The 142,500-nt window shown below is 41.1% G+C and overlaps 5 protein-coding genes across 5 annotated transcripts in view; 3 read left to right on the top strand and 2 right to left on the bottom strand.

Annotated features, from left to right (window-relative positions):
* LOC123512045 (basement membrane-specific heparan sulfate proteoglycan core protein-like) overlaps nt 1–21,256 on the top strand; it is a 48,582-nt gene extending 27,326 nt beyond the window's left edge. Inside the window, exons 6-8 of the mRNA XM_045268201.1 lie at nt 123–295; nt 20,634–20,763; nt 21,029–21,256. Coding sequence (XP_045124136.1) covers nt 123–295; nt 20,634–20,763; nt 21,029–21,150 — 425 coding nt within the window. The 3' untranslated portion in view covers nt 21,151–21,256. The remainder of the gene's footprint in view (nt 1–122; nt 296–20,633; nt 20,764–21,028) is intronic.
* Nucleotides 21,257–48,173: 26,917 nt separating this feature from the next.
* LOC123511842 (inhibitor of nuclear factor kappa-B kinase subunit epsilon-like) lies at nt 48,174–95,603 on the top strand. The gene is made up of 18 exons (XM_045267894.1): nt 48,174–48,288; nt 52,231–52,281; nt 53,041–53,151; nt 54,157–54,297; nt 59,068–59,221; nt 76,550–76,731; nt 77,364–77,445; nt 77,728–77,914; nt 78,083–78,262; nt 78,500–78,705; nt 78,849–79,002; nt 83,334–83,553; nt 85,479–85,547; nt 85,932–86,133; nt 87,471–87,609; nt 88,412–88,598; nt 89,803–89,906; nt 94,910–95,603. Exons 2-18 carry the CDS (start codon nt 52,243–52,245, stop codon nt 95,028–95,030), a joined length of 2,478 nt encoding a protein of 825 aa, XP_045123829.1. The 5' UTR covers nt 48,174–48,288; nt 52,231–52,242; the 3' UTR covers nt 95,031–95,603.
* A 25,581-nt stretch (nt 95,604–121,184) lies between these two features.
* Nucleotides 121,185–122,798, bottom strand: LOC123511841 (putative uncharacterized protein DDB_G0294196). Its single transcript, XM_045267893.1, has one exon. The coding sequence runs from the start codon at nt 122,796–122,798 to the stop codon at nt 121,185–121,187; it is 1,614 nt and encodes a 537-aa protein (XP_045123828.1).
* An 8,170-nt stretch (nt 122,799–130,968) lies between these two features.
* Nucleotides 130,969–135,013, top strand: LOC123511840. Its single transcript, XM_045267892.1, has 4 exons — nt 130,969–131,653; nt 132,202–132,856; nt 132,995–133,736; nt 133,841–135,013. Exons 1-4 carry the CDS (start codon nt 130,969–130,971, stop codon nt 135,011–135,013), a joined length of 3,255 nt encoding a protein of 1,084 aa, XP_045123827.1.
* A 3,164-nt stretch (nt 135,014–138,177) lies between these two features.
* Nucleotides 138,178–142,500, bottom strand: part of LOC123511901 (probable magnesium transporter NIPA1) — a 43,537-nt gene continuing 39,214 nt past the window's right edge. Inside the window, exon 3 of the mRNA XM_045267973.1 lies at nt 138,178–141,173. Within this exon, the coding sequence (XP_045123908.1) occupies nt 139,647–141,173 (1,527 nt within the window). The 3' untranslated portion in view covers nt 138,178–139,646. The remainder of the gene's footprint in view (nt 141,174–142,500) is intronic.

The following is a 142,500-nucleotide window of genomic DNA, read 5'->3' as shown; positions in this document are numbered from 1 at the left end:
ATAATAAGGTTTTAGCTAAAGGATAATATTTTCCTCGCAAAGTACGATACACTTTAGCAGATACGATATTAATTTGTCAAGGTACAACATCATATATATATTCCCAAACATTGTCGTGGCAGACACGATGGTACGCATTGAGGGGACAGACGAGCGCTACATCCAGAAGGGAAGCATCCTAGCCATCACCTGCACAGTGGACCACAAGGAACGGGCGGGACCGAGTCAGGTGGCGTGGTACCAGGGCGCTGCGAGACTACACTACGACTCTCCCAGGGGTGGCATTGCACTGCAGGTGCGTGACGTGCACTTGTGTATTTTGCCGATCTTGAATAAGTAGGTACGGTTAATTTCTTTATTCTTATGTTTGATTTTTTAATTTTTATTAGTGTTATTCCTCCTCCTCCTCCTCCTCCTCCTCTTGTCCTTCTAGATCCCACTAAAAGCACATGGACTGATAAAATATTAATTAGATTAATGTGAGATACTATACCTTTTAATTCTTCTGTTACCTTTGAAATTGCTCTTCAATAGATTGTTACAGGAAGGAATTGTATCGAGTCATTGCAAATGCTGAAATGTCACACGGATATCCAAGAAAGGTAACAAAAGCTAAGCTGGAAATTACAGATCCTTCAGTCTCACCTCGGTAGTTATAAAGATTTTTGAAAAAATACTCAAAGACAGAATCACTTCCTTCCTTGAAAACCACAAATTGAAATTAGACATCCAACATGGTTTTCGGAACAATAGATCTTGCCTCACAAATCTCTTGGAATTCGTCGATTACATATTCTCGAATTATGATGGAATGGGGTCGGTAAGAATATAACGTACTCAGTATGAATGGAAGAAACTCAGTAATCACATTGTTAGTGCTAAGTCAACAGGGAGCTTAAAATGAAGATTACACAAATTTATGGATGGTGATGATAGGTAGAATTACTTGGTAGTTTTGTTCACACATAGACTGACACGTGTACGCCTGATGGCTTCTTGCATCTTCCCTCATTTTCTTATGTTCTTATGTACTTATGATATGAGCGAGCCCCATCTGACATATCTCGACTTCAGGAAAGCGTTCGATACCGTATCACATAAACGTCTTTTAATTTAGCTAAAAGCACAATTAATGGAAGACCAGTTGTGTGCTTGGGTTTAAAGCTGGCTAACCAATCGGAAACAATGAGTAGTTAAAAATGGAGGAGCTTCCGACTGGCTTCAAGTTACGTTTGGTGTCACCCAAGGGTTTCAAGTTTGGGTCCGTTACTTTTTTACTGTACATCAATGATTGAGTCTACGGCATTGTATCAAAAATTTCCAAATTCGCCGACAACATTAAATTTGGTGGTAAAGCACTCACAAGAAACGACTGTGATCGCATCCAGCGGGATTTAGATAACCTAAGTACTTGGAGTGACAAATACATTTTGAACTTTAATAGAGAAAAGTATAAAGTAATCCAAATCAGCCATAACAATTAAAATATAATTGTAAATTACATGGACAAAATTTGATCAAAGTTAATGAAGAGAAGGACCTGTGCGTTAACATTAAACTACGTAAGAGGTAATGTATTCACAGGAGGCGAGTGACGCCATCCAGTGGAATTTAGATAACATAACTTAAAGTGATATGGCTTTTGAATTTTAATGGAGTTAAGTATACTGTGCATCAGCCATAACAATGAAAACCTAATTAAAAATTACATGAAGAAAATCTGATCAGTTACTGAAGATAAGAACCTGTGTGTAATAGTAACAAACGATTTGAAATGTGCTATGCAGTGTTCGGCTGCCAGTTGTAAAGCAAATTATCGTCATGGGATTTATTGTGCGTACTTTTATTATAAGACACCAGGTCATAACTCGTTTAGTGAGACCGTACATGTATATGTGCGGTTCAGTTCTGGTCTCCATGTTATCAAAAAGACATTAAGATATTGGAGAGCGTACAAAGACGAGCAACTAAACTAATCCTAGGAATGCGTTGTCTGTCTTATGAAATTTTTTTTCTTTTAAGATTTAATATGTTTTCCCTAAGACCCCATTTCCCAACCTTAAGGTCGCTACCCCAAGTGGAGTCACCAAGCGTTTTTCCTGGGGTCACCAAGACTGCAAAACATCAAACATGGTCACTTGTCAATTGTAGTGTGCCCTAAACCTTACTCGTTTTCTTCCACATTACATTCTCTCTCTCATTTCAAAGCACACATGTATCTATTTCTTTCCTTCTGTAAATTACATAAACTTTCCAAACATTTACATGTATTTTCTTTACAAATACAAATGACACATATTCTTTTCTTCATTTCTTCTCACACTTGCATCTATCATACAAATATATACTCACACAAATGTATTTATTTCATATTGTTATGGGGGTGTGTCGTTGTCCTGTGCACTGTTCAGTCATTGTCTTAAGGCGGCGTCACACTAGCACTTTTCCGTCTTCTTTTTCTGTCAATTTTCTGACGACTGTCAACATTTGCAGACGGTGGCCGTCACACACAAGCTTGCTTCCGCCTTTGCCGCGCTTGTCGATTGTAAACAAACATGGCTCCTCATTCACCCCAGCAAGCCGCGGCTTTTTTTGCACTTTATAATGTAATCAGCTGTTCTGTGATCCCAAAGGCAACGGTGACCTCTCATAGTCTCTATGTGAAATTCGTCAAAGTGTTTTGTCCACTGCTCATCTTGGCCAGCTACTTGGAAGTTGCCTTGGAAATATTCAAAAGCGTCGCACATTCGCACTCCCCGAAATGTACACAAACAACTGAGGAACTTTTCATTGCTAGGCTAGAAGAAAAAAAAATATGTATACAAATATATATTCATCAACTCATTTAAATTTCTTCTGTCATGATAATAGCATTCTTCCATTTAACAATAAAAAAAAATTTTAATAAAAGTGTTGATTAGAAACCATAGTTCTTATTTTGACTAAAAATTGGCGCTAGACGAAAACGATGCGTTCCGTCTGACTCAAGACGACGGAAAGAGTTGACAGAAGAGTAAAAAGACGACGGAAATCGGCTGAGACGACGGAAAAAGTGCTAGTGTGACGCCACTTTTACCTGTGTTTCAGCAGGTTGGCACAAACGACTTACCCTGGGCATTTCTCGTAGGTTCGGCAGCTGGCAGTGTGGCGAGGACCGGAGGGCCAACAGCGCAGATTCTCGCACAGACACGCTACAGGCACATACAGTTCAGGCACACACTCATACAGGCACAGGGAAACACAAGTAAAGTTTCTTCCTTTCACTATTGAGTAACAATTACACACAGCTGTAATGTCACGGGCGAAGGGGTTCACAAACAGAGGCGAGGGGTTATACAGTGAAAAGGCGGTACTTCCTTGGTGCGTAGCGACACAAGCTTCGTGGCAGTCGGAAGGACAAAAGCTTCCGCAACCTTGTCACACCTCTTTTTATATGGCCAGGGGCAACAGCGCATCGGCTGTGGCCAATCAGAGGCCGGCGCAGCAAAGGCGGACGGTCCAACCAATTACGTGGCGAGCAGGACGGCGTTACGTCACCTCTCATGTTTCCTTCACCCCCCCCTACCACACCCGGGGTACCTACCCCGGGTGCGACAGGCGTTTAAGGAGGAATGCTCTGGGGCCGTAACACTATCCCCCCCCTTAAAAGTAGACGTCCCGTCTATCACTAAGTGTCACTGTCACTGTCGCTGTGTATGTAATCGCGCCACCAGGCGGGAGGACGGCGGGTTCACCCCGAGCGCCGCGGAGGCAGTGCCCCGCGGAGCACATCACTAAGAGTGTCACTGTCACTAACCGCGGGCTCCGGAGCCACTTCCTTCACAATTTCCTCTTCCTCTTCACCTGGCGGCCACACCGCGGAAAGGTTCATGTCCTCCCCAGGAAGCGAGTCACACTCGAGGTCCCTGTCCTCACCGGGAAGCGGGTCGCACACAAGATCTCTGTCTTCTCCCACCCTATCGTTCACTTCCCAGGTGAAGTGGCCACCGCTGTGGTATGGACACATCCTGTCGACATGTACCACGACTGCTCTGTGCGGCCAGCACGGTATATGGACCTTCCCACGGACTCTGGAGCTTGGGGGCCAGCCCGCGTTTCCGCCGCTGATTGTGCAGCCAGACTCGACTGCCCACCTCGTATTGGGCCCCCCTGCTCCGCCGCAGGTACTGACGAGACATGGCCTGTCCCGCCAACCGCAGGTTCTGCGTCACACGCTGCCGGGTCGCTGTCATTCTCTTGTGCAGGGCCACCACAAACTTGGGCGTCGAAGCAGGCGACTCCTCCCCAGGCGGCCGCCCGGTCGTGAGATCTAGGGGCAGGCGCATCTCACGGCCGAACATCAGACGACTAGGCGTGTAACCTGTAACCTCCTGCTGTGCCGTTCGGTAAGCCATCAGTGAGAGCGGCAGCCACAGGTCCCAGTCCTGCTGATCCTCGCCGCAGGACTTGGCCAGTTCGTCCGCCAGGGTACGGTTGAACCTCTCAACCATGCCATCGCCCTGTGGATGGAGAGGAGTCGTGCGGGTCTTTTTCACCCCAAGCAGTTCACAGCTCTGCTTGAACACCCGCGACTCAAACTCTCGGCCTTGATCGGAGTGGAGTTCCCCCGGCAGCCCAAACCGGGTGAAGAATTCACCGACCAACACTTCTGCCACCGTCTCCGCTGCATGATCTGGCACCGCGTATGCCTCGGGCCACTTGGTAAAATAGTCCATCGCGACACAGATGAAGCGGTTGCCACAGGGTGTGCAGGGAAGTGGGCAGGCAATGTTGACAGCAACTCTCTCCATGGGGGCACCGACCTGGTACAGCTGCAATGGTGTCCGGGTCCTCCGCGCTGGCCCTTTCCTTGCCCCGCAGGTCGAGCACACCTTGCACCACTCCTCGACATCTTGCCGCATGCCCACCCAGTAGGCATGCTCCCTTAGGCGACATAGCGTCTTCTTACGGCTCAGGTGTCCGCTGTTGACGCCTGCGTGAGCCTCTTGCAGTAGCTCGGAGCGCAGGGCATTGGGGACAACAATCAGCCACGCGCTGCCTGCCGTGGCCACGTCGTCCCACCGCCGCTGCAGCACGCCGTCATGAAGCCGCAGCATGGCCCACTGACTCTCGAGACACTTGGTGGACGGGCTCTTTGGTGACAGTTCCTCCCGCCCAGGCCGCTCACCTCTCTCAAGCCAGGACATCACGGGCGCGAGGTGGGCATCCCGTCGCTGGGCCTGTCGCCACCGCTGCTGGTCACCTACGTCAGTGAGAGTAACCCGGCGGCATTGCTGCGACGGCGTGCCACACTCACGGCGGGTACAGCGCATGCACCCTGCCTGCCCGGTGCACGACGCGGTAGTTATACTGCTCGAGTCGGCCCAGCCACTTCGCTAGCTGTCCCTCGGGGTCCCGGAGCGTCTTCAGCCACCTCAGCGCTGCATGGTCCGTCCTGATGGTAAAGGCTGTACCATAAATGTAAGGGTGGAAGTGTTTTAAGCTTTTTACCATTGCCAACAGCTCCTTCCGGGTGACGCAATAGTTTCTCTCCGCCCGGCTGAACTTGGAGCTGTAATAAGCTACAACACGTTCCTTTCCTTCGCTTACCTGGGACAGGACAGCCCCGACGCCCTCAGCACTTGCGTCAGTGTCCAGCAGGAACGGAGTGTCGCGGAGCGGGAACGCCAGCACTGGGTCGCAGGCCAGGGCCGACTTCAGTCGTTCGAACGCGTCCTGGCACTCCGCGTCCCACTCGAACCTGGCTGGTCAGCTGGTACAACGGGGCGGCGATGGTGGCGAAGCCCTCCACAAACCTGCGGTAATAAGTACACAGCCCCATGAAGTTCCTAACATCTCCCACTGAAGCAGGAGTGGGCCAGTTCACTACCGCAGCTACCTTGTCTGGGTCCGTCCGCACACCTTGCCTCCCAACCAGGTGACCCAGATACGGAACCTCATGCTGGAAGAGTACATTTCTTAGGGCTCAATTTTAGGTTGGCCCCTCGCAGCAGCCGTCTCAGTACCTCTTCCAGGCGTTGCAGCTCCTCCTGGAAGTTATTTCCATACACCAGGATGTCGTCTAAGTACACTAGCGCTGACTTCCATTGCAGCCCTTCCAGCACCTTGTCCATCAATCTCATGAAGCAACTGGGAGCATTGCACGCCCCAAAAGGCATTACTTTGAATTGCCACAGTCCCTGCCCGAAAGAAAACGCCGTCTTGGCCTTATCTTCCTCTGCCATCTCTACCTGGTGGTAGCCGGACTTCAGGTCAAGCGTGGACAGCCAGCGGACACCTCCCAAGGCGTCCAGAGTGTCGTCTATGCGGGGCAAAGGGTATGAGTCTTTAACAGTTATCTCATTCAGGGCACGATAGTCCACACAAAATCTCTGACTACCATCTTTCTTACCCACCAAGACGACAGGTGACGACCACGGGCTGTCAGAGCGTTCAATTACTCCCTGGACGGCCATCTCTTCTACCAGGCGCTGCATCTCCTCCCTCTTGGCCGGGGCAACGCGACGTGGGGGCTGTTTGATGAGTGCATGGCCAGCTGTATTAATGGTATGCTTTACTAGTGCCGTGCGACCCAAGTCATGGTCGCCACGGCTAAATACATCAGCATACTTACTTAACACCTGTTCGAGGGCCTGTTTCTGCATTGGATTCAGCTGGGTGGTGCTCCTGGAGGCCAGGTTCCGCACGTGTATCGGCAACTGTCTCTCATCCGTCCCGTCCATCCGCTCGCCTCGGGCCACATAACAGCCCACTCGTGGTGACTGCTCCAGGCTTTCCCGTGCTGCTTCTCTGGACCTTCCACTGCTCCTGGCGGCGTCTGTAAGGAGGAGAGGTGCTTCCACGTTACGCAACCTCAACTTGCCTCTCCCTACATCCACGCTCGCCCCACAACGAGCCAGGAAGTCCACCCCAAGCAGACACGGTTCTTCCATGTCAGCCACGTACACCGGCAGCTGTTCCACGATCTCTCCGATGGCGATCTCCACGGTGACGGGTCCACGGGGCGTCACACAATGCCCCGTGACGCCACACAGCTGCTGCTCTGCCCGCGGGATGTGGCGCGCCTTCACCACGTCTGCCCTCATAAACGTCCTCTCCGCTCCCGTGTCGACTACCAGTTGACACAGGTTTCCATCCCCTGTGCCCTGGACCTGGACTACGGGAGGAGAGGACAGGCGGCATTCTAATCGCTGGAGGCCCCGACAGGGAACTGGGGCTGAGCGACGGGCCCCGCGCTCAACCCGGACCCGTTTCCCAGCTGCCTGAGATCCTGCGACAACTGGCAGCGGCCTCGGGTGTGGCCCCATTGGCCGCAGTTGGCACAGCAGGGTGACGGGGGAGGAGTGGCGGTGCGGACGGGCAGCTCTTCCAATGAGCGTGTTCGTCGGGTGCTCTTACAGTGCACCCGCATATGTCCTTTCTGCCCACACCCCCAACACACTCCACTGAACTGTCGTGCCGGGCGGCAGGTGATGGCGTCGACTGGCGCGTCCGGGTTCGGCGGGCACGGAGGTGACGGGTGGAGCCTCGGGGTGCAGAGGGAGCATGCACGGCCAGCTTTGCAGTGCATCGTAGGAAGACCTCAAATTCCAAGGCCTTTGAGAGCGCGCCCTAACCAGTCGTCTCGTGCGCCTGTTTCACATATATCTGGAGCTGCTGATCTCCAAGCGCATCGATGAGGTGGTCGCGTGCGAGCACCGCGACCATGCTTTCTGGCGCCCCGGGATAAGCGCGCCGCACCAGCGCCTCCAAGTCCTGTGGCAGCCGCGGGAGTGGCTCCCCCCTGGCCCGCTCCTTAAGCTGAGTCCGATACACCTCAGCCTGAAGCGTCACACCGAATCGCTGCTGTAACGCCTCAGCCAGTCTCTGGTATGACGAATACTGGGCGTTCGTCAGCTGGGCCAGCACTTGATTCGCTGGTCCACGGAGGCTGGCGATGAGCTGATACGCCTTCTCGGTGTCGTCCCAGCCTTGTCCTCGCGCCACGCACTCAAACTGGCGCTGGTAAGCCTCTCAGGCCACGTCCCCACTGAACTCTGCTGGTTTCCTCCATCTGCTCGGTCCAGCGCCGTGGGGGGTGCTTGGCTGTCGGGCACCGCGGGGGGACAGGAGTATAGGAGGCGTGCATGGCGGAGTGGGTGGCGGCGACGTGCGGGGCGATGTGAACAGCCCGGCAGGGGCAGCACACAGCAACCGGGGCTCTGGCATACCTTCCAATGCTGCGTCGCAGTGCTTGAAGCCTCCAGGCTCCGACAGGGTGTCTCTGTGGCCACAGATGTCCCCGAGGTCATGCTCGGCGCCGTTGGTGAGTTGCTCGGGTTGCCGCTCCACGGTGGCACGCAGTTCAGCCACTTCCTCCCGCAGATTAGCGACTTGCTTTGCTGCCGCCTCCACACGATTCTCACTGCCTATTTCCACGGCATTAAGCTGTCTGGTGACTGTCTCTGACAGCAGTTCGCACTATTCCCGCACATACTGTTTTGTTTCCTTCTTCACTGCCACTATTTCACCCCACCACTCGTTCAGTTTTTGTGCCCACTTGTCCATGTACTGGGACAAAGCCTGCGTCTGTTCCTCAGCTCGTCGTGCTTGTGCCCGAGCCTGTTCAGCCCCACTGTCCCGCAGTTCTCGCTGTGCCTCTGCCTGTTTTTCTACACTTTGCTGCAGGGCAAGCAACAGGTTCAACATGCGGTCTTCGTGACCGCCATCGGCACCTTGTTCCTCCATGGTCACGGCAACACTTGACCGGCCACTAAATATTCCACTTATCCTGACACCAGTGTTACGAAAGCTATGGGGGTGTGTCGTTGTCCTGTGCACTGTTCAATCACTGTCTTACCTGTGTTTCAGCAGGTTGGCACAAACGACTTACCCTGAGCATTTCTCGTAGGTTCGGCAGCTGGCAGTGTGGCGAGGACCGGAGGGCCGACAGCGCAGATTCTCGCACAGACACGCTACAAGCACATACAGCTCAGGCACACACTCATACAGGCACAGGGAAACACAAGTAAAGTTTCTTCCTTTCACTATTGAGTAACAATTACACACAGCTGTAATGTCACGGGCGAAGGGGTTCACAAACAGAGGCGAGGGGTTATACAGTGAGAAGGCGGTACTTCCTTGGTGCGTAAGTGATACAAGGCTCGTGGCAGTCGGAAGGACAAAAGCTTCCGCATTTTTTTTTTTTTTTTTTTTTTTTAAGTATGGTGAAAATCAGAAAGCCTAGCTAAAGAGAAAGTGGGTGGGAAGACAAGGGGTGAAATAAAGTAGAAGAGAGAATAGGTACTGGGCTTGTCCACTTTGCTATTATTATTATTTTTTTTTTTTCATAACCGTCAGACACACGCCTCCATTCACACACACACACACACACACACACACACACACACACACACACACACACACACACACACACACACACACACACACACACACACACACACACACACACACACACACACACACACACACACACACACACACACACACACACACACACACACACACACTCAATGGTCACAAATGCTCAGGCAGAACCCAGCTTTCCCTATAACAACAGACTCTCGGGGAAGGAACGCCTGTCACACTGCTGGGGTGAGAGAGAGAGTATTTTCTTTAGTGCAGTAACCCATGTGCGTAACTTTGTGTGACAGCCCTCCCCGAGAGAGACACAACAAAGACCCTAGTAGTAATTGACTGTCCTGTGCTGTGACCGTGAGTTATTTACAATGGTCCGACTCCACTTACACGCAGATACACACATACACATGCACATGCACAAATGCATATGCACATGTACATGCACAGCAATGAGCAGAGTCAGGGTTGTCTCCATTCAAATTCTGACTTTCTTTTCAGGCAAACATTTATTGTATTATTCAAAGTGAGTTGGCTTTCAATTCTGTCTATTTATCTATTTATTTATTTTTTTTTTTCATTATAATAAAGTTATTTGTTGTGAGTAATAAAATAAAAGATTTATGTGGTTTAATGTAAGAATAGGTAAGGTGGGTAGTTAGTTAGTAATTAGTTGTAGAAAAGGTTAAATTTGTTAGTGGGAATAGGATAGTAGGATATGGTGGATAGGATGTAAGGTTAGGGTGTGATACATTGTGTATTTATGGAAGGAAAAAGGACATTAAGTAAGGTAGCTCCATCTTGTATCGGTGCACCCGTTAATTATGGTGTGGTCCTTGCGGCAGGAATCAATCTGTGAAAACTAGAAGAAAAATTAAATTTGTCACGTAAAAATTGCCTCGGGTTCCTCCATATTAATTATCGCACTACATTTGGGGAACCATGTATGTGACCTGTTCCTATCTGCCACGAGTTCTTCATATAGCGCATTTTCATTTAATTTTATGGTCTCCCATGTTTTCTGAGCTTTTTGATGATTGAAAATATTCAATGGAATGATATTGTATCTTAGATGTAATTCTTTCGTATTCAATTGTTCTTCGTTGCAGTGTATAAATCGGACAGCTTTGTTAAGGATACGTTGTATCTTTTTCTTTTGAGTTAATGAGGACATACATATCGGTATTGAAGGGTATGTTAAAATTGGTACTAGTAAAGTCTTTATTAGAGTGGTTTTTAAAACAGGTGTTAAACTACTGAATCTTCGGAGTTGAGATAAGATTCCTCTACCTTTATGAATTGTTTTTGTGATGTGGCCAATAAATCCAGTAGAGCCAATATTAAGACCAAGCAGTTTCCCATTGTTACACGTCTTACTTTCTTTTCCATTTGCTGTATTTTTTTTAGTTTTACGTTGTGCAATTGGTATAATTTTTAATTTCTCTTCATTTGTTTTTATTTTCCATTGTCTTTTAAATTTGTTTATTCTCTCGATTTCCCGTTCAACCTTTACTTTCATCATTAATTTTGACTTACTTTGTGTTGTAATAATTTGTGTAATGTCATCTGCGTACATGGTGTCCATACATCCAAATTCAGCTCGAGGAAGATCGTTTGTATACTCGTACAACGTATACAACGAAGGTGATAAAATACTTCCCTGCGGGACACCGCTTAGTAGATTTATTACATTGCTATAGTCATTACCAATGTTGATTTTGGCTTTTCTGTTATCTAAAAAATTGCACAATATTTTCTCTAGGATATCAGGAAGCCCCAATCTTAAGATTTTATATTTTAACCCGTTATGCTAGACTTTATTGAAGGCTTTTGCGAGATCCCTTAAGACCATGTAAACTTGTTTTTTGTCAGCTAAAGAGTTGGCGATTGTTTCATAGGTTGATGTAATTGCAGTATGAGTGCCTTTATATGTCCTGAAGCCGTGTTGTCGTTCTTTTATGATATTATTTTCCGATAAAAAGGTGTTTAGTCTGGCCTGTATAAGTCTTTCAAAGATCTTACCCGGCACTTCTAGCAATGAAATAGGGCGGTAATTTATAGGATTTACGGGACTTTTATCTTTTTAGGGATAAATTTTATTATTGCTTCTTTGAATATATTAGGGAAGTATCCTATTGACAAGCACGCATTAAATATGTTTTGTAGTTGTTCTAACGTCTTTTGAGTGCAATTCTGTAATATATGAATATTTATCTTAGTTGACCCGGGTGCTTTCTTTTTTGATCTGCAAATATATGATTTTATTTCGTCCAAGATTATTTCTCTAGTGTGATAGTCTTCGGAATTTAGTCTACTAGGTCAACAGTTGGAAATGAGTTAACTCTATTGTGATTTACATTGCTGGTCAAAATTTTTTTCTTCCTCATCTGTGATCCTAAAGATATCTCTCCAAATTTTCTCCATTAATCTACATTTTTCTTTATCTGAGAAATGTTTTTTTCCGTCAGAGTCTTTCATGTAATTAGTATGAACTACCTTCTTACCTTTTAATATCTTAATCTTATTCCAAAATTGTTTGCTGTTTTTACTATTTTCTGAAATGTGATTTATTTTATCTTCCAAAGATTTGTTGTAAGCTTCTTTGCATCTTTCTTTTAATTATGTTTTAATTCTTTGGTATTCTCTGTATATTTGTAAAGTCCAGCCGTTTGCTGAAGCGAATTGTTTTAAATTATTGAATTGAATTTCTAAGTTTTAAATTTCTAGAGTAGTTTTTAATTGATAGATATATTGATGAGAAGACTTAAGGATGGCGATGTCCATGGCACTTTTAACCGCTTTTATCTAGTCTAATGTTGCAATCTCGAGTTGATCAACGTTATTATCCTGTAAGTTTGTAACATTTATTTGAGAGTCTAATTTTTGGTGAAACAAATCCCAATCAGCTTTGCTTATCTTATAGACTTTTTGTTTCTCAGTTATAAAAGACGTAGTGGAGAGCTTGAATATTATTGGAAGGTGATCAGAAGTTGTTAAGTCTCCTGGCTCACTGATACAGTTCAAGTAGTTTATTTGAAAAAAATTATCCGGATTTGTAGATGATTTGTGACTGAATAAGGTAGGAAAGTGAGGACCAAGATGTATGAGTTTACCTTGATTTATTAAATTAGATAAACTTTTCCCTACTGTTTTAGTGTCTCTGTTACCAAAAACTGTGTGCCGACCATTGAAGTCTCCTAAAATGTATGTAGGTATACTATTACTTAATTTTTTTTTTTTTTTTTTTTTACATTACAAGGGCACTGGCCAAGGGAAAACAAAGTGTTGGAAAAAAAAAATCCCGCTGGTTGCCAGGCCCTGTTAAGAGGAAAGTAGGAGAAAGAGAAAAAACAAAAAAATCTAAAAGGAGGGTCCAGTTAACGTAAGAGGTGTCTTGACACTCCTCTTTTGAAAGAGTTTAAGTCATAGGCAGGTGGAAATACAGACACAGGTAGAGAGTTCCAGAGTTTACCAGTGTAGGGAATGAAGGAGTGAAGATACTGGTTAACTCTTGCATTAGGAAGATGGACAGAATAGGGATGAGAAGAAGTAGAGAGTCTTGTGCAGCGAGGCCGCAGGAGGGGAAGGCATGCAGTTAGCAAGTTCAGAAGAGCAGACAGCATGAAAACAGCGGTAGAAGACAGATAAAGATGCAACATTGCGGCGGTGACTTAAAGAATCAAGACAGTCAGTTAGAGGAGAAGAGTTGATAAGACGAAAAGCTTTAGATTCCACCTTGTTTAGTAAAGCTGTGTGTGGATCCCCCAGACATGAGAGCCATACTCCATACACGGGCGGATAAGGCCCTGTACAGAGCAAGCAGCTGGGAGGGAGAGAAAATGGACGAAGACGCCACAGGACACCTAACTTCTTGGAAGCTGATTTAGCAAGAGTAGAGATGTGAAATTTCCAGTTTAGATTTTTAGTGAAGGATAGACCGAGTGTGTTTAATGTAGAGGAGAGGGAAGTTGAGTGTTATTGAAGAAGAGAGGATAGTTGTCTGGAAGGTTATGTCGAGTAGATAGTTGTAGAAATTGAGTTTTGAGGCATTGAACAAAACCAGGTTTTCTCTGCCCCAATCAGAAACAAGTGAAAGATCAGAAGTTAGGCGTCCTATAGCATCTCGCCTTGAGTCATTTAATTGTTGTTGGGTTGGGCGTCTGTTGAACGCTGTTGAATAATGCAAGGTGGTATCATCAGCATAGGAGTGGATAGGGCATTGAGTCAGATTTAGGAGATCATTGATGAATAATAGAAAGAGAGTGGGTGATAGGACAGAACCCTGTGGAACACCACTGTTGATAGTTTTAGGGAAGAACAGTGACCGTCTACTACAGCAGCAATAGAACGATCGGAAAGGAAACTGGAGATGAAGGTACAGAGAGAAGGATAGAATCCGTAGGAGGGTAGTTTAGAAATTAAAGATTTGTGCCAGACTCTATCGAAGGCTTTCGATATGTCAAGGCCGACAGCAAAGGTTTCACCGAAGTCCCTAAAAGAGGATGACCAAGATTCAGTTAGGAAAGTAAGAAGATCACCAGTAGATCTGCCTTTACGGAAACCATACTGGCAATCAGAGAGAAGGTTGTGAGCTGATAGATGCCTCATTATCTTCCTATTAAGGATAGACTCAAAGGCTTTAGAAAGGCAGGAAATCAAAGCTATAGGGCGGTAGTTAGAAGGATTGGAGTGGTCACCTTTTTTAGGGACAGGTTGAATGTGAGCAAACTTCCAGCAAGAAGGATAAATAGAAGTAGAGAGACACAGATGAAAGAGTTTGACCAGGCAGTGAGCGAGTTCGGAAGCACAGTTTTTGAGAACAACAGGAGGGACTCCATCCGGACCGTAAGCCTTCCGAGAATCAAGGCCAGAGAGGGCCAGGAAAACGTCTTTATAAAGAATTTTAATTTTAGGGATGAAGTAGTCAGAGGGTGGAGGAGTAGGAGGAATATGCCCAGAATCATCCAAAGTTGAGTTGGTAGCAAAGGTTTGAGCGAAGAGTTCAGCTTTAGAAAAGAAGAGACAGCTGTAGAGCCATCTGGATGAAGTAAAGGAGGGAAAGACGAAGAAGTAAAGTTGTTAGAGATATTATTGGCTAGATGCCAGAAATCTCGAGAGGAGTTAGAATTGGAAAGACTTTGACATTTTCTATTGATGAAAGAGTTTTTAGTAAGTTGGAGAATAGATTTGGCATGATTACGGGCAGAAATATATAGGGCATGAGTTTCAGCAGTTGGATGGCTACGGAACCGTTTGTGAGCCGCCTCTCTATCATTGACAGCACGAGAACAAGCAGAGTTAAACCAAGGCTTTTTAGCTTTAGGGTTAGAGAAAGTATGAGGAATGTATAGCTCCATGCCAGAGATAATCACCTCTGTTATGCGCTCGGCACAAAGAGAAGGATCTCTGACATGAAAACAATAATCATCCCAAGGAAATCAGAATAGTACTGCCTTAGTTCCTCCCACTTAGCAGAGTTAAAATGCCAGAAGCACCTCCGCTTAGGCGGGTCCTGAGGCTGCACTGGAGTGATAGAACAGGTAACGGAAATTAGATTGTGGTCGGAGGAGCCCAACGGAGAGGAAAGTTTAACAGAGTAAGCAGAAGGGTTGGAGGTTAGGAAAAGATCAAGAATGTTGGGCGTGTCTCCAAGGCGGTCAGGAATACGGGTAGGGAACTGCACTAGCTGCTCTAGGTCATGAAGGATAGCAAAGTTGAAGGTTTGTTCACCAGGTTGGTCAGTGAAAGAAGATGAAAGCCAAAGCTGGTGGTGAACATTGAAATCCCTAAAATGGAGATCTCAGCAAAGGAAAGTGAGATAAGATGTGCTCCACCTTGGAAGTCAAATAGTCAAAGAATTTTACATAGTCAGAGGAATTAGGTGAGAGGTATACAGCACAGATGAATTTAGTTAGAGAGTGACATTGAAGTCTTAGCCAGATGGTAGAAAATTCTGAAGATTCAAGATTGTGGGCACGAGAGCAAGTGGTGTCGTTACGCACGTATGCGCAACATCCAGCTTTGGATTGAAAATGAGGATAGAGCAAGTAGGAGGGAACAGAAAAGGGGCTGCTGTCAGTAGTCACAGACAACTGTGTTTCGGTTAGGAAGAGAAGATGAGGTTTAGTAGAGGAGAGGTGGTGTTCCACAGATTGAAAATTAGAACGAAGGCCACGAATGTTGCAGAAATTGATAGTGAAAGTATTAGATGAAGTGTCAAGACACCCAAGGTCGACAGCAGAGGGCAGTCCGACCTGGGGACATTTATGGTCCCTCCCAGAGGGGACTCCGAGGCAGGGCGTGGTGAAGCCATTATTAAATTTTGATTTGAAGAGAGTGTAAAAGTGTAAGGTGTTGTAGTGTAGTGTAGGAAGTAGTAGAAGTTGTCTTTAGAGGGCAGGCTGCAGCTGCTCAATTGTATAAATGAGACCACAAAGGGAACCGGGAAGAGAGGACACGGGGAATCACTCAGTCTGCAGCACTGGCCCTACATCCCCGTAAGTACCTCTCCTGGAGTATATGTATATCGGTATATGGTAGATAGGGGCGTCTCGGGAGTAAGTATGTAGTAGCAATTTGAATTGGTCCAAGGCTAGTATCTATTTCAACAGATAAAAAATCAGTATCAAAATTATCAAATAACTTATGTTTGATGTTATATTTTAGTCCTATTGCTGAGCCATCATAAATATTCTCACTGTAATTAATTTTGTATACTCTGTAACCAGGTATTTTCAGTTTTCACATGATTTTAATCCGTGGGTATTTAATAATAGTATGTCAGGGTCATTTTACAAATAATAAGGTAGAAGAGATGTTTTATTTGTTTTTCAATTCAGGATGTTATGTTGCATAATTTTTATGGCCTTTTATATAAGAGATCTTTTTTAATCTTGGATCGCGTATTTCTATTGGGGAACGCTCCTGAATCAGACCTGGTCTGATTTTCCTGTATTCGTCATTTGGTACCACAAAGAAGCATTTTGAAATGTCAATGTCACCTGTCTCAGTTAACTGCAGCATTTGTTCCTCGCTGTACTTTTTGTTTGTGTATGTCCATTTTATTTTTTTGCTTCTGATTCCTTTTACTAAATCCTCAGTTGAAAAGTTTGAGGGCCATCCACTTGTTTTAGTTGTGTAGAATTTAAGTCCAAGAACATTTACATTTAGTTTTTTGAAGTTGCACCTTCGCTACTAACACTCAAATTACTTAAGCTGTTTTGTCTGTTCAAACCCTGTTCTGGTGTTGATGTTGCTTTTTGAGCTGGAGGAAGACTCACAGCACCTTCTACCGATTGTACAGAAGTCTCATTAGGTATTATTATGGAAGGTAAATTGTTTGTTTTGAGAATTTTATTTAGTTCCACTTCATAAGATCCTGGCCTTTCCTGATTTTTTACTTGTGCATGTGCAACACAAATGTGGATTTTTAATACTTCCTCTTTTGTAACTTGTGGAATATTGAATGTTGGTATTTTAGGTGACTGAAACGACTGGGTGATGTTGGATTAAGTCATATTTTGTTTTACATTTTGTTGGGCTTTTTTATTTCTTATAATTTCCTTCCTTTTAGGGCACTTCATGGCCAGTGTACTGTGGTTACCTCCACAGTTCACACATATTTTGTCTTGTTGAGAGCACTGGTGCCACACATGCCCCTCGTCGCTACACTCGGAGCAGATCTTATATTCTCTACCTTCGGGGCATTCATTGGTGTAGTGTTGTTCTAGGGTATAGCAACGCATGCAGCACTGAATGGACACGTATGTCTCCAGTTTAATTTCGTTACCAGGTATACTTATTATAAAGGCTTTTAGTCCCTTCTCTGTACATTTTTTTGCTAATGTAGTCAGGCTGAATGTTATCTTTAAGGTAGAGGAAGTGGGGAACTTATAAATATTTTCTATGTCCTCCTCTGATATCCATTCATTTTCATTTATTATTTCTTGACCAATGTCTGCTATTTTTCTCTCATAGATTAGTTCGTCAACTCTAGGAATTATGACACTTTTCCTAGCTCTTAAGTCAGGTGGCATTACTGGGGTAAAATCATTTTGAGCAAGTTCATTTTTTGTCTTAGAGGCAAAGATATTATCTGCATGTTGTTCATTTAGAGTCAACGCTGCAAAGCCATCAAGTGTGAAAAATCCTACTGATTTCAATGTCATTTCTACACAGAATTTCGATGAGCTTAAGTCTATTTCCTCTGTCGTTGGGGTTCCTATATTTTGTTTTTATTCTAGGCATATTGGTGCATAGTACCTATAACAGTCTATCACCAGACTGTTGCCCCTTACGGGTCTTCGTCCTGGCTATCAGATTCCCTAACGCCCAGACTCAGGTCTTCCTATAACCGACCCTGCGTAAGGGTCCCCCTCAGGTAGCCGCCCTACGCTGACAGTCCTTACGGGGTCAAAGGCTTCGTACCAACTCAGTCTGATTAGAATGGGCGAAAAAAAACAAGAAGTACATGATGCTGAAAAGTAAAAAGTCAAGTCGTGTGCGTCTAAAACGACTGAGTCTGATAAATGGACACAAAAACAGAGTCCACAGAGTGAACTAAAGCAAGAAGAGAATGCGGAGAAAAAGTACCGTGCAGCAGGAGCGTGGAGACTAAGTCCACAAACAGTCGCCAAAAACTAAGTCCATCAAGTGGACACTGACTGGCTCCCGCAATCTTGTCACACCTCTTTTTCAGTGTTTCCATGAGTTGATGAAATCTTACCCTAGATTTTTGTCGAATTTACCCTAGATTCGAGTGTTTTACCCTAGATTGTCGAAGTTGCCCATTAATTGTTGATTAATGCACTCTTATCGTACATAAGTTGAAATATTGCCTCCCCCCACAAACACACACGTTTTGGACATTCGGACGGTTAGACTAACCGTCCGAAGGTCCAAAACGTGTACACGTAGTAGACGGGTGAGTGGAGACTGGGGAGAAAGGAGAAGGGGTGGGGGAGGGTGAAGGGATGATACAAGTCACGGGGATGGTTGTGTACATGAATCGAGCATGAAAGAGAACCAGCCTGCCACCAGATTGGCACCATTCCAAGCACACCTATCCATAGGGCGGCAGATTACCCTAAAATTACCCTAGTTAATGCATTACCCTAAACACTATCCTAAAAAGGGTCCAATTACCCTAGTTTAGGGTATTTTACCCTAAAATGGAAGCATTGCTCTTTTTAAATGGCCAGGGGCAACAGCGCATCGGCTGTGGCCAATCAGAGGCCGGCGCAGCAAAGGCGGATGGTCCAACCAATTACGTGGCGAGCAGGACGGCGTTACGTTACCTCTCATGCTTCCTTCACCGCCCCTACCACAAAACACCAACTTTTACCCCCGCCCTTCGGGGGTACCTACCTCGGGTACGACAGGCGTTTAAGGAGGAATGCTCTGGGGCCGTAACAATATGTTAATCACAAATTATAACAGTTCAGTCAGATTCATTAGTTTGTGATATTTTTTATCAACAAACAAGTAAGGAAAGGTGTTCAATTACAGTCCCTAAAGATAATCCAAAATTACTTATCATTTAATACTAGGTTTGAGCTATGTAAGGCAACGGGGTGAACACTTGTCAAAGGCTTTTAACGGACTTAAAACGGAGGGATAATAAAAATCCAGTATGAACAATATGACAGCCAGTTAGTTCACTTCTTGGGACACCATCTTCGCTTACAATTAAAATTCTAAGTTGTTTTCTAGTTATACGTAGTCACATATTGGTCGAGAGATAGTTGCTATAGTCTTGCTTGGGAAATATATAATAATTTAAATGTAGTACTCCTAACCGCCAAGTCTGTGTCTCCATTACCACATAAAATAACACATGTACAATTAAACTAGTGGGGTCGCGGTCATTTCTTGAAGTGCATGATTGAAGTTGCATAGAAAAAAAAATCGCTGAATCAGAGGTGACCTCATAGAAATGTTCAAAGTACTTTAAATGTAAAATAGATTACGAAAGTTTTTTTTAGATCTTACAATCAGTAACTAGAAATAACGTCCTGAAAATTAAAGGACAGCGATTTAATACTGATTTCCGAAGAAGTCTTTTTAACATACGGGTAGTTGAATTTTGGAACAAGCTACTAGTGTCTATCATCCAGGTTAACACGGTACCTACTTTCAAAAGTAAATTAGGTAAGTTTTATAAAGAAAATGCTATCTGAATATTCATTTAGTGATAGTCTAGTAGTTACAATAGTTCTTTATTTTCCCGTCTTACCTTTATAAAGTTCCCTAATTGTTCCTCTCAATGATATGGGAGTCACTTTTCGTTTTATTTCCTGACGTGTAACGCCGGAGGGAGTGTTCGGTAAGGAGGAGGTTCATCTGTTCTATCCTTGCACCTTACTACACAGTTTATTATAGTTGTAGTATAGTGAACGAGTGACTTTATCATAGGTGTCCTGTGACTCATCCTTTCCTATGTATTCTTCCTCTTCTTTTTTTTTTCTCTCTTTTTTTTTATGTTCTGGCCTATAGCGCCTGTAGGTAACTTCAAGAGTCCACCCATTAGTGGCGCTGGCAATTTTATTTATAGTGGTACCCATATAAGGGCCCATATCACCATCCAAGAGCATTTTTGGTGTAACCACCTAGAACAAGAGTATCATGGTGACATGTAGATAACTTTAAACCACTCGACAAATGACAAAGTATCAAGGCGATACGTGGTGGGTTTCGAACCTACTACGCGTGGACGTCTGGTCGATCCCATGCTCACCACCTTGCCCACTATGCCACTGCCTCCCTAGTACTACTATAACTACTACTTCTCGTACTTAGTACTACTACTAATAATAATAATAATACTATGCTGTTATACTGAAATTACTCTATACCCTCCCCTCTTCCTCTTACTTCTATTATACTACTACTAGTACTACTACTACTACTACTACTACTACTACTACTACTACTACTACTACTACTACTACTACTACTACTACTACTACTACTACTACTACTACTACTACTACTACTACTATTGCTCTGTTTTACTGTACTTACTCTCTCTATCCTGTAGTTAAAAGTAGTTACCAAAGAGCTTTGCAAGGACTTAAGTGTCTACTACTCCTTGGCTATTCTATGTAATCCTTTATAATCCTCTTTTGTTGTTGTTCTTATTTTACTCATTTTCTTTCTTTTCTTTCTTTTTTTTTACTTCTTTTTTCTTCTTCTTGTTGTTGTTGTTCTTCTTCTTCTTCACGTTGTCATTGTCTCTGCTATCCTCTTCTTATCCTGTAATTAAATTTCCTCGACAGACGGAGAAGTCGCCGAGCAGAACAGTGAGCAGACTCAAGCTCTCGGCGGTAACCCCGACAGATTCTGGCCGCTACAGTTGTCGGCCTGATACTGGAGGCTTTGCTTCGATTATTTTACATATCCAGGCAGGTGTGTATTAGTGTTGTATTTATATAGTCGTAGCAATATAGATAGTCTGCATTACACTATACCTACAGTAATGGTCAGGCTTCAAGAGTGTTTTAAGCTTCAGTTGAAAGCCAGGAATGAAAGGACTCTAGACCATTATCTACTCAATTACTATTTCTACATACGACTTTAATTGTCCATGTATTCTGTTATGACGCGGAACACAGAAAATATCAGTCAATAGATAGATATATAAAAACCTTTATTTCAATGGTGGTGCCGACAGACCAACCCCGCGCCGCCGTACAGCAGAGTGGCCATAACGCCTCCCTCTCGCCATCCTCGTCTCTCCGTCTTGCCCTCCTGCTGCGCGTCCTGGCCTACCTCCTCGTGCACACACATCGATGACTGCGGAGGACACTTTTACAACTTCCACCAACTAATGTGATGCTCTCGTACTTTTTTTTTCAACCACAGATACTATTTTTGTCGAGAGAGAGAGAGAGAGAGAGAGAGAGAGAGAGAGAGATAAATAGATAGATGTATAGATAGATAGATAGATAGAGAGAGAGAGAGAGAGAGAGAGAGAGAGAGAGAGAGAGAGAGAGAGAGAGAGAGAGAGAACATATTTTAAAGATTTGTGTTTTTTTCTTATGCTATGCTACAAAATTTACTCATCTTATGTCCTGTCAAACGGCAGTAAGAGTACGGTGTTCCGTAGCAATGTCCGAGAACGGCAGACACTTCCAGGAATGTTCAGGTATAAGTAATGAATTGTAATTTTATTATCAGTTATGTCTCATACTTCCTGTTTTCATTTTTTTAATACCTTGTGGACTTCATGGGAACTTATGGGCTAAAGAGGGTTACGTTTTTGGGGTAAATCCTATTTGAAAGCCCATCCGCTAGGGAACCATTATCCCGAGTAAAGGCGGGTTCACACATGCCAATTTGCGACTGAAATTTTACGTCGGCAGAGTTTCCGACTCATCCCTTCTAGTCGGAAAGTGTCACACATAGCCACTGGAAAGTATCGACTAGTTGGCGCCTTGGCGGGAAGTGAATGTAATCAAACAACTAACCGCCAAGAATTCTTCTTCCAGTGACGATGCTGAAGCTGTGGTTGCTCTTTTTCTGGTGTACCGGAAAAGTCAACAGAAAAGAAAATGCCTGTGGATACGTCCCTGTTTAAGTAGAAGGAAAGAAAGGAGTGTCTACCACACTCTAAATTAGCCTACACTTCTCATAAGAAAATTGTTAATATTTCTCACGACAATTCTTGACAAGTCTTCAATTCTCACCTCCAACAACACCCTGCTTTGAGGGAAACAGTTCTTAGAGAGTGGCAGCTATTTCGTCGAACGACAATTTGCGCAAGCATTTATTTTCTGTGTAATTAATTTCTTGGGTCCTAGATGTGTCCTTTTTCCCTCACCAACTCTAACATCTTCTCTATACCAAGAGACCACATTTCCAAAGCTTACTCCGTGACGTCACGACGTAAATAAAGTCGCATATCGACTAACAGGACCAACATGTTGGTCTTGTTTTGTGACTTGGCACCGATTTGGAGTCGAAAATTCTACCGACGTAAAATTTCAGTCGTAAATTGGCATTTGTGAACTTGCCTTAAGGAGGCCCTACCTACACTCGGACTATGGCCACATTGATCGTTTCGAACTCGTCCGCTTGGAGACCTCTTTGACTCAAAAGCGCGAGTAGTGGTTCCATGCACTGTACCACGGCGGCCAAGACCGCTAGATATTAATCATGGTGAGTTCTGAATTGTAATGTGCCCTAAAACTTGCTCGTTTTTTTTTTCCCACATTACATTTCTCTTTTCAAAACGCACACGTTTCTATTTCTTTTCCTTATGTAGATTACATTAATTTTCTAAACATTTACATGTATATTCTTTACAAATACATATAACACATTATTTTTTCATTTCTTCTCACACTTACAAATATCGTACAAATATATACTCGCACACAAAGGTATCTATTCCATATGTATTATTCACAAAATAAGAAGCATGTGATGGTTTCGTTTTCAGTGTCGTCAAATTACTCAAATTATGTACAGTCATGATGAGCAAATGAAAAATAAAACACACTCACTTCAACTGTATTCAATCATACGCACTGCGATCTACAAATAATGTATAAACGACTCCCTATTTCACGAATCAGTTTTCCAATCCTCTCTATATTTCTAACAAATGTGATATACGTTATCTTTTTTTTTTCATAGCATCAGTCATTAGCTTGAGCTACCTCTGACGTATTTTTTTTTTTTCTATGTTATGGCCTATAGCGCCTGTAGGCATACTTGAAGAGTATATGTGGGAAGCGCTGTTCAGCTTCCGCCCATTAGTGGTGCAGGCAATTTCATTTATAGTCATATCAGGGCCCATATCACCAACCAAGCGCATCTTTGGTGTAACCACCTGGAACCTGGGTATCATGGTGACACTCAAAATATAGCAAATTGCATAGCTTCCAAGTCGTATGTGGAGAAGTAAGTAATGGGATATCTGACTGATCCCACGCTCACCACCTTATATCCACTACGCCATGGCCATCCCACTTCCTGTTCATCTACTCCCTCACTTCTATGCCTTTCCCCCCTCCTTCCCTTCCCTTCCTCCGCCTCTCTCTCTCTCTCTCTCTCTCTCTCTCTCTCTCTCTCTCTCTCTCTCTCTCTCTCTCTCTCTCTCTGTGTGTGTGTGTGTGTGTGTGTGTGTGTATATATATATATATATATATATATATATATATATATATATATATATATATATATATATATATATATATATATATATATATATATATATATATATATAGGTGAGACTTGTAGAAACCTAACACACAGAATAGCCGAGCACAAAGGTTTTTCTGTTAAAACTAATAAAACTCTATCTAACCATTCTTTCTCTGCAATTAGAGCACATTCATATGATAATGACCATCCCTTTGGTATTAATGACTTCAAAATTATCCATAGATGCCAATCTAATACTGATATCAAACTTCTTGAGGCACTGTATATTAAACACTTCCAACCTGAACTCAATAATCAGCTGTCTTCATCTAGGCTTCGCACTCTTCAATAGAAACCTCGAACTTTTGCTTCACCTCTCCTCACTACCTTTCCTGTCATCTTGATACCACCCCGTTAGCCAGTTTCTTCCTGTACTGCGTACAGCACACTGCAAGGTTTGTCTCCCGTGTATGGGTTTTTTTCTCTGTGCATTTTTTTTTTTTTTTTTTTTGAGACGTTGTGTTGTGATATCCTTTCCTTTTTGTTTTTTACTCTATATTTTAAATCATTGTAATTTTATTATTTTTTTTGCTTGTATTTTAACCTAATGTCTTTATAGACTTTATCCAATGTTTTTTAGACTTTATATACTTAATATGTTAACATTTTTAGGCCCTGAGGATGCCTTTTGTTTGAGGCGAAACGTTGGAAAATGGAAAATAAAGTAGGAGATAATATTATGAAGACTTCCATGTGATTTCCCTGAACTTTTAGTATATATATATATATATATATATATATATATATATATATATATATATATATATATATATATATATATATATATATATATATACATGCTCACACACACACACACACACACACACACACACACACACACATATCATGTGTAGCGCAGATGGAGAGTGATGAGAGGTCGCTATTCCCTTGGGTATATGAATTAATCTCTGGAGAGAGAGAGAGAGAGAGAGAGAGAGAGAGAGAGAGAGAGAGAGAGAGAGACTCAAAAGCACAGAACAAGCACGTGCATAGCGAATGAGGACACAAGAGTGGCCTTCAGGGAAATGCGTTTATTTTGAGGTTGTTTATGACGTAAATAACGGTCGAATTTCCGTTAAGATTTTCATTCCTAGTATTATCTGTTTTCAGCTTGTAATGGTGTGCTTATGATTTATAAAGATCTTGTATGATTGTTAATGTCCTTTTCATTCCTGATAAGTTTAGTATGTAAGGTTTAAAATTATTTGTTTTAAGTATGTCAAAATTTCCAACACTTTTTTTATTTTTATTTTTATTCAATCTCGATATATCTTAATATTTGAAAAAAAAAATTATTCATGACAAGCCAAAATTTATAAAGCATTCGTGAGTAGATGTCTCTTTCGCGAAATGGCATTCCCAAATTGAAAAATGTACGTTAATGTGGATAAGCTAGCTGGATGCAGGCCGAGACTTTGATCTGTGTGTGTTCAGCTCCTCCTGAAACCTAGAGAACTTACGAAGCCTTAAAATAACAGAGCAGAGGTGCATCATCGTAAAGCGAAGTTTGAACTCTGACAAATTTGGAACTGTTTTTGATATCATCCACCAACAACAACGAATCTTAAAATAAATAGATGCTACTGAAAGACAATGGAGTCTTAATGAAAGAGGCCTCTCTGAAGATGGAGACGATCTCAGTGTAACTGACGACGAAAAAATAGGAAACTTGGTGAATACAGCAAACTCTAGTGATTCAGTGTCTACACTCTACAGAAATGTTTTAAAAAATGGACACTATAGAGAAGTGATAATACTTGTCAAAGATGTATCACGTGGTGCGTCGGAGTGTACAATAACGGTGTAGATGCAAACGGGACCATTTTGGAAGGGTACCCTGTGATTATATGGACGCCACTACTCTTTTCACCAGACGTCGCCAAACTGCTGGACACTCTTGGGACGAGGCAAATCCACGCTGGAAATAAATCTTGAATACAAAATTATGCTGGTGAACTGATTTGAATTCAAATCAATGAACTGGAAGGAAAGTGTTGAATGTAGTAATGTAGAAAATCCAGATGATGAACAATTCAAAGGATATTATGAAAACTATTAAACCCATCTGATGTAGAAAACCAAGAATTTACCATATATACTGATCCTAGGCGATCCGTTAACACCAATTGAGTTCAACCACACCTTATGTAACATGAACAATTTTAAGAGTTACAGTGGACTGTGCCCAGGTTTAATCTAAAACCTACCAATGTTAAGGGTTTAATTTATACAAGGCGTTTTCAATGCGGTGTTTAATAGTTGGTGTTAGTCATTTGCTTGGTGTTGTAGTAAATTGGTTATGTTGTTTAAGTCCAGCAATAGATTGTTATTTAACAATTATATAGAGGAATCAGTATTGTGGACACTTGCAAAAATTTATCACACAATGATATGAAATAGACTAAGACTCTGGTGTGCTGTTAATAAACGCCAAGCAGGTGCTCAAGAAAACACAGGTTGTATAGGACAAATCACGAGTCTAAGATTAGAATGACTGCAAGATATAAGAAACTTAAACTATTTATTTTATTTATAAATTTTAGTGCAATGTATGATGATGACTCGGTGGAAGAAATTAGAGCATCTTGCTGCCTTGGGATGTGGGAGTGATGCTGCGGGAGATCAGGCTGAAGTACAGGTATACTAAGAAAGTCCTCAAGTCAGTAATTATAGACGCTTCACAATGAGAGTCCATTGAATTGTTTGTTTGTCATATATGTAGACCATATGGCAAGGATGATAAAGTGATTAGTACGAACTGATGGATTATTAGGAAATTTACATTCACTATTGTTGATGGACTATACGGCAATACTTGCAATGAATCGTGTAATAAAGGAAAAATAAATCTGTTGTGTTAATTTTGTGAACAAAGTGGTAAGAAAATCAATGAGAAGAATTTTTTCTTTTATTTATTTAGATGATAGCAATTTATTGAGTGAGGAGTTATGGGTGTACTATGCATCAGAGTAATTGTATCTCGATAAGTGGTTCACTGACTCAGGCAGCAGCGAAGCGGTTGTGATTCACCATGAAACCACTAATGAAGCATTTTTTTTTTTTTTTTTTTACGTAAGAAGGAATACCGGCCAGGAGCAAAAATAAAGGATAAAAAAAAAAACCCACTGAGGTGGCGGTCACCAAACAAGTTGATGTATTTAGAAGGGGACCCCATGGATGGTATAGGCGTCACATTTTTTTTTTTTTTTTTATTCTTAATTTTGAGTGAAGAATTGTATGTGTAGTTAGATTCATGTAATTTTGCTTTAGTGTGAAGGAAGAGTCTTTAGAGTGCAGGCTATGGCTGCCTTCTTTTGTTGTGAGACACAACAATAAACGTTCAGTGAGGTCACAGCTGGCTTTAATAATGAGTCCACAGCACCCCTTGAATCAGTGCTATTAGACCTCATTGGGAGTAAATATCGTTTCAGCAGATGTCTACTATTCAGTGTGAGCTAGATTCAGGTGCCGTTTTTCTACAAGAAAATTGTTTTATACTGCAGTCATGGCATTATAGTGCAGTAAACAAGTAAAACTAAAAGTATTGAAAAAACATTACAATTGTAGAAATATTACTTAGATAGTAAGGTAGGGAAACACTTAACACTATACTAATACACATATTCTACAGTCTCATACATCTGGCAGCTACACCAACCCACAATCCTCAAAAGATTTGCACCCAGACCAAGGAGAGGACACACTCACCGAGTAAGCCAAGATTCTTTTGTCCCCCTATAGCCGGATAAAGAACAATACACGTGTTGATTGTCTCCTGGACTTTATTTCAAGCCCTGTGATACTAACATCTCCACTAACATAAGCGGATATTTATATAGAGCACTTCTACATGGCCCAGTACATGGCGCAGTGAGTGAGTAACTGGAGTGTAGACAGACGCTTTCTCAGTATTTTGCCTCTCTTTTCGTCTCCAGACTGCTGTTCTGCGGTGTGTTACGTGCCCGTGGAATAGTACAGTGATACTAGCGCCTAGTGCAGTGGTGTTTTTTTCCGGTGCCGGGAAGGGTTTCTGACGCTATCAGGAGTACCTTCGTCCCCCTTCAAACGGAGAAAACTGAGCTTCTGTCATACACCCCACGCCCCACCCGCTAAGAGTGTCAAGGACATGTTACCGAGGGGATGCGGAATGCTGCTTCTTGGTCCTTCTGCTCAAGGCAGCAGTATTGCACCACGTGATCCCACCACGAATTTTGCACAACTATGCACTTCCCACGGCGCACTACCTCACCTGTGGTCGTATGTGTGTCACTATTCCAACAGTGAGGGTTTGAGGAGTTGATCTGTCCAAATATCTGTGATGCACACATGCATGCCAAAAGCGCGAAAACCACGAACAATTCAGCAACAGGCAACTATGGTAGAATCTCCTCACCCTGATGTACTTCAACTCCTTCAAATTATGGAGGACAATCGTTGCCAAGAGGCAGCTGAGCGACTTCAGGCGGGAGAACAACGCCGACGTGAGGAACAAGAACGTAGGAGGCAGGAAGATGAACGGTGAGAATCACAACGGAGAGAGGAAGTTCAGCAGCTGTTGGCAACTGTCGCACAGCAGTCGCGCCTCACCCCCCACCCTGCTGGAGCATCACCGACCCCCACCTCGCCCACTCCATCTCTGCAGCAGCTCACATTTGGGATGCTAAATCCTACAAAAGCAGTCATCCATCCCCCAGCCCCACTTCAATCTGTTACCTTCCCAGGCTACAGGCGTGGAGAAGACAATGGAAGGACTATGCCACCTTCACTGACCTCGGGAATCTTGACCTCCCCAAACAACACATTCAGTTACGAATGTGCCTCACACTTGAGGTGCTGCATATTCTGCAATACCGCTTACGTGTGTCCTGACGACACACAGCCAATTAAACAGAGCACTTGAACAACACGTCAAGGCCCAAACAAACGAAGCATTACGACATAGAGGCGTATTCAGCTGCAAAGAACAGGTGAGAGAGTATTTTAACGATTTCTTCGTCAGAGTGAAAATTCTTTCTGAGGCAGTAGATATCTGCAAGGGCGCTAACACACAATGCGAGGATACACAACTGAAGCAGGTGTTAATGAGGCGTATGTGATCAAGACCTCGTCAAGGAATTGATTAGCACCATCGCCACCAAGACTCGATGAAACCGTACATCAATAATACGCTTTCGAGGCAGCCAGGCGCACCATTTTTGCTATAGTCTCCCCTTCAAAGTTTTTCTGCGCCGCTTCACACTACAGACGAGAAAAGAAAATGAGCAACCTACCAAGGTCACCCGTGGCACCCAAAGACAATTTCATGTTACAGCTGTATGTGCTCCCATACCAAAAACCAATGTCCCGCCACAAGCACTATATATCGCAACTGTGGTAAAAAGGGACAGTGGAGCAAGATACCACGATGCCCAGCGTTGAAATTTGCGTCATCTATGTGGTAACAAGGGACATTACGATAGTGCTGCCTTAAATCCAGGGACACGGGCAGTAGTACTTCAGCTCAGACAAGAAAGACAAAATAATAAGACAGCCACCCTCACCCCTCAAAGCCACAAGGGTACCAGCGTGAGGCATTTTCATTCTGCCTCTTGCGCCCCCCCGTCCACAACGTTTTCCCCCCGTCATCGTAACATTCATCTACTACAAAGGGACGAGTAACCTCGCAATGCTGCCTGATACTTGTGCGGATGAGAACATTATTGGCCCACGGCACTTGCGAGATATAGCTCTGTCTACAAGTCACCTAAAACCACCACCTGACTCTCCGAGATTTACCGCAGACGGCTCAGTGATGAATCTTGCACTTGGGTCGTTCCTGGCTGAACTCAAAGTGAAGGCAAAAACAACTAGAGCTTGGATTGACGTCCATGAAGGCATGCCTGTCCCATTGTTGTCATATAAGGCTTGTAGGGACCTAGCACTGATCCCCGCCGAGTTCCCTCAGCCGATATCACAGGTGATACACTCGCGTATGCGCGCACGTGAGGAGACCCGTGACGGCGAGGTATTAGTCCCCCAGCCACCCACCTCCTTACCAAGCGCGGCTCTCAGCTATACATCACCTCCGCCTTCACTCTCAACTCCAGCCATGGACAGAGCACTTCCATTTGACAACACAACAACCCCTGCACAAGCCAAGGAGTTTTTTTTTCTTTCGTGAGTACAGTGATGTCTTAATGACAAAGGAGGACACAACGCCCTATGAAAGCACCACCAATGCGGATACACCTGCGGGAGGATTTGCAACCATTCACCATCTACACACTTTCGCTTTCCGGGATGCCATGCAGCAGGAACTGCAGTCAGTGGAGGTGTAATGATGGAATCATTGCACCTGCAAGTGATGATCCGTCACCTTGGTGCCACCCATTTGTTGCAGTCCAGAATCCCACTTACGTGGCCCTATGGGATTTGCAGCGACGGGAGACGCCTTCTGTCTGAAAGAACAGTCTGGCTCTGCAAGGTGTCCCGAACTGCATAAAGGTGGTGGATGATATTCTTGTTCGCGATCATGATTTTTATCACATCTCCATCGTGTTAACATTATTCTTACCCAGTGTCGGGAGAACGGCATTACACTTAATGCTGACAAGTTCGTTCTCACCGAGCCCAAGGTGAAGTTTTGTGGATTCGTGCTATCATCTGAAGGTATCAACGCTGATCCAGATAAAGTTCGTGCCATAACCGACTTTGGAACTCCGGCTAACATTACTGATCTTCGATCCTTCATGGGCCTTGTTAATCAGCTGGTTGAATTTTCGCCTGAAATCTCTGCAGCAGCGCAGCCACTTCGACCACTGCTGAGCCCAAGATGCACGTTTATGTGGACCACTGATCATGATGTTGCCTTTTGTCGTGTTACTTGTTATACTTGTTACTTGGGGTGTTTGTTCAAGGCTCCACTCCACTGCGAGGCAGTGCTCAGCAGAGCCTCCCTCAAAAGCAACTAGCATCTATAATTGTCTTTGATTTCCATGCCGTTAAAATCGTAAACTTCCTTGAAGAAATATGTCTTCAATTTCTTTTTGAAGATATCGATCCTGGCACAACCTTTGATATTACTCGGCAGTTTATTGTAAATCCTTGGTGCGCATCTTGCAAATGCTCGGCATCCCATGTCAAGGTTATATCTTGGCTCATGTAGTCTGTATGGGTCTGCATTGTGTCTCAGCTCCATCGTAGTGTCATGGTGGAATGTTTCCAGTAAGTTCCTCAAGTACTCAGGTTTTCCAGGCTGTAATGCCTGATGAGTCATAACACTAATCTTGTACTCAATTCGTGCTTTAATTGGCAGCCAATGCAGATCTATCAATACAGGTGTTATCCTCTCACGAGGAGAGACGCCTGTAATCAGTCTGGCAGTTCTGTTCATGACAAGCTGTAAGTCTTTTAAGAGATACTTAGGCAGTCCATAATACAGAGAATTGCACTAATCCAATTTGCTTATCACATGATTATGAACCAGCATCTTCGTAGTTTTCTCATCCAAGTATTTTCTGACAAAACCTATATTTTTCAGATGGTATCTTGTCGTCTTAACCACCTGCCGTATTTGATCTTTCGTAGATAAATGACAGTCCAATAATACTCCCAGATCCTTCACTATCACGAACACCCATACTGTTGCCATCAATACATAATTTAGACATATCAATCCTCTTTGAGTCCTTATTCTTACCCACTATCAATAATTCAGTCTTGTTTTGATTAAGTTTCAACTGCTTGGATTCCATCCATCTACCAACATCATCCATAATAAGTTTTATCTTTCCTTCAACATTATCTACATTGTTCAAGGTCATGTAAAACTGTGTGTCATCAGCAAACAGTTTGAAGTCAATGTCATGTTTTCTTAGTATGTGTGATAGTTCAATAGTATAAATACAGAACAGAATAGGACCTAAAACACTGCCTTGGGGTACTCCTCTTTCTAAAATCTTCTTGTCTGAGAAAGATTTACCAACTTGAACACAGTATTGCCTGTTTGCAAGATAACTTTCTAAATATGCATCTCCATCAATACCGACAGACCTGCAATCTAAAAGAAGCAATCTGTGAACAATTGTGTCAAATGCTGCACTTAAGTCCAGTAAAATTAGCAAACCACATTTTCCTTCATCCATCAGGATTATCAGATCATTGATAACTGAGCATAAAGCTGTCTCAGTCGAATAAAGTTTTCTATAAGCAGACGATTATCCAGTAAAGCCTGCACTACTTTCAAATGGTCGAATAATTGGTTTAATACAGCACTTTCAATAATCTTCGATAAAAAGGTCATATTAGATAAAGGTCTAAAGGAAATCAAGCACTGCGTATCCATTTTACCTTTTACAATGGGCTTTATCAATGCCATTTTTTCAGAGACAGGAAAGGTATTGTTCACGAAGCTACTGTTTATAATCAGTTTAAAAATTTCCAGAATATCACAGAACTTCTCACTCTGAATAATATCACTAATAGGTAATGGGTCATTATCACAGTAGGTTATATTAACTTTATGTACAATCTCCTTTACTTCATCCATCCACACTTACTTGTTTAAAGGAGAGTAGCTTAGCCCGAGGCGTTGGCATACTCACGGGTATTTCAAGCTCCTCATTTCTAAAACTTTCCACAATCGACTTTATCTTTTGATCAGAGAAGTCAAGGAACATATTTGCAAGCAGTGTCATTAAACCCCTCAGGCAACTTATTTATTTTCCTGTTACCTGTCAAATTATCCAGTATTTATATAATCTACTAATGTTAGACCGTGACTCTAATGACTTCTGTCTATAGTACTGACACTTTCTCCTCTGTACAAGTTTGTTTAGCCTGTTTCTCATGTCCATATATTTCCTTCTTGCCTCTTCTGTTCGTAGTCTACGCCACCTTTTTTCTTTCTTCCTTTTTTCTGTTCTGTATATATACTATTGAACTATCACACATATTAAGAAAACATGACATTGACTTCAAACTGTTTGCTGATGACACACAGTTTTACATGACCTTGAACAATGTAGATAATGTTGAAGGAAAGATAAAACTTATTATGGATGATGTTGGTAGATGGATGGAATCCAAGCAGTTGAAACTTAATCAAAACAAGACTGAATGCTTGATAGTGGGTAAGAATGCTCAAATTGATGCACATCAGAGAGTATTACTCCTGATCAGATTACAAACCATAATATTACTAACACTACAAGTACGCATGGGTATAATTCACGCTCACGCAGCTAAATTTTTACTTAGAATTTTTACTTGCTGATAAAATGCATGGACAGAAACAAGCTTTCTCTCAATCCATATTCAAAACGTTAACAGCAAAGACATCATCATAGCACCCTACTTCACATAAATGTGATAAATCATGTGGTGGTATGAGATCGAATGTTTCATGTTTATGAAGCTTCTTCAAACTCAGCTCTTTCCATAATCCAAGCAATAATTTGCAAAATGTTAGATGCTGCAAATGGAAGGGGAACTACTTCCTTATTCCCTGTAAAGGATTTGTGACACAGACTACAAGTTGGTCAGTCAACATACAAATTGACACCATTGTGTTCAAAGGACATGATCCAGTATTATTATCCATTATTGCAACTGCTCTGAAATCAGAGACTATCATTGTAAGTATCCCTTTTACGAATCAGGATAATTTTTGCAGGCTATGAGCGTACTTCATTTCCATTCTCCGTTAATAATTCGGTGATGACGTTGGACATGAATCCTTCTCTAGTGCTAATAGCCAAAGATTTTTCCCAGTATACAGTTGGGGACCTACATGAATTGAAGCATTGTAAATCTTAGCATTTAGCTACATTTGTATCATTGTTTAAGCACCCAGTTTACTTTCTTACCTATAGGTGATGGGATTTGTGAAGTAACTTTGACACGTTCAGAGGCGTCCGTCCACAGACCTGTCACTTTGCCTAAATAAACATGTGGTTTCAAATCTATTTTTCATTGTACTTTCATGGATATCTTTACTTTTATTTCACAGAGGCATTTTATGTCTCAGTGAATTGCCTAGAAGGAGCAACCTATAAGGAGGTTATAGGACATCATGCAGTACAGGATGCTTGCCATGTACGTTCTAGTCAACTAACCACTTACCCTTCTAGATTTCATTTATCTTTCATGACACCTATCTCAGAGTACTTCCTGTAACTTCCTTTCATAACAAACTCTATGTCCAGTCTATCCTAGCATTCTGACACCTTTATTATTTTCGTATTTTCATGATACTTTTATATATGTGTCTGAGGAAGACTTTGAGTTTATACATTTATATCTTGTTAGTAGGAGCAAGTACCTACCTCTTTCACCAGTTAGTGGCAGAGTTTAATATGCTTAACATGGTTAGGTACATTGTATCCGCGAGGACGCGTCAAGTAGGTGGCCGAGCGATGTAACGGTGTTATATAGGAATCTATGTTGTACCTGTAATCAATTCTCCAATTATTATTATATGTGTATGTATACATGTATATATAAGTGTTGGCACCCCAGGATTCTACATAGGGTGGGGCAGATATGATCACACCATCCTACCTACGTCACAGTGTTGGAACTTTCCAAAACCTATTTCGAGTGCCACTGATACATTCGGTTGCATCTACATTATGTCATGTAAATGGTTTGCATGTTTATCCTTTACGTAATACATCTTAACATGTATTATTCTGAGTCATAAGTAACTTTCCCTTGCCTAACTCATGTAATTAGAAGCCTATATATTCACCGATATATTCATATTCAGTGATTTTAGCAAGATAAAGATGCGCTTGGGTGGTGATATGGGCCTTAATATAAGCACCACTATAAATAAAATTGCCTGCGCCACTAATGGGCGGAAGCTTAACAGCGCTTCCCACATAATATTATACTCTTCAAGTATGCCTACGGGCGCTATAGGCCATAACATAAAAAAAGAAAAAAAAAAAAACTCTCTCTCTCTCTGTATATGTGCACGATAAAAGACAAGGCAATACACACACACACACACACACACACACACACACACACACACACACACACAGCCAGAGGACCGGGGTTCGATTCCCCGGCCGGGTGGAGATATTTGGGTGTCTCTCCTTTCACGTGTAGCCCCTTCACCTAGCAGTGAGTAGGTAAGGGATGTAAATCGAGGAGTTGTGACCTTGTTGTCCCGGTGTGTGGTGTGTGCCTGGTCTCAGGCCTATCCGAAGATCAGAAATAATGAGCTCTGAGCTCGTTCCGTAGGGTAACGTCTGGCTGTCTCGTCAGAGACTGCAGCAGATCAAACAGTGAATCACACACACACACACACACACACACACACACACACACACACACACACACACACACACACACACGCATAGTAGCAAATTTCGTTATACATAAAATTCAACTTCCAAGAAGACTTAAAATAAAAGGAAAACATTTCCAGTCATATACGGTTCAAATTCAGTCATGAAAGAGAACTAAACAGGTCCATTTGACGTTTTAGAAATCATATCAACTATTAAGTCATCAGATCCTCATGAACATAACTAGATAACTAAAACAAATTTACATCTTCCTGAAGTAGGAAGTTAATAATGTTACTAAATTTTAGCATCTCGACATGATTGAGGTAAGTGACATTGTATCATTACGTGGTGTTTAGTCTGTGCACTTGTGTTACACTGACATACTCATTTCTGGTATGGTGTGCGGCCTCAGTCTCGTAACCTCGACTCGAAGACAATGGGACATTACACTTAGCTTAATGAATGACTTTCTCATATTATCAGGAATATATATCTTATTGTTAAAGTTTATGTGCACAGTCATTAGCGAGGCTAGTTCTGTCACGTGTTGATTTTTTTTCCTGTGAATTTTTCCTGAACTTGCTAAACTGTCGAATGGTAGCAGCAGCAGTTGTGTCCCTGCCACATGAGAAGCCAACTAGCCATCCTGAGAACATCCTGACAGCAGGTTCAAACTAGTGAAAATCTTGTTTCAACGACCTAATGACATGAGTAGATCGCTAAGAACATCCACAGTGACATCATTGACGCTCCAGAAACCTATTACCAGTCTGAATGTTTTATCCTTCTAGGGAACCAAAAAAGATTGGTGAGTTCCAAGGTGAGCGAGATTTTTGTATCACTTCCTTATCAATCATATCATGAACCATTTCATCTACCATGGCCCTCTGACTATGAGGAAGACAGTAAGCTGGTATGTATACCGGCTTACTGTTTAGTTTTGACTTAATATGGTGTTCAGCTTGATCAGTCACCTCTAAAGTTTCTCCAGGGATTGCAAGAATGTTGCGATACTTTTCCAATAAATCCAAGAGCGTAGGCCTCATTTCAGGGTAGTCCACAACAATGACAAGTGCACAAAGGGTTGGTGCCTGCCCCAGTTCAGTGTAAACAGAAGACAGACTTACCGAAGAGACGCAGGCTCCAGGTATGATACTGGGTTCCGCTACTACTTTCTTGTCATATATCAAGCACCTTCCGAGGAAGAGTCCTTATTTGATCCTGATAGGACTTTCGGTAGTGTTCACTACCAGGGCATCGCTGACATGACCCTCTCTAATCGTGGAGAGAGTTAATTCTACTGCCAACCATCTGACATTACCTGTACCTTCTAGACCAGTGGTTCCCAAACTTTTTCAGCTTGTTACCCAATTTAACATGCCACATAAAGCATGTTACCCCTTTCACTTATAATATTACTTATAATAGGTTTACTTTACAACTTTACATACTATGACAAAGTTAACAATAATCCTAATACCGGGTACCGCATTGTTTTCTTGATTTTCAGAATTCATTTTTTTTTTTTTGTCACCCCTCCATTACCCCCCGAAAATGGTTAAATTACCCCCAGGGGATAATTTACCCCAAGTTTGGGAACCACTGTTCTAGACAAATGGCACTACCTAGAGGAGCTTCTGGAACTCGAATTTCAATTCATTTGGCAACTCGAACAGGTGTTACGGCCCGCCCGTAACATACTCCACTACCATCACCTCCTCCGCTTGTTACCTCGTTCGCCACCTCTCTGCCTCCCCTTCCACGTCACCGTTTCATGAACCCTCCACGTCACCGTTTCATGAAGCCCCGCTACTGTCCCGAAGTTGGATTCACGCGGCCCCATTCTACTCAACCGGAAGTGTTAAACCAGCTCTTGGCTTCTGGAAGTTAGTTGAGGTCCAGGCCTCAACCAGTGAACACAACGCCTCTTGGATCTACCGTGGGATCAACCATCACCCAGCACTTCACCACTGCGACACCGCATAAGTATCACTTCCCCTCGTCCCGTGTTTTCCACATTGCCTCCATATAGGATTAGGATTATTGTTAGGTATTAAGTTGGGTTCTTTATTGTTGTATTTATTTCTGTGTTATATGTATATGTGTATGTCATTTTCCTGTGTTTCATGTTATATATCTGTGTTTCATGTTTCATGTTATATCTATGTGTGTCAATTTCATTATGGGTTATTAAAATAGCTTTTTAAAGTGCCCCTTTGCATTTCCTCACCAGTTGAACCTGCAGTGTTTTTTTTTATTGTTATTGTTCACCGGCTCCCCGATGCCAATCTTACCAGTTTAACCGGTGAACGTAACAATTGGCGACCGTGACAGGACCATTATAACCCATGTTCAGTGTTCCATTTTTCCAGTGACTTTTTTTTTTTGTAATTACTTGTGTTTCTGTGGTGTTGTGACTTTGATGTGTTTTTTTTGTGACTTACTCTGCGTGTGGTTTAAATTTACCTTTGTGCGATCAAGTGGCTCCTTTTGGGTTAAACGTGCTTCGTGACTTTCATTGGTATCGCATAGCAGTGGTAGAGCAGGAAACCAGGTAGAAAGGCGTGTTCACCGATAGCACTTATCTCTATTTTTGCACATAGGCAGGTGTGTAATAAGTGTTATCCAAGTGTTGGGATCATCATATGTTCATGCGAACCCTCAATCCCTCACTTCGCGGATCATTTTTCTCGCTAGTTAGAATCGGCCATTTTAACTAGTCTCTCAGACTAATCCGCCTCCTTATCAATAACAAGTCTCAGTACAATTCGCTCCTCACTCTCAAGTCTCGTAACTAGAGTAATCCGGATCCCTCTTAATGCCGTAACTCTCTAGTTTACCCCTCATTAGTGATTGTACTCATAAGTGTTTACTTAAGTATAATCTAGGTAATTTCAAGGTTGCCTTTATTATCACTCTGCCAAGTTCCTCACTTAAGTAATTCGCTTATCATTTTTTTTTTTTTTTGTGGTTTAACATCTATTTAATATGGCTTCCGCTCAGTTTAACGTTGAAGATTTTTGTGCCGACCCTTCTCTGGAACAACTTAAAGATGCTAATATAAAGAAGGACCAATGGAAGACCATCGCTAAACATTTTGATGTTCCCATCACGTCTCAGATGACTAAAGAGGTCATTAAGAATGTAGTTGTTGAACATCTAGTGCAAGAAGGTCAGTTGCTAGGAAATGCCATAGAAGAGTTAACTCCCATGTCAGCCTCTACGAGGACTATAATACACAGTCCCCAGGAAGAACAGGATAAGAGTAGGATAAGTCAGTGGGAAATTGAGAAGCTTAGACTAGAATACCGGATGCATGAAAAACAAATGCAACTACAGGCAGAAAAGGAAGTGAAAGAAATGCAACTACAGGCAGAAAAAGAAGCTAGAGAGAGAGAACAAAAAAGACAAATGCAACTACAGGAAAACAATGCAACTACAGGCAGAAAGGAAGAGAGAGAATTTCAGTTACAACTTAAAAGGCAGGAGAAAGAGTTAGAAATTTAGGAGTTAACTCTACGAAATGACGCTAAGTTTAGAGGGGAAGAAATAGATATAAAGAAAAAGTTAGCAAGCTTTAATCCTGCTACAGCTGCTCCGCTAGTTCCCCTTTTGATGAATCTGATGTTGACGGGTCATTTCGCGCTTTTGAGAGCATTGCTAATAGGAATAAATGGCCCAAGGATCAGTGGGTGTCTCTCCTTGTCCCTAAGCTAGTAGGAAAAGCTTATAGGGTATACAACGGCCTTAGTGATGAGGTAGAATATGAAGAGATCAAAGGTAACATTCTAGACGCCTACTCTATCACTTCTGATGGATACAGACAACAGTTTCGAAAGTATGTGAAACCAGAGTCTCACACCTATGTTGAATTTGCTAGTGAGAAACTAAGACAATTTAAGAAATGGTTAGCCGCCCTTAACATTACCACCTTTTCGGAGTTGCTCAATCTAATGGTCCTGGAAGAATGGAAGAACAAGTTACCCTTTAATATTCTGAGGCATGTGGAAGAACGGGGAGAGAGTGATCTTATGTCTGCCGCTAAAGTGGCTGATGCGTTTGCTTTGTTGATGGGATCCCTGGGTAGTAGAGGTCGTGGTTCACTATCTAATGTTAGGTCCTCCTTTGGGGAAGGTTTTGGGGGAGCGGGTGGTAAGCCGACCGGATTCTCGCCAAATGCATATAATTCCCCCTGGTGTACATACTGTAAGAAGCCAGGACACACGATCCAAAAATGTAGACACCCAAATTGCAAGGCCTCTCAACGTCAACTTTCTTTTGTGGCCCCTAAACCTAACACATTTGAGAACAAGAAACCAGTGGCCCTAGCTAACCCTGTCAACTCTCCTCTAGAACTTTATGACTCGTACATGTATCAAGGTAAAGTGTCCCTGACTGATGGTAAAGACAAGGCAATAAATATCAAGGTTCTGCGTGATACAGGTGCTGCCCAATCCATCTTAAGGGAAGATGTCATCCCTAACATCAAACAGGCTTTCACTGGGAGAAGGTGATCCTTACAGGTCTCGAATCACAGCTCTCCTATCCCTTGGCTAATATTAGCTTACAGTGCCCGTTCATTTCAGGAGAGGTTGAGGTAGCCATTAAACCTGGTGAACTGCCAGTACCGGGGTACATCTTGTACTGGGTAATGATCTTGCGGGTAACTTGGCTGTTCCAAACTTAATTGTTCTTGATTCTCCCTTAACAGAAAGTCCCACTAAGACCCTGGACGAAACATCCCTCACTTCTTCCCAGTGTGTGCAGTCACCAGGTCTCAGTCCAAGTCCCCTGCCCTTTCATCACCTCCTCCACCAATGATTGCCTCTACTGACAACTTGTACAATAACATCATTTCAAAGGAGAATTTGATTAATGCTCAGGAACAGGATCTCACTTTGGCTAAGATCAGACATGTTGCCAGTGAGACAAAGGATATGTCTAAATTGCCTTGTTTTTATTATCAGGAAGGAGTCCTGATGCGTGCCTACAGACCTCCTGAACTGAAACAACTAGACACCTGGTCAGAAACACATCAAGTTGTCATCCCTTGTCTGTAAGACCAGCCATTATAGAACTAGCTCATGATGGATTGTCAGGTCATCTAGGCATCCAAAAACCTACAAGAAGGCTCTTCAACATTTTTTTGGCCAGGAATGAAAAAGGATGTGTCACACTATGTAAAAACATGTCACATATGTCAAATTGTGGGTAAGCCTAACGAACGCCTTGTGCCAGCTCCTCTGACGCCTATTCCAGTTCAGACGGAGCCCTTCGAAAAGATCATTCTAGACTGCGTAGGGCCCTTACCCAAAACCAAACGAGGGAATCAGTATTTGTTAACCCTCATGGATCCCACTACCAGGTACCCTGAAGCATTCCCTCTTAAGAACATCACATCAAAGACCATTGTAAAACATCTAATACATTTTTTCACCTCGGTAGGAATTCCAAAACAAATTCAGTCTGACAAGGGTAGCAATTTCACTAGCCATTTTTTCCAACAGATAGTGAATGAGCTAAACATCGACCATGTTACCTCCTCGGCTTACCACCCCAATCCCAAGGCTGTCTGGAGCGGTTTCACCAAACATTAAAATCCATGATGAAGAAGTATTGCTTGGAGCATCAAGGAGACTGGGATGAAAGTATCTCTTTCCTTCTCTTCGCTTTAAGAGAATCTCCTCAAGATTCTTTAGGTTACTCCCTTTGAATTACTCTATGGTAGACAGATCAGGGGCCTCTCAAAATATTAAAGGATCAATGGTTTACTCAAAATACTCCTTCAAGCCCCAGTGTGTCTGACTACATCAGTAACCTTAAGAATAAAATCAGTGAAGTCAGATCTTTGCTAAATCAAACTTCCTCAAATCTCAAACTAAAATGCAACAGAATTCTCTTCCCAAATCTGTCATGAGAAGTTTCAAACCAGGAGACAAGGTTTTACTTTTTCTCCCACTCCAGGCAATGCTCTTCACAGTAAGTTCATGGGACCTTATGTTGTGGCTCAAAAACTAAGTCCATTAAATTATGTGGTCCACACTCCTGACCGTCGTAAGGATTCCCAACTAGTTCATATTAATCTAATGAAACCTTACCACTCCAGAGAACCAGAGGACGACTTGTCTCGCACTGTACCTGTATGTCTGGTAGGGAAGGAGTCTGGTCCTGTGCCCCCCGAGGAAGAGTCCGACATCGAATTCCTCTTCTCGTCACCTAAAGGACGCCCTCAAACAGCCAAATCATGTCCAACCTTGATGAGGTGTTTCTTTCCTTAACACCTTCACAACAGTCTGATCTTAAAAAGTTATTGCTAGACTTTTCTGAAATCACAGGTGACCTTCCAGGACTTTGTAATACTATCCAACATGACATAACATTAATATCTAATGACATCAAGCCTATAAGACAACCAGCCTATCGCATTTCACCCATTAAAAGAGACTTGATGAAAAAAGAGGTAGACTATCTGCTCTGTCATCACCTTGCAGAACCTAGTATATCCCCTGGGCTTCTCCTGCCTGTTAACATCTAAGCCAGATGGTAGTAGTCGATTTTGCACCGACTACAGGAAATTAAATAAAGTGACGGTGCCAGACTCCTACCCATTGCCCTTGATAGAGGACCTTATAGATAGTATAGGAGTAGCCAAATTTGTAACCACTATAGACTTACTTAAAGGTTACTACCAGATTCCCTCTCGGACGAGGCCCAAATAATATCCGCCTTCATCACCCCCTTCGGACTATACCAATACACAGTGATGCCCTTTGGCTTGTCTAATGCTCCCGCCACCTTCCAGAGGGCTATAAATTACATCACCCAGGACTTGGAGGGAACATCTGCATATCTGGACGACCTGGTGGTGACTTCGGACGACTGGGTGACACATCTGACCCGTCTTCGGAGGCTGATGGGTCGGTTGCAGGAAGCCGGGCTTACAATCAACCTGGCCAAGTCCACCTTCGGGAAGTCTACGGTGGTCTACCTGGGACATGTGGTGGGGAACGGCAAGGTTCGCCCAAGAGAGCTAACGTGGAGGCCATCCTTGGCTTCCTGTCCCTACCACCAGGAAAGCTCTCATGAGGTTCTTGGGGATGGCTGGTTTCTACAGACGCTTCTGTAGGAACTTCTCCACCCTGGCCGCCCCCCTGACGGACCTTATCAGCACTTCCGTCCCCTTCCACTGGACCCCGACCTGTGACCAAGCCTTCCAACACCTCAAGGCGTTCTCTCCTCGGAACCAGTGGTCTGGACGCCGGATCACTCCCGCCCCTTCCATCTACAAGTGGACGCGAGTGGAGTTGGAGTGGGTGCTGTCCTACTACAAACGGACCCCACAAGCGGCATCCTCCATCCCATCGCCTATCACTCCGCCAAGCTGAAGAAACATCAACTCAACTACTCCACCATCGAGAAGGAGGCTCTGGCACTCGTCCTGGCGCTCCAACGTTTTGAGTGCTACCTTCATCCTGGTCCTCAAACTACGAAGGTCTTCACCGATCACAATCCTCTGGCCTTCCTTCACGCCATGAAGAACCGAAACCAACGCATTCTTAGGTGGGCCTTGTTAACTCAACCTTCAACTTGGAAGTCCACCATATCAAGGGGGTGGACAACATCATCGCCGACGCCTTATCAAGATCTCCCGTCTCACCTCCTTCATGAGCCCATTACGGAGGTCTTAGGGGGGAGGAAATGTTACGGCCCGCCCGTAACATACTCCACTACCATCACCTCCTCCGCTTGTTACCTCGTTCGCCACCTCTCCGCCTCCCCTTCCACGTCACCGTCTCATGAACCCTCCACGTCACCGTTTCATGAAGCCCCGCTACTGTCCCGAAGTTGGATTCACGCGGCCCCATTCGACTCAACCGGAAGTGTTGAGCCAGCTCTTGGCTTTCTGGAAGTTAGTTGAGATCCAGGCCTCAACCAGTGAACACAACGCCTCTTGGGTCTACCGTGGGATCAACCATCACCCAGCACTTCACCACTGCGACACCGCATAAGTATCACTTCCCCTCGTCCGTGTTTTCCACATTGCCTCCATATAGGATTAGGATTATTGTTAGGTATTAAGTTGGGTTCTTTATTGTTGTATTTATTTCTGTGTTATATGTTTATGTGTATGTCATTTTCCTGTTTCATGTTATATATCTGTGTTTCATGTTTCATGTTATATCTATGTGTGTCAATTTCATTATGGGTTATTAAAATAGCTTTTTAAAGTGCCCCATTTGCATTTCCTCACCAGTTGAACCTGCAGTGTTTTTTTTTATTGTTATTGTTCACCGGCTCCCTGATGCCAATCTTACCAGTTTAACCGGTGAACGTAACACAGGTATGTCATAATTGGCGTTGACAATTACTTTGGTTTCCTTCCAGGCATTTATTACATCATCTTCTCTCTTGGAAGGCTGGATAGATGGAATCATTTGAGGCATACCACTGGATTTCTAATCTTTTCGTGGTAAGGGATCCTCATTGGTTGCTGGAAAATCAAAGGTGTGGGATGCTTCATCTCTTGAAGGTGTTTTCCACAGTACCTGACTGTGTTGTGTTTGGGGTAGAATACCATATGGTGAGGCTTCATGGCTTTTAGTCATAACAATCCATATGATGGAAGTTTGAAATTACTTACTATATAGAAATCAGTTTGAATAGGCTGAGTACTTGTACTAAGCCTAATAGGTAAGGAAACAATTCCTAGGATTCTCAAGGCTGATCCTGTGACACCAGATGGACTTAAGTCACTTGGACGAAGGTCCATTTGCCACCACGTGAATTTCGCCTTAGAGTTTTGTAACATTCTTCAGATATCACGTTTACCGTAGCTCCAGTGTCCACAGCCAGAGATAAGTGGTGTTTACTTATTCATACTGGCAATGCCATTATATCTATTTCATTATTTGCAGCATTTATATTAGAATACACTGACATGTCAGATGTATGTGCTGCATCAGCATCTTGCGCATTTGTGTGGCTTAGCCGGGTTTGCTTGTCGCTGTGCTCTGTTCTTTCTCTGACTGTCTTGATGTGTACTGTGTTGATCTGGCCTGCCTTTCCTTTTTCATTATCTTTATGTCCCTACATTGATTCGATGAGTGTGCACACAGACCGTGTACTAAACAAAATTATTGTTTTGTTCTCCGTAAGACATGGTCTTTCCTACGTTCACTTGGAATGATGTAGTAGTTTTTGGCCTTCCAGAAATATTATTTCCTTTTTTATTGTTGTCTGAATCAGACTTATGGGGTGCCAGATTGTGGTCCCTTTGCTTTTTATAACATTGTTTTCAGTGTGGCCTATTTTGTTGCAATATTTGCAAGGAATTCCTGATCTTGTTATGGTTGTAGCACATGGTTGTAACTCGTCGCTATCAATGAGTGGAGTGACCTGTGAGGGTTGAGTTTCTCTAGTGCGAGAGGCCTGTTCTTGTCTTTCTTTTGCTGATACCACATGATCAGCAAGTGTGTCTCTTGGTTGGAAACTCAAATTACTTATGAGTCTCTTCACTTCAGCGTTTGCAAAAATCATGAAGTATTTGAATTCCATCAATCTCTTAATATCGGTTCTCGTTATTAAGTCATTTTGAATCCAACCATTATGGTTTAAAACTGACATATAGGCGGTCACAACCTGATGAGCTGCAACCATAGCCCTTATCTCATACATAGACTTTGTCTCTGCATTCACTCTGTCAAATGCCTTGAAAGAAAGAGATATAATATCTGTTTGGGACTTTCCTCCAAAGAGGCTCAAGAAATTTTTCCTGAATTTAGCATAGTCATTGCCAATTTCGCATGCACTAAATGCGGTGCTATTCATTAAGTACAAGGCTCCACCTGCAAGCTTGGATCTAACAAAGGAAATTTTGTCCTCGTCCTTGGCGGTGTTAAACCCCTGCATAACATCCTCGCATTAACAGATAAAGTCATGCGCCATGTGGACTTTCTCCACGAAATGGTATAACTGAATAAAAAATAAGGAGTACATTAACTGTAGAAGTTGCTTGTTATATTAGAACCACAACCATTAGAAGTAGAACCATTAGCGTTAGTGTTAGTCATGGTTGTTGCTGTAAATGAGGGATATTTATTTCCCGATCTGGTAGTTCTGGTAGTTCTCGTCCTTAAGAAACTGAGGGTTTACACCTGTGTTGAGCTTACTCTCCGTTGATCTTTTTTTTTTTTTTTGATGAGCTATTATCACTATATTCCTCCTGGGATTGACATTCAAGTTCGTAAAGCTCGGCTAATTCTTCCGTTTATTTAATCAAGTAGTGCTAACAATTCCCCTTAATTAGATAGTATTACGCACTTCGGTATATTTCCAACGTTCAAAGGCGTTATTTACCTGAAAGAAATGTTTATTAATATTGTTAGTTATATGAATAATTATCAACGTTTAAGTTTAGAAGGCAAGAACAGACTTGTCTGGGTTATCCCTACAACACTTAAAAGAAAATGGGAAGACGTGCTTCTTCTAGTCTGAAAAGAAAATGGCACCTGAGAGGTAAAACTAAATTAGTTTTATTTATGCACAGGTGGCGTTGTCTCGCTGCAGAAATGGCTAGGTGATACCTAATTCTAACAGTGTTTGCGTTTTAAGCATTAAGATTAATATGTCTGTGGTTTACCACTAAATGTTGTACTCACGACTTCATTTAGGTGAATTAACACGTTATATTATTGTCTGTCACTTGGAAAGACTTCTTTCTTCTTGAGAAACTTAATTGTCTTCAGACGATGGGATCCTTTATATGGTCCTGCTGGTTTCCTTCATGAGGCGGGGGGGAGGGTGATTGTCTGCGCTGCGAAATATCTGCGTCGCTTATGTCTTCGCCGAGAATCTACGACGGAATATGAGACAGGGAAACCATATAAACATGTGAGGTTTCACCCTGTATCTTTCAAGTCTCCTCTTTTGTGACAAGAGAAGTGATCTTCGGAGTAATCTGGGGTAACATAACATAAATAACAGGATAACAAAGGGCCACCAGGGCCCATCTAGGTTATCCTGTATCAGTCGCACAGCGATCGACCTCGTCATCAGTACTTAAAGATACACTTACAAGTACACAATACATTATATACTAATTCTAAATATTTGGCCTATTAACAGGGCTAAGTCCTGCAGCGAAATCCTCTACAATCTGTGATCCCCATACATGGGGATCATGTCTTGTTTAACTTGGGGATCATATCTTGTTTAACTGGGTCAGGCAAGGCGGGGCGGGGCGTTTTTGGGAAGAGAGTGTCCCCCTGTCTCGTGGGACAAAGGTTTTATAAACCACGTCGTTGCCTGGCTGCACACTCCGCGCTCTACTGTTGGTCTCCGTTATGTGTCCGTTCACCGTTTCACTATTAACCACTGTTATTTAAACTGCACTTGGCACTAGAGTTGAGTATTCGTATCTCACTAAGCTGCTACCAATGTTCTGGACGGGGTTGTGAATTATCAATCACCCGGGATACTATTATCTAGTTTTTACCTTGTTGTAGGTAAAGTCACTTTGGAGTGTTTCTGAGACTTTCAGGTGAATATCAAAGGTGAAAGTAACTTATAAACATGTATTAACAATTAATTACAGAGTTTTTGGTGCTGAAGAATGTGAGAGCCGCGGAGCATGCAAGCCTGTGCCACCGGCGTGATCATGCCGCCAGCTTGTCACAAGCGTCTCTGTTCTCGACCGGCCTCGGAGGCCTGGCTGCAGGGCTTCCATGAGTTGATGAAATCTTACCCTAGATTTTTGTCGATTTTACCGTAGATTCGAGTGTTTTACCCTAGATTGTCGAAGTTGCCCATTAATTGTTGATTAATGCACCATTATCATACATAAGTTTAAATATTGCTCCCCTCACCCCCAAACACACACACAGGACTACACACTACAGCCACTACTGCAGCTGTTCTGTGTGGACTCGTCCTCGTAAGTGACTGACTCAGTGTGTGAACTGTGATCTAACCGTCCGAAGGTCCAAAACGTGTACGCGTAGTAGACGGGTGAGTGTAGTGGGGAGAAAGGGAATGGGGTGGGGGGGTGAAGGGATGATACAAGTCACGGGGATGATTGTGTACATGAATCGAACATGAAAGAGTACCAGTCTGCCACCAGATTGGCGCCATTCCAAGCACGCATATCCATAGGACGGCAGATTACCCTAAAATTACCCTAGTTTATGCATTACCCTAAACACTACCCTAAGAAGGGTCCAATTACCCTAGTTTAGGGTATTTTACCCTAAAATGGAAGCACTGCCTGGCTGGTGCCTCGGAAAAAGTGCTGACCCAGGAATTTATGACTAAGTTTGCTAAAATCACTAAATATGAATATATCGGTGAATATATAGGCTTCTAATTACATGAATTAGGCAAGGGAAAGTTACTTATGACTCAGAATAAAACATGTTAAGATGTATTACGTAAAGGATAAACATGCAAACCATTTATATGACAGTATGTAGATGCAGCCGAATATATCGGTGGCACTCGAAATAGGTTGTGGAAAGTTCCAGCACTCTGTGACGTAGGTAGGATGGTGTGATCATGTCTGCCCCACCCTATGTAGAATCCTGGGGTGCCAACACTTATATGTACTGTACATGTATAGCTACATATACACATATAATAATAATTGGAGAACTAATTACAGGTACAACATAGATTACTTTATGTGACACCGTTACATCAGGTACCACATTTTCAAACCTTTCTTCGTTACGTCACAACGTAAGTAAAGTCGCAAATCGCTTGAACAAGTTATAGGAGTTTTTTTCCAGTCGCTAGGCGCCGATATTCAGTGGAAAATTCTACCGACTTGCAATTTCAGTTCGCAAATTGACACGTGTGAACCAACCTTAATCTTTTTTTTCTTATGCTGTAGAATTAACTTTTATAGAGTCCCAGATATGCTCTTTTTCTTCCCTCACCAACTCCAAAATCTTCTCTACATCGACACCTCACTTTTAACCTTTCTCCGTGACATCACAGCATAAACAAAGTCGCAAATCGACTGAACAAGACCAACATGTTGGTCTTTTATGCGACTGTTTTTCTTTTTTTTTTTTAGTCGCTAGGCACCGATATCCAGGCGAAAAACTGTACCGACTTGCAATTTCAGCCGCATATTGACACGTGTGAACCCGTTTTTTCTTCAATAAAAGCCGAGATCTACCAATACGAAAAGCATTAAAATACACAAATAAATCTAAAAGGCTTCTTTAGTAATCATTTAACCATATACCAAGCAAATAAAATCATTCACATGGCAGTTAAGCATGACAAAGGATCCGAAACAGATGTACCGAAGACGGTAAGAGTGACGGATGGAGTTTTGTTTACCGAGTGACGGTCAGACTCACTGGAAGGTGGTGATGGTGGTGGAGCGGCAGCACATTTCAACACTCTACACTCTACACTGCTCCACAAACAGACAGCCCATGTGAGTAAGGTGTTTTCGATGCTTTGGTAGTATTCAGATGTTAGAGGCAACCGGGAGAAGATACTGGGACGTGTAATGCTTGTGTTATCATAGGTTTGCTCAGATGACCTTGATTATCGTGACGGAACGGTAGACATTTCTCAAGGTGTTCATGACACCTTGAAATTTCGCAAAGTTTCGCCACCTGGTGCGTCCTGTGACTTGAGGGTATTATTTTTTCAGTAGTTGCGTTTTTAAGAGCAGTTGTAATTATGTGTTTAAGGTCGCTTTGTTGTATTCATGCATGGTGAGTCATGAGGAGATTGGTGGTACTTTGATAGTTTATGAGGGAAGGCTGTGAGCGTGACGCAGTGTGCTGGTTCCTGTATTGTGTTATTGATAGGCTGAGTGTCTGCAACGGCGAAGAACTTGAGTAAGTGGTGGAACTAGGTGTATTATGTATGGATGAAATTTTCATCACATTATTTACTTGTTTATTGCGTTCGGTTACCGTGCAGTTTCATTCAATACTTTCATTGCTCTTCATCTTTTCTCCAATGCACAACAAGCTTAATGTGGTGAGGAAATGTGGTTTTAGGATGAGGGCAGCTGTAGCATACAATGTACCTATATAATACTAATAAGATTAATTACCAATGATTTTATTAATTTTGTGATTTTGTTTTCTGTCAGTAGAAAGGAGTATAGGCTCAGCTATAGTAGTTATTCAAGAGACTTTTTGTGATATCCTCATGTACTGTCATCTTTTTTTCTTTCTTTTTTTTTCTATCCTTTTGCCTTTGACCAGATCCTTTTCACACATATAGATAAATATTATCTTTTTCAATGTATGTGGATACAAGGGTCATTGCCAAGTGGTGTAGGTAAACTGCCAGTTGTTGGATACAGTTTAGTAGTTACAATTTTAGTAAACAGGATCCTTGGTAGCTTCCAGATTTAGATAGTTTATTATGGTGTTTATGATTTTTGATAACTTAAATTGTATACCTTTTTCATTAAGTAGGGTAGAAAACCAAACCTCTATAAGCCATGTTCATTTCATTACGAAGGGTAGATAATGAAATGTAAGTAAATCAATGATCGTTTCATTAAGAAGATGGAAAACCAAACTTAAGTTATAAGTGAGCCATGTCCATTTTCTCAATGGAGTGTTTTCAAAGTCTGATGGCCTTAAATTCTCTAACAGAACTCCATTGCAATGAAAATTTTAACCCATCCAGTAGACTTGGTAACACAGGACACCTTCTCATTTCTCCTTAGTGGCATGCAGTCTTATAGTGTGCCATGACCATTAATCATTTTAACATCATATCTTCTAAAACTATGAATGATGCATCCAAAGTGAAATTAGTGCTACTTTCAATCTTTCTTAATCCCTGACTTGTGCAAGGCCTAAACTGGCAAGGATGCTATTTACTGGATATTACCATTAATTAATTAAGTTGTCAGATTGAGTAAATGATGAATGTGTATGCATGAAACATATGTGGTGCATGAGAAGAGAGTATGGTCATGGCAGAGAGAAAATGTAATAATTTCTTAATCTTTATTTTCTGGTTCGTTGATTTCCAGGTGTAGCATAGACCGGAGTGAACTGGTTCCCCCTGCCAGCTGGGGTGAATTGGGCCACTCAAAAATTTATGAAAAATTTGAAAATTGAAAAAAATGAATACTTACCTTGAAAGCCCACTTCAGTATCTACATAACCTTAAAAAAGTTTTTGGTCCTGACCGAAAACTTATGGTTCCTAGGGTGTCCCAAAATTTTTGTATCCGAAAAAAAAACTTTTATTTAGTTTCTCCTGAAAGTACACTAAATTTTGCTGAATTTTTATAAAAATTGCAGGTCATATAGATAATTCTTTGTTCTTTTGCATGCTTTAATCAGAAATAAAAAAATTCCTTTTAGTTTTAGTGCTATAGGCACTTTAATGAGTGGCCCGATTCACCCTGGTGTATTTTGTATACCGGGGTGTATCGGGCCACCACACTTTCATTATGTTTTTGCTAAATTAAAGCTTCCTAATTTTATTTTTAGTTATAACCAGCATTAATCTTCTTCCTCATAACACTGATGTACTGCAACCTCTTGGTGTTTACTATTTTAAGCCTTTGAAGACCAGGTGGGATGCCACTATTGCCAAATGGCAAGCAGCAAACTATGCTCAGAAAATTACCAAAAGGGAATTTGTAGATTTGGTGGGCAAGGTTTGGGATGAATGTTTCAGTCTCCCAAATGTAAAAATGGCCTTTAAAAAGATTGGTTTGTATCCACCTGACCTCAGTGTTTATCCAGTGAAAACATTCAACCCAGATCTATATAAATTATGCAAAAGTGTCCAGACATCTTCAGAGCCAGTCCACAAACCAGTGACTCCAAAGAAGGTCAGTCCTCCCAGAGAGATGATTTCCCCTTCAACCTCTTTCAAGCAGATAATGGCAGATGTTTTCAGAAAGCCTTACCCAACCACTAGTGGTACAACGCAGACAATGGCAAGAAGAAAAATAGATGTCCATAGTTGCGTCATAACGCATGATGAGTTCTTAGAAGCAGTCGAGGAGAAAGAAAAGATGATCCTTGAAAAGAAGAAGAAAGCAGAAGAAAAACAAAGAAACAGAACCACAAGAAAAAGAAAAGAAGTTTTATCTGGGGAAGATGTTGACAACTTTCTGGAAGAGTTTGAAGAAGAGACTGTAGAAAAGAAAAGGAAAGCGCCAGAATAAAAGGACATCAAGGAAGAGATTTCGCAACAGCACTTCACTAAAGGAGCCCAGTTCAGCAGAGGAGGAAGATGCTGAGCTATTGAACAGCAGTCATTCTTTAATCAGCAGTATAGAGGACATGAACGAAGATGAAGAAATTGAAGGTGTTGCAATGTTTAATGCTCAGAAGTACAGTAGAATACAGAAAAAGAGAGAAATAGAAGAAAATGGCTACTATGGGGTGGATTATGGAAAAGCATATATTGGGTGTGTGATTATGTGTGGCAAAGAGTTCTTGAAAATGAAGTTTTTGGAAAGAAAACCAAATGACATGTATGACAGGCCAAAAACTATAAATAAAACTAAAAACATATTCTAGAGAGAGAGAGAGAGAGAGAGAGAGATAAGTGAAAAGAAAAAGTAAAATACATAAAAGATACTGAAAAAACATTAAAATTCTAGTGGCCCAAAGGATGGCCCAATTCACCCTAAAGGGTGGCCCCATTCACCCCAGGACTAAGGCATAGAGTAGGCCACTTATTTATATTAATGACTTTTATAATGATAATCAAAATTATTATTTTCTTCAGGGAATATATCACTTAGTAAGGTATCTTCACACAAATTTTCAATTGATTTGACTGATTTGTGTAGATTTTATAATAAAAGATGTAAAAAAAATGGCTCGTATTCACCCTGGTCAACACTACTGTACATGTTTTTCATATCTGAAATATGTTTAAGCCTTTTTTTTCTACTTATAGTGGTTTAGTTTATAAAAAAAAAAAAATCAAGGAATATGCATTAAGTTTTCAATTTTGTATTACTGTACTCCTATTGTTTTGCCGTAAAGCTGGTAGTTTCGTATCCATATGTTTTTGATGAACTTATGCTGTGGCCTGTGTAAGGGCTATATCGTATTTTTGGTAGAAAGCATATGAGATGTTCATGAAAAGGGCTTGCAAGCTGCAGTATGAATAACTAACAATACTCTTTGCTTGAATACAGAGCTAGCAGGTCACCATGACAGTTTGAGTGATGGTTGAGAAGCTTCCTGCATCCTACGGTGTGTGTGGTGTGTGGTGTTTCCTGTTGTTCTTGAGGGTGTGCTTCATGTCAGCTCAGTATAGCAGGAGGCAGGCCCAGCATCATGAAGGCTTCAGGCAAAAACTAATGCTGATATAACATCCAGTACTAGAGTGTTCTTACGCATGATTCATATGACTGTCCCCCTTTCCAGAAGTGTGCAAAAATGGCCTCAAAGAAAGCCTCGGAAACAAGTAAACGAGAGGTACTAACCATTGTAGTGCATGTGCTTGCTGTTCCTGATGGTGGTGGAGACAGTTCTTGATCTGGCTAGTGGTGTGTGTGTGTGTGTGTGTGTGTGTGTGTAGCTGTGTGTGGCTGAGGTGTTTTGGTTACTGACATATCCTGCTAATGACTTACATAACAGCTAATACTTGTTTCTTTTCCTTTGTTTAAAATGTTCTTGTAACAGCCAGTATGTATAGTGCATATTACTTGATGCATTACTTGCAGACCATGTTCATTACCTCTACAGCTAAAACCCTTTGTTTCTTTCTTCCTTCAGCAATATAGTAATATAGTATTTCAGTAATCTTTTGTGAACTCTTGAGCTTGGCTTTCTTCATTTCATCATTTCCAAAGGTGAAGGTGCATGTTCAAGTATTAAATTGATCAACTTGTGCTGAGACACATTGAACACTTACCATTGTCATTGAATAGAAGTGCAGTGGGCTTTTTAGATGTAGCCGACACAGGCAATAAAAGTAATTATGTTCGTACAGTGATAGTAGTCTTGGGCATAGAGGCAATCCTTGTGGCTTGTCAAGAAATTGCCACAAAGCTTGCTTGAGTTAATATTGAAACAAGGATGTTAAACTTTTAATCAAAATATGGATTTTAGGTATATTTTTTATGCACATAATTATGTGGAACTCCAAATATTATGTAGATATTCATATGAATTTAAGCTCACTTGAAATTACTTTCCAGAATCTGTATGGAGGTGATGGTGGTGTATTTTCAGGTGAATGTGTCCGGGATGTCATTCCTTCGCGGCTCGGCCAACTATGTATGGTGCACAACCTCAGTGCTTGGGAAGGGAGCCACTGGGGCAGTGTTCCAGGGTGTCAACAGAGTGGGTATTCTTCCACATGTGTTGTGATGGGCGTGATGTGTGTTTGAATGTGTTATAATTGTTGTGGTGTGTACTGAATGCCTTGTGATGGATGTGCTGTGTGCCTGATTGTGTTTTTATGTGTGCTGAACATGTGATAGGTATGCTGTGTCCTCATTGTGTTGTAATGGAAAGAAACACTATTGTATGTACCTACATGCACACTTTCCTTTCTGTAATGTGGTTTCTATATGGTGTGGCTCATGATATGTTCTTAATTGTGATTTACAAATGGTGCTCTTTAAAAACTAGGTATTAGGTACATATTCATAAAACAAATATATGTAAGTTTGAAAATTGCTAATGATTTTATTTTTCCATTTTTTACCTTTTTATTTGAATACTCAGTAATTTTTCTTATTAATTTTTTCTTATACATTCCTTGAGTTTTCTTGAAGACAAATTCTGCATTCATAAATCAAGATACAAAATAATTCAGTTATTTTATTCATAACTCTAGATATTTATCAATCAAATGCTCTTAAGTCATGATTCACCTGTAGGAAGACACCTGCCGAAATGATAATTACTCCCAGTGAGATCTAATAGCACTGGTTCAGGGGGTGCTGTGAACTTATCATTAAGCCAGCTGTGATGTCAGTGAACATTTCCCTTTGTGGCTCACAATACAAGGGGGCAGTCACAGTCTGCCCTCTAAAGACAACTCTCTTCCTTCACACAACACTACATGCATCTAACTACACATACATTCTTCATGCAAAATAAAAATTGAAAAAAATATCACTCCTATATCATCCGTGGAGTTCCTTTCTGACTACAATTCTTGCTTGGAGACCAGTACCTCAGTAGGCCTTTTTTTTTTTTTTATTGTTTTTGTTGCCGTTGACTGGTTATCCTTTTTACATAATAAAAGAAGAAAAAAAGATAATGATGATATGTTTTCCTCTGTGTACTAAAGAAATTGTGATGAGAATGAGTGAGGATTGTGATTATAAAATGTTGCAGCACACTGGTGAGCCTGTGGCGGTGAAGACTTTCAACCAGCTGTCCCACATGCGGCCTCATGAGGTGCAGATGAGGGAGTTTGAGGTGCTGAAGAAGGTCAATCATGAAAGCATAGTGAAGCTGCTGGCCATTGAGGAGGAGGTAAGGTTTGTCTGGCACTGTCATCATGGTCATGGATTTTCATCTGTAACTAATGAATTTGCAGTCTTTGAGTAAGGTCTTGGATATTTACAACATATGACATTGTGAAAAGTAACACTAGTAAAAAGAGGTCAACAACATGTTTAGCAATCAGTAGTCAGATTTAATAACAGTACTTCTGACAGTCTTTTTTTTTCTTTTTTCTTTTTAGTATTGAAGATATTTGTTAGTGTTGGAGGTCTGTGTGCTAAGTCCCGTGTTAAATGACAACACATAAACAGATAATGGAAATGAAGAGGCAGAGTTCAAATTTTCCTGCCAATATCTTTCTGCTGTTCTGTGTGTGCCAAAGAGAACTAGGCAGTGTGTTACCCACAGTAATTGAAGTACAGGCAAACCCCGCTTAATGAAGGGGTTACGTTCCTAAAAAACCCTTCGTTAAGCGAACAGATTATAACAAGTTTAACCCTTGACTTGAACTTCCAATGAGAGTAAACAAAGCGAGAGTGCATCATAGTACAGTGAAAGGTTTAATGAAAGTAAAAATTATGAAGTTAAACATTTAGGCAGTTTAATTTAAGTCATTATAATGTACACTAATGTGCGTATGTACGTAACTTTATAATGTTGATGATCTTAAGTTTATGAAGGGAGGGAGAGTGAAACGGTAAAGACACTAACCGGCAACCTGTGGAATGTAAACAAAGGGCGCATCATTGTATCACATACAAGACTTATGTACCACATTTCCATAAGGCTTTCCATTTTATCCATTGTAGAGTCACGAGTTCAGGTGGTTATTTTAGCTTGCAAGGAAGATATGGTCTCACCAGCCTTCATAATAGAGTCTGCTGACTTGAAAATAGTAGAGAGTCAAGATGGTGGCGAGCAATGCTATTAGTTTTCTCGCCTCTCGTTTCTGTGAATATTATCCAGCTTCACTTAGAGAGTAAGAGACTTCCTGATCTTCTTAGCAATGCTAGGTGACATTGTAGGGCCTTTTGGTGGTAAGTTGAGTGAGGGAAGATGAGCTGCTGCTGACGCTGTTATTGTTTTGAGCAGGGGGAGTGAGTGGTGCGCGTGTTGTCCACGAGAGGCGCTGGTATATTCAAAAGCCTGTCAGTTTGCATGATACGGTGGTGCTTTCAAACTTGGAAAAAATTACCTGGATAAAACTTTGTTAAAGCGAGTTTGATGTTCGTTGAATGAGCAGATGGTAGTAAAATGAAACCTTCATTGTAGTGAAATTTCGTTGTGTGAACCTTCGTTAAGCGGGGATTGCCTGATTGTGAATTCCGTTAATGGTTTCAATAGTACACTCGACCCTCAAAACAATGGACAAATGCGTGCACGACCCTGTCCGTAGATTGCAAAAGTACGTAAAAAACTATAAAATGTAAGTAAAATACTGTGTAATCATTAAGAAATCATTCAAGCAGTATTACAAAGCATTAAGTACAACAAATAACCTGAAATAGATGACATGAGCACGGACTGAAGATAAAACATGGCGGCCAACAGCTGATGATGCGACCGACCCGCCACCTACCGGACAATAATTTGCCGGGAACGGACAATCGCGCGCATTTTGATATTCGTCCGTAGATTAAACTGAACTCCAGAATTTGTCCGTAGTTTCCGAAATCCGTTGATGGGAGGTCCGTTGTTTCGAGGGTCGAGTGTACACATAAATGTTATTGTTAGTCACTGCCATCTGTTTTCATACAAAACTAACATGGAGGAGGCAGTGGCATAGTGGATAAGGTGGTCAGCGTGGGATCGGGCAGACATCCATGCATAGGTTCGAATTCCACCACGTATCATCTTGATACTTTGCCATTTGTCGAGTAGTTTAAAGTTACCTACATGTCACCATGATACCCAGGTTCTAGGTGGTTATACCAAAAGTGCACTTGGGTGGTGATATGGGCCCTGATATGGATACCACTATAAATAAAATTGTCTGTGCCACTAATGGGTGGAAGCTTAACAGCATTTCCAAATACGAGTACTCCTCAAGTTACTTACAGGCACTATAGGCCAGGACATAAAGAAATAAATGAATAAATAACTTGTAAATGAATTTATCATTATTATGCCTGGCTGTCAAATGGTGGAGGATAAACATGTCTAGTCTCAAAAAAAAAAAAAAAAAAAAAAGGCTGGGGAACACAAGAAACATGAATATCTCTGCAGGTGATTATGTCATAAGTAAATTAAATATAGCAAAGGTGCTGGTTATAAAAGTGAAAATGAGACTGGTAATTTACATAATATTTACTGTTATGTCCTCTTGAAATAACCAGTCTAACATAATGAGTGGTGAGAAAAAACATAAGATGAGACAGCATTTTATTTCAGTTATTGTCCTAAGCTTAACTTATTTATTGAACATCACTGGATGGAGAGACTTTTTTCCTTGGTGTGGCTGTACAACACACAGTAGGACAGGGAAATGTCAGTGTGTCTTTCCATTGTGGCGACCAGATGAAAAGTGAGTTGATTTGCACATGCATGTCTGCATGGTGACCTGACTCCCCTCTTCCTCCAGGGAAAATACTGCCTTGGGTCACGTGGCAACTTCGTCTGACCTGATATACCACATCATCATAAATGTACTACATGAAATACCTTTATTTGATTTGGTATATAACACTTATTTGTATCACCTGCCATTTAATGAAATAGAATATTCTTAGAATGAGAGGAGAAAAAAAAATAAAGGAAAAAAGATAAAGAAGCTGAATCAAAGAGAAGGAGAATGGAGGGAGAGAAAAGGCAGAAGGAAAAAGAAAAAAATGAGAGGAGGAAAGGAAGAGCAAAAGGGCACTTCTGCTTGTCTGCTTCTCAAATGCAGAAAGGCGAGAAGACAGACTCTTCAGACAGTGTGGATGAGCCAATCTTGGACGATGATTTGGATGATTTCATTAAGATATGAAAAACTCTGTGCCAAATGTGAATGTGTTTCAAGAGCATAAAGTGTACAGTGTACAAGTGAGAATAAAATGTACAGTGTTTGACAGCTAATGACATGTGGAATGTGTGAGTGGGATACATTTGAGTGGAAAGTCTCTGGAAGACACTGAGGCAATGGATGTTTAATTTTTTTGTGATATATATGCAACTTAGGCTGTCTTGCTACTGTACAATAAAACTGTACATGGAGTATTTGCTACATTTTCATTTGAATTCTTTTGGAAATTTATTTGTTTATGATTTCCAACTCTAACTAACAGTTTCTCTCAGTTTGTTGATTAATACATTATGTTTAGAAATATAAAGCTAGTTTGCAATTTTTAAATTTTTATTCTATTCATTTATTTAATTTATTATTTTTTTCTTACTTCTTGACAGACAAGAGGAATTACTAAGTACTTAATGACAACGATTTTGATAGCTTATGGATAAAAATAAAGAACTTAGGGCACTTAGCGCGATAACTTGACATCCCATAATGCACTGACCTCCCACTGGCACAATCCTCTCCTCCACCTAGCACATAAACACGGCTAGTAGGTGCACTGAGCCACCCTAAACATCCTTCACTTCCAGTATAGGCAACTCCCGCTTAACGAAGGTTCACACAACAAAATTTTGCTACAACGAAGGTTTCCTTTTACTACCATCTGCTCGTTTAACGAACACCAAACTTGCTTTAACGAAATTTTGTCCAGGTAATTTTCTCCAAGTTTGAAAGCCCCACCATATCATGCAAGTCGACAGGCTTTTGAATACACCAGCTCCTCTCGTGGACAAAACATGCACACCTTCCAAGTTCAAAACATGCAGCAGCAGCAGCAGCTTGTCTTCCCTCGCTCTACATGCCACCAAAATGCCCTGCAATGTCGCCTACCATTGCTAAGAAGACCAGGAAGTCTCTTACTCTCGAAGTGAAGCTGGATATTATTCACAAACACAAGAGAGGCGAGAAAACTAATAGCTTCCCACCATGGCTTGACTCCATCTACTGTCTACCATTTTCAAGTCAGCAGACTCTATTAAGAAGGCTGGTGAGATCATATCTTCCTTACAAGCTAAAAGAACCACCTGAACTCGTGACTGCAATGGATAAAATGGAAAGCCTTGTGGAAATGTGGTACATAAGTTTTGTATGTGGTAGAATGATGCACCCTTTGTTTACATTCCACAGGTTGCCAGCTTGCATATTTCCCACTCCACTCTCCCTCCCTTCATAAATTTAAGATCATCAACATTACAGTAAAAGTCCTGAAATCTGGAAGTCATGGGGGTTCAGGCATTCCGGATTCTAGGATTTTCTGTATTGTAAGATAGTAAGGCTGAAAGTAAGATTAAAATCTTGAGGGTACTATGTAAACCCCACTAAACTAATCCCAACTTGCTATATCTCTTTGTAGTACTGTCATAACATCTTACAGGGATTGCTACTATCACCAGTCCACTGTGTACTTTTTCACCACACCACACAAGATTTATGTAGGCTTTTTTTTTTTTGAAGATTTGCCAGACTATGGGGGGAGTGGCATGGGCCTTTCCAGCCATTATGGCAGCCCATATGTGATGATTGCTCTTTTCCTACTTGTCAACTTGTATTTGTGTAGGTGATTTCACTATTTTACATAGGCTATTCCACCATCCACGTATACTGAGAAGTTTGAGTGATTGTACTGTACTGTACCCCACATGATATGTATATAGTCCACAATACTTATGTCACACTTTATAAAATAATTTTAAGTATAATACAAAACACATTTCATAACATAAAACATTTACTGATGTCTGATAAAGGGAAACAAAAAGAAAGGAAGGCTTCCAACATCATACGCCAGCCAATCACATCACCGGCGTCGAGCGTACACCAGCTGGACCACCCACGCAGATAACAGGACTCCGCAACACAGACGCGCACGCACGCACGCACGCACATCACCTACAGAAACATAAAACACCACTTATAATACCTCCATATATTATTCTCTTACGAGTTTGTGTTAAACTCAATAGCATTATATCCACAATGATAGAAAACATAGTTGTGGAATTCTTTTGATATGCTGTAAATCACGTGTACAAAATAATATAAACACTGCAGTACTATTACATACCATGTCAGTCAGATTATTATTATATATTTATTACTCTTATTTCTTACTTTTTACATATTTAACTCAGCCTTTCAAATTTTTCAGATTATAAGGTTCCGGATTTAAGGACTTTTACTGTATAAAGTTACATACATACATACATTAGTGTACATTATAATGACTTAATCTTAAATTAAACTGCTTAAATGTTTAACTTCATAATTTTTACTTTCATTAAACCTTTCACTGTACTATGATGCACTCTCACTTTGTTTACTCTCAATGGAAGTTCAGTCAGGGGTCAAACTTGTTATAATTGGTTCACTTAACGAAGATTTTTTTAGGAACGTAACCCCTTCGTTAAGCCGGGGTTGCCTGTACTTCATGCGGAGAAACTGCAGTGCTAGAGGGTAGCGCATTACCCACTATCATAGCAGATATAATTTTACACTACTGGTGAAACTTTCATTTTCGTATTTGAATTGGGAGGTTTCATAGCTGATATTGTCTGTTTAGGGAAGAACAAACTGCTGCCTCTACTCTACATTGAATATGAAAATCAGTAAACTGAAAAATACTCGGTGTAAAATCCCATTTGTTAGAACATTGTATATGTATACTTAGTAGTGTAAGCAGTAAAGGGAAGAGGGCCAGCCAAGGGCAAAAAAAATAAAAGATAAAAAAAAAAAAAAAAAAAGCCCACTTGAGTGCTGGCTCTCTAAAAAGTGGAAAAGCGTTAGCCAAAATTAGGGAGCAAATGCCTCGATACCTCCCTCTTAAAAGAAGACAAGTCGTAGGAAGTTGGATATACAGATGATGGGAGGGAGTTCCAGAGATTATGAATGATTGAGAGTACTGGTTAACTTGCATTAGAGAGTTGGACAGAATAGGGATGAGAGGAAGAAGAAAGTCTTGTGCAGCGAGGCCGCAGGAGGAGGGGAGGCATGCAGTTAGCAAGATCAATAGAGAAGTTAGCATGAAAATAGCGATAAAAGATAGAAAGAGATGCAACATTTCAGCGGTGAGAAAGAGGCTGAAGACAGTTAGTCAGAGGAGGGGAGTTGATGAGACGAAAAGCTTTTGATTCCACCCTACCTAGTAAAACTGTATGACTGGAATCCCCCCAGACATGCAAAGAATACTCCATACATAAGCGGATAAGGCCCTTATACAGAATAAGCAGTTGGAGGGGTGAGAAAAACTGGCAGAGATGCCTCAGAGCACCTAACATCATAGAAGCTGTTTTAGCAAGATGTGAGATGTGAAGTTTCCAGTTAAGATTATGAGTAAAGGACAGACCAAGGATATTCATTGTGGAAGAGGGAGACAGTTGAGTGTCATTGCAGAAGAGGGGATAGTTGTCTGGAAGGTTGTGTCGAGTTGATAGATGGAGGAATTGAGATTTTGATACATTGAAAACTACTATATTTTCTCTGCCTTAATTGGAAATCTTAGAAAGATTGGAAGTCAGGCGTTTTGTGGCGTCCCTGCGTGATCTGTTGACTTCCTGAAGGGTTGGTTGTCTCTAAAAGGATGTGGAAAGATGTAAGGTGGTATCATCAATGTAGGAGTGGATAGGGCAAGAAGTTTGGTTAAGGTCATTAATGAATAATAGAAAGAGAGTGGGTGACAGGACAGAACCCTGAGGAACTCCACTATTAAAAGATTTAGGAGAAGAACAGTGGCCGTCTACCACAGCAGCAACAAAACAGTCGGAAAGGAAACTTGAGATAAATATGCAGAGAGAAGGATAAAAGCCGTAAGAGGGCAGTTTTGAAATGAAAGCTTTATGCCAGACTCTATCAAAAGCTTTTGATATGTCTAACGCTAAAGCAAAAGTTTCAATGAAATCTCTAAAAGAGGATGACCAAAACTCAGTGGGGAAAGCCAGAAGATCACCAGTTGAGCGACCTTGACGAAAGCCATACTGGCAATCACATAGAAAGTTATTGGAGATGTTTTTGGCTAGATGCCAGAAGTCTCGAGGGGAGTTTGAGTTTGAAAGATTTTGATATTTTCTATTTATGAAGGAGAGTTTGGCAAGTTGAAGAACAGACGTGGCATGATTCAAGGCAGAAATATAAAGTGCATGAGATTCAGGAGATGGAAGGCCCAAGTACCTTTTGTGGGCAACCTCTCTATCATGTATAGCACGAGAACAGGCTGAGTTAAACCAAGGTTTAGAAGTTTTAAGTTGAGAAAAAGAATGAGGAATGTACGCCTCCATGCCAGACACAATCACCTCTGTTATGCATTCAGCACAAAGAGATGGGTCTCTAACACTGCAGCAGTAATCATTCCAGCAAAAATCAGCATAATACCTCCTCAGGTACCCCCAGCTGGCAGAGGCAAAACGCCAGAGGCACTTTTGCTTTGGGGGATCCTGTGGAGGGATTGGAGAAATAGGACAAGATACAGAAATAAGATTGTGATTGGAGGAGTCTAACGGTGACAGCATAAGCAGAAGGATTAGAGGTGAGGAAGAGATCAAGAATGTCGGGTGTGTCTCCAAGACAGTCAGGAATACGAGTAGGGTGTTGCACCAGTTGCTCTAGGTCATGGAGGATAGCAAAGTTGAAGGCTAGTTCACCAGGGTGGTCAGTGAAGGGAGATGAAAGCCAAAGTTGGTGGTGAACATTGAAATCTTCAAGAATGGAAATCTCAGCGAAAGAGTAGAGGGACAAAATGTGCTTCACTTTGGAAGTTAAGTAGTCGAAGAATTTACTATAGTCAGAAGAGTTAGGGAAGAGATAAACAGCACAGATGAATTTAGTTTGAGAGTGACTATTAAGTCGAAGCCAGATGGTGGAAAACTCGGAAGATTCAAGAGCGTGGGCACGAGAGCAAGTTAAGACGTTGCGAACATAGACACAACATCCAGCTTTGGAATGAAAAAGAGAATAGAGAAAGTAGGAGGGAACAGAAAAGGGGCTACTGTCAGTTGCCTCAGACAGCTGTGTTTCGGTGAGAAAAAGAAGATGAGGTTTGGTAGAGGAGAGGTTGTGTTCCACAGATTGAAAATTAGATCTAAGAACACGAATGTTGCAGAAGTTAATGTAGAAAAAGTTGAGGGAGGTGTCAAGGCATTTGGGGTCGTTGACAGGAGAGTCATCCGACCTGGAGACATTTTTGGTCCCCTCCCCAGAAGGGGACCAAAAATGTCACCAAAAATGGTGCTGTGAACCTTCCATTAAAGCTAGTTCTGATCTCGTTGAACTTTTCCCTTTGTGTCTCATAACTCAAGGGGGCAGTCACAGCCTGCCCTCTAAATACAACTCTCCTTCTTCACACAAAACTACATCCACTTACCACACACAACCCTTCACTTAAAATTCAAAACTAAAAAATTGCGACTCCAAACCCAGCCTCAGAGTCCCCTTCTGGGGATGGAACCAGATATGTCCCTAGGTCAGACTTTTCTCCTGATAACAACCCCAAATGTCTTGACACCTCCCTCAACTTTTTCTACAGTAACTTCTGCAACATTCATGGTCTTAGATCTAATTTTCAATCTGTGGAACACCACCTCTCCTCTACTAAACCTCATCTTCAGTTCCTCACTGAAAAACAGATGTATGAAGCAACTGACAGTAATCCCTTGTCTGTTCCCTTCTACTTTCTCTATTCTCATTTTCATTCTAAAGCTGGATGTTGCGTCTATGTATGCAATGTCTTAACTTGCTTATGTGCCCACGCTCTCGAATCTTCGGAGTTTTCCATCATCTGGCTTCGACTCAATAGTCTTTCTCTTACTAAATTTATCTGTGCTGTCTGTCTCTTCCCAAACTCCTCTGACTATAGTAAATTCCTTGACTATTTAACTTCCAAAGTGGAGGACATTCTGTCCCTCTATCTTTTTGCAGAGATTTCCATTCTTGGAGATTTCAATGTTTGCCACCAGCTTTGGCTTTCCTCTCCCTTCACTGACCATCCTGGTGAACTAGACTTCAACTTTGCTATCCTCCATGACCTAAAGCAACTGGTGCAACAACCTACTTGTATTCCTGACTGTCTTGGACCTACTTGTATTCTTGACTGTCTTGGAGACATGCCTAACTTTCTTGATCTCTTCTTCACCTCTAATCCTTCTGCTTATGCTGTCACCCTATCATCTCCATTAGGCTTTTCTGATCACAGTCTTATTTCTCTATTTTGTACTGTTTCTCTAATCCCTTCCCAGGATCCCTTTAAGCAGAAGTGCCTCTGGCATTTTGCTTCTGCCAGTTGGGGAGGACCTGAGGAGGTATTATGCTGATTTTTCCTGGAATGATTACAGTTTTCATGTCAGAGACCCATCTCTTTGTGCTGAACGTATAACAAAGGTGTTAGTTTCTGGCATGGAGGCGTACATTCCTCATTCTTTTTCTCAACCTAAAGCTTTTAAACCTTGGTTTAACAGAGCCTGTTCTCATGCTATACATGATAGAGAGGTTGCCCACAAAAGGTACTTGAGCCTTCTGTCTCCTGAATCTCATGCACTTTATATTTCTGCTCAAAATCATGCCAGGTCTGTTCTTCAACTTGCCAAACATTCCTTCATAAACAGAAAATGTCAAAATCTTTCAAACTCAAACTACCCTTGACACTTATGGCATCCAGCCAAAAACATCTCCAATAACTTCACTGCTTCATCTTTCCATCCTTTATTTCATTCTAATGCCATCTCTTCTGTCTCTAAAGCTGAACTCTTCTGTCAAATCTTTGCTAACAACTCCACCTTGGATGATTCTGGGCTTGTCCCTCCCTCTTCTCCTCCCTCTGACTATTTCATGTCTTCAATGAAAATCCTTCATAATGATGTTTTCCATGCCCTCTCTGGCCTTAACCCTCAGAAGGCTTATGGACCTGATGCAGTCCCTCCTATTGTTCTCAAAAACTGTGCTTCCATGCTTGCATCTTGTCTGGCCTAACTCTTTCAACTTTGTTTATTAACTTCTACCTTTCCTTCTTGCTGGAAGTTTACCTACATTCAACCTGTTCCTAAGAAAGGGTGATCGTTCTAACCCCTCAAACTACCATCCTATAGCTTTAATCTCATGCTAGTCTAAAGTTTTTGAATCTATCCTGAATAGTAAGATCCTTAACCCCCTTCGTGCTGGATGTTAAAAAAGCCCACTTGTATGATATACGGGTGGTAGTGCCACGCGCCCGAGTGCGGGAATCTCATGCAAGCTTGTCATACTTGTCGTCTTTGTGTATTATGCTGCTATTTTTTTAGTCACTATATCGCCTTCGAAGAAGAAAGTGGACGCTTCTCTCTTCGGAGAAAGAGAGAGAGAGAGTGAGTGACATTTGCTAATATTCTAGACACAAGCGGGACGCATGTAGCTTATCTTTCGAGAGGAAGGAGGGGAGGGAGGGAGGGAGAGAGAGAAGAGAGAGAGAGAGAGAGAGAGAGAGAGAGAGTAGAAAATTTGTTGTTTTTGTATTTGTGTGTGTGTGTTTGTGTGTGTGTTTTCACGAATGTTACAAGGCGGGACGCATGTAACTTATCTTTCGAGAGGGAGAGGGAGATGGAGGGAAGGGAGATAGGGAGGGAGGAAAGGGAGAGAGAAAGAGAGAGAGAGATGGGAACAGTCTATGCCATTGGGTAATTTTAGACACAAGGTGAGACGCATGTAGGTTATCTTTAGTGATTGGTGGAGACAAGGATGGTGGGAGGAGCACTACGATTTCAAAGACAGCATACGGCGTGTGTAGTTGGTATCCAACACACTATACGGGACAACTGAACTGAAGAAAGCTCAGAAAAGAAATATGACGCCTACGTAGGCGTCACCGTATTTGCTACTGGGGCTTCATGACGCCTACATAGGCGTCACTGTATTGAAGGGGTTAAACATCTATCACTCACAATATTGTATCTGATCACTACTATGGCTTCCATCAAGATCGCTCTACTGGTGATCTTCTGGCTTTCCTTAGCGAGTCTTGGTCATCCGTTTTTAGAGATTTCGGTGAAACTTCTGCTGTCGCGTTAGACATGTCAAAAGCTTTTGATAGAGTGTGGCATAAAGCTTTGATTTCCAAACTGCCCTCCTATGGTTTCTATCCTTCTCTGCAACTTTATCTCAAGTTTCCTTTCTAACCATTTTATTGCTGCTGTGGTAGACAGCCACTCTTCTTCTCTTAAATCTATTAATAGTGGTGTTCCTCAGGGTTCTGTCCTATCACCTACTCTCTTTCTATTATTCATTAATCTTCTTAACCAAACTTCTTGCCCTATCCACTCCTACGCTGATAATACCACCCTACATCTTTCCACGTCCTTTCAGAGACGACTAACCCTTCAGGAAGTCAGCAGATCATGCAGGGACACCACAGAACACCTGACTTATGATTTTTCTAAGATTTCCAATTGGGGCAGAGAAAATCTAGTAGTTTTTCAATGCCTCAAAACTAATTTCCTCCATGTATCAACTTGACACAACCTTCCAGAGAAGTAATCCCTCTTCTTCAATGACACTCAGCTGTCTCCCTCTTCCACACTGAATATCCTCGGTCTGTCCTTTACTCATAATCTTAACTGGAAACTTCACATCTTATCTCTTACTAAAACAGTTCCTATGAAGATAGACATTCTGAGGCATCTCTGCCAATTATTCTCGCCCCTCCAACTGTTTACTCTGTGCAAGGGCCTTATCCGCCCCTGTATGGAGTACTCTTCACATGTTTGGGGGAGTTGCACTCACAGAGTTTTATTAGATAGTGGATTCAAAAGATTTTTGTCTTATCATTTCTTCAGCCTCTTTCTTACTGCCAAAATGTTGCATCTCTTTCTATCTTTTATCACTATTTTCATGCTGACTGTTCTACTGACCTTGCTAACTGCATGCCTCCCCTCTTCCTGTGGTCTTGCTTCACAAGGCTTTCTTCTTCCTCTCATCCCTATTCTGGTAAACTCTGGAACTCCCTACCTGCTTCTGTATTTCTGGCTTCCTACGACTTGTCTCCTTTTAAGAGGGAGGTAGCAAGACATTTGCTCCTTAATTTTTGCTAATGCTTTTGTTTCCTCTAGAGAACCAGCACCCAAGTGGGGCTTTTTTTTCTCAAATTTTTTTGCCTTTGGCTGGCCCTCTCTCCTACTTAAAAAAAAAAATTAAATAAAAAATATTGAATACAAAAAATAGGAGTGGGTTCCCAGACCTTTATACATTTGCTCCATAAAATCCATAAAAGTCATTATTTATATATATAGATACATTTACTGCCTAAAAACATGTTTTATGAATAATATAAACACAAGAATAAAGCAATAGAATTAAAAAGATAGAAAAAAGTCTTTCTGCTTAATTTCACTCTAATCTGCACTCTATCAACGTTACCATTATAATGGCACTTAGTTGTTTATTTATAAGAAAAATCATTGCAAGTATATTTAAAGGGAGACAGAGAGAGAGGCAGATACAGTGGTACCTTGAGATATGAGCTGCTTGAGATGTGAGTTTTTTGAGATACAAGCTACGATTTGGTAATTTTTTTTATTTTGAGATACGAGTCACGCTTGGGGATGTTGCTGCTATAGTCAACAGCCTCAGCTGAGCTAGTATCTACATATTTCCCATGGATCTCAAGCACTGTGATTGTTCTCTGTATCATTTTCACACTATTTACTGACCTTTTTTATTGTCTAAAGAAAGTGGAGTTTTAATTAATGTTTAATGTTTACGTGTGAATGGTGTCTGCATCCTTTCCTCCTTCTCTCCTCCACCTCCACCATTAGACAAAAATGTGTCTCTCCAAGGTAAGAACACTAAAACTTTTGTTGTTATTTCATATACAGTGGTACTTTGACATACGATTTTAATTCATTCCGTGATGATTGTTGTATATAAAAAAAAATGTATATGAAATAAATTTTTCCCTTAGAAATTAATGGAAATACAATTAATTTGTTCTTGTGATATGAATTTAACCCCCACCAAAAAAAAAAGAAAAAATAACATGCTTTAAATACCAACCAAATATAGATTTAATATAAGATAAATGCAATGTTTATTGTTTGCATGATATAAGTGAACTATATTGCTCAAAATAACAACTTAACCCCCACAACTCGTTACACATCGATAGACGTTCATCACGCAAGGCACGGGGCACGTCGATAGACGTTTAGGGTTTTTACGGCTATGTTTTGGCTATTTTCTTCCCTTTTTCTTTGCTTGTGAGCTGGCAACACTCATCAGGAGTAAACATATGCTGTACGTCTCTGTGTCACCAATGATAAATGGTAGGAGCGATCGACAGTGATTTCATTGTGTCTGATTCCGCCACCTCTCCTGCGTGTCTTACTTCTATACCTTGGGTCTCTCGCCATGTTACGGGGAGAACTTTTGAATGAGAGTGGTATCAGAACAGGCGACAGCAGGAGAGAGAGAGAGAGAGAGAGAGAGAGAGAGAGAGAGAGAGAGAGAGAGAGAGGATACAAGGGGTCCGTTTTTTCTCGCTCTAGCCAAGGCAGCTGAACCCGATCGGACGCAAGGCCATGTAAACCGATGATACTACCTCATTCAGCCTGTGATATTTTGGTAACCATGACATCTAGAGAGTTCTGATTTTTTGCATTGCAAAGAGGAAGAGTTGCATGTGGGCAGAAAACCATTTGTACTCACTCGTTTATTAAATTTCTATGTGTAATCAGTATGTGAATACAGGCTATTTTGTATTTTTCTTGCCAAACTTTTACTTTTGGGACCCATGATCACAGGGTCTTGAATTCACAAAACTTATAAAAGATGCACACTGCCGAGGAGCACAGACGCATACATGCACAAAGCATGAACAACGATACATAACGCGGGATGAATGTTCAATTGGACGCAGGTAGCCGAGCGATCACTGCGCCACCTACCGATGGCTAATTGCATCTTAAAAATATTGTCGTATTTCAAGACGTAAATTATATAAAAATTTTCGTTGTATATCAAAAAAATTGTATGTTAGGGCGATTCTATGTCGAAGTACCACTGTATTTTCATGCTTTGATAAAGTATGCATGTGTACATAACTGAAAAGACAAAGCAAATTTCTCCTATCACTGCACCTCCTCCACTGACGCTTATCATGGACGGGGTGGGAGGTGGATGTAAACAAATCTCTACACTAGCTTTCTCTCTCTCTCTCTCTCTCTCTCTCTCTCTCTCTCTCTCTCTCTCTCTCTCTCTCTCTCTCTCTCTCTCTCTCTCTCTACTTAAAACTTCATTTATTCAATGAATAATGTTTACAGGATCGTGGATCGTCATTGAGTTCTTTGATTATTAGAGCAGCCAGTCTTCTGTAAGTGGCTATATTTGTGCACTCCATCTGATCGACAGTCCCAAGTGAGAGTTGGGAATGCGGTAGAGTAATGTCCCATGGAATGCACCCTCTGAGATAAATATACTTTATAAAGAGTAGTTTATCTATTTATGTTATCTTTTGTTATGTTTTATTATGTTTCTGTGCAATAATTATTATTTACAAATACCTTTTTCTTACCTGCAAACACACACAAAAAAAAGGAAAAAATAGGGGTACTCTTTTTGGAGAGGCAGGAATGGATTAATGGCATTTCAACACATATTAATGGGAAAATTGTTTTGACATACAAGCTCCGTCACGTAACGAATTAAACTCGTATCTCAAGGTACCACTGTATTATATCACCAGCCATTCTCAAGGTCACTCACTACCTGTCTCAAGTGGAGAACAGTAGACAGCGGAGTGCCACAGGGGTCAGTATTGGCACCAATACTTTTTCTCGTATATATAAATGACATGCCAGAGGAAGTGAACAGCTACATAAATCTGTTTGCGGACGATGCGAAACTGTGCAGAGTCATTAAACAAAAAGAGGATTGTGAAATACTACAGGAAGACTTAAACAAGATCTGGAAATGGAGCAAAAAATGGGAGATGGAATTCAATGTGGACAAAAGCCATGTCATGGAAATGGGAAAAGTGAAAGACGACCAGTGGGAATCTATAAGATGGGAGATGGAGTAGAACTAGAAAAGTAAAAAGGAAAAGGACTTGGGAGTGACAATGGAAGAAAATAATCAACCGGTTAGCCATATTGATAGAATTTTCAGAGAGACTTATAATTTGCTAAGGAATATTGGAGTAGCATTTCACTATATGGACAAGGAAATGATGAAGAAATTGATAAGTACTAAAATAAGACCTAGATTGGAATATGCAGGAGTTGTGTGGACTCCCATAAAAAGAAACACATAAGAAAATTAGAGAGACTACAAAAATGGCTACAAGAATGGTTCCAGAATTTAAAGGGATGGCATATGAGGAGAGACTAAAGGCAATGGATCTACCAACCTTGGAGCAGAGAAGAGAGAGAGGATCTGATACAAGTTTATAAATTGATTAACGGAATGGATGAAGTGGATAATGAGAAACTGATCCTGAGAGAAGAATATGACTTTAGAAGCACAAGATCGCATAGTAAGAAACTAAGGAAGGGACGATGTCTGAGAGATGTTAAAAAATTTAGTTTCCCGCAAAGATGTGTTGAGACTTGGAACAGTTTGAGTGAGGAAGTGGTATCAGCAAAGAGTGTACATAGTTTTAAAGAAAAATTGGATAAGTGTAGATATGGAGACGGGACCACACGAGCATAAAGCCCAGGCCCTGTAAAACTGCAACTAGGTAGATACAGGCACAATTCATCTCAAACATAAAAATAGTTGTGTATCAAACAGGGTTCCAGCTAGGGCCAAAATTACAGGAGCCAAAAAGTGTAGCAAATGGCATTTTAAAGGAGCCATTTCTGAAAATGTGTAGCCAACCAAATTGTAGCCAAGTGCATTTTCCATGAGCCAATTTGTTGATGTTGGAGGTATTGTCTGCATAGCTTGCTTCCATGATGTCACAGCCAGGCTTTCCGTGGCACATAAATTATGTGGTCGTGCAACAGTGAAGAGATTGTCAGAGAAGCAACATGGGGATAACGGGCGGTGTGGGGTCTTTGCTGTTCACTGCAGATCAATCTGAGGAGGATTATATCAATCACTTTGCCACACAGATCTTTTTAAAAGCTAGGCGCCATTTTTTTCGTTGTATAGGTGATACTAGGCGCCAACTAATTTTTTTTTTTTCGCAATTGGCGACATTGGCAAATGGTATCCGAAACCCTGTCAAAGCTCTCCTGCATTTTAAGCCCAAAGATATTTGTAAAGTAAATTCTGAAAAATGTGTAATTTGCAATGTTTCATGAAATAAAACCATTGCTCAATAGTCTTAAAGGGGTTGTTATGTCCAAAACATGGTGAACAGAGTAAATTGTAAAAATATAAAGTGTTTGTATTGGCTATTGGCAAGGCTCCAGCCAGTTGTGTGCCATCTACTGATATGTCTTGGTATTTTCTCAACCTGTGCCATGATTTGGCTTGTATGTTATCATAACCATGTTTTTTTTTTTTATGGGATGAAGTAGGATTTCCTGCATTGTAAGAATGAAATGTTCTAATGAACCATGTATAGATGAACAGGTTATAACTGAATCATGTAGAACTGGGGTTCATTGTATTTTCAAGCAGAACAAGTGAATGTGTACTCATGATATCGTAAAAAACAAAACATAACCCATTGTGTTGTGAGCAAAGAGTAGTAAAGAACAATACAGTGGTGCCTCATGATAACGGACACTTTCAGGGGTGAGGGGTTTTCTATTACTGTAAATTGTCCACTATTAAGAGCGATTTGTCTGTAAGACCCGCAAACATCCCCTTTAAATTTTTCAGTGTTTAATTTTTTGATAATGCAAAAAATGATCATGGTAATTTAAACCATTTTATTCTACACTCAATGTTGAAATAAAAGAGTTCATTATTGTTTAAGAAGTGTAGAGTGAGAAAAATATGTATTATCAAGAATAGATGAATTAAAGATATAGCTTCCTGTTTGCTGTAATGGCCAATTCCCATGTGGTCCAGTGGCATCTTTGATAAGCATTTAATGACTGCCTGAAGGACATTACTCTGGTAACAAAGGGGGGAGGAAGACCAGGAATCATCAGAGTCAGAGTAGACTACCTCTACATTATTACCACATCTTCATAGATTACAGGCTTGTCCTCTTTCTCTAATGATGTTCTACCCCCTTAATCTCTGTCTCTGTCTTTCTTTCTCTCCCTCTGTTTTCTATATAGATTAGTGTATTTCCAAAATTACTTCCAAAATCCTTCTAACTTTTGTTCCACATTGCCATTGAGATAAAAATTAAGGCGTGTTCGCTATAGAAAAAGTGTTCACCCATCTTAAATGTGGCATCTTGGCAGGGAAGTGCGACCCTGCCAAGTGCTGGCCATCAGGAGTAAAACCTCATAGGGTTGCACCTTGTGCAGTCTTGCTACAGAGTATTGTCCTGCTGCAAACTCTCCATATGGCCACCCTCACGGTCAATCTAAGGCATTAATCTGCAACGTGAACAAGTACTTCTTAGGGGGAGAGAGAGAGAGAGAGAGAGCGAGTGAGTGATCATTATGTCATCTACAAGATGTAAACCTGGTCCACTTCATACTAAACTGCTCTCTGTCAAAAGAAGAAAATGAAATTGTAGACTTCCAAAGACTGGTAAATGAAGCCAAAAATCAAGTGATTAGAGAGCTTTAGTTTTAGAGTCTGTTGTCTGCACTTCAGCTACAGTGCTCTTTTTTTTTTTTTTTTATTTAAACATAACTTTATACAAAGGAACATGTACCCAAAGGTGCACTGTCGTGTGCTACCTATTCTAAGGGTACTACAATCTATTTCTCTACAATATTTACAAGACTTAAATATAGATAATATACAAGATGGTCAACATGTAAATGGAGCACTATTCGTTTCACTTCACTAGCACTATTCACGCACTGCACTACACTGAGTGTCACGTCACAAAGAGTGTCAGAGGAGTTGGCAGTGTCTGTCTCCACTTATGTGCCATCAGTTTGACACTGTGAGTGTTCATCTCCTGGACGTGAGGCACCGCGGCCGTGAACAAGTTCCACATCCTGGAGACGCGTCCTGCGAAGGTGCGTTGATGCTGACACCCGTGGGATCGCGGCACCTCTACGGCGTCACCACCATTGAGCACCGTTCTCGTGCTCCGTGCGGTGACTCTTAGAGGATGACGCAGCCCTGCCAGATGTGGCACTCTTTGCACCTGTGCCTTATGGAACACTACGATCGCCGCCACGTCTCTGCGGTGTTCCAGTGAATCAAGGGACGCTCAGGCTCTGGGTGAGGTGGTAGTGCAGCATCTACTAGCCGTATGGCGCGGCGTTGGATGCTGTCCAGTCTCCTTCTGTGTGTGGCGGCACAGGACATCCAGGAGAGAGCTGCGTATTCAAGGTGGGGCCGCACCTGTGCCTTGTACAGCAGCAGTCTCCCTTCCTGTCGAGGAAACTGGCGATCCTTCTGAGAGCGGAGATCCTGTGAGAGGCTTTCTTGGCAATGGTTTTGACATGCCTGTCAAACCTCAGCCCTCGATCCACCTCCACTCCAAGTATCTTGACGTCATCTTGGAGTGGGAGAGCAGCAGCCAAAAGACAACTTTCCTGCCATTGCTGCCATGGCGGCTGGGGACCGAGAGACAACCATTGCCTGTGTCTTCTCCGGCGCGAATGTCACTTGCCAGCGAGCACCCCACTCCTTTATCACTCGTAGCTGCTGATTGATGGCCTCAGCAGCCCGCCCACTGTCCTGGCGTGGATAGGTATAGGAGAGGGTGCAGTCATCAGCATAGGCCATGACTCCTGGCAGTAGCTGGAGAAGATCATCCACGTAGATATTCCACAGGAGTGGGCCAAGAATTGAACCCTGTGGCACTGATGCCTCCACAGGCAGGGACTCAGATGTTTGCCCGTTGACAACCACCTTGAGGCTTCTGTCCTGCAGGTAATTTCCCAGGAGTCGTAGCAAGCCACCCTGGATGCCTTTAGCACGAAGCTTTTCTAGTAATCCGTTGTGCCATACTTTATCAAAAGCTCCTGCTATGTCCAAAGCAACCACTATAGTGTCCTTGCCGTCGTCGAGGGCGTCCTGCCAATGCCTGGTGAGAAGCATCATTAGGTCGGAGGTTGACCTTCCAGGTCTGAACCCAAACTGTTGGTCTGAGAGGAGGGCATTGTCCTTGAGATGGCTACACACCACCTCTGCCACGACCCTCTCAAACACTTTACCCACCACTGACAACAGGGATATGGGTCTGTAGTTTTTTGGGTCCGTCCTGGAGCTTTTTGTGTACGGAACTACTCGAGCCTCCTTCCACACTGAAGGCCAGACGTTTTCCCGTACACAAGTTGTGAAGACTTGGGTGAGAGGGGCAGCCAGTTCCTGGGAGCATCGCTTCAGCAGGTGCGGGCTGATGTCATCAGGGCCGGTGGCTTTCTGTGTGTCCAGCCCCGCAATAATCGCTTCACCTGCTGATGCGTCACCTCCACCATGGTGACAGTCTTCTCACATTGCTGGACCAGCTGAGGCGGTGGCTGCTGTGGATTCCCGACCTTCATTTTTCCAGCAAACAAGGAAGCCAGCAACTGTGCCCTCTCCTTACTGCTGGTGGCGACAGTACCGTCCTGCTTGCTGAGGGAGGGATGGATTCTTGGTGGCCAGTTCCTTGTTTGTCCTTAACAAGAGACCACCAAGTTTTGTTTCCTACGCCAGTGCCACACAGTTTCCGGCGCAGGCTTTCCTCCCACTTTTTTAAGGCCCACTTGCTGGTTACCACCATCCTCCTGCATGCAGCCCTGTGCAGGTCCTTGTTGCGCCGAGTCGGGTTCCTCTTGTAGCGGAGCCAGGCAGCATACTTTGCCTCGGCAGCAACACGGCAACGGTAGCCAAACCATGGCTGATCCGTCGATCTGGTGGTGTATTCCCTGTGTGGGACGTGGCGTCTCTGGAGGGCGAGAAGGTGAGAGGTGAGTGCAAGTGCTTCACTCTCTGCTCCTCCCTGTAGCAGAGTGGCCCATGGGGTGTGGGTCAGGTCGCGGCGCAGGGAAGCCCAGTCTGCTTTGTTCCACAGCCAGATGGTGCGGGTGGTGGCCTCGTCCTGAGCCACGCCCACTTCCAGCTGTGTCAGTACAGCGTGATGGTCAGAGCTGCCCACGAGCCCCAGCTGATGACACTGAAGCTTGTCTTCCTGGTAGTCTGAGATGACAGGGTCTAATGTCCCTCCTCGTTCATGTGTGGGGAAGGTGACATGATCTGTCAGACCCTGCACCTCCAGGAGATTCTCGTAGGCGTCTCTTTCCAGGTGGTGATTGAGATCCCCCACAATCAGCACGTGGCTGCAGCTGTGTGCCATCATCAGGTTGTCTAAGGTCTCAGTCAGGTACAGGAGTGAGTCAGGCCCTTGTCGCGGGGGGCGATACAGGGCACACAGCAGGAGGGCTGAGCGGTCTGCCAGCATTACTCGGAAGTACATCATCTCCATCAGTGGAGGCGTGTCTATGTCGAGTAGCTGGGCCTGCATTCCTTCCTTGAAGCAGACAGCCACTCCACCTCCTGTTCGCTCCTGTCGGTCCCTCCTCACCCAGTGGGTGAAGCCCTGCATCCTGCCATACGTGGGCTCCACCTCACTGTTCAGCCATGTCTCGGTCACCACAACAACGTCTGCATTGTGTCGTTGCACACAGTTGTGGTATAAGTCTGCAAGGTTAGTCCGGAGACCACGGACGTTGCTAGAGACGACCTTTAGTTGGCGGCGGGGCAAGCTGGCTGTACCATGGTGAGGGATGGTAGTGAGCGAGGCCTGCTAGTCCGAGGTGGTGGTTAGGGTCCGCGGCCGACTGCTGGTACTGGTGAAGAGGAGTGGTCCACTGCCGCCCCTGGCTCTGATTCCAGATACCAGGCTGAGGAAGGAGTGGGCGAGGTTGTGGCAAGGACTGAAATGAAGTGAGGGGGTGGGCGGGCTGAGGCGCTGCAGGTGGGAAGGGTGTGGCTGTGTGTCTTTCCACCGTAAGGAGCCGCTGTAGGAGACGCTCCTGACGTAAATCGTCAGTTCTGGCGTGGCAAGTAGCAGAAGTGTGTCCTTTCCGTGAGCAGTACTCACACACTTTTGCCTTGGCTCGCTTTTGTGTCTGCTTGGTGGCCTGGTGAGTCCTCAGTCCTTCGCTGGACACCCTCCTCGCGTCCTGCTGCACTTCCTCTTAGATTTCTTTTTCTCCAATCTCCTGAAGTGGTCTGAGGAGAGGTTCGTGGGCGAACAGAGGCACCGCGATCTACTCCGTTCGCTGTGTTTATGGAGGAAGAGTCCCTGCTGCTCTGTGTGGCGGTAGACGTGGTAGTGAGTACCGAGCAGTCACTCTGTGTGGCAGAAGGAGTGACAGTGGACGCTGGGGAGGTGTCACAGTCGCTCTGTGTGGCGGTGGAAGCAGTGGAGGTAGGCGGAGCGGTCGTTGTTTCCCGGGCAGGCGAAGGGAAGGTGGAAGTGGAGAAAACAGCTGCGTACCGGATCTGTTGCGGTTTACCCGAGCTCCACCACGTCCTCCACCTCTCAGAGTCCTGACAAACCACCTCCCAGTGTTCGTCAATTGACTCTGCGTGGGCGCTGACTGCCTGAGAGCGTGTGGCTACTTGCGTCTGGCGCTGTTTTGACGCTATCAGCCTGTCTGCTACTCTGAGAGCCGCAGCAAACACGTCTCTGTGCTGTAGAATCAAGTCCCGGTCGTCCTGGAGGGACTTAATCACACATCTCTCTCTCTCTCTCTCTCTCTCTCTCTCTCTCTCTCTCTCTCTCTCTCTCTCTCTCTCTCTCTCTCTCTCAGGAAAGCAGTTGCTGCCCTCCACTTTATTACAAGTTTTGTTAATAGATGAACAAAACGAGTTACAATGGTATCTAGCATGCCTTTTTTGTCTTGTTCATCATGTCATATGTGTATTCGTTAGTGCTGCCATTGGGGAACTAGGTATTCGTAGTAAAAAAATAAAAATGCCATAATGGTAAAATAAAATTGGTTAGTGACTGACTAGTCCATTATTGAGCAAAATTTGTTATTGCAAGTCACCACTATAATTATAAAAATGAAATAGCATGGAATGGGGAATTGGATAGCAGAGAATAATCTTTTAAAATGATAGGACATCATGATTTTTGTAGTTGTAATTGTGATTGATAGGCAGGTAAACTCGGCTTCCATTACTAAATGTTGAAGAAAAAAATGACACTTTTTGTCTCTACCTTAAACTACAATGCACACACCTCTACACCAGCTGCTGGCATGAAGCACCTGCGAGACAACAACCTAGTGCACCGTGACCTCAAGCCAGGAAATATCATGAAGTTTATAGACATTGACGGCTCCACCATCTACAAACTGACAGACTTTGGGGCGGCACGAGAGCTTCAGGACGACCAGCAGTTCATGTCTCTCTATGGCACAGAGGAATACCTGGTGTGTATAATGTCATAAACAAAACTTTGGCACTTGTATCTTTTTCTCTTATGTATTATTTGGAATGGAAAGGAAGTTTTTTTGTAGTCACTAAAACTATATTCAAGGTACATGTGAGCTATATACATTTTGAAATGTTAGCAGATATTGTGTTTAGATTTGGGTCCCATCCCTGAGCTGTCCCATTTTATAGATGTAATTGAGAATATTCTTATAGATGAAGAAAAATCCAAAAACCACAACACTTCCAGTTACAGGAATTTTAGGTGTGGAATTCTCAACCTTTAGTAGAAGTAATAGTAGCATTAGCTCAGGTAGTTAGTTGAAATAGAAATAACACAAAATGACAGATCAAGATAGTATTAGTATAAACCAAGCTTTCTACCTATAAGCTATCCAGTCTCCTCTAATGTTTTATATATAAAGCTTTAAAATATACACTTAAAATCTTCCATTCTGAAATCTAAGCAAGTTCTGAATTACAAAATGTGTCAGATCCTATAATTTTCAGATAAAATATTGTGAACTTGTACTTTATTTTATTTGTAAAAAGGAAGTACATTTTGTATAAGAGACAGATATGTATTAGTGATGCCGTAAGACTGAAAATTAAACATACACACATTTTTCAGCACCCAGACATGTATGAGCGAGCCGTCCTCAGGAAGCCTGTTGGAAAGACCTTTGGTGCCAGGGTGGACTTGTGGTCTATAGGTAAGGGAGACTTCACAACAGTAATTTTCAGATAGAAGTCCCTGAATACTTAAGTCAACCATGAACATCCACTTATTAGGTTTTTAGGTTGTCATCTGTCTAGATTTTATATTTGAATAAAATCTAAACTGTCTAAAAGAACAACCAGTCAATAATATAATTTTAGGTTTTCATTTTGTAGATTTAACATTTGACTTGAAATCTAAACTATCTAAAAATCTACATCTCTAAGAATTGACTTCTGATAATACCTGATGGTACAATGTAACTTTCCTTACCAAGGTGTGACACTCTACCATGTAGCAACTGGAATGTTACCCTTCCGGCCTTATGGTGGCAGACGCAACAAAGAGACCATGTACCACATCACTACAGAGAAGGCACCGGGAGTAATTTCTGGGGTCCAAACCTCAGAAAATGGTCCCATTGAGTGGTGCACCACCTTGCCGGAAACCTGCCAGCTTAGCCTGTTTGTAGAACCTTGTCTTTGTTTTTTTACCTTTGTGTGACTATTGAAATGTCGCAGTTTTCTGCATGATTTTGCTTAAGAATTTAGCAAGATTTGATCATAATTTATACTTCTGAACTTAACATTAACCTCAACTAAAGAATTACAATTAAATTTCCTCTTTTGCAGTGGTTTGAGGAAATTGGTGACACCCTTACTGGCAGGCTTACTGGAGGTTGACCCACAAAGAATGTGGAACTTTGAGAGGTTCTTCCAAGAAGTGACTATGATTTTGAGCAGAAAGGTAGTACATGTGTTTCTGGTCAACAAAGTGCAGCCACTCACCATCTATATGGACCCAGAACATAGGTGAGTCATCTTTTTAATTCTACTGTGTGGTAATATGTGATGTCCAAGCAGGTATGTAAGAATTAGATGAGCATAGACCCAGAACATAGGTGAATCATCCTTTTATTTCACTGTGTGCTAATATGTGATGTAAAAGCAGGGGTATAAGCATTAGATGAGCATAAATAGGAATTTGTGACATCACATAAAGTCTCTGAAGGGGCCTCCAGGAGATAAAACATCATTTTGTTGCTGCAGATATGAGGAGCTTCAGTACTTGATATGTGAACAAACAGACATGAATCCAGTGAACCAGCTTCTGCTTTATGACAAGAAGCACTTCAGTTCAGTGGTAGCCATGGACCAGCCTGCATCCTCATACCCATCCACCACACCTCGCACCCCATTGGTTCTCTTCTCTAAGCAGGACGATGATGTCACACTCACTTTGCCTGAAACACCTGGTGATTATTGCATTCTGATTTATAGATGCTTGAATGATGTGTAGGTCACTTGCAGTTGGTTTTACAGTAGCCAGATGCAAGTTAAAAACTAACTTATCATCCATTGTTGTAATATCTGTTCTCTATCATCTTTCTTAAAACAGCGGTAAAGTTTGGCAGCTTCCCGGCGCTGGTGAGTGTGGAGCACGATGCCACAGTGGGGAAGTCCATGTGTGCCGTGGGTCATGCTGTCAAACGTAAGATTGACTACTTCTCAAAGTGTGTCCATCTTATTGAATACAGTGTTCTCATGTTCATGTGAGTACTGATTTTTTTTTTTTTAAAGCAATAATTGATGAACCGTGCTCATACTTTGACATTTTGTGTTTTGCATAATTGGCTAATTCTTGTCACTTATCAAGAAACAAAAATGATAAAGTTAATTACATTTGTAAATTGATATATATAAGCCAGCTGCTAGACACATGATTGTTTCACAATGATGATGTAGAGAATTTGTTTCTTTATAGTTATGCAAAATAGAATATACAAGAGTATTATATATTATGTATGTATGATTTGTATACTCATCATGTCTCCTTTCTTGACATTTGCGATGCATACTGGGAAATGATGACATACTGCATTTGATGGCTCATAAGATGCACTCTTTCTCCAAAAAAGTCTCAGGAAATGAGCCTGCATCCTCTGAGGCCAAGGTTCAGTATTGAGACAAGTGGTTGGTTGTCAGCCTTTGGCAACAGAGGCTCCAAAATCAAATCCCAGACATCTTCACATATGTAAACAAAGTAATGATAGGTACTACACCACAAAACAACTCTTTCTTTAAAGGTAACTGTATAATAGGTCATACCACAGATAACAGTAGATCTGGATTTGGCACGAAAATCGCCGTGCTGCAGTAACGTACCCAAAGCCGGAGAACGGACCTTAAATTTCAAACCTCGAAATCTCAGCTCCTAGCCAACATGAATCTATGAAGATCACTGTGAAGCAAGCTAACTGTGTTTAATTCAATGCCTGAAAGCGATATCTAAATCCATACAACCGTGTCATTGTACCGCTCAGTTATACGAGTCAAACACGAGAATTTATATAGTACCAGGTGGATGTTTAAATAGCTTACAGCTGTATTTCAAACACAAAATGCAAATTTTATATCACTTATAAATTACTTTACATGATTTTGGCTGTCCACTTGCTCATCTCTTCTTCACATTTTTTTTTTTTTTTTTTTTTTTTTTTTTTTATAACGTGGGCTTTTCACGGGAATTTATGGGCTAAAGGGGATACTTTTTAGGGTACCTCCTATCTTTAAGCCCACCCACTAGGAAACCGTTGCCCCGAGTGAGGAAGCCTAACCTACACTCAGACCATGGACAGGATTCGAACCCGTGCGCTTGGAGACTTCTAGGATCCCAAAGCACGCATGGTTCCACTGTACCACGGCGGCCCACCTGTGAGTTTACGCCTCTTGTCATCACTATGTGACCGTGTGTTACCTCCTGTGGCCAGGGTCTCTTTCTTTTTAACCCTGCCTGTGGCGACACCAGATTTGCGCTTGGCGTGGACATCACTGTTGGTGTCTTACTATCCCACCCCTTATATATGTCACAGATGTTGCACTAGCATACTCTATATAATTTCATTAACAAAAATGCAACTTCTTTTTCTTTTAGGAAGACTATTTACAAAGCGGGTAGGCGGGCTTTATTTATTTATTTTTTTACATCATTAACGCGAAGAAATATATCGCAGTAGTCACTATCACTCACTGCCTTGGCATTGTTTCCTACCATTCTAGTCACTATTAATCATTCATCGGTTTGTTACAGTCACGTTAGTAATCAGGTGAGTTTAACACTTAACAGCACTCCACAGTACACTTCCACGTCACAGTGATGTCAATAACATGTCACTTTTCTTCACCAGTGTCACTATCTTTTCCCAAACTGACTATCTATATGGCACCAGATGTCATAACTGCAGTCACTGCCACCAGTTGCACGCGTCTCGGATTACGTCCCAGTTACAGCCTCTCACTCTGCCATTTTGTGTGACCTCTCATTATATTTCACTGTAGTGTTTCACATTGTACGCTTCAAGTCACCACTAGCAGTTCTTCTCCACTGTACCACTGACTTAACTCCGAAGTCCACATACAACATTTGGCGTCACCCTACACACGTCACGGTTGGGTACACCACTCACAATATTAAATCTGTGTGCATTACACCACTCACAATGTTCACTCCTTATTCACCTCACTGTACTTCATTACTCACTGCACAGTGACATCACTAGCGACTGCATCACACATGCGCATAATAACATTTTCATGTGAGCCTCGACACAAGCTCTTCACACTTTCACTGTAAATCCATTGTTGGACAAAACTCTTTCAACAGCATTCACATTTCACTGTTTCATTGTCTCCACAGATATGTCAAAATGCCTGAACATGCACGTAACAATTATAACCCCTCACTCTTGGCTGCAGCGGTATCCCTAGCACGACTGACTTGAACCGAGTGATTTGAGTGACTGTCCGTTGGCTAAACCGTTGGCCATCTCCCTGCTCGCCTGAGATTTTAAAATGACTCATTCGCAGTAGACATGGGTGTATACAACTTGCCACAAATATGTACATAATAATAATAATAATAATATTTCCTCCAGGTAGAGGTCAGCCGAGCCCTTAATCTGGTGCACCTCAAAGTCTCCACAAGTGCACACGCCTTCCCACTGCTGCGGTATTTAGTAATGATTAGTATTTCCTTAAAAAATGCACCTTATATTGTATAAAACTTTACAAAATTATAACTTTAACAGTCAGCTGCCACGTACTACCAGTCGACCGCTTTGGGTACGTTACTGCAGTGGCAGCGTGGCTCCGCAATGCCGTGTCAAATCCAGATCTGTGGTCATACATATTGGCAATTCACATAAAATGACACTGGTCAGGAAGAACTTGTCATACACTACATGAACCAAAACAAAACACGTGATCGGCAGTCTTGATCTTGACAAGGGCAAAACTCGCTGCGTTCTTTACAGTGTGATGTTGTTACTACTTGAGGTAAGACACACTTTCATACAGTTAAATTGTACTATCTTTTAACATTCTTACTTTGCATACATGTAAAAAAAAAAATTATGGTAAGAAAAAGAAAAAATATGATTATTAACCCCCTTCCCAGCAGCAAGGCAGATGAGTGAACTACCAAATAAAAAATTGTCTATATATATATATATATATATATATATATATATATATATATATATATATATATATATATATATATATATATATATAGAAGCTACCAACTTTCATCCATACATCTGTATATAGTTGTCCCACAAATGGGCACTCCTGATTGACATCTATAAATAGATTCTGCGGCAAATCTGAACAAACAATTGAATCTATATATAGACTCTGCCGCAAAACTGAGCAAGTGACATCTATATATAAACTCTGCTGCAAAACTGAACAAACAATTGAATCTCTATCTAAGTGTTGTTTGTGTTTGATCGGTAATAATGTATGTCAATATACTTGTATGAATGTTTTAGTTACTCACATCCAGGACTTCTGACTTGGATGTAATTTACTTCCACTTTTCTTTGTATTTTTTCATATACGTACTTGTTTTGTACCTATTCAGTTTTAGGCAACATTGCTGGCATGTGGTACAGTTCTTTCTCTTTTACATGATAGGCTAATGATAAAAAAAAAGTGTAATTAATGCAAAAATTTCCAGTATTTGCTTATATGCATAGCACATCCACCATAAAAAAAAGCACAACTGGTGACCGGCCTTGAGAGGCCATGTTGACCACTGTTTGGGTAGTTGAGATGACAAATAATGATTTATTTTCTGAATCTTGTTATTTGTAAGGAATCATCTATATATAGACCACTCTACAACTTATTGCAGGAAAATAAGAACAAGCGGTCTATATATAGATGATCTGACAAAAAGTCCCGTTTTCGAAACGTCCTCTGCCAGGAAGGGGTTAAGCCTGTAGTCTCTCACAGTCAGTGCTAACACCATATGCTAGGTACATGTTTACATCTCACAACAAGATTGGTACATTAGCTGCTAGCAAATATTAAAGTTTAAATAGGATCTAATAATAATGCAAATTCATGTGAGTCATCAAGTCAGGTGAAATCCTTTAATTCATATTCAGAGCTTAAATCTGCTCACTTACATATTGTTTTCATTTCAATGTTTGCCAAATTGGGTGTATATTATGATCCCATGCATCTTATGAGCCATCAAATACAGTAGCTTACCAATGGACAAGTTTGTGGGATAAAATATTAATGCAAAATATATGTTGATTGATTCCTTTGCTGTAAAATGTCATCCTAATTGTAATAATTTCAAAGAGAATTAACACAAAATATATTAATATAAGGGTTGAAGTGGAAAAAAAAATTATGTCACTGTAAAACACTTCATGATTGGTAGAAAGTTAAATAAAAGTGCTTAACACTTAAGTAATTTATAGAATGCTTTAATATTGACATCTTTACAGACAAAACATTATACCAAAAATTAATTTGACATTAATAAATCTTTTGCATTCAATCCCTTTAATTGGACTTCCATTTTCAGTGAAGTCATTGTCCAGGAGCTAACAAACTTGAGGTCACAGCTGAGCCATGTGCAGGCACTCACATCTACTGTGAGTGACCGCTTCAGTCAGCTTGTTGCAAATCACCGCAGGTTTCTCATGCTGACACAGATGTGTGGAGGAAACCAGGATGTGTCAACACAGGCACTGAGGGAGCGAATGGAGGACTTGGTGAACAATAAAGTTGATACTGAGAAATCGGTAAGTTGCTTTTATATTGCAGCATCCATGTAGTATGTAGACAGTCATTCATTTATGCTTCTGAAATACTTAATGTTACTTAACAAGCACCAGTTATCTGCCTTATATTAATTTGTTGCTTTATTACTTCCCTAATATATTGTGTACCATCCCTTTTTTTACTCTAGTAACAATCTTTTTAAGATTCTGAAGTTGGTCTGTGCAGCACAATCAAGCTTATTTATTTCTAAAATGAGATTGCAGTTTTCTTTTCCTCAGAGGCATGTTATGCAGTGCATGTCCAACACACTGACAAGCTTTAGCTTTCAAAGGAAAATTGAGCACTGTCTCACATATCCATTAGTTCAATAAATAGAGCATCAGTTATCCTTTTATCTCTCTCTCTCTCTCTCTCTCTCTCTCTCTCTCTCTCTCTCTCTCTCTCTCTCTCTCTCTCTCTCTCTCTCTCTCTCTCTCTCTCTCTCTCTCTCTCTCTCTCTCTCCACTCATTTTGCAGCACTCCTTTGTCTCCAGCCATGCTTCAGTGCTGAACTGTTATCGAACCAGTTTAATCAAAATTAATTCTTGTTTTATTATTTTCTTGTACTTAGATTTCACTTTATGTTGATTTGCAAAGTCTATTACTTTTGCTGTTTTCTTTCATAACTTTTAGTCATTTAGATGCATTTTCATAATCAGTACTTACCTGATGTTTTTTTGTGTGTGAGATAATCCTGGAGATATTTAGTAATCATATCTCTCTCTCTCTCTCTCTCTCTCTCTCTCTCTCTCTCTCTCTCTCTCTCTCTCTCTCTCTCTCTCTCTCTCTCTCTCTCTCTCTCTCTCTCTCTCTCTCTCTCTCTCTCTCTCTCTCTCTCTCTCTCTCTCTCTCTCTCTCTCTCTCTCTCTCTCTCTCTCTCTCATATGCACAGTTCCCTGCTCTACATTTCCCATTCTAGACACATTTATAATGCAGGGAAAACAGAGACACATTCTAGATTCCCAAAAGTTATAGTTTCCTTATTTAGTTTGCAAAGTGATATTGAATTTATCTTCCTATATTCAATACTTATTTTCTTTTAATTTTTTTCTTGAATTAAAGTAATAATTTGATGATGTTGCCTCCACAATGAGTGTTAGGTGATGAAGGTTACTGTTTGTGTCTTTGGTGTTACCCAGTTTGCTGATAGCAGTGAAGGAAAGGAAAGAGCATGTTTTCTTGTTTTTGTGCCTTTCCATGCATCCTTTATGGCACTTTCATATGAAATACTAATAACTTATTAAAAGATAATGCTGAAAATTACAAGCTTTTAATGTACTAAATAATCTACTCAAGTGCACTTTGCATGAGCTGGCAGTACAAGATTGCCTTGGCATGTCATTGACTGGCATTTTGCACCTTGAACAATGTTGGGTTGAAGACTACACTACCTCTCTCTTGAGAAGGTGTATCTCTCCCAGGGTCTGATGTCCTTCAGGGAGGAGGTGTGTACTCATGTACCAGATGTACCGCCTCATCAGCTTATTTTTATCTATCCTGGATTTTACTTTTATTTTTCCAGTCTTATGAACAATCCTTTCGAGAAAAGGACCAAAATATGGCATTCCTTTATAAAATTAAATCTAAGTCTATCAATCAATTAGATCACTTGCATTGTTCTCACGTATACACTCACCCAGGCTTGCGTAATGTGTGTTTCCAATATCCAGTTACTATTAAGATGTCAGGTACAGTTTTGCATAAAGAGAAAAGTTTTGTGATGAATAAATTCACATTCATCAAGGCATTAGAACATTTGTGCACAACCAGGAAAGACTTGCATGAAAACACCCTTTCTAGTAAAAATCTGTCTTAAATTTTGTCTTGACCCTCTCCTATGTCCTCCCTTTGTCACAAGTAGAGCTTTAGACACATTGGGTATTACATGGTTGTGGTAACCTCCCAGAACCACTCGCACCCTTGGTCGGGGAGGCTGGAGGAGCTGGTGCAGGGTGCAGGGGCGCAGGACAGGGTGGTGAGTCAAGCTGCATCTCTTAAGCACTTGAGCACAAATTTTTCTGTTTTCTGGTCATCATATTAAAAGTTAAGAGCTTGAAAAAAATATATTATTTTGATATAAGCACTTGCACTTTGAGATATTCATCAGTCTATTTGATAAAGCTCAAGATGTAAACTGTCAAAAAAAATACTTGTACACAACCAATTTTTGTGTTGATTCCATAGATGCTGCACATTAAATAAAATTGAAAAATTGCTATTATTCATATGCTCTAATAGCTCTGATGTGCAGCTACAATGCTTGATGATTATGGAAAGAGACCCTTTGCAATTTTTAGATTACTTGCCATGTGCCTTCCTCTGTGTTATTGTTCATTCATAACTTTCAATGCAACTCCAGGTAAGAGACTCTCTGAACGCCATAGTTCCTGTGGTGAACCAGCTGTTTGAAAGGGTGGTGACGGGAGCACAGCTGCGGCGACAGTGGCAGCAGGTCAGGAGTGATGCAGCATCTGTGGAGCGAGCACCAAACAAGGCAGCCACTCTAGTCAATAAACTGCGGGAATCTTGGCAGCACCTACTTAGAGACAGAGCTGCGAGAAGTATGTGGTTCTGTTAAGCAACATTAGGCAGTGAATATTCATTACAGCAAGGTTCAAATCATTTTATCACTTGATAATATTGTGTTAATTTCACATTTGTCAAATTAGTTATAAGTTACAGGGGATCCTCGCAATTCGATGGGGTTAGGGCGGTTTTACATCGGTCGAATCAGCATTTATTTGAATCGTTAAGCAATTTTTCCCATAGGATACTTAAGAATTAAGGGGGATAGGGACCAAACTGCAGCGTAGGCCCCCTCAAAACATCACTATAACCTCTAAAAACACTAACTAATACTAAATCAGTACTATTAAAGGCTTCATTTATATCTGCCTATTTTTCTTATTAAACACATTAGGGTGCTGTACAGTACATATTTGGAAATAAAAACACTTGCATGATGCAGCGGTCTCATGGTACTTGTCCCTGTTCTTCCAAATTGTTGATAGTGTTGATTTAGGGACACCCATTTGCACAGCAATGACACTGAGCTATACCTGCTCACACTTTCTTATGAGCTCAAGGTTATATTTTAAAAGCAGGAAATTGTGCTTCTTAGGGTAGGGGTTGGAGGTGGCTTTCCATCGTCTTAAGTTAGACGAAACGCATGTTTTCCTCTAGCTTCAATTTTTAGTCAAATTAAGATCTATGGTTTCTAATTAACACTTTTGTAATAAAATTAATTTTCTTGTTAATTGGAATGATGCTATAATCTCAAATCAATAGAATCTTGATATGTATATATATATATATATATATATATATATATATATATATATATATATATATATATATATATATATATATATATATATGGGTGGACAAAGGTGTCTGAAGAGTTTCTCATAGGGAGCATTAAAGGCCCAAAATAACAACGGTTTACTGGGAGGTGAAGGGGCCGCCATGCTTGTTTACAGTTGACAAACACGACAAAGGTGGAAGCGAGCTTGTGTGTGACGACCAATGTCAACAAAAGTTGTCAGTCTTCAAAGTTGACGCAAAAGTGCTAGTGTGACACTGTCTTAAGCGACGACACAGGGTAGCATCAGTTTACACTTCTGCCTGGCAGGTTTGCAGCGAATTTGACTGAGTGGGTGGCGCATGAGATATGAATGTCAAATTGGCGAGTCAGTCGGTCGAACTTCAAGGATTGGGTATTAATTAACCGAGTTCAAATTGGTGATAATTCAAAATGCGAATGATTGAGTCACGAGGATCCCCTGTATTTTATTTCCTCAAGAGTAATTTTGTAAATGTTTAATGATGTCAAATACAGATTGTGTGGCTCATTTGATTTATTTCAGATTGCATTACAATTTTTTTTCTTCACCCACAGCATTGACTTTCAATGATGAGCAGTTTCACTTGTTGGAGAAAATGAAAATTAAGGAAACAGCTAAAAGCTTGGAGACGCTGCTGGCCTCAGTCACTGCCACATTGCACTGTACCACTGACCACCTGGCAGACTGGTGCAAGTATGTTTTTTGTGTTCACCAGTATGCCTCACTAAAAAATTTATTGAAAAAAGCAGTTAAACATAGAGGTAACTCTCGATTTATGCAATAGATGCGTTCCAAGAGGCATCGTGTATGTAAAAATTTGCGTAAAACACATGTAATTCTCATAAGAAACAGTAGATAATAGGGGGGATGTTGGATGTGGTCCAAAAAAATACGTACAAAATACCCTATTTATTTGGCTAAATTAACATGTTTTTATTATTTACCATTCTAAATACTAGAAGTGTATTTAAAGTAAAGGGAAAAGCAAGAAATAATAAGAGAAGGCAAAAAATAATAAGAAAAAACAACAAAACAAAGAATACGTAAACACAACACTCACTGCGTCACTGCCTTCACCACTCACACCACAGTCAGTCACCATCTTCCTCTGAGCTTTACCACTTTATCAAAAATCCACTTATCAAAAATAACCCCACATGCAGAAGAAGATGAAGGACGTTTTGGGGTCATCTTGTTGAATTAAAGGCAGATTGAAGATTCCATCTGTACTCAGTGCTGGCAGACTGCAAATGAGGCACGAGAAGAGCGGAGCTCCCACCTATCAGCCAGCTGCGGAACTCTCTGGCACTCGGTTTGAAAATGCGGTTGGGCCAAATCGCGTATAAGCAAACTGATCGCGCAAATTAAATTAATTATATTTTTTTGATTGCGTTATAACAAAAACACATAAATCAAACACGCGTAAATCAAGTTACCTGTATTTGAAAATTGATCAAGTATTTTTTTTATTATTATTTCTTTTCTTTATTTTCAGAGTGGCAAAAGTCCAGCGAGTGCAGACTGAGATAGAACAGGCAGATCTAGAAAAGCACGAGGCACTTCTGTATTCCTTCCAAACTACACTTGGGGACACTGAGGAGAGCTATCACCTCACCCTTTCAGAGCTTCTAGCCACCATCAAGGACAGAAAGCTACAGGATGATGCCAGGCTGCAAATTGAGGTGAGTTATTTCTTATAAAAGTTGGGCATTTCTTATGGTGCTATTAGGCCATGACCATATTACCAGATTATGAGCTTATTTGCATGTTTTTGAGGAAGGCATGGAAATGATTTTATAATGGGGAAGCCAAAGAAATCATGTAAGTGCCCTTGCTTATGGCTAAGGCAGTCCTTAGTCACCTGATAGCAGGTCAGTGTAGTCTTCTGTGTGTATTCAGTAGTGGCTAAAGCCTTCCAACAACTTTGTGATCTAGTAATATTGCTAAACAAGTAAAAAAATCTTGGCTATCAAGAAACTGCCTCTCTTGTGAACACCACTTCAAGGCTTGATGCACACTGAAGCTCTATTGTCTCTCTCACTTTCCTTTCATTCACTCATACTTTTAGCAGTAGTTATCCAAGATATTTGAAGCTTGATGAGAAGGGATCACAAGTAGTGAAAAGGAGCATCACTTTGAACTTGGACTCTGTCTCTCCACTCTTCCCTTACATATTTTTTTTTCTGAAAAATGAACACCAAGATTACCAACCTTGTACAGATGCTCTCTAATTTTCCTTTCCTGAACAGTAACTAGAGCTGATTCCCCCTTTATTTTTCTTTGTTTCTTCCAGCTTATCCTGATATATTACGATCATATCTGAGTCAGTTCATCCAAGTAACGGTCATTGATGACCATTTATCACAGGCAGTTAGTCAGCATGCCTACACTTGGCAGAATCAAGAGTGGATGCACTAACCATATGAGTGTGCCATGAGAACAGAGTGGTTTGCATGACCTCAGCAGAAGTAAAGTGATTCCCTGGCCATGATGGGAGCTGTACTGGGCATCAGGTCTTCATATGTAACTCAGATGGAAGTTTTCCCCATTCAAGGTGTTTCAGTTTGCTATGAAATTGCACTTTTCCCTTCACACCCTGCTGAGTGAAAAGAAGTTAGAGTGATATCAGTTTACTGCAGTGAAAGATATTGTAGTTTTTTGTTTGAGACTGTGCTACTCACTTTAGATTATATTGACTTTTTTTTTATGGATTCTATGAAGACCAACATTTTATTGAAACCAAGTTTCAAATATTGGAAACTTTTCTGTAGTCAAGCCCAATTGATTAAGTGTACCCTGCAGTTTTTTACACAAGACAAGCTACATGATTTCACTTGAACAAGTGGCATAATTCTTTCAACAGCTTGACAGAATTTTTCTCCTCAGAATGATGAGGGCAGTGACAGCCGAACCTCTGCTAGGACAATAGACTCCAAGGACAGTAAAAAGTCAAGGAAAGACAGCATCAACAGAACCAGAGTTAGACTTTCGTATGTATATCAAGTGTTTGCTTTTAGTGTGTTGGAGCTAACCAGTAATTCAATTATTAGATATGCAAAGTTGAATAATACTATTTTACTTATTGCTTATGTTAATACTACTAATTCAGACTTACTTAGCTGGCTTGACTGGACTCCTAAACATTTCCAATGCACCACACTTCCCAATTTTTGCATGAACCCTTTTGAATGTCTAATGCATGAATCAACTAGTATATTGATTCATTCTACTTTCTTTTCAATTATTAATACTTACTATTAGTATATTGTAAAACAATATTGAGTCATTTAGACTCAACAAAAAAAGTTGTATAGAAGCTTATTTATTTATTTTTTTTTTTTTTATGTAAGAGAGGAACCAGGCAAGAGTAACAAAAATTGTAGTTAAAAAAGGCCCAAAGAGGTATCGGCCCTAAAAAGAGGATCAAATGAGTCAACCAAATATTTTGGACAGTTGTCTTTAAACCTCCCTTTCAAATGAGTTCAAATCATAGGAAGGTGGAAATACAGAAGCAGGCAAGGAGTTCGAGAGTTTACCAGAAAGAAGGATGAATTTAATTAAGAATACTTGTTAGCTCTTGTATTAGAAAGTACACAGAATAGAGGTGAGAGAAAGAAGAAAGTCTTGTGCAGTGAGGCCACAAGAGAATGGGAGGCATGTAGTTTTATAATATACAGTAAGTATCAGTGGGGGCTCATAGCTAAAATTAGTAGGGGTGCTGCTCAAAAAAATGTTTAGCCTTTGTTTTAATATTCTGTAAAAGAAAGGTATAAGAAAATTTATTCAAAAACTTGATAGAATCATTAAGAAGAAAATCATACATTTTTAATTATTATAATCTAAACTGTCACAGTTCAGTGTTGATCCATTCATTTGAAAGTTAAATTCATTCTTCTTGTTCTTATTTGTGTGAAAAGATGAATGATTTTCTCCTTGGTACGACATTTTTTTTAAGAACAGCACACTCGGAGTAAAAAATAGATACCACCTTCCACTAGCACACCAAGGTCGGCATTGCGGGAACACCCTCACATCCTTGCGAGCAGCCTCCTATGTGCACAGCTGCTCAAAGCAGCCAAATTCCATGATGCTGGAACTGTGATGTGTGCAGTTTCATAGAAAGATTTTTTTTAATTTTTTTCATAAACTGAGGGATGGCTACTGACATTAAGCTTAAGGATTATATATTGTACAAGTATAAAGAAAGAATTAAAGCGAAAATAATTATATTGAACATTATCGATAATATCAAGTAAAATAAGGGGTGCTGCAGTTCCACAGTGAGTATGCACAAGCCGCCATTGGTTGGTGTGAAAATATTGGTAGAAGATAGGACGAGGTAAACAACATTGCAGTGATGAGAAAGTGGCAGAAAAGTCAGTCAGAGGAGGGGAGTTGATGAGATGAAAAGCTTTTGATTCCACCCGATCTAATAAAATTGTGTGAGTGGAACCCCCAAACATGCAAAGAGTACTCCATACAAGGATGGATAAGGCTCTTGTACAAAGTTCGCAGTTGGAGGGACGAGAAAATCTGGTGGAGACGTCTCAGAACACCTAACTTCATAGAAGCTGTTTCAGCAAGAGACAAGATGTGAAGTTTCCAGTTTAGATTATAAGTAAAGAACTGATTGAGGATGTTCACTGTAGAGAAGGGAAACAGTTGAGTCATTGAAGGAGAGGGGTTAATTGTCTGGAAGGTTGTCTGGTTGATAGATAGAGGAATTGAATTTTTGAAGCATTGAAGAAATTAAATTTGCTCTACATCAGTCTTAAATTTTAGAGAGATCAGAAGCCAGACATTCTGTGGCTTCTCTGTGTAATTTGTTTACTTTCTGAAAGGTTGGTCACATCTATGAAAAGATTTACCACTTGAAGGGTTTTGTTGATAAGATATGGAAAAATACAGGGTGGTATCATCTGCGTAGGAGCGGAAAGATTAAGAAATTTGGGTTTAGAAGATCTTTTATGAATAATAGGAAGAATGTGTGACAGGAGAAATAACTCTGAGCAACATCACTGTTAATAGATTAAGGAGAATAATGATCTTCTACCACAGCAGCAATAGAATGATCAGAAAGAAAATGAGATGTAGTTGTAAAGAGAAGAAGAGAAGCCTTAGATTAGTGCTGGTATTTGCTTCTCCATCTTTTAAAAAGCTTCAAACATCTTGAAATCTGTTAAACCTATAGAGCTGTCAGCTTAACTTCAATCGTAGGTAAAATAATGGAATTAGTAACAGCAACCACAACTTAAAAAATCAGTCACAACATAGCTTCATGAAGAGAAAGTCTTATCTTTACAAAGCAGCAGATAATAAGAGATATTTATGACATCCTATACCTGGATTTTATGTAAGGCATTTGACAGGGTATCCCATTATAGGCTCTTGAGATAGGTTATGGCTCACAGGATAGAGGGAAAGGTATTAGGCTTGATAATATTATGGCTAGGCAATAGGTAACAATGAGTTATAATGAACAGTTCCAAATCTGAGTGAGGATCAAGTAATTAGTGGGGTGTCACAGAGAGCAGTTTTAGGGACTGGTTTTTTTAACCTCTTCACTTTGGGCAACAGAAGATGGCTCCTGGTGTCATATCCAGGCTGGGTGGAGGTGGGAAGATACTTGACCCAGAGGCAGTTCTCTCTCTCTCTCTCTCTCTCTCTCTCTCTCTCTCTCTCTCTCTCTCTCTCTCTCTCTCTCTCTCTAGAAGTAATGATGATGGTAAGTGATTTTTCATAATAGGGACGTACAATAAGAAATAAGCTAATGCAAATTTTAGAGAAAAAATTATAGCCTGCCTTCTCCAGGCCATTTTCTGAAGATGACAAACAAGAGAAAACATTAATTTATATGGTAAACTAATATATTGATAAAAAAAAAATCAAATTATTTCCAGCATGGCACATCAATACTTATTCTGATATAAAAGAATCATACACCATTGTAATAATGATGAAAGTCAAATATACCATCGTATCAAATATGACCTGCATTCTTAAAGATCTCATATGGGTTCCGGGAAAAAAAAACACACCATCTTAGCTTAGGGAGGCAGTAGAGTGGTGGATGAGGTGGTAAGCGTGGGATCGGGCAGATGTCCATGCGTAGGTTCAAATCCAACCAAGTACAACCTTGATACTTTGCCATTTGTTGAGTGGTTTAAAGTTACCTGCATGTCACCATGATACCCAGGTTGTAGGTGGTTACACCAAAGATGCACTTGGGTGGTGATATGGGCCCTAATATGGGTACCACTATAAATAAAATTGCCTGTGCCACTAATAGGTGGAAGCTTAACAGCACTTCCAAAACTCTTCAAGTTACCTACAGGTGCTGTAGGCCAGGACAAGAGAAAAAAAAAAAAAACTATGATGCAATATGCACGTCATCGGACATGTCACCAGCACCACATTGACGCAAAATACATGTCATTGTGTTGATGGGGTTAATGTATATTTATGACATGGATAGTGGTATTTGTAGCAAAGTTAACAAATTTCTGGATGACACAAAGAAAAGTAGGTTAATTAGATCAGATTTTTATGCTGTCACCTTGCAGGCAGATTTGGATAAGATCAAGAATTGGACAGACAGATGGCAAATACAGTTTAATATTAACAAATGCAAAGTGCTTATCTTAGAGAGAGAGAACCTACACACAATAAGTACACATTATACCATGAAGTTATGAGACAGATTCAGGAGTTATAGTTATCTGATCTGACTAGGTAAGAAGTAAGGCAAATAGGGATAATATTGATTTTTAGAAGTGTTAAAAACAGGTGTTGGTCAGACTCGTCTAGATTATGCTATACAGCTCTGGTCCCCTCCCCCCTCCTCCACATTATTAGAATCAGTACCAAAGATTATGACTTGAAAAGGATGCAATTAGAAGGATATAGGTCTATTAGAATCAGTACCAAAGATTATGACTTGAAGGATGCAGGTGATGAGCATATTCTATACAAAACAAGACTGAAGCTGTAAAATTTGCATTCCTTAGAGTCACATAGGTTAGGTAGTGACCTCATAGAACTCTTTAGGTGGTACAAAGGTTATAACAAAACGGACATAAGTAAAATATTTAGGATCAGTAATTAGGATACAACCAAAAATAATGCGTTTGAGGTTCAAAAATTTATGTTTAAAAAAAAGATGGGAAGGAACTGTTTCCCTAATACAGTTGTAGATGTATGAAACAGACTTAGTAATCAGATAGTTCGTGATAAGTTAGTAACCTTAAAGGAAGATTAAACAGATATATGAATGAAGATGATAGATGGAAATAGTGTGTGTCTCATACAGGGACTGCCAGGTGTAGGCCTGATGGTCCCTTGTCACTTCCCTTATTTTCTTATATTTTCTTGTGTTAAAAAGTGTATAATTCAAAGTATTTTAAATTATTTATCATCAGACTTGCTTGCTTTATTATTGAAGTAGTTCTTTTGTTAAGCAGCATGAATTCACTAAACTACATATTACAGTAATCTGTATACTAAATTTTTACCCTTTTAATCAGATAGTGTTCTGAGATATTTCACAAGTCATCATTACTTAACCACTCTTGATCTGCAGTGTTGTAATTATTGTACACTTTATTTTTGTTGTACTAAGAAGGCAGTGGCATCCTTCATTCTTCTTTGTACACACCCCAAAAATTATGTGAACTCTGTTAGCACTAAGTATTGTGAAATATATGAACGAAGAATTTAACAACTTGTCTTGAAGGTACGAGTGGTACATTTCAGCACAGATCATTCAAGCATAGGAAGTCATTAATATAGCAATCAATATACACTATATTCTGAGCATCATAGCATCAGAACTATTAGGCATACCAACTATTAATTAATCCCCTTCACTTTCATGACCAAATATTTATTAACTTTTGGTCAGTGTATTAAGCCCACCAAACCAATCCAGTGTTAATTTAACTCAGGATAACTCAAATCCTGATCTCAGTGATTCAATGGATCTTTTTTTCTCAAGATTGCAGGAGATGTGTGAGGCTCAGGAGGAGGTGATGAGGTTGCTCCAGGAGAATGGAACTATAATCAAGAGGTTTCAGCGCCTCACAGCCCTAACCCAGTCCAGCTCTGATGAAGGATAGCTATATATCAACAGATTTTGCAGGTCAAACACTCAGACATACATTTTATAATTTTATATGAATGGAAATAAGTAAGCTTTCAGTAGAAAAGAGGCCTTGCTATGTACAAACTTCCTACAATCAGCAAAACAACCATTTGGTCCATTCATTCATAGCTTCCAACTGGATCATCAACCAGACTGGTTCCTGCAGAATGTACACATTTGCTTTTACCTCTCTTCTCTAAGAGATTCACTAGTAATAGTCAAAATCATTAAGTTAAGACATGAATTGAGTTTTAGATTATTTTTTTTTTTTTTTTGTTTTATGGTGTTTTTCATGTAATTATCATGAATAATAGTATATAATAAGTTCTAATCATGAGTTTGCTAATGAGCTGTAGATAAAGGAAAAAGAGAGGTGGTAAGCAGCTGGTGCCAAGCTATACTCCTAAGACAACAGGGTCATCATAGAACAAACAACCAACCATTATTGTTTTTCACATACAGCTATGGCTAAAAATTGCTTATCAACTATTATTCTCATTATCTAAAATCTTTCAACATTATCATATTTAAGAGAACTTTATTTAATTATCATAACATTTAGAAAAGATACATCATAGAACAAAAAGCAATATAAATATTTTGTACTGCAGGCATGACAAACTCTCACCATTTATATAGATTGTTTACTTAGTTCTCTTGCAGATTCATAATTAGCTTTTTATTGTTTTGTGATTCTTAAGAAATCGAGAAAGTATTCCACAAAATAGGAAAGGATCATCTAAGCAAGATGCAGGGGAAGAGTCTTTCCAATACAGCAATTGGTGAGAGGTTACAGAAATGGTTGAGTATCCAATTGCATCCTGTGAATAAATCAGCTAAATTTTCCCTACTGAGATGCACTTAAATTACTAAGCAGTCTGTTTGTGCGACTCCTGTCACTTCACTTACATTAACTTTCGTAGTCTCCCTTAGAGGTGGTGATGGACTGATAAATTACAAGTTGTGTGCCTATTCAAAGTAAAAATCCTGAAGGCCACCACTAAGGATTTCCAAGTCTCTCTCTCTCTCTAAATAATATATATATATATATATATATATATATATATATATATATATATATATATATATATATATATATATATATATATATATATATATATATATATGCAGGGAAATCACCGTAGAAATCTTCATTCCTCCTGCTTTATTATTTTCCAACATTTCGCCTTACAACAAAAGGCATCATCAGGGCCTACAATGATTCATAACAAAATATAAGTATGACAGTTAAAACTATAAGAAAAGATAAAAGTCACAATACATCATCAAAAGAAAAAAGCACAATACAGAAAAGAAAAATACAGAGGTAAATGGAAAACCAACCTTGATGTGTGCTCACTGTGATAGAGGAAAGAACTGACCAGAACAGTAGTGTTAAGATGAGAGGAAAGGTAGGAAAGAAGGGTGGAGCAGAAGTTTGAGACATCTATTGAAGAGAGATGGTTATTTAGTTCAGGTTGTAAATGTTTTATGAATAGTGCTTCCAAAAGTTTGGTATCTGTGTTGGATTGGCATTTTTGCAGAATTTTGAAGTCAGTAACACCAAAAGGATGATTACTATCATGTGAATGTGTTCTGATTGCAGAAAAGATGGGTTAAATAAAGGTTTATAGGTTCTAACAGAAAAACCTTTGCGTTCGGCTATTCCTGTGCGTTAGGTTTCTACAAGTCTCACCTATGTAATAGATACAGTTTTCTGAGTTGTAGAAGAGACAGGAGACATAGTAAATTTATTGTCAAGAAATTTTGAGATGGTAGAGCTAATAATATTACAAGGAAAGCCATTATTTAAAAATTTTTCTTAATACTTTCTTTTTAAATAATGGCTTTCCTCATAATATCATTAGTTCTACCATCTCAAAATTTCTCGACAATAAATTTACTAACTCTCCCGTCTCTTCTACAACTCCAGAGAGAACAAGAAAATACATTGCTACCTTTTTTATGGTCACCTCAGTTATTCTATTAGAAAACCCGTTAATAGCTTTTTGAAAACATATTACCCTGACAATAAATTTTTCTTTATTTTTACTAATCATAATACTACAATTGGCTCTCTTTTCAAATTTAAAGATTGTGTTCCTACAAACCTCACCTCTGTCATATATGAATTTTGTTGTTCGTACTATAAAGTACGATACATAGGTGAGACCTGTAGAAACCTTACACACAGAATAGCCAAACGCAAAGGTTTTTCTGTTAGAACCAATAAACCTTTATCTAACCCATCTTTTCTGCAATCACACATTCACATGATAGTGATCATCCTTTTGGTGTTACTGACTTCAAAATTCTGCAAAGATGCCAATCCAACACAGATACCAAACTTTTGGAAGCACTATTCATAAAACATTTTCAACCTGAACTAAATAACCATCTCTCTTCAACTAGGCTTCTCACCCTTCAATAGATGTCTCAAACTTCTGCTTCACCCTTCTTTCCCTACCTTTCCTCTCATCTTATCACTACTGTTCTGGTCAGTTCCTTCCTCTGTCACAGTGAGCACACATCAAGGTTGGTTTCCTGTATACCTGTGTATTTTTTTTTTTTTTTTTTCTTTTGACTTATTTATTTATTTTTTTTATGATGTTAACTTGTCTTTAACTTATTGTTTCCATAATGTCTTTTTTAGGCTGTCATACTTATATTTTGTTATGAATCATTGCCTTTTGTTGTAAGGCGAAACGGAAAATAATAAAGCAGGAGGAATGAAGATTTCTACGGTGATTTTCCTGCATTTTAGTATCTACTACTTACTACTGCTATCAACCTTATTATATATATATATATATATATATATATATATATATATATATATATATATATATATATATATATATATATATATATATATATATTTACTCCACCGTAGCACTTAACCAATACTGAAATTCCTCCATTTCCTGCACAAACTACCTACACTTTCCTCATGCTGCACACTCATTATATAATTTGTCTTTCCTCTCAAAAGAAAAAAATTCCTTTCATACTTGTTTCCATCTATTGAGGTTATCTTGGAGTAGTTTGTCTCTTCAACACCCCATGGAACCAGCATCCACTGCAGGTGTTATTCTCTTTCATGTGCATATGTAACTTGTTTCACCTTCAATGTTTTCAACTTTTCATGGCAGTAGTGTCTCTCTAAGTCTAAGGTCTAAAATACAAGGGGCAAAAAAAGACTGACCAAGGATCTTGTCTCTCCAGCCTTCATTAGCATTGTGTGTAAACAAACACACTTTAAATGTATATAGATACCTATGTATATAAAAATGGTAACCAAAGCACACTCATTAGGTAGCTAATGAATATATTTGTTGACCTTAAGAAAAATTTATTATATATAACCATAATAAATGGTCTTTTATAATGTGTAGTTTAATTTTAATTCATACCAAAATAGATATGTAAATTTCAGCACTGGGAAATATTCACAGAACTTTATACCTTATGTGAACTGTAACCTGGATAATCAGAATGCTATGTCTTGCCAAAAATAGCACATCCTGGTAAATGTAGTGGTGGCCTAGAAGTCTAAAAATCATGGAGGAATTTTCAACAGGTTTTTTCTTAAGTGAAGATGCTCAAAATTACCCAATTATACTTAACAACATCAATACTGTCATTCCATTAACACTTATTCAAAGGTAGAACACTTGTATGCAAATTGATCTTGCCATCATCAGACAGGTCCATTTTGTTTTTGGAACATGAGCGCGGTGAAATTTTAAACTTTCAAAATCAAATGCAGTTACATCTTAATTAAAACTGTGCTTTTCATTATTAAAGACAAGAAAAACATTGAATTCAAAGTTTTCTATTATCTTTCCAAGTTTTCTAAGACAAAACTACAAAAACTGGAATTAGGTTTTCATAATCCTTATTAAGTCTTTTTAGCATTCGGGTCCCTGAAATTGTACTTTATGGTCATACATTTTCTTTCTTGCAGGCATTATAATATGTTAGCTTTTATCATTTCTTCACACCCTTTACATTTTATATCACACACATTGCTATTTCTACACAGTTCTTTGCATAAGTTACTCTTTCCTTGAAAACAAACAGATTAATGCCTGGCTACTAACTGTGGGAGGACAAAAAATATAACCGAAATACCTGGAGATTAGGCTGCCTTTGAGAAGAATGGGACTTCTATCAGCCACTATCCATTCCTGTACATGGGAATTGGGAAGGGTGCAGGAACAGCTGCTCCATCACCATGCCCAGACAGCTTACCCCTCATTGGCATGATACTCGACATTCAGCCGAAACTTCAATCCTAAGGCATTACAAAAAAAAAAAAAACTGATAAGGGTCTCAAATCCTCAGGAAGACTTGATGGGAGTTGCATCACCTAAAGGAAAGGAGATGGGTGAGTGTATCTCAGCATGCTCAAATGGGCAGAACATTATAGTATTGCTTTATCCTTTATGGTTTAGTCTTCTATTGTGTATTGTAGTATTGTGTTTTTTGTGTAATGTGACAAATGATTGAGGAGATTCTCTAATGTATTAAAATTGTCTATATGTAACAGATATTGTATAAAAGGAAGTATACTGAGCCCACACGTAATAAGTTACAAAGTAAGGAACATTAAAAATCACACTGGTAGTCAGTGAGTTGTAAGCAGTGTGAAGTAAGCAGTAAGAGGAACAGTGAGTTAGAAGACCAGTCTGTAAGAAGTGTTACTGAAAAGTATGATAAGGGCAGAATTGGTGTTGGACTCACTTTTATTCTACTCATGTGGACAGAAATTAAACTCCACAAGTTCTGCCCCGTGTATCCTTCCCTACAGTTTGTCACCATGCAGTTTGCCAGTAATGACATTGCAGTAAGTAAACCAAATGAGGGATACAGTTCAATGTGCCCAGGGCGAAACAACATGGTATCAGGACTTGGTAGCAACATGACAATGGTAAAAGACACAGTGACGGAGTAACACGTGCAGTTGAGGCATCGCAACAGTTGATATTTTTGAGCAAGGTAAAGAAGAGATGAGATCCTTGAAAAAAATCAAAGAATATTTATTAATCTGTTAGTTATACTATAAGAAGAGATTCTTGAAAAAATAAGAATAATTACAGTAATCGCCCGCGTATCAGATAGCCTCTATCCGAAGCTGCCCCAAAGTATATTCAAACCTACCACGTGAGCGATCCCTCGATCCCACTAGGCAGCAGCACTTTCTCCCATGCCCTCCGCGTCACACTAGCCTACAACTCGAATAATGGCTGCACTATTTGGCGAGTTTGTAGCGTTCTTCGTCATTTCAGCACGGCAGGAGTGTATGTACATCCCACCACCACTTAAGGCGACATCACACTATACTAAAACCCATCCGTACCTACCCATAGGGCGTTGGCCATGTCTGCCGTGAGACCATGCCAAATCTCCAATAAAACAAACTACTCACTGTCCTGTAATCATAGCATTATAAAAAACGTTCTCAGAACATTCAGAAACCTTAATTAAGTGGTAGATGATATGAATAATTGTCATATACGAAAATAAATTAAGCTAGTTCATATACATGGACGGTGATGTGTCATATCAGGTCAGGCGACATATGCCACTCACGACCCAGGTGGAATTTCCCGGGGAGGTTGGGGGGATGAGTCAGGTCGCCACGCACGTGTCGCTACACTTCTCCTCTGGTCACTACCATGGAAGGACCCCCTGACGCTTCCCCGTCATACACTGTCTTGCGCAGCCAGACCAAGGAATTCATATTCCGCCTTAATAGATATTTCTTGCAAGAGAAAGCAAATCGGGCAACACTCTTACCTTTAACTCAAGCAAGGAACCACTCAATATATTACTCTGTGTTTCTACTCGTATGTGCACTTATTTGACAAACATGTAAATTACTTGTCTCATTTTCATGTATATAACCAGAATCTTTATTGCATTTAATGTACTATATAGCTGCATAGGTATTTGGGTCTCTTCTGACTTCTTTTAATGAAGTAGAGAACGATCATCACTCAGTTTTCTTTGAAGAAGGTAATGGTATAGTAGTGGCAACGTCGCACCCAAGAGGAGCCACACCTTGTGGGTAGCTACGGATGAGTTCTAGTATAGCACTTTTTCTGTCGTCTTGAGTCAGACAAAAAGCACCATGTTTTCCTCTAGCGTCAATTTTTAGTCATATCAAGATCTATGGCTTCTACTTTCATAATAAAATAAATTTTCTTGTTAATTGGAATGATGCTGTAATCTCAAATTAATAGAATCTGATAAGTAGATGTACGTATATTTGTCTATATATATTTTTTGTTCTGGCCTAGCAATGAAAAGTGGTTTAGTTGTTTGTTTATATCTCTGTGGGACTGCAATGCTCCAAGGCAGAACTTCCAAGTAGCAATTGGCCTATATGAGCTGCTCTGTTGTTTATGAGTGGAAAAAGCTGTTTGAAGAGTTTCTCATAAGGAGCAATAAAGGCCAAAAATAGCAACGAAAAAATAACAACTTCATTACTGGAGGTGAAGAGGCCGCCATGTTTGTTTACAGTTGACAAACGCAACAAAGGCGGTAGCGAGCTTGTGTGTGACGACAAGCAGCGACAAAGGTTGAGTCTTAAAAAAGTAGACGGAAAAGTGGTTGTGTGACGCCGCCTTTACTGTTGTGTGTACATCCCACCACCCCTTGTACTGCTTATGTACCATTTTTTTTGTTCCAGATTATATATTTAATGTGCTTCCATTCATTGTTTTCTTACTCCTTTATTGTTATGTACATGTTTATTATCAATTTAAAAGGAGTTGGGAGAGGAAATTCCCCGTATCCACCAGGGCCTTGGCTGCTATAATCCAGATACGCGGGTGATTACTGTATTGTTACAACGCCCGTCCACAGAGCCTCCACAGAAGCAACAAGAATTTGACCACTTACCACAGCAGGAGAAACAGGACAGGCTGACAACCAGAGATGGACAAGAGCACTCTTATTTTTGCTCCTCCATTCCTATTCTCAGAGCGGACTTCCAAATCATGGGCGAAGGAACGTGCGTGCCAAAAGTAAAAAATAAGATTGGATGAACAGGGAGTGGACGCTTCAAAATCAGAGTCCCTTCTTCCACTGAGTCCACTCATGCTCTTTTTTTTTTTCTCATTCTCTGCTCACGCTCTTTTTTCTCTTCCTCTGCTCATGCCTGCGCTTGCACTCCCTCTGGCCACTTCCACTCTCCGCTCGCAGTCTCTCCTCTTTGCTCTCCGCTCGCAAGTCTTAGTTGATGAAGAAGAAGAAGAAGAAGAAGAAGAAGAAGAAGGAAAAGGAAGAGGAAGAGGAGAAGGAGGAGGAGGAAGAGGAGGAGAATTAACTTATTGTGTATTAAATAACTCATCTTGTTTATCCAAGAAGTTCAAATGTGGGAAAACTCATTCAAATCTCTCTCTCTCTCTCTCTCTCTCTCTCTCTCTCTCTCTCTCTCTCTCTCTCTCTCTCTCTCTCTCCTGTCCTGTGGAGGGATGGGATCCTGGAACACACACACACACACACACACACACACACACACACACACACACACACACACACACACACACACACACACACACACACACAGAGAAACAGAAGGCTGCAAGGATATCTACTCGTATATAAAGAAAAATAGAAATGAAGAAGAAAGGAAGAGATACAATGAACTGGCAGCAGCAATAAAGGAAAAGAATAATGAAAGGTCAAAAGAGAAGAAGGCGGCATTTTTCTGGAGAATTCTAGGAGACAGGATAAGGAAATGGTATATAAACGAAAAGGAAGAGAAAAAAGTGGAACAAGTTTAACTAAGAATGATAAAGGCAAAAGACTAAAAATGATGTATACAAACATAGACGGGGTTTTATCAAGTAAACTAGAATTAAGAGATTACATAAAGAAAGAAATTAAAGATATTAGAAAATCCAGATATTGTATGCCTGGCTGAAACAAAACTAAATAAGGCAATCAAAATAGACTTGGATAATAGGTATAATGTATGGAGAAGAGACAGAGTGGGTAAAGGAGGAAGAGGAGTCATGATTATGTTAAGGAAGGAGATAGGGATAAACCAAGTGGAATGTGGGGAAGGAAAAGCAGAAGTATTGTATGTTAAGGTGAATATTAACAAAAAAGAGCTAACAATCATTGTAACATATGTGCCACCAAAAACAAATTCATGGACCAGTCAAGAATATAAAGACATGATAGATGACACAATAAAGAGTCTGACGAGAATCGTTAAAGAAAGGAGAAAAGTGATATTAGTAGGAAATCTCAACTGTAAAGAAGTGGACTAAGAAAATTATGAAAGTGGTATTTTTTTTTTTTTTTTTTTTTACATTACAAGGGCACTGGCCAAGGGAAAACAGTGTTGGAAAAAAAAAAAATCCCGCTGGTTGCCAGGCCCTGTTTAGAGGAAAGTAGGAGAAAGAAAAAACAAAAAAATCTGAAAGGAGGGTCCAGTTAACGTAAGAGGTGTCTTGACACTCCTCTTTTGAAAGAGTTTAAGTCATAGGCAGGTGGAAATACAGACACAGGTAGAGAGTTCCAGAGTTTACCAGTGTAGGGAATGAAGGAGTGAAGATACTGGTTAACTCTTGCATTAGGAAGATGGACAGAATAGGGATGAGAAGAAGTAGAGAGTCTTGTGCAGCGAGGCCGCAGGAGGGGAAGGCATGCAGTTAGCAAGTTCAGAAGAGCAGACAGCATGAAAACAGCGGTAGAAGACAGATAAAGATGCAACATTGCGGCGGTGACTTAAAGAATCAAGACAGTCAGTTAGAGGAGAAGAGTTGATAAGACGAAAAGCTTTAGATTCCACCTTGTTTAGTAAAGCTGTGTGTGGATCCCCAGACATGAGAGCCATACTCCATACACGGGCGGATAAGGCCCTTGTACAGAGCAAGCAGCTGGGAGGAGAGAAAAATGGACGAAGACGCCATAGGACACCTAACTTCTTGGAAGCTGATTTAGCAAGAGTAGAGATGTGAAATTTCCAGTTTAGATTTTTAGTGAAGGATAGACCGAGTGTGTTTAATGTAGAGGAGAGGGAAGTTGAGTGTTATTGAAGAAGAGGATAGTTGTCTGGAAGGTTATGTCGAGTAGATAGTTGTAGAAATTGAGTTTTGAGGCATTGAACAAAACCAGGTTTTCTCTGCCCCAATCAGAAACAAGTGAAAGATCAGAAGTTAGGCGTCCTATAGCATCTCGCCTTGAGTCATTTAATTGTTGTTGGGTTGGGCGTCTGTTGAACGCTGTTGAATAATGCAAGGTGGTATCATCAGCATAGGAGTGGATAGGGCATTGAGTCAGATTTAGGAGATCATTGATGAATAATAGAAAGAGAGTGGGTGATAGGACAGAACCCTGTGGAACACCACTGTTGATAGTTTTAGGGAAGAACAGTGACCGTCTACTACAGCAGCAATAGAACGATCGGAAAGGAAACTGGAGATGAAGGTACAGAGAGAAGGATAGAATCCGTAGGAGGGTAGTTTAGAAATTAAAGATTTGTGCCAGACTCTATCGAAGGCTTTCGATATGTCAAGGCCGACAGCAAAGGTTTCACCGAAGTCCCTAAAGAGGATGACCAAGATTCAGTTAGGAAAGTAAGAAGATCACCAGTAGATCTGCCTTTACGGAAACCATACTGGCAATCAGAGAGAAGGTTGTGAGCTGATAGATGCCTCATTATCTTCCTATTAAGGATAGACTCAAAGGCTTTAGAAAGGCAGGAAATCAAAGCTATAGGGCGGTAGTTAGAAGGATTGGAGTGGTCACCTTTTTTAGGGACAGGTTGAATGTGAGCAAACTTCCAGCAAGAAGGATAAATAGAAGTAGAGACACAGATGAAAGAGTTTGACCAGGCAGTGAGCGAGTTCGGAAGCACAGTTTTTGAGAACAACAGGAGGGACTCCATCCGGACCGTAAGCCTTCCGAGAATCAAGGCCAGAGAGGGCCAGGAAAACGTCTTTATAAAGAATTTTAATTTTAGGGATGAAGTAGTCAGAGGGTGGAGGAGTAGGAGGAATATGCCCAGAATCATCCAAAGTTGAGTTGGTAGCAAAGGTTTGAGCGAAGAGTTCAGCTTTAGAAAAGAAGAGACAGCTGTAGAGCCATCTGGATGAAGTAAAGGAGGAAAGACGAAGAAGTAAAGTTGTTAGAGATATTATTGGCTAGATGCCAGAAATCTCGAGAGGAGTTAGAATTGGAAAGACTTTGACATTTTCTATTGATGAAAGAGTTTTTAGTAAGTTGGAGAATAGATTTGGCATGATTACGGGCAGAAATATATAGGGCATGAGTTTCAGCAGTTGGTATGGGGGAAGAAGCCTGGGGAGAAAGATTCTTGAACCTAATGATAGACAATATGATGGACCAGAGAGTAAAGGAATGCACAAGATTCAGAGGAAACGACGAGCCAGCGAGATTGGACCTAGTTTTTACAGGGGGTATACAAATGAATGATGATATAAGATATAAGTGCCCATTGGGAAAAAGTGACCATGTAATATTAGAAATGGATATAGAAGAGGGAAAGGAAGATAGAGACGATTCATACAAAGGAGACCGATTAAATTACAGAAAGGCTGATACTGAGAATCTCAATAACTATTTTAAAAACGTAGACTGGGAGGAGATGGAAACCTCAGAGACAATGCAAGAGAAATTAACTTATTTTTGGAAATATACAAAACAGGAGTCAGGGAATATGTCCCAAAATATAGACCTAAAGAAGAAGGAAAGAAAGATTGGTTTAATGCAAGGTGTGCTAGGCAAAGGAGAAAGAGATGGAGCATGGAAAAGGTGGAGGAGAAATAGAAATCCAGCAAATAAGGAAAACTTCAAGGCAGCGAGAAATGAATATGTTAAGGTGAGGAAGGAAGAGGAAAAGAACTTGAAAAGACATTGTCGAAAAATGTAAGGAGCAACCAAAATTGTTCTATAGATTCATAAATGGAAAAATTAGGCAAAAGAAACAATAGAAAGGTTAAAAGGAGAGAACAGGATGGTGGAAGACCCAAAAGTATGGCAGAACTATTAAATAAAAATTCCAGGAGGTCTTTACTAAGGAATCCAAATTTGAAAGGCCACAGAGTAATAGAGACAATCTATATGAAAGAGATTAAAGTAACCAAGCTTGAAATAAAAGAGTTAATGAAGGAACTGGATGAAGAGAGGCAATGGGACCAGATGAAGTCTCAGGCAGAATACTGAAAGAATGTAGGGAAGAACTAGCAAGTCCTATATACAACATCATAAAATGCTCAATAGAAAATGGAACAGTACCAGTAGAATGGAAAAGAGCTGAGGTGGTTCCCATATATAAGAGCGGAAGGAAGGAAGAACCTTTAAATTACAGACCGGTATCACTAACTAGTGTAATATGCAAGATGTGTGAAAGAATAATAAAGAAACAATGGATCGAATTCCTTGAAGACAACAAATTAATATCAAATAGCCAATTTGGTTTTAGAAAAGACGGTCTTGTGTAACTAATTTATTGAGTTTCTATTCTAGAATAGTTGATAGAGTACAAGAGAGAGAGGATGGGTTGACTGTATTTATTTGGATTTAAAAAAGGCATTTGACAAAGTGCCACATGCAAGATTACTATGGAAGTTAGAGGAGAAGGGTGGCTTAAAGGAAGCACATTGAGATGGATAGAAAATTATTTGAGGGGGAGAGAAATAAGGACGGTAGTTAAAGATATGAAGTCCAAGTGGAGAGCAGTAGAAAGCGGAGTGCCACAGGGGTCAGTATTGGCACCAATACTTTTCCTCATTTATATTAACGACATGCCAGAAGGAGTGAACAGCTACATAAATCTGTTTGCAGATGATACAAAACTGTGCAGAGTTATAAAGCAAAAGAGGATTGTGAAATACTGCAAGAAGACCTAAATAAGATCTGGGAATGGAGTAAAAGTGGAAATGGAATTCAATGTGAACAAAAGCCATGTCATGGAAATGGGAAAGAGTGAAAGACGACCTGTGGGAATCTATAAGATGGGAGATGGAGTAGAACTGGAGAAAGTTAAAAGGAAAAGGACTTAGGAGTGACGATGGAAGAAAACAATCAACCAGTAAGCCATATTGATAGAATTTTAGAGAAACATATAATTTGCTAAGGAATATTGGAGTAGCATTTCACTACATGGACAAAGAAATGATGAAGAAATTGATAAGTACTATAATAAGACCCAGATTGGAATATGCAGGAGTAGTGTGGACCCCTCATAAAAAGAAACACATAAGGAAATTGGAGAGGCTACAAAAATGGCTACAAGAATGGTTCCAGAATTTGAAGGATGACATATGAGGAGAGACTAAAGGCTATGGATCTACCAACCCTGGAACAAAGAATGGAGAGAGGAGACCTGATACAAGTTTATAAATTGATCAATGGACCAAGTGGATAATGAGAAACTGATCCTGAGAGAAGAATATGACATCCGAAGCACAAGATCGCATAGTAAAAAGCTGAGAAAAGGAAGATGTCTGAGAGATATTAAAAAATATAGTTTCCCGCAGAGATGTATTGAGACGTGGAACAGTTTAAATGAAGAAGTAGTGTCTGCAATGAGTGTGCATACTTTTAAAGTAAGATTGGATAAGTGTAGATATGGAGACGGGGCCACACGAGCATAAAGCCCAGGCCCTGTAAAACTACAACTAGGTAACTAGGTAAATAAACACACACAAAACCTAATAGGACATTGAATTGCCTAGGATTACAGGAAATTGCAGTTCATAAAGAGGATATTGGAAGATTACTGGACAAGTTGGAAGTCAGGAAACCAATGGGGCCAGATGGTGTATCAGGCTGGGAATTAAAAGAATGTAAAGAGCAATTACTAGAGCCAATTTGGGAAATAATTAAAAGTTCAATAAATGAAGGGAAAGTTCCACTAGAGTGGAAGAGAGCCAACGTAATACCGATATTTAAAGGAGGAAAAGCAACTGAACCACTGAACTACAGACCAGTGTCACTTACAAGTGTCATAGGGAAGTTATGTGAAATAATTATCAAAGAAAAATGGGTTAAATTTCTAGAAGAGGAACAAGTCATATCAAACAGACAATTTGGGTTCAAGACAGGGTGGTCATTTGTATCAAACTTATTAAGCTTCTACTCCAGGGTTATTGCAGGACTTGAAAGCAGAGATGGATGGGTAGACACAGTATATCTGGACATTAAAAAGGCATTTGATAAAGTCCCTCATGGAAGACTTCTTTGGAAACTAGAGTACATAGGAGGACTGCATACAACCTTACTCGAATGGACAAGAGATTATTTGAAGGATAGATAAATGAGAACTGTGATCAGAGATACATACTCATCTTGGAGTAAAGTAACTAGCGGGGTGCCACAAGGGTCAGTGTTAGCCCCCTTATGTTTCAAGTTTATGTAAACGCTGATGATGCAAAGTTGATAAAAGTTATCAAAACCAGAGAGGACTGTATACTGCTACAGGAAGATTTAAGTAAGATCTATGAATGGAGCAAGGAGTGGAAATTGGAGTTTAATGCCAAGAAATGTCACATAATGGAACTGGGAAAGAGTAAGAGGAGACTAGTATTGAACTATCTGATGGGAGAGGAGCAAATAACGAGGACTAAAGAGGAAAAAGATCTTGGAGTGATCATACAAGAAAATCTGAGCCCTGATAAACACATAAATAAGATATTTGGACTATCATATAGGATGTTGACTAGTATAAAAGTGGCATTTCATTACATGGATAAAGATCTGATGAAAAAAAATCATCACAAGCATGATACGTCCAAAGCTGGAATGTGCAACAGTGGTATGGTCTCCGAGTTCTAAAAAAGATATAAGAAAACTAGAAAGGATACAGAAGATTGCTCACATATGAAGAACGACTGAAGGAAATGGGACTGCCAACCTTACAAGATAGAAGAGAACGCAGGGACCTAATAACAATGTATAAGATAGTAAATGATATTGAAAAGATAGACAAAGAAGGCATGGTGCTGTTGGCAGAAGAGGATGAAAGGACAAGAGGACATGAAAAGAAGATCAGGATGAGGCAGTGTGTGAAGGATGTTGGAAAATACAGTTTTCCACACAGAACTGTGGAAAAATGGAATGCATTGGATAATGGAATTGTTGCAGCACATAGTGTGCATAACTTTAAAGAAAAATTAGATAAATGGAGATATGGAGACAGGACACTATGAGCCCCACTTGAACACTGTACAATACAACTAGGTAAACACACACACACACACACACACACACTCTCTCTCTCTCTCTCTCTCTCTCTCTCTCTCTCTCTCTCTCTCTCTCCTTTCCTGTGGAGGGATGGGATCCTGGAAAACACACACACACACACACACACACACACACACACACACACACATAGTGTAGTGGTTAGCACGCTCGACTCACAATCGAGAGGGCCGGGTTCAAGTCACGGGAAGCAGCGAGGCAAATGGGCAAGCCTCTTAATGTGTGGCCCCTGTTCACCTAGCAGTAAATAGGTACGGGATGTAACTCGAGGGGTTGTGGCCTCGCTTTCCCGGTGTGTGTTGTGTGTGATGTGGTCTCAGTCCAACCCGAAGATCGGTCTATGAGCTCTGCTGAGCTCGCTCCGTAATGGGGAAGACTGCCTCGGTGACCAGCAGGCGACCGAGGTGAATTACACACACACACATACACACTCTCTCTCTCATTGTTTTACTACTACTACTACTACTACTACTACTACTACTACTACTACTACTACTAGCTACTACAACTTCAACTACTACTACTAGTACAATTACAACTACTACTACTACTAATAATAATAATGATATTTGATTTTTTATGGAAGAGTGAAGACTGCCACAGGCAACAAAATATTAAAATTATAGGCCCACTGGAACTGCAGTTTCCATAAAAGACTTGAAAGAGTCAGCCAAAAGCCAGAGACAAATGTTTGAACACTTCTCTCTTAAAAAAAAGTCAAGTCGTCGAAAGATTGAAATACAGGCAACGCCCCCTTAACGAAGGGATTATGTTCCTAAAAAAAACTTTCGTTAAGCGAAATTTTGTTAAGTGAACCGATTATAACAAGTTTAACCCCTGCCTTGAACTTCCATTGAGAGTAAACAAAGCGAGAGTGCATCATAGTACAGTGAAAGGTTTAATGAAAGTAAAAATTATGAAGTTAAACATTTTGGCAGTTTAATTTAAGTCATTATAGTGTACACTAATGTATGTATGTACGTAACTTTATAATGTTGATGATCTTAAATTTATGAAGGGAGGGAGAGTGAAACGGTAAAGACACTAACCAGCAACCTGTGGAATGTAAACAAAGGGCGCATCATTGTATCACATACAAAACTTATGTACCACATTTCCACAAGGCTTTCCATTTTATCCATTGTAGAGTCACGAGTTCAGGTGGTTATTTTAGCTTGCAAGGAAGATATGGTCTCACCAGCCTTCTTAATAGAGTCTGCTGACTTGAAAATAGTAGAGACAGTAGAGAAGTCAAGATGGTGGCGAGCAATGCTATTAGTTTTCTTGCCTCTCTCGTGTCTGTGAATAATATCCAGCTTCACTTCAGGAGTAAGAGACTTCCTGGTCTTCTTAGCAATGCTAGACGACATTGCAAGGTGTTTTTGTGGTAATTTGAGCGAGGAGACAAGCTGCTGCTGATGCTGTTATTGTTTTGAACAGGGAGAGTGAGTGGTGCGCGTGTTGTCCACGAGAGGCGCTGGTATATTCAAAAGCCTGTCGGCTTGCATGATACGGCGGGGCTTTCAAACTTGGAAAAAATTACCTGGATAAAACTTTGTTAAAGTGAGTTTGGTGTTCGTTAAATGAGCAGATGGTAGTAAAATGAAACCTTCGTTGTTGCGAAATTTTGTTGTGTGAACCTTCGTTAAGCGGGGGTTGCCTGTACAGAAGTAGGTAGGGAGTTGAAGAATTTACCAGTGAAAGGTCTGAATGATTGAGAATACTGGTTAACTCTTGTAGGACAGAATAATAATGAGAGAAAGAAAAAGAAAGGGAGGCATGCAGTTAGCAAGATCAGTAGAGCAGTTAGCATGAAAATAGTGATAAAAGATAAAGATGCAACATTTCGGCGGTGAGAAAGAGGCTGAAGACAGTCAGTCAGAGGAGGGGAGTTGATGGGAAGAAATGCTGTTGATTCAAACCTATCTAATAAAACTATATTAAAGGAACTCCTCCCCACCCCAAACATGCAAAGAGTATTCCATACAAGAACAGATAAGGCCCTTGCACACAGTTAGCAGTTGGTGGCGGGGAAAACTGATGGAGACGCGGCAGAACACCTAACTTCATAAAAGCTGTTTTAGCAAGAGATGAGATGTGAAGTTTCCAATTAAGATTATGAGTAAAGGACAGACCGAGAATATTCAGTGTAGAAGAGGGGGACAGTTGAGTGTCTTGAAGAAGGGATAGCTGTCTGGAAGGTTGTGTCGAGTTGATAGATGTTTTTTGGCCAAATGCCAGAAATCACGAGGGGAGTTAGAGTTTAAAAGGTTCTGACATTTGGCAAGTTGAAGAAACGACTTGGCATGATTCTGGACAAAAATATAAAGTGAATGAGATTCAGGAGATGGAAGGCTAAAGTACCTTTTGTGGGCAACCTCTCTATCATGCATAGCACTAGAACAGGCTGTGTTAAGCCAAGGTTTAGAATGTTTAGGTAGAGAAAAAGAATAACGAAAGGATGCCTCCATGCCAAACACTATCACCTCTGTTACGGGCTCAGCACACACAGTTGGGTCTCTGACACGGACACAGTAATCATTCCAGGGAAAATCAGCATACCTTTTCAGGTCCCCCCAACTGGCAGAGGCAAAATGCCAGAGGCACCTCCATTTTGGGGATCCTGAGAAGGAATTGGAGAAATAGGACGAGATACAGAAATGAGAGTGTGATTGGAGGAGCTCATGCAATGGAGAAGATAGGGTAACAGCATAAGCAGAAGGAATGTAGGTAAGGAAAAGATCTACAATGTTGTGTGTATCTCCAAGACGTCAGGAATACAAGTAGGATGTTGCACCAGTTGCTTTATGTCACGGATGATAGCAAAGTTGAAAACTAGTTCACCAGGATGGTCAGTGATGGGCCAGGAAAACCAAACAGTGAAACCTCCAAGGATAGAGATCTCTGCAAAAGGGTAGAGGGACAGAATGTGCTCAACTTTGGAAGTCAAATAGTCAAAGAATTTACTATAGTCAGAGGAGTTAGGGGAGAGATAGACAGCACAGATAAATTTACGTAGTTGGAGAGTGACTGTTGAATCTAAGCTAGATGATGGAAAACTCGGAAGATTCAAGAGCGTGGGCAAGAGTATATCAAGTTCTAGATGGAACCAGAAGTAGAAATAATTTTCAGTACTAAAATAAATAATATTATATATATATATATATATATATATATATATATATATATATATATATATATATATATATATAGAGAGAGAGAGAGAGAGAGAGAGAGAGAGAGAGAGAGAGAGAGAGAGAGAGAGAGAGAGAGAGAGAGAGAGAGAGAGAGAGAGAATATTGGAGATAAGGAATCTTTTTACTTGCAACTCTACCATTGGTTAATAAAGTAAAGAAATAACCTTAATTCTGATAATTTTGGATAAGGGCAAAGTTCATCCTGCAGGTTTTCCAATGAAAGTATTTGGAAGATACTATCCACTTCATATTTTCTTTTAATGAAATTATGTAAATGAAAAGTTGAAAAAACCAAGATAAAAATGCAAATAGCTGACTTGAGAATTGTAAGCCTTATGATAACTACTTAAATGTAAAATAAAAGTTCCTGTTCAAGCCAGCTATTTTATGAACTTGCTAAAATTTGAGGTTCTGGCCGGAACCAAGTTTTGGTGCACCTCTAAACAAAATCCTGCTAGATTCAATGCTAGGATACTGACATGTGTAAGATAAATACCGGAAAGAGTCTGCAAAAGTATAGAGATAAAGAGACAGCTAGGTTTACTATGAAATATGACTGTGAACGATAAGTGTAATGCTGCACCATTAAGTAACAGATCAATGCAGTGTGGATGTAGCAAATGGAAAGATAAAGCATTTGATGGGATTGTGGAGAAAAATAGAAAGGTAAGTGATAGTACTCACATGCTGGTCAGTCTTAGGAACCTTCTCAATCACTGTTTCACAGATCTTATTAAATTTTGCGTTCCATCTGGAAAGAGAACCCTTCAGATGCCTTTCCATCTCGGTCTTGATCTGTAAGCCAAATTAAAATTAAGACCTTCTTTAAACTCTACAAATAGTACAAGTATTCCCTTCCCACATGCAAAATATGAAGTTTTCCTGTTTCAAAAAATAGTTTTATTTGCAAGCTAGCAAAGCCTACCTCAGTTCATTTGCAGTTACTACACAAAAAACTCTGATATATGTAGACCTCCCATTGTATAGGTAGAGCATAGATTGAAAACACACTCTCCTCCTTGTGCAGGGTGTATGCATAACAGCACTCATGACTAAAAGGTTCACTTTTTTTTCTATGCAGTATGTATCACTGATGCACTCAACTCACCTGGTTGGCTACCCTTTAGCACTTTGTACTACATTGTTGGAGGTACTGGAGAAATGTAAGGGCAGCACAGTTCAAAAGGTACGCCAGTCAACTAGTTACTAGCATTGCAACAGAAACAATTACGAGGCATAAAAAGACTGAGTTGTGTACCTTTATGAAACATGGAGAAAATTCAATGAGTATTAATGTTAGTGAAGTTAGCTATGAGCAATACAACAAAGAAACATTGAAAAGACTTTTACAAAAGTGTAAGTTGTAAGAGAAGTAAAGAAATAGGATAACTAGTCAGGGAATTTTTAAAGAAGTAGACCTAGAATATGATGCAAAGCTGATTTGTATGAGCTGATAGATTTTTGTGCCACAACTTCGTCTGGTAGGAAGTTCCATATACTGGTCCACCGTAGTGAGAAGAATCTCCTCCTGGCCTCTATTGAACTGTGGGTGATCTGAATTTTGAATCTGTGTCCTCTTGTACCTTGAGAAGGTGCCATGGTAAATATTTCCTTAGGCGAGATACCACACTCTTTGTGGAAAATTTTCCAGTATTTGAGGAGGTCAGCACGCAGCAGTCGCCCCTGGACTGAGTATAGGTCTAATATTCTGAGTCGCTCACCATATGGTACTTCAGACAGGCCCTCAATGTGGCGAGTCCAGGTTCTTTGTACTGATTCCAGCAGATGAAGGTCTCCCGAGAAGCCTGTGTTCCACACACAGGAGGCATATTCTAGAATTGGTCGTATGTGAGTTTTGTAGAGAGTGATCATGAAGTCTTGGGATCTGCAGAGGGTGCTTTTGAGAAAATTTGCCGACATTCCAGAGGCTTTGTTGGCAGTAGACCGAATGTGGTGATGGAATCTGAGACTGGAGTCTACTAGGACACCAAGGTCCTTGTGTTGGTCTACCATGGTGATGGGGAGTTCTTGAAGCGAATACTCTGACAACGCACCAATGCATTGCCAAGGCACTGTACCACGTTGTAGCCTTAACACTACACACTTGTCCTTATTGAGGTCAAGACCCCAAGAGGAAGCAACATCACAAATCTTATTAATGTCATGCTGACAGGACAAAGTTCCAAGGGCCAGTAATAGGGGGGTAGATGGGCTGTACTTCAAGTAAATCTTTAAGTCATCAGGAAAGATTTTACAGTTGTTCTGTATCGTGGATGGCAGGTGGTTAACATACAGTAGGAAAAGTAAGGGTCCCAGTACCAAACCCTGAGGTACACCACTCTTTACATCCTTGTAGCTGCTTTTAACACCTGCAACAGATACACTCATGGATCTACCAAGTAGGAAAGAACAAATCCAGCTTAACAAGTTGCCGGTGATACCAATGCTACAGAGTTTTTGGAGTAGCACTGAGTGGTTAACCACGTCAAAGGCTTTAAAGAAGTCAAATAAAATAACATCAACTACATTTCCAGTGTCAAGTCCAGATGAGACAAAGTCGTAGGTAAGCAATAGTTGATCATCAGCTGTTCTACCGCGCCGAAAGCCAAACTGGTCGGGAGAGAGTAAAGCATTATGTTCAAGAAATGTATAAATATGTTCGGCCACAATCCTCTCTAATGTCTTGCAGCAGACTGAGGTTAGACTTATGGGTTTAGAGGAGCAGAGCGAGATCTCTTTTTGAAGATAGGTCGAACATCGGAGACTTTCCAAATGTCAGGGATGATGCCATCAGTTAGGCTAGTTGAGAAGATGATAAATATGGGATAAGCATGAGACGGACAAGAATTAAGAAGTCTGGGATGTAGGTTGTCTGGTCCGATACTTGAGTTGGACTCAAGAGATGCAAGGCCTTTAGACACAGCAGAGTAAGTAATATTTACATTGTCAAGGGTGCCCTGGAACATCTAGTGGGGAAAAGAATTTGGGCAGCTGTCTTTGAAGACAGAGGAGAAATTGTTCACAAAAATTTCGGCCATAGCACCACAATCTTCTACTAGTGAACCATCAGGATGTGATAAGGGGCCCACGGAGGGAGCACCTACTTTTTTGTTACGAATGTACTGATGAAAGGCTTTTGGATTTCTTTTAAGCTTATCCATGAGAATCCTTTCGTAAGCTATCTGGGAGTAGATAAAGTAGTTTCTGTATTGGCGATTGATAATGTTGTAGTTTTCCAAGGCCTGAGTGCATTGTTGGGAGTGGCGCCCAAAGAATCTTCTGGTAGACTTGAACAGCTGCCAGGCTGTTGTTCTGTTTTTCTTTAAAGCAGTAGGATGACTGAGGGGAGAGCTTGGACTAAGCTGCTTGCATAGAGGAATATAAGAGTCTATGAGAGGAGTGAGGATTTGCAAAAGTCTAGTGAACTTTGCATCTACTGAGAGATGGCAAAACTCATAGTCCCAGTCAACCTGTGATACATGATTGTCTATTATTTTGTACTTTCCTCTTTCCCAGGCTCTCTTTTAATGCAAATGTTGCCATCTTGAGAAGTGTTGAATGTGAAATGGTAGGTGAACTTGATGGGGACATGTCCACAACCAGGCAGGGGACAGAGCGACTCAACACTCCCTATTCTGTCTGTTTCCGTAGACAAAATTAAATCAAGGGTGTTTCCGGAGGGTGTAAAGGTGGGAAAGTCAACCCACTGATGGAGGCCAATAGTGTTAAAGCAATTTGTAAAAGCTAGAGTTAGAGGATCATAGTCTTGGAATAACTAAGGCATTTTCATTAGACCAATCAATAGCTGGCAAGTTGAAATCACCCAATATAAGAACTTCCTTACCTGTGCAAAACTGTTCTAAGAGATTAATCAATGCTGTATTGTCATTTTGAGTATTTGACGGTGGTTGGTATACAACAATTATGTAACATTTGAGGGAAACTAGGTGCACTATGTGAGTATTGGGACAGTTGCTATCAATGGAAATGAAGGGTATGTTGTCTCTAATGTAGAAACATACACCATGTTTTTGGACATCTCCAACAACATCAGTGCGGGCTATTGGATGATAGCCTTGGACAGACAGGAAAGAGTTAGGAATGCTTGGTAGAAGCCAGGACTCTGTAATTGCCATAATATCTATATCACAATCATGCATGAGATCAGTTACTTCGTTAACCTTATTTACTAAACTATTTACATTGCACAGACCCACTTTAAGCGTAAGATATTTTTCGAAAGTTGGTCGTTTGTTTGTTTGGTTCACTCAGTGTAAAAAAATCAGAAGAGACTGCTCGGTCAGCCCTGTGGTCTGGAGTATTGTCTTGTGTATCTTGGGCAGGAGTACCAACAGTGGATGAGCTAGATGCCCCAGCCTGTGGGTGAGAAGCACTACCAGGGTATCCAGCAGGTGCTGCCGCAGACTCACGGGTAGATGTATCAGGTGCTGAAGCTAGCTGGTCTTGGGGACCACTGCTAGCTCTAGCTTGTCGACGTCGGGCCAAGTCCTGTCGCTGGGCATAAGTGAGGTCTCTACTGATGAAGATTCCATCAAACTGAGAATCTTTCAGATTTTTGGCCTTATCAAGTAGAGATTTCCTGACTTCAATGTTAAGGACATTCAACCTATAGAGTTTTCTCTCTCTATTGATGCATTTTAGGTCAGTAAAATCTACAGGGTTTTCCCGCTGATATCGGGTCACAGTGGTGAAATGCTGTTTGAAAACAGAGTTATCTGGGTCACCAATACCACGTACGATAAGGGAATTTACTCTCTTCAGTCTTTCATTCATTTCACGAATTTCTTCTCTGATCAGTCTCCTAGCATTATCATCAATGTTGTTAGCTGGGTCAGTGGTGGGGTTTGCGGGAGACACTGATGACTGGGGGAGTGAGGGTGGAGAGGTTAGGCTCTCAACCTTAGCTGACAAAGTGTGCACGGTTTCAAATAACTTCTTCACAGTTTGTAACAGCTGTTTAAAGGCTGGATTGTCTTGTCCTGATGCAGGACTTGTACATCGGCATTCTGTGCAAATATATGCAATGGCATCACCACCGAATTGTGCTATCCCCCAACCAGTTCATCAGGCAGTCCCAAACACATGCCAGATGGGCAGAACCAATTGGTACAGCGATCACACCCAATGCAATCATCTCCTATAATTTGGTTGGGTTAATGTGCAGAAGAGGTACCCCTTACCAATCTCTTCAAAGTAGTCATTATGAAGAAGTTATAATAGTATACTTGTGATGTATGAAGATTTCGGAAGGCGGTCAACCTTACGTAGGTCACACTGCTTTCTTGAAAATCACCCATCTCCGCCAGAATCTAAGTCCCTAACAGATCCGTTCACTGTGGTACGCAGGTGAAACTGAGCCTCGCAACACCTCAGTCACATACCTCTGCCTTGACAAGAACAAGTTCCTATTACATGTGAATTGACAACATGTCATCAACGTATGTGTTATGAGACAAAAATATAAATAATGCACCACCTTTCTCTTTGATGATAACTTATCTTCGTCTTTTTCCTCAATTCACACTTTCATTCATGTACGTACTTCTATTCATTTTCAAACATGAACGCTTTTCATTGGTTCGTGAGCGCAGATATCAGCGCAGGTATCAATCCGCGATGAAGGATGAGGGTAACACGTGTACAGGTGCCCAGTCCTTACCCTGCACCCGCCATGACACGTTGTGAAAACTGTGATGTCGGATTGCTGGAGTTTGCTGTCAAGTACAGCGGAAAGCCGCGAGAGTTGTTTGACTTGTGCGTCAGGCACCAACTTGTGTTGCAGGAGAAACTCTGCAATAGATGTGGCAAACCTGCAACACTAGACTTCAATAAGAAACTATGGAGGTGTCGTAAGCTACAAAGCCGGTCAAAGAAAAAGAAAACGCAGAAGTGCGAGTGGTCAGAAAGTGTGTACCTAAACACTTTCTTTGAGAAGGCACACTTTGACATAGAGACGATTCTCGTGTTTGTCAACGCGTATTTGCAGGAGTGCTTCTCATATGTTTTTATCAGAAGCGAACTTGGCCTCACCAACCACTCCATATGTGACTGGGCAAGCTTCTGCCGGGAGGTGCTGGTGGACTGGTGTTTGGGACGTGAGGGAAAGATAGGGGTGAAGGAAAAATCGTGGAGATCGACGAAAGCAAATTTGGTAAAAGAAAATACAACGTGGGGAGAGTAGTGGACGGACAGTGGGTGTTTGGCGGACTGTGTCGTGAAACACGAGATTGCTTCATGGTGCCGGTGGAAAACCGTGATAGTGCTACACTACTGAACATCATAAAGGAAAGAATAGAGCCGAGAATCACCATCATCTCGGACTGTTGGAAAGCATACAAATGCTTACAAGAGGAAGGATTCCGACACTTGACTGTCAATCACTCGGTGAACTTCGTAGATCCAGCTGATCCCACGACTCACACCAACACAGTAGAGAGGCTGTGGCGGGAAGTTAAGGCAAAGGTGCCACTGTACGGAAGACGTATGAAGCATTTTGTTGGGTATTTGGCAAGGTCCATGTTTATCATGGCCCATCAAGATCCCAACAAAAGATTTCACGTCTTCCTTCAGCACACTGCCAGACTCTACAACCCTCACCGGCCCTCCCCACACTCCTCCAATTAAGTCCCCGCAAATATCAACACAAGCTGCAACATTTCTTCAGTCTGGGTAAGTTTGACACATTTCGATGCATAAAGAGTCATGTAGTGGCCATAATTCTAGTTTGTTTCCATATATACTCTGTCACAATATGTTAGGGTTAGAGTTTACACTTACGGCGTTTTGGTCACGGTGTGTCACGGCGACTCGCCGTGACCACGCCGCGACCAAAGGTCCATTTTTTGGCATCGCCGCGACAGTGTGCGCAACACACCGTGACACAATGGCACGGCGACGTCACGGCGTGGCGCGGCGTGGCACGGCGGGGTGGAGCGGCGAGCCACGGTGAGGGCGCGGTGGGGTACGCACACACCTGTCACCTCGTGCCAAAGCGTGCCTGCTACATTGAAATATCGTGATATAATTAGTGGCATGGGGTATATAGAGGTCACGGGCTGCTACTGTAGGCACTTCTCGACTGACACCCATCATGGACAGAGCGAGAGAAGACGTAGGAACAAGCCTGTTCGTGATAATTACTGCTATGTGGCTGCTCAGCAGAAGGAGACGCAGACGTCTACAGCAATCTGTTGCAAGACCAAGTCGAAGAGTCAGGAGGATGTGGTGTCGGCAATGGCTGTGCAGGAGACAGATGTTTGGAGAGTATGAACAACTGCTACAGGAGTTGCACAGAGAAGACCACAAGGGCTACAAAAATTACCTAAGGATCGAACCAGGACTGTTTGGAGAGATGGTCGATCGAGTTACTCCAGTACTAGCCAAGACGGAAACAAAAATGAGGTTCCCCCTACCTGTTGGTTTGAAGTTGGCAGTCACCCTGCGATACCTGGCAACGGGAAACTCGTACTCAAGTTTAATGTACAATTTTCGAGTATCAAAAAGCGCCATCTGCCTGTTCATACCGAAAGTGTGCCAGGCCCTGATCGACGCGTATGGTGAATGTCTGAAGTGCCCCAAAACTTTGGATGAGTGGAATAATGTCGCTGAAGGCTTCGCAAGGAAATGGAACTATTTCAACTGTGTGGGTGCACTGGACGGCAAACACGTCGCAATGAAGAAGCCCAACAATACCGGCTCCCTATTTTTCAACTACAAGAAGTTTCACAGCATTGTGTTGATGGCCCTAGCTGATTCAAACTACAAATTCCTGTACGTGGATGTCGGAGCAGAGGGAGGTGCTGGCGATGGAGGAACGTGGCAGAAATGCAACCTGCATGACGCCATCAACAAAAACTACATCACATTCCCTGACGACACACCACTCCCCAATGCTACTACTTCAATCCCGTACCATATTGTAGGGGATGATGCGTTCGCCCTCAAGCCATTCCTGATGAAACCATACTCCCACCAATCACAAGTTTACGAGGAGAGGATCTTCAGCTACAGGTTGTCCCGTGCCCGTCGAGTGGTGGAAAACTCCTTCGGTCTCCTCCAGATGCGCTTCAGAGTGTTTGGTATCACCATGCAACAAAGGCCATCAGTGGTGAAACTCATCACAGTGTGTGGTTGTGTGTTGCACAACCTCATCCTCGACCGCTACTCGTATGCATTTGGCGATGTGGACAGAGAAGATAGCAACTACAACCTGGTACCTGGCATGTGGAGGGATGAAAAAAATCTGATGGTGGGCTTGATGAACAGGAGGGGATCCAACTACACCAACAGAGCAAAGGACATCAGAGATTATCTATCCCATTACTACACATCGCAAGTCGGCCAAGTCTCATGGCAAGATCGGGTGGTGTATCCAAGGGGAAGACCTTCAGTCTAAACAAATTCTGTAAACTTTCATGAATAAATAGTTTTGTTTGTACCTGCTTGTATTATATTTCCATACATGTATCTTTATAGTGATTTATTTGAATGTTATAACCTTGTCACTTTATCTTTATTATATTATTTAAGTTTCAAGTTCTCTACAACTACATTTTCATGCAAGGTAGGTATATAAAATACATGGTACGATTTTTTACATAATTATTCTTATATAGAATTTACATTTGCATAATGATGACATTCACAATTTTAGTATGTAGAGACTAGTCGTCGTCCTCATCACTGTCAAGATTGTCAACTGGTCTGGTCACCTTGGGTGTCTCCAGGACGGACTTGGAGGAAGAGATACTAGCGACGCTGGGAGACTTGACGGAGGGTACCATCATTTCCAGCGAAACAGGAAATTTGAAGGGCGAAGGGTTGGTAGTCACAGTTGCTGCTGCAGGAGCTGGAGCAGGGCTAGGAGGTATTTGCTGTTTTGGTGTTGACAGCACAGTATACACAGGCTGGTACTGCTGCTGTGGTGTCTGATACTGCTGTTGTGGTGGCTGGTATGGCTGCTGTGGTGACTGGTACTGCTGTGGAGGTTGTGCGGGGTGCTGTGGTGGCTGGTACTGCTGTGGTGGCTGGTAGAGCTCCTGTGGTGGCTGGTACTGCTGTGGAGGCTGTGCGGGCTGTTGTGGTGACTGGTACTGCTGTGGAGGCTGTGCTGGCTGCTGTGGTGGCTGGTAGAGCTGCTGTGGAGGTTGTGCGGGGTGCTGTGGTGGCTGGTACTGCTGTGGTGGCTGGTACTGCTGTGGTGGCTGTGCGGGCTGTTGTGGTGACTGGTACTGCTGTGGAGGCTGTGCTGGCTGCTGTGGTGGCTGGTAGAGCTGCTGTGGTGGCTGATACTGCTGCTGTGGTGGCTGGTAGTGCTGCTGTGGAGGCTGTGCGGGCTGCTGTGGTGTGGAGTGTCGAGACAGTACCTTCTCACCGTCGATTTTGCCTTCCCCAACCTCATCACCAGGCTCCTCCTCCAACAGTGACACTAACTCCAGGATCTGGGGAAACAGAACTTTGTGATTCCTTCGCGCCACTTTGCGAAGCCTGGAGCAGAGGTACGTGGTAAAGTCCTGAATTTCAGCCTCCACTCCTGTCGTTTCCCTCCTCTCCATGATCTTCTTGGCTTCATTCAGAAGATCCTTGATGGTGGTGTCGTCATCTTCAGGTACACTTGAGTGTGTTGTGGTCTCTGTTCCCGTTCTCTTTCGTTTCACCATTCCCAGGTTCCTTCGTCGGATGATGGAATGGGCCGAATGACCTGACTCAGAAGACGACGACCTGTGTGAAACCGTAGGGGAGAATCGGTCGCTGGATTGTGTAGGTTCGTGGGCTATGTGCCCTCCGAGAAAGCCCCACGTCGCCATCACCACCTCCTCCCTTGGTGTAAGTTTTCGTGCAGCGGACCCACTCTTGTTAGCTTTCTTTTCAATCTTGCCAAAATCAGTCCTCCTCATTTCGAAGAACTTCTTCACTTGTAGAAACAAACAATCAGGAAACGTCTCTGCCACCTCTTGCCACAGGGCCTCCTTGAACTTGGGGTCGCACCATCGTTTGTCCTTCTTGTCATATAAGGCCGAATGTTCGTGAACGAATTCCGCAACAGCCTTCTCTTGTTCTTCTGAAAACTTGTAATTTGGTATGTCTTTCTTGCTGGGACGATATCTCCTCTTGGCATGGGGTTGTCGGCCACTTGGTCCTCCCATCACGTCATCTTCAGCAACACCGTCGGGATGTGGGCTACTTTCTCCATCTGCATATTCTACTGAAGGATCTTCAACAGGCATCAGGTTAGCAGAAAGGTGGGCTGGGGATTCACTCGACTTCTTGCGAGGCATTGTAGAGACCTGTGTGCAGTGCTTGAATGAGTCGGAATGGTTAATGTGCTGTGACTTTATCTATATTTATACCCTCCCATGCATGTTGTCAGCCAATCAGCACATTAAATTCCAATTACTGTAACCCACCGTGACCACACCGCGTACACACCGTGACCACACCGCGAACACACCGTGTCGCACCGTGACAGTCACCGCGGCCACGCCGCGCCCACCGTGACAGTCACCGCGGCCACTCCGTGCCCGCCGTGTCAAGTTGCTGTAGGCGCCGCGTCAAGTTGCACCCAGGCGAACTTGGCGCGGTGTGCCGCGGTGAGTCGCGGTGTGCCGCGGTGTCTGTCACGGCGCCGCGACACGCATCACGGTGTCTGTTGCGGCGACGCGCCACCGCGCCACCCCGTGACACAAAATCAAAAAGTTTTGATTTTTGGCACGGCGCCGCGACCATTTGGAGCGTTTGTTACGGTCTTGACGCGGTGTGCGCGCGGTGTAGGCACGGGGATGTCACAGCGTGGCACGGTGTGTCGCCGTGACACGCCGTGACACAAAACGCCGTAAATAGCCTAATACTTTTTCCATGGTTAACTTTCACGGAGCCAGACACGTTTACAGATATCAGCAGTTGACGCGTTCCATGGACATTCCACTTCCTACTGGTGCAGTAGGAAGTGGAATGTCCATGGAACGCGTCAACTGCGCATGCGTTGGTACTATAACTTGGGCGTTCCATGGACGTTCCACTTCCTACTGCTACAACGGCGCCGCGACCATTTGGAGCGCTTGTCACGGTCATTGACACGGTGTATACACAGTGTGGGCTCGGTGTTGCCGCGGCGAGACACGGTGTGTCGCCGTGACACACCGTGACACAAAACATACTGGAAAAGATTGCTTTACACAACACGTACCTTTACACTATTACTCTTTATTTACCTTTCTGCTGTCAGTGTTCAAATAGCAGCGAAAACAGAACCAGTCGGAGGATTACCTCTGCGCCATAACCGTCTAGTCCAGCGTCAAGCCACGCGCCGCGGCACCGCCACGCCACGCCGTTCACTCAGTTCGTTTCCATTCTAACCACGTAAATGTATAACCATTCACTGTTTCAGCACACTGTGATGGTTGTTGTGATTTACAACTCGTTTTGATATTAAACAGTAGACAATTATTTCAGAAGAAGCGTGGATAAGTGTTACATAGATACACATTAATATTAAAATAGAGTTCGAACGATTGGTTCTGAAGTGCGTGAGAATTAGTACACGTGAGTTACGATACATACTAAATCTTAACATTTAGTAATTTCATTGGAATCATCATCTTGCTTAATTTCTATGGAAAAGATATTCTGTATAAGCATTCAGTGACTAAAATTCTTTCTATCCATGACAAAAAAAAAAAAAAAAAAAAAAAAATCATCATTCTGATATCAATTACATTGCTAACACACATTATGAGGCGTTGCTAATTAAACATACGTGTTTATTATTGTGGTGTTCCGATAAAAAAAAACAAGTGTGTTTTTTGACATCATAATTCACGTAATGATGAGACATTATCTGAATGTTTTACTACATAATTATATCAACGTTCACTATATACTATTTCATTAGTATGATGTGTTAAAATTAATAGTCAATTTAAATTAACATACCCATGTAGATATACGATGTACCATGTAGATATATATATATATATATATATATATATATATATATATATATATATATATATATATATATATATATATATATATATATATATATATATATATATATATATATATATATATATATATATATATATATATATATATATATATATATATATATATATATATATATATATATATATATATATATATATATATATATATATATATATATATATATATATATATATATATATATATATATATATATATATATATATATATATATATATATATATATATATATATATATATATATATATATATATATATATATATATATATATATATATATATATATATATATATATATATATATATATATATATATATATATATATATATATATATATATATATATATATATATATATATATATATATATATATATATATATATATATATATATATATATATATATATATAGCCAGGGCAAAAAAAAAAAAAATAAATAAATAAATAAAAAAAAAAGGCCCATTTGAGTGCTGGCTCTCTAAAAAAGAGGAAAAGCTTCAGCCAGAATTAGGGAGCAAATGCCTCGATACCTCCCTTTTAAAAGAAGACAAGTCGTAGGAAGTCGGAAATACAGATGCAGGAAGGGAGCTCAAGAGTTTACGAGTGAAAGGTATGAATGATTGAGAGTACTGGTTAACTCTTGCGTTAGCGAGTTGGACAAAATAGGGATGAGAGGAAGAAGAAAGCCTTGTGTAGCGAGGCCGCAGGAGGAAGAGAGGCATGCAGTTAGCAAGATCATTAGAGCAGTTAGCATGAAAATAGCGATAAAAGATAGAAAGAGATGCAACATTTCGGCGGTGAGAAAGAGGCTGAAGACAGTTAGTCAGAGGGGGAGTTGATGACGAAAAGCTTTGATTGTACCCCATCTAGTAAGACTGTGTGACTGGAACCCCTATAACATGCGAAGAGTACTCTATACGGGGGCGGATAAGGCCCTTATACAGAGTAAGCAGTTGGAGGGCGAGAAAAACTGGCGGAGACGCCTCAGAACACCTAACTTCATAGAAGCTGTTTTAGCAAGAGATGAGATGTGAAGTTTCCAGTTAAGATTATGAGCAAAGGACAGACCGAGGATATTCATTGTGGAAGAGGAGACAGTTGAGTGTCATTGAAGAAGAGGGATAGTTGTCTGGAAGGTTGTGTCGAGTTGATAGATGGAGGAATTGAGTTTTGAGGCATTGAAAACTACTAGATTTTCTCTGCCCCAATCGGAAATCTTAGAAAGATCGGAAGTCAGGCGTTCTGTGGCGTCCCTGCGTGATCTGTTGACTTCCTGAAGGGTTGGTCGTCTCTGAAAGGACGTGGAAAGATGTAGGGTGGTATCATCAGCGTAGGAGTGGATAGGGCAAGAAGTTTGGTTAAGAAGGTCATTAATGAATAATAGAAAGAGAGTGGGTGACAGGACAGAACCCTGAGGAACACCACTATTAATAGATTTAGAGAAGAACAGTGGCCGTCTACCACAGCAGCAATAGAATGGTCGGAAAGGAAACTTGAGATAAAGTTGCAGAGAGAAGGATAGAAGCCGTAGGAGGGCAGTTTTGAAATCAAAGCTTTATGCCAGACTCTATCAAAAGCTTTTGATATGTCTAACGCAACAGCAAAAGTTTCACCGAAATCTCTAAAAGAGGATGACCAAGACTCAGTAAGGAAAGCCAGAAGATCACCAGTAGAGCGACCTTGACGGAAGCCATACTGGCGATCAGACAGAAGATTGTGAAGTGACAGATGTTTGAGAATCTTCCTATTCAGGATAGATTAAAAACTTTAGACAAGCAAGAGATTAAAGCTATAGGACGGTAGTTTGAGGGTTAGAACGGTCACCCTTTTTAGGAACAGGCTGAATGTAGGCAAACTTCCAGCAGGAAGGAAAGGTAGAAGTCGATAGACAAAGTTGGAAGAGTTTGGCCAGGCAAGGTGCAAGCACAGAAGTACGATTTTTGAGAACAATAGGAAGAACCCCATCAGGACCATAAGCCTTCCGAGGGTTTAGACTAGCGATGGCATGGAAAACATCATTACGAAGAATTTTAATTGTAGATATAAAATAGTTAGAGGGAGGAGGAGAGGATGGGACAAGCCCAGAATCATCCAAGGTGGAGTTGTGAGCAAAGGTTTGAGAGAAGAGTTGAGCTTTAGAGGCAGAAGAGATGGCAGTGGTGCCATCAGGATGAAGTTGAGGAGGAAAGATGAAGAAGTGAAGTTATTGGAGATGTTTTTGGCAAGATGCTAGAAGTCTTAAGGGGAGTTTCAGTTTGAAAGATTTTGACATTTTCTTCTTACGAAAGAGTGTTTGGCAAGTTGAAGAACAGACTTGGCATGATTCCGGGCAGAGATATAAAGTGCATGAGATTCAAGAGATGGAAGGTTCAAGTACCTTTAGTGGGTAACCTCTCTATCATGTATAGCACAAGAACAGGTTGAGAAAAAGAATGAGGAATGTACGCCTCAATGCCAGACACTATCACCTCTGTTGTGCGTTCAGCATAAAGAGATGGGTCTCTGACACGGAAGCAGTAATCATTCCAGGGAATATAAGCAAAATACCTCCTCAGGTCCCCTCAACTGGCAGAGGCAAAACGTCCAGAGGCACCTTCGCTTTGGGGGATCCTGCGGAGGGATTGGAGAAATAGGACAAGATACAAAAATGAGATTGTGATCGGAGGAGCCCAACGGAGATGAAAGGGTGACAGTATAAGCAGAAGGATTAGAGGTGAGGAAGAGATCAAGAATGTTGGGCGTGTCTCCAAGACGGTCAGGAATACGAGTAGGGTGTTGCACCAGTTGCTCTAGGTCATGGAGGATAGCAAAGTTGAAGGCTAGTTCACCAGGGTGGTCAGTGAAGGAAGATGAAAGCCAAAGCTGGTGGTGAACATTGAAATCTCCAAGAATGGAAATCTCAGCGAAAGGGTAGAGGGACAGAATGTGCTCCACTTTGGAAGTTAAGTAGTCGAAGAATTTACTATAGTCAGAAGAGTTAGGGAGAGATAAACAGCACAGATGAATTTAGTTTGAGAGTGACTGTTAAGTCGAAGCCAGATGGTGGAAAACTCGGAAGATTCAAGAGCGTGGGCACGAGAGCAAGTTAAGTCGTTGCGTACATAGACGCAATATCCAGCTTTGGAACGAAAATGAGAATAGAGAGAGTAGGAGGGAACAGAGAAGGGGCTACTGTCAGTTGCCTCAGACAGCTGTTTTTCGGTGAGGAAAAGAAGATGAGGTTTAGTAGAGGAGAGGGGGTGTTCCACAGATTGAAAATTATATCTAAGGCCGCGAATGTTGCAGAAGTTAATGTAGAAAAAGTTGAGGGAGGTGTCAAGGCATTTGGGGTCGTTGTCAAGAGAGGCGTTCGACCTGGGGACATTTTTTGGTCCCCTCCCCAGAAGGGGACTCCGAGGCGTTGTTAATAATACCAGTCTTTATTTTAAATTTTGATTCTTAAGTGACGGGTGTATGTTTGGTAAGTGCATGCATGTAGTTTTGTGTGAAGGAGAGTTGTCTTTAGAGGGTAGTCTGTGACTGCCCCCTTGAGTTGTGAGACACAAAAGGAAACGTTCAGCGAGATCACAACTAGCTTTAATGGAAGGTTCATAGCACTCCCTCAACTAGTGTTATTCGATCTCACTGGGAGTAAGTTATCGTTTCGTTAGGTGTCTATTACCTCATTATATATATATATATATATATATATATATATATATATATATATATATATATATATATATATATATATATATATATATATATATATATATATATATATATATATATATATATATATATATATATATATATATATATATATATATATATATATATATATATATATATATATATATATATATATATATATATATATATATATATATATATATATATATATATATATATATATATATATATATATATATATATATATATATATATATATATATATATATATATATATATATATATATATATATATATATATATATATATATATATATATATATATATATATATATATATATATATATATATATATATATATATATATATATATATATATATATATATATATATATATATATATATATATATATATATATATCTATATCTCTATCTATCTATCTCTCTATCTATCTATATATATATCTATATATATATATATATATATATATATATATATATATATATATATATATATATATATATATATATATATATATATATATATATATATATATATATATATATATATATATATATATATATATATATATATATATATATATGTGTGTGTGTGTGTGTGTGTGTGTGTGTGTGTGTGTGTGTGTGTGTGTGTGTGTGTGTGTGTGTGTGTGTGTGTGTGTGTGTGTGTGTTACGACTTGATAATTATATGTTTTATTGTATGGCACATGTAATGTTTTACTTAAAACAAGTGTTTCATTACAAACATCTGGTATATTTGCTTGTTTGTGTAAAAACTATTGTGTTTGCCTGAAAACTCTTTAAGAGGTGTTTTCGTGTAAAAAGAAAAACATTAATTTTCACAGTGTGTCCTTGGGCGAGCAGCTCAAATTTTGCCTGGTACGCCTCCCAGCACACTTGTCCACCAAATTCTGCCAGTTTGCAGAGGTGCCAAGTCACCACCCCGAGAGGTAGGACACAACCCCCAATTGACACCACTGACTGCTGGGTGGAGAGGGCCGCGGGTGTGAGAAGATTGCCCATCCGTCTTCCACGGGCGGAGCGAAGACGGATGGGCGGTTTTCTCACACCCGCGCCCCTGTCCACGCAACAGTGAGTGGGTACCGGGTGTTAGTCGGGGATTGTGTCCCGCCTTTCGGTGAGGTGGCCTGGCATCTGCCGCAACGTGTAACTGAAGAGTGCAAATCCGTGATCCCTAAACCCAGCTTCGGTCAAACCACAATGAAGAACAGGTGCTCCACCTGCAAGAAAAGACAGCAACAGAGGGAGGTGGCGGTAGAGAGTGTGATAGGGTGTTGGCATCATCATCAAGCGGCGCATACCATGGATGCGTCGGCTGCATCCTTCCGAATGTATAGCCACAGAAACCAAAGTCCCCAGGCACTGAGCATGTGTAGGGACAACCCTGCCCTGCTGTCTCAGGAAAGTGAGGCGGCCCCCACACGCCAACAGACTGTTTCTCTTGCAGTGTTCCACTGTGAACTGCCTTGTTTCATCCACCGCCGATCGCATCTCTTTCCTCATCAAGAACATTTTCAATGCTACTCCACTCATTTCTTGTTTCATTTCACTTGTTTCTTATGCCATTTCGACCCAGCAAGCAAGTCTTTTCCATCCCTGCGCACTGTCTTCCGGCTTTTCACTGCCTCTCGAGTCTGAGTCAGCTATGGTATATCCGTGTCAGGCACCCCACAAGTCAAAACTTCACAGTTTTTATCCTACTCCTGACACCAACTGTTACGACCCCCGTTCTCACAAGTCACAACTTCACAGTATATACGTAGTGTCATTGTTCATATACGAAGCACAGTCTATTAGTTTTTTTTTTTTTCTCCAGTGAAACCACTTCCAAGTTTTGAGAGAGTATTTGCAATGAAATATGCTGAGAGTTATATTTCCAATAAGATATGCTGTTTGGAGTATATTTACCTTTTATGTGGAGTGAAAGTCAAGTGCCACTTACCTTTGTCCAAACGATTTAGAGGGAGAAAAAATATTATTTTACCCTGTAGCCATCTCTATGGTTCGTAGGACACCGAGGCTCAGACAGACATTGTTATGAGCGAAGGATGTTCGCAGGCCTCCCAAAATCTTGCAGAAATTTAGCCCGTAAAATGCAGGTCAATTGTAGATGCCTCTCACACTTAAACTTGATGGAAATGGCATAAAATGAAAATGATTATTTGAAAGTCCCCCACGGGAACACCCCCTCTTAAGTCTTATATGCTTTGTCAGACTAAAAGGCTGATGTGATGGTAGATATAAGGTCCCTATATATGTGTACGTGGTGTCTCTCAAGGTGAAATAACCAATCATAAGAGCCAACACGGTTTGCTTATGGCTTGTACCAAGTTTCGTTATCGTCTTTCATGTTTGTCATGGAGTACTGTCACAGACTGGCACGCAGTGCCACGCACGTCACACTGAATATTAATTTCACTTCACGACATTTAACTGACGTCACCACGGTAGCCAATGAGATGTCAGCACCAGTGACCACCCGTCAGTCGGTTGCCAGACCTCGTCGAGTTCACACCTCTGCTCAGTCGGTTGCTGGACTGCTTCGTGTCGGCTGTTTGGCTGCTTCGTGTCTTCTTTCTTCTGTTGTGGATTATTCATTTAATTGGTGAGTTTCTTGTTGTTTTCAGTGTTTAAATTATTCGTGTTTATGATGTTTGGAAATAGTGTGGCATAGAACAGCTAAGGCGTTCTTTTTTCTATTTTCGGCCACTTTTTGTGCAGGTCTAGCCATGGCGGACCAGGATGCACATGAAGAACAGCCACGGCGTTCTTCTAGTTTGGAAAGGAAACGGCCCAGTGTTGACGATGTCAAGAGGGATAAAAAGAGGAGCAAAGTAGTTACTGCTAACCAGGCCGGCTCTCCTCGTGACTCGCCAGCGCCGGCTGGTGGCGACGATGTGGGTTGTGCCGGCAGTGTGTACAACAACCCCGTGCCTGGACCTTCATCTTCTGATAAATTAGACACACTTACTTCGCTCTTGAGTGGCCTGATTGACAAGCTTGATAAGGGTCACGGTTCCTCTATGAATAATGATTCCCCTGTTGCTGGTGGTTTTCATGATATGTCCTCCTCTGATGAGGATTGTGTTGGGGCTGAGAATGATAACTACTGCTCAGACCCTCTCGATAGTTTGGACACTTTCGACTCTGCCGTTCCTACAGTACAGTCAGCTGTTGACGATGCTTCCTTTCTCAGAGCTCTGGATGATTTCTCTGATTGTTTTCATGGTGATGAGCCTAAAGGTGACCCTATTTCTGATCGTTTGGCCTCTATTTTAAGTGTCAGTCTCAGGCGACGTCCAAATAGTGATACTGTGAAATCTACTTGTAATCGTTTGAAAGTGCCAAGCAACGTACCGAACATGACAGTACCTGAAACAAACTCGGCTATCACTAAGGCTATGAACATTGGAGGTAAACTACTTGATACAAGACTGGCTCATACTAACAGCTTACTTTTGAGGGCTTTAGTCCCCTTAACTCACTGCATCAGTAATATTGGTGATAAAACCAGCAAACCATTAAACACCTACTTGGATGGTTTTAATGATAGTCTTAGACTTATTGTCTCGGCTTTTAATTATATCAATCAGTTAAGAAAGGAAGTGATTCGTTTCCATGTTAATGATACGGCTCTTTCAGAGTTATGTAAATGGGACTGTGAAGTAGGAAAGGATGAACTTTTTCCTTTCGATGTCGTTAAAAAATGTGATGAATTACACAGATCTAAGAAACTTGGAAGGCCGTCTTTTCGGCCATACAGATTTGATAGGACGAAGCCTGGTCATCAGTCCAGGGTAGGAACGAGGAGACCGTTCTATAACCGGTCCAGGTTTTCCTCCTTTTCTAGGCCTTTTTTAGGCCAAAGGCAGACCGGAGGGAAACGCCCTCACACCAGATATCCTCAGTAAACCAGCCTCACGTGAGTTCAGTTTTTGTTGGTCTTTTGTGTAACACGGCAGACAATTTTGTCGGGGGAAAAATTTTCCTACACAGGTCTCAGTGGCAATGTTTAACTAATGACAAGTGGATATTGGATGTAGTGTTGGGTAATTTTATTGAATTTGAGAGGTTGCCTGTGCAGAACTCCATCCCGAAACCTCTTCATTTTTCTGCTGCACACCAGTTTGCCTTAGATGTTGCTTTACAAGCTTTTCTGAAAAAGAAAATAATTGAGAGGTGTCAGGATGGGAATTCTCCAGGTTTCTTCTCTAATGTTTTTCCTACTTTTAAGAAGGATGGCTCGGCCAGGGTTATTTTGAATTTGAGAGATTTCAATATCTTTGTTAAGTATTTTCACTTCAAACTGGACTCTATTCACAATGTTATTCAGCTGGTCCATCCTAACTGTTTTTTCATGACTGTAGATCTGAAAGATGCTTATTTCTCTGTACCGGTGAGACCCAAGGATAGGAAATGGTTAAGGTTTATTTGGCAAAATGAGACCTTCCAGTTCACTTGTTTACCACAGGGACTGACTTCCGCCCCTCGTATCTTCACTAAACTCTTAAAACCAGTTTTGTCTCATTTGAGGAAGCTTGGGATTACAGTCTCCTGTTATATAGATGATTGCATTTTCATTGCCGAGTCAGAGAAAGTACTTATTGACAATGTGAGGTATGCTATACAGTTATTTGAGTCTGTGGGTTTAACAATTAACGTCAACAAGTCTGTTCTGGTTCCCTCACAGAAGGTTGATTTTCTTGGAATTACTTTAAACTCCTCTAATATGACTGCTACTTTGCCTTCATGAAGGAGAGACCGCATTAAGCAACAAGGTAGTTCTTTGCTTAAAGGAGGCACCAGTTTGCATGCCTTAGCGGTGTTTATTGGCTTTGCCGTTGCCTCTGATCCTGCAGTGACTTTAGCTCCCCTGAGATACAAATATCTAGAGATTGTCAGAAACAATGAATTGGTCAAACATAAAGGCAATTATGGTGCAATAATTACATTAGATGATCATGCCAAGGATTTGGTTCGATGGTGGGTGGACAATATAGATTCCCAATCAAAATCTTTGTTATGGTCTCCCCCTCATGTTGAATTGAAAACGGATGCTTGTTTGACTGGTTGGGGTGCAATATGTGGTAATGTGAGTACTGGAGGTCAGTGGAGCCAAGATGAATTAGACCACATTAATTCTCTGGAACTTAAGGCCATTTTACTAGGTCTGCAATCATTATGTAAGGATTATAGCCAAGTGGGAATTTCCATACGATCGGATAATACTACAGCTGTTGCTTGTCTAGATCGGGGTGGTAGTACTAAGTCCAGCCTCAATAAGCTGACAGAAGAGATCTTTGCCTGGGCTTTGGCTAGAGGTATTACTTTGTCAGCAAAGCACATCAAAGGACTTGATAATGTGGAGGCAGACAAAGAATCTAGGATTAAGAATTTGGATACCGAGTGGATGTTGACACCTCATATTTTCAGAATGCTTTGTGGGAAGTTTTTTACACCAGATACTGATCTTTTTGCATCCAGAATTAATGCTCAAGTTTCTATGTATGTTTCTTGGAAACCAGATCCCTTTGCTGCACATACAAATGCATTTACAATTTGTTGGCGTAATAGGAACTTATATGCCTTTCCGCCTTTCAGTGTAATTGGAAGGGTGTTGAGGAAAATTCGGGAGGACGAGGCAACTGTGATGTCAATCCTGCCTCTTTGGCCAACTCAGGGTTGGTTTCCGTTTGCACTGATGTTGTTGGCAGAATCACCGGTCCTGCTCCCTCGAGAGTGCCTGGTGTTGCCTCAAGATCCGAGCCTCACACACCCACAGGCACCCAAGTTGAGAATGGCTTCAATGATCCTCTCGGGCAATCCTTTGAAAACCGAGGTCTTTCGAAGGAAGTTGCCGAATTTCTCCTTAGATCATGGAGACACGGTACAAAATTGCAATATGGGTCTCATATCAAGAAGTGGGTGTCAGTTTGTGTCAGCAGGGAAATTGATCCATTTTTACCACCTTTGAAATTTCTGCTAGAGTATCTGTTAATTGAGTTTAACAAAGTCAATGGACGGAGCTATAGTACCATGAATTCCATTCGATGTGCCATTTCAGCTATTGCCACTATTGACGACAAACCTTCAGGCCAACATCCTTTAGTTAGAAGATTCATGAAAGCAGTTTTTCAGGTTAGACCTTCTTTCCCGAGGTGTACTTCTATCTGGGATCCAGAGATAGTCCTGAACCACATTCGAAGTTTAGGAATGAATGATTCTCTATCCTTACTTCATTTGTCTAAAAAATTGATAATGTTGATGCTTTTGGTGTCTGGCCAAAGGGGCCAGACCCTTCACCTGCTTGACACCAGAAACATGACCATTTCCGCAGATAGGATTTCGTTTACTATAGGTGATCTACTCAAAACTTCCCGACCAGGTAACCATCTCTCAGAAATTGTTTTTACGGCTTTCACACCAGACAAACATTTATGTGTTTATACTGCCATGTTGTGTTATTTGAAAAGGACTGATAGTATCAGGGGTAGTTTTACTAGGTTTTTCCTTACTTCCAAACCCCCTATTAGAGTTGCCTCTAGGGACACGTTACGTCGGTGGACGAGAGCCATTATGAAAGATGCTGGTATTGATCTTTCTGTGTTTGTTCCTCATTCCACCAGAAGTGCTTCCACAAGCAAAGCATCAATGTCTCTTCCTCTGTCTGTTATTTTGGAAACTGTGGGATGGTCTCGGGAATCCACCTTTGCCTTACATTATAAAAAACCTCTGTGTAAGCAGGGACGGTTTGGAGAAGCAGTGTTATCTTGATTGGGCAGCATTGTACAGATGAAGCTCGTTATGTGTTTTGTTTTATGCACATTGTTTAAGTTTCTTTTTAGTATTACTTTTGTTTGAAGAAAATTTTTTCTCTGTGTACTCAGGTACATAGTTCACTTGGAAAGGATGTACAGAAATAAATTATTATATTTGGTTGCAATTCTTGAGGTTTCTATCCCTTCCTGTTGTCAATGTTTTGGTCTTGGAAAAGTTTCTAGGTTTTGAGGATTCTCTCTAAAGCTCTCATTGGCTACCGTGGTGACGTCAGTTAAATGTCGTGAAGTGAAATTATAAGATTAACCGAGTACTTACCAAGTCGAAGGTTGATCGTAGTTTCACGAACATTTAACTGCGTCACTTAGGTAGAAAATGCCCTCCCTTCCCTTCTCCCTTGGTTATCCTTTTCTGCCTAATTGCAGGTCTTATCCTCAAAACTCTAGACTCTAAAGAACTGACGGGTGGTCACTGGTGCTGACATCTCATTTTCTACCTAAGTGACGCAGTTAAATGTTCGTGAAACTACGATCAACCTTCGACTTGGTAAATACTCGGTTAATCTTATAATCATGCCACTAAATAGTTTGTAATGAATGGTGAGTGTTGTAATATTCTATTTGTGTGGATTTCCAGGTTTGTGTGTGTGTGTGTGTGTGTGTGTGTGTGTGTGTGTGGATATGTGTGTGAAAGGCCACTATCACAAGAAGAAGAATTAAAAACACTTTTCCTCGTAATTCCTTACATTCCTTTGGACTGTTCACTCGATTTATTTGTCCAGAAATTAGCCCTCGGGTTCTCATGGTTATTTTTTATACTGTTGATAGAAACTTTTTATTAACTACGTATCATCAGAATCACACAAACACCCGTGAAAGTCTGAATAACTTCCTACACAGCCACCCATAAAGTAATGAAGATATAGTGGACTCAAAGTTTGCGGATGGTTGGTAGTCGGGGACAGAACTTAACAAAGTGGAAGCAGATCGGCCCAGTTTTTGCCGTTTATACATAACACAGAGTTGCGTGAGAACTCTCCAGCCTGGCGGAAGTGGAAAATAACGACTATCGATGCCGATATGCCCCGATGGGTGTATAGAAAGAGGCTATTACTCAACGCATTATATCGACTTTGCCCGAATGGATTCCCGGGAACGTGAAAACACACAAGTACGGTATTGACTACACGCTGCCTCCATGGAAGAACGAAAAGAAAAAAAGATAAGAAAACCATGAGGCATGAGCGTGGCCGACAAAGGGTTTCATCAATGTGTAAACCTCGTTGTAAAGGATAAAAATGCTACTTATTGCATGCGCAATACTTACGTTTACATCCATCATTCTATGTGTGTTTGTATTGTATCTCATATTCTTTAGCGATTCCAGGCTATGGTGTACACAGAAATACATTCATGCATACAAACAGGTTTACATGAATAAGAAACAAAAAGAAAATGGTCAGAAGCAAATTAACCATCTGTTGCCTGTGAAAATTGTTTGAACAAGAGAATAAACTTTTTAAAAATGCAGCATCATTGGTCTGAAGTGTTTATAACTGGTGTATGCAAGAAGCAAATACAAGCTAGCCATGATCATCCATTGTGTGCAGTCAGCTTTCGGAATACCAAACATTTTTAGTAACTCTACATTACCGATAGCGATATGTGGCTGGTCAAAGAAATGTGTTAAGACTTAGGACAGTAACCAGTGGCTATATCTTAAATTAAGCAGTCTGTTTCAAATTATACCTTTGAAAGCAGAAGATTGAGTCGCAGCAATGAACAATGTGTATGCTTCGGAGCTTCGGATTCTATCTTGATTCCCCTTCTGGCTGTTTTTTTTTTTTATTCTTTATTTAGAATTCCACAAAGACCTTTAGATACCTATAAAAACATAAAAAGTAAGAAGAATAAGGCTTCTAAATGGATACCTACGTAGCATTCTCTTCCCACTCATACGCTCATTAGTGGTACAACCAACAAGTGGCTTTCCAAGGCTTTCACCGTTATACTAAACTCTGGTGCACTATAACTCATGTCTGTCTTGTCTTTCCTTTTCTTATGTTACCTATGCGTGACCATTATAACCATCACAGAGGGTAACATAACACAAGCTATCACACACACACTAACTACCCCATTACCTATTCGCCTTTCCAGTAACAAAAATAGGAAACACTCATGTATAGAAAGGGTTCCATAAACTTGCCAACTTCTCAATGTTCATTAATTAATTTCTCCCCCTTGGTCTATTCAAGTGAACCTTTGCGCAGACATAACATTACTCTAAGGGATATAGAAGAAATCATTACATGCTGGGTGCTTCATCATGTCCCTCTATCGTTAAGACCCATAAAGTACGTAATGCTGTCCAGGCCTTTGAATGCGTACACATTCCCAATAACTTAAGGTGCCCCGATGTGCAGTCTTCTCTCAGCTTATAGCCAGCTCTGTCTTATATTGCATTCTTCACTAAACGATTGTCAATTACCAAAGATAAACTGGAGGAAGACAAGCAAGGAGAGGAAGAGGAGGAGGAGGAGGAGGAGGAGGAGGAGGAGGAGGAGGAGGAGGAGGAAGAGGAAGAGGATTGTATTCTTCACTAAACGATTACCAATTACCAAGGATCGAGTAGAAAAGCTACGAAGAGGAGGAGGAGGAGGAGGAGGAGAAGGAGAAGGAGGAGGAGATAAAGCAGTTCTCTGGTCATAGTAACTATTCATTAACGTTGAAAATTTGAGAACGAGGAGAACAGAAGTCCAAGTTCTTAACGCGCACAATCTTAAATAAACCTTAGATGTTATAAAGTATCAATGAATAAAATGAGACAACAGAATTAAATCTAGAAGCAAAATACGGTACATGAAAAAATACATATGGGGCTTATGCTTCAACTAAAAATTCTAGACAACCCTCATTATAACAAACCATAATGCTTGAAAATAATAAACAATAGAAAGATAAACTGCAGGAAGCCAGTAGGACAGCATAAAGTTCCCACGAAATTCATAAATAAACCTACGTCCACCTATCATTCCTGTTCATGACTATCTGATATGCTTTAACTATAACATCCTATTGGTTGCACTGACAACCTGATAACTGGGTGTACAGCTCAAAACCCCATTGGAGGACCAGGAAAAGGGTAATGACTAAGAGAAGGGCATTGTATACATTATATTTCTATGTTGGCATACATTATATACATAACTCATGCACTATAGAAAGCTTCATGCCACACCCTTGAAAAGACAGGAAGTGTTAGATATGGAAAAGAGCGTGTGGTGCCGCCAGAGACATAACACACACCACCCTTCCCCTTTCGGTCAGGTCAAGATCGATCGGTCCTTTACTGGGAATTCAATCGACATGGTTCATTGTTCGGTACCTCACCTGCTGTGCCTGTGTCAGTAAGGACGAGCCAGACGAGGACATGCGAACACACGGGGAGCAGACGAAGACCCTTCATCAATATTGATCGTAACGACAACTTTCATCCTCATTCTCCTCGTTGTTCACTGTGTACAGAGAACCTCGTCTGCTGTGCCTACATCAGTGAAAAAGGACGAGGACACATGAGGACATAATACGAGGTAACATCATAATGAAAATGGACATCTATGAGCTAGCTGCTTACTCATCATCCTCGTCCTTTTTCTCCTCATCCTTCTTCTAATTCACTATCTCTTCTTTTTCTCTAGTTTTTGTAGTATTTTTTCTCATACGAGGTAGCCATTTCTTAATGATCTACACAAGCTTCTCCACCAAGACTCATCCTTATATCTTACGCAATCCAAGCCTGTCTTCGTGTATCCACATGAAGATTCAGTCCTCTACCCACCTACTGTTCATCTCTAAGTGTCTATGCCAATTCATGCTTTCTCTATAATGTTAATGCTAACACATTCTTAAGGATGCTCCTCTCACTCTAAAGAGAACACAGAGATCACTTCTACACTTTATGAAGTGGCGAGACTATACGAGCTAATAAATACATATAAATAGTTAGGGCATCGTAATAATAATAATGATGATGTTGGAGATGATGGTGATAATAACAATGATGATGACTATGATGATGTAGCTTTTGATACATCACCTATTCAATTCTAATGGTGACGATGATGATGGTGATGATCAGAACTATAATATAACTTTTGATACACTACCAATTCAATCATAGTGATGACAATGATGATGAAAGTGAGGATGAAAATTCTAATCTTTATACAACGGCACATCTTTGGTCATGAATAAAGGATAAACCATGTTACGTGTCTATAAGGGGTCTACGGTTATTTACAGGGTTACATGAATTACTACAGAGTTTCCGACAAGCTCCAACCAAGCTACGGATAACGCTAATCATAGAATCGAAGTTGCAATGTTTATTTCAGTGCAATGTTTCCAGGCACGAACTTACTCTACATAATTACTATTTGAGAGAGAGAGAGAGAGAGAGAGAGAGAGAGAGAGAGAGAGAGAGAGAGAGAGATTGCAATGCCTAATACTGCTTTCCTCTCTTATAGTAGATTTTCCATAGCACTTTCACACACACACACACACACACACACACACACACACACACACACACACACACACACACACACACACACACAAATTCACACTCTTCATGCTAACACCTGCTTCAGTTCATCACTCAGGTTGTCATACTCTTGAGCGTCATCCTGTGTGTTCGTATGAGCTACCTGACTCCCGCTATTGTTATTGCTATTGTTCCCATTGCTGTTATTATTCCCACTTCTGCTACTTCTACTACTAGCACTGCTGTTGCTACTTGCACTGCTCGTGTTGCTGCAGTAGCTTCCCCTTCTGTTGCCGTTACTTTCGAGGGAGGCGTTGTCGAGGTGTCTATCTAGATGGGTAGTAGGACTAGATAGCTTGCTCGTGGAGTGAAGTTCAGTAAGAAGAGGCACTTCACAAAGATACCCAGAGGAAGACCTGCAGTGCCCCGGGGTGCGATCTCCTGAGTTGGATTTCATGTTTTTATTGTTCTTGTTGTTATTGTTATTGTTATTGTTATTCGGTGCTGTCCCTTCCGTGTTGCTCCTGTCATCGTCTGAGTTGCTGCGGTGACGGGTGTACGTGCCATCGTCATCGTCAGCCATCTTCGAGGCGTTATGGTTGTCGCCGCTCGTGTGGTGCGGCAGGGACGTCTGACTTATGAGGGACATGCACGAGTTGGTTTTCGTGGGGAACATGGTGTGGGGGAGGTTCAGGCCTGCTAAGGGGGAGGCAGGAGCACGGCCCAGCAGGGGAGTGACTTGTTCGGGTCGTGCTAGTTGTATCTTGGCCTTCTGTGACTGTACTGTATTGTCGCTGCTCTCTTCGTCTGCCTGGGGGGGCGTATTGTCCTCCCGGTCTAGGTGCATAAGATATAAGGCGGCGATATTCACTATGAAGCCGAGTAGAGTTAGTATAATATTCTTGACGCCAATCACCGCCAGCTCCGTGTATAGGATGGACGAGGCGACGATGACCAGCGAGGTGAATAGCACGTAATTAATGGACATGAAAACTGAGCTATTGAAGATGTCCAGAGCTCGCTGCATGTAAATGGTCTCAATGAGTAGACAGGCGATCAGGGCCACCAGACACACCCACGTGGCCCAGTTAGTGAACTCATTGATGCCGCCAACGGTCTGCTTCAGCGCCAGTCCAACACCTTTGCAGAACATGACGGAGAGGGAGCCAAAGGAAGAGCAGATGGTGATGTAAAGCAACACATAGCGGTGGCCGTAGCGAGGCACTAGAGCCATGAAGAAGGCGGACACCAGCACCACCAGGCCGGCGTACACTAAGAAGCCGGGATGTAGCAGCTGGGACTGAAGCTCCTCCATGCTGGCAATCTCACGATCCTTCGGCCCGCAAAGAGTCACCACAACACATCCCACCAGCACTAACACGCACCCGAGCTTCCCCAACTTCCCTAGCCGTTCCTTCAAGAAGTATGGCGACAGGGCAGCCGTGCACACAATCGAGAACACACCCAGAGGAGTTACTAAGATAGCGGGAGCGAAGATGTAAGCCACAAAGTTGGTGAGTTCCCCGAGGGCCATGAGGGAGATGCCCAGCCACCACTTAGGCAGCCTCAGGTATCCATAGCCGCCGTCCACCGCTCGCGTCCCACCCTGGGTCTGCGTGGAGGAGAAGACATCAGTCAAGTCAGTATTATACCAAGCAATAACAGAGAGGTAAGCCAAAAGAATAAAAATTATCCGGGATTTGAAGAAAGAGTCACCATTGTACGTACAACATAATAGAAGAGAGACCAACCAAAAGGGTGTCACAGTTATTAAAGAACAAGATGAATCGAAGGAGTCACCAGTATATAGAATAATAACTGAGATGAGCAGAAAGACAGGAAGATGAGTTAAAAGAGTCACCATCATTACATAAGAATAAGGAGACTAAGTTAGAGAGAATTACTGTTAGTTGTGTAAGAGTACTTTAAGTCCTAGCATTTATGATTATTGTTTTGTTTGGGTGCTTCACTAGGTTTTCAATGCCTTGAGTTTAGCCTTTTATGTTTTAACGGCTTCCGTTGCTGTTTCTTTGTGTTGTCCTTGAAATTTCGTGTTGTAATATATTATTCCTCAATTTAAGGTCAATATAATCTAGTCTACGTTATCTAAATCTAAACAGGATAAAAACCACTAATGTCCTGTGTCGAGAAATAAATGGATTTGATTTTCTTTACTATACTAGCTAGAGTGAATGGAAGCCTTCTGCTAGAGGAGGCGGTAGACACCTGCCGAAACGATAATTACTTCCAGTGAGGCCTAATAGCACTGTCTCAGGGGACTGCTGTGAACTTGTCATTACAGCCAACTATGACCTCACTGATCCTTTCCCTTTGTGTCTCACAAGACAATGGAGCAGTCACAGTCTTTTAGAGATTTCGGTGAAACTTTTGCTGTCGCGTTAGACATATCAAAAGCTTTTGATTGAGTCTGGCATAAAGCTTTGATTTCCAAACTGCTCTCCTACGGTTTCTATCTTCTAGTGCTGCTGTGGTAGACGTTTCTTCTCTTAAATCTATTAATAGTGGTGTTCCTCAGGGTTCTGTCCTGTCACCCAGTCTCTTTTTATTGCTCATTAATGATCTTCTTAACCAAACTTCTTGCCCTATCCACTCCTATGTTGATGATACCATCCTACATCTTTCCACATCCTTTCAGAGACGATCAACCCTTCAGGAAGTCAACAGGTCACGCAAGGACACCACAGAATACCTGACTTCTAGTCTTTCTAAGATTTCCGATTGGGGCAGAGAAAATCACATCTCATATCTCGCTAAAACAGCTTCCATGAAGTTAGAAGTTCTGCGGCGTCTCCGCCAATTTTTCTCGCCGCTCCAACTGCTTACACTGTACAAGGGTTTTATCCACCCCTGTTTGGAGTACTCTTCGCATGTTTAGGAGGTTCCACTCATACAGATTTATTAGATAGGGTGGAATCAAA

The sequence above is a fragment of the Portunus trituberculatus genome, chromosome 32 (assembly GCF_017591435.1).
Source record: "Portunus trituberculatus isolate SZX2019 chromosome 32, ASM1759143v1, whole genome shotgun sequence".
NCBI classification, from domain to species: Eukaryota; Metazoa; Arthropoda; class Malacostraca; order Decapoda; family Portunidae; genus Portunus; species Portunus trituberculatus.
The sequence above is the reverse complement of the archived record's forward strand: the minus strand, read 5'-3'. Positions and strand labels throughout refer to the sequence as shown.

Bases quoted from the DNA above. Each gene is read 5' to 3' on its own strand.
- LOC123511840 (XM_045267892.1), top strand. From the start codon at position 130,969: ATGGCGGACCAGGATGCACATGAAGAACAGCCACGGCGTTCTTCTAGT. The intron at 131,654-132,201 runs GTAAACTACTTG...GTAACACGGCAG, and splicing joins TAAGGCTATGAACATTGGAG to ACAATTTTGTCGGGGGAAAA. The intron at 133,737-133,840 runs GTTTCTATGTAT...TCCGCCTTTCAG, and splicing joins CATCCAGAATTAATGCTCAA to TGTAATTGGAAGGGTGTTGA.
- LOC123511841 (XM_045267893.1), bottom strand. From the start codon at position 122,798: ATGCCTCGCAAGAAGTCGAGTGAATCCCCAGCCCACCTTTCTGCTAAC.
- LOC123511842 (XM_045267894.1), top strand. From the start codon at position 52,243: ATGGCCTCAAAGAAAGCCTCGGAAACAAGTAAACGAGAG. The intron at 78,706-78,848 runs GTGATTATTGCA...TTCTTAAAACAG, and splicing joins CACTTTGCCTGAAACACCTG to CGGTAAAGTTTGGCAGCTTC. The intron at 79,003-83,333 runs GTGAGTACTGAT...TTCCATTTTCAG, and splicing joins TACAGTGTTCTCATGTTCAT to TGAAGTCATTGTCCAGGAGC.